This window comes from Lolium perenne, chromosome 3, assembly GCF_019359855.2.
Source record: "Lolium perenne isolate Kyuss_39 chromosome 3, Kyuss_2.0, whole genome shotgun sequence".
Taxonomy (NCBI): domain Eukaryota; kingdom Viridiplantae; phylum Streptophyta; class Magnoliopsida; order Poales; family Poaceae; genus Lolium; species Lolium perenne.
Genome location: NC_067246.2, coordinates 247,678,385 through 247,822,563, shown reverse-complemented (window position 1 = coordinate 247,822,563; position 144,179 = coordinate 247,678,385). Strand labels below are relative to the sequence as shown.

At 43.9% G+C, this 144,179-nt stretch overlaps 8 protein-coding genes and 2 long non-coding RNA genes across 11 annotated transcripts; 5 read left to right on the top strand and 5 right to left on the bottom strand.

Annotated features, from left to right (window-relative positions):
* Positions 1-30,070: 30,070 nt before the first annotated feature.
* On the top strand, positions 30,071-31,023 carry LOC127344641 (uncharacterized). Its single transcript, XM_051370952.2, has one exon. It carries the CDS (start codon positions 30,225-30,227, stop codon positions 30,789-30,791), a length of 567 nt encoding a protein of 188 aa, XP_051226912.1. The 5' UTR covers positions 30,071-30,224; the 3' UTR covers positions 30,792-31,023.
* A 4,570-nt stretch (positions 31,024-35,593) lies between these two features.
* On the bottom strand, positions 35,594-36,649 carry LOC127344639 (uncharacterized). Its single transcript, XR_007878109.2, has 2 exons — positions 36,561-36,649; positions 35,594-36,014 (listed from the first exon to the last, which is right to left on the bottom strand). It is a non-coding gene; the product is annotated as an uncharacterized lncRNA (long non-coding RNA).
* LOC127344638 (uncharacterized) lies at positions 36,252-39,014 on the top strand. The gene is made up of 4 exons (XM_051370950.2): positions 36,252-36,998; positions 37,277-37,391; positions 37,835-38,030; positions 38,609-39,014. Exons 1-4 carry the CDS (start codon positions 36,565-36,567, stop codon positions 38,782-38,784), a joined length of 921 nt encoding a protein of 306 aa, XP_051226910.1. The 5' UTR covers positions 36,252-36,564; the 3' UTR covers positions 38,785-39,014.
* A 1,179-nt stretch (positions 39,015-40,193) lies between these two features.
* LOC127344637 (protein SOSEKI 5) lies at positions 40,194-44,244 on the bottom strand. 2 transcript variants are annotated; one of them, XM_051370948.2, is made up of 4 exons: positions 43,796-44,244; positions 43,646-43,715; positions 42,778-43,554; positions 40,194-40,918 (listed from the first exon to the last, which is right to left on the bottom strand). In XM_051370948.2, the coding sequence occupies exons 1-4, from the start codon at positions 44,019-44,021 to the stop codon at positions 40,225-40,227; spliced, it is 1,767 nt and encodes a 588-aa protein (XP_051226908.1). In that variant the 5' UTR covers positions 44,022-44,244; the 3' UTR covers positions 40,194-40,224. The 2 variants fall into 2 exon arrangements, with proteins under 2 accessions (XP_051226908.1, XP_051226909.1); XM_051370949.2 differs by lacking the exon at positions 40,194-40,918 and adding an exon at positions 41,311-41,706 and having other exon boundaries at positions 43,796-44,215.
* A 10,408-nt stretch (positions 44,245-54,652) lies between these two features.
* LOC127340079 (protein DETOXIFICATION 33-like) lies at positions 54,653-60,959 on the bottom strand. Its single transcript, XM_071827490.1, is given in 9 exon segments — positions 54,653-54,742; positions 54,842-54,929; positions 55,010-55,127; positions 55,219-55,458; positions 55,552-55,607; positions 58,361-58,447; positions 58,585-59,066; positions 59,068-59,130; positions 60,741-60,959. Coding segments are annotated over 9 exon segments (1,443 nt in total).
* LOC127344635 (uncharacterized) lies at positions 59,584-60,638 on the top strand. Its single transcript, XR_007878107.2, has 2 exons — positions 59,584-60,394; positions 60,471-60,638. It is a non-coding gene; the product is annotated as an uncharacterized lncRNA (long non-coding RNA).
* A 6,691-nt stretch (positions 60,960-67,650) lies between the features above and the next one.
* LOC127344634 (protein DETOXIFICATION 33-like) lies at positions 67,651-69,763 on the bottom strand. Its single transcript, XM_051370947.2, has 7 exons — positions 69,222-69,763; positions 69,005-69,091; positions 68,772-68,828; positions 68,434-68,672; positions 68,220-68,338; positions 68,034-68,120; positions 67,651-67,930 (listed from the first exon to the last, which is right to left on the bottom strand). Exons 1-7 carry the CDS (start codon positions 69,755-69,757, stop codon positions 67,856-67,858), a joined length of 1,200 nt encoding a protein of 399 aa, XP_051226907.2. The 5' UTR covers positions 69,758-69,763; the 3' UTR covers positions 67,651-67,855.
* A 14,354-nt stretch (positions 69,764-84,117) lies between these two features.
* LOC127340078 (probable glutathione S-transferase) lies at positions 84,118-85,406 on the top strand. The gene is made up of 2 exons (XM_051365856.2): positions 84,118-84,474; positions 85,362-85,406. The coding sequence occupies exons 1-2, from the start codon at positions 84,118-84,120 to the stop codon at positions 85,404-85,406; spliced, it is 402 nt and encodes a 133-aa protein (XP_051221816.1).
* A 1,498-nt stretch (positions 85,407-86,904) lies between these two features.
* On the bottom strand, positions 86,905-87,701 carry LOC127338717 (uncharacterized). Its single transcript, XM_051364726.2, has one exon. The coding sequence runs from the start codon at positions 87,565-87,567 to the stop codon at positions 87,070-87,072; it is 498 nt and encodes a 165-aa protein (XP_051220686.1). The 5' UTR covers positions 87,568-87,701; the 3' UTR covers positions 86,905-87,069.
* A 2,676-nt stretch (positions 87,702-90,377) lies between these two features.
* LOC127344633 (uncharacterized) lies at positions 90,378-98,603 on the top strand. Its single transcript, XM_051370946.2, has 3 exons — positions 90,378-90,993; positions 92,475-92,662; positions 97,721-98,603. Exons 1-3 carry the CDS (start codon positions 90,411-90,413, stop codon positions 98,198-98,200), a joined length of 1,251 nt encoding a protein of 416 aa, XP_051226906.1. The 5' UTR covers positions 90,378-90,410; the 3' UTR covers positions 98,201-98,603.
* The last annotated feature ends 45,576 nt before the right edge of the window (positions 98,604-144,179 follow it).

The following is a 144,179-nucleotide window of genomic DNA, read 5'->3' as shown; positions in this document are numbered from 1 at the left end:
ATCATCCGAACCCCCTCCAGTATTAAGTTGCTAACAACAGACAATTGCATTAAGTATTGCGCGTAATGTAATCAGTAACTACATCCTCGAACATAGCACCAATGTTTTATCCCTAGTGGCAACAGCACATCCATAATCTTAGAGATTTCTGTCACTTCCCCAGATTCACGGAGACATGAACCCACTATCGAGCATAAATACTCCCTCTTGGAGTTACAAGCATCTACTTGGCCAGAGCATCTACTAGTAACGGAGAGCATGCAAGATCATAAACAACACATAGATATTGATAATCAACATAACATAGTATTCTCTATTCATCGGATCCCAACAAACGCAACATATAGAATTACAGATAGATGATCTTGATCATGTTCGGCAGCTCACAAGACCCGACAATTAAGCACAATGAGGAGAAGACAACCATCTAGCTACTGCTATGGACCCATAGTCCAGGGGTAGACTACTCACACATCACTCCGGAGGCGACCATGGCGGCGTAGAGTCCTCCGGGAGATGATTCCCCTCTCCGGCAGGGTGCCGGAGGCGATCTCCTGAATCCCCCGAGATGGGATTGGCGATGGCGGCGTCTCAGGAAGGTTTTCCGTATCGTGGCTCTCGGTACTGGGGGTTTCGCGACGAAGGCTATTTGTAGGCGGAAGGGCAGGTCAGGGGGCCACACGAGGGGCCCACACTACAGGTCGGTGCGGCCAGGGCTTGGGCCGCGCCGCCCTAGGGTGTGGCCACCTCGTGGCCCCACTTCGTCTCCTCTTCGGTCTTCTGGAAGCTTCGTGGCAAAATAGGACCCTGGGCGTTGATTTCGTCCAATTCCGAGAATATTTCCTTACTAGGATTTCTGAAACCAAAAACAGCAGAAAACAGCAACTGGCACTTCGGCATCTTGTTAATAGGTTAGTTCCAGAAAATGCACGAATATGACATAAAGTGTGCATAAAACATGTAGATAACATCAATAATGTGGCATGGAACATAAGAAATTATCGATACGTCGGAGACGTATCAACTACTCAAAGTAGAAAGTTCATTCATGTGTTCTACAACACTTTCTTTTTCAGTACCACAAAAAGGTGTTTTCTCAACAATTGCTATATGAGATAAATCAAGAGAAAAATCATAATCCTTATCCTTAATGTTTATAGGAGATGTGTGATACGTCTCCAACGTATCTATAATTTCCGATGTTCCATGCTTGTTTTATGACAATACCAACATGTTTTGTTCACACTTTATATCATTTTTATGCGTTTTCCGGAACTAACCTATTAACAAGATGCCACAGTGCCAGTTCCTGTTTTCTGCTGTTTTTGGTTCCAGAAAGGCTGTTCGGGCAATATTCTCGGAATTGGACGAAATCAACGCCAAACCTCCTATTTTCTCCGGAAGGCTCCAGAACACCGAAGAAGAGTCGGAGAGGGGCCAGGGGGCCACCACACCACATGGCGGCGCGGGCCAGGCCTAGGCCGCGCCGGCCTAGGGTGTGGAGCCCCCAGGCACCCCCCTGCGCCGCCTCTTCGCCTATAAAACCCCTTTCGACCTAAAAACACCGTACCAATTGACGAAACTCCAGAAAGACTCCAGGGGCGCCGCCGCCATCGCGAAACTCCAATTCGGGGGGACAGAACTCTCTGTTCGGCACCTGCCGGACGGGGAATTGCCCCCGGAGCCATCTCCACCGCCGTCTTCACCGCCATCTTCACCGCCATCGCTGCCCCCATGATGAGGAGGGAGTAATTCACCCCTGAGGCTGAGGGCTTCGCTGTAGCTATGTGGTTCATCTCTCTCCCATGTACCTCAATACAATAATCTCATGAGCTGCTTTACATGATTGAGATTCATATGAGTTTTGTATCACAATTTATCTATGTGCTACTCTAGTGATGTTATTAAAGTAGTTCTATTCCTCCTGCACGTGTGTAAAGGTGACTAGTGTGTGCACCGTGTGGTTCTTGTCGTAGGCTATGATCATGATCTCTTGTAGATTGTGGAGTTAATTATTACTATGATGGTATTGATGTGATCTATTCCTCCTACATATGCATGAAGGCGATAGTGTGCATGCTATGTTAGTACTTGGTTTAGTCTTTTGATCTATCTTACACTATAAGGTTACTAAATATGAACAAATTGTGGAGCTTGTTAACTCCGGCATTGAGGGTTCGTGTAATCCTACGCAATGCGTTCATCATCCAACAAAAGTGTAGAGTACGCATTTATCTATTCTGTTATGTGATCAATGTTGAGAGTGTCCACTAGTGAAAGTGTAATCCCTAGGCCTTGTTCCTAAATACTGCTATCACCGCTGCTTGTTTCTTGTTTCTTTGCGTTACTACTGCTGCAATTCTACCACCATCAACTACACACCATCAAGCTATTTTACGGCACCGTTGCTACTGCTCATACTTATTCATACCACCTGTATTTCACTATCTCTTCGCCGAACTAGTGCACCTATTAGGTGTGTTGGGGACACAAGAGACTTCTTGCTTTGTGGTTGCAGGGTTGCATGAGAGGGATATCTTTGACCTCTTCCTCCCTGAGTTCGATAAACCTTGGGTGATCCACTTAAGGGAAAACTTGCTGCTGTTCTACAAACCTCTGCTCTTGGAGGCCCAACATCTCTGAGGAAAGGAGGGGGAACGTAGACATCAAGCACTTTTAAAGGCGCCGTTGCGGGAGGAAAGGTAAAAGGTACTCACACTCCGGACCTCGGCTACCAAGCTATTTTCCGCCATTGTAAGTACTCGAAGCTATTTCCTTTAGATCCTGCAATTGCAACTTTTTGTTTCTTGTTTACACTAGTTAGGCATAATGGAAAACAACAAAAAAATTGGTGAGCTTTTTAATCTTTTTCCTGATTTAGAATTGTTTGATTCGAAAATTAAAAGACCTATGGAACCTTATTTGCATGCTAGTAGCGATGTTATTAGTATGAATGCAATTACTGCTAATGCTATGAAGAAGTCTAAGCTTGGGGAAGCTAGTTTTTGTGGTCTTTTTAGCTTCCCATCTTTAGGGGAGAAAATTTGTTCTGATAATGCTTTATCTCCCATATGCGATACCGCTAATGATGGTCCTGATATTTTGAATCCACCTGCTGAAAGTATTCCGTATAAAATACCTATGAAAATTATTGAACGTGTTATGGACAATCACTATAAAGGGGATGGAACTGTCCATCCTAGAGATCATTTACTGTTTTTGCACGAATTATGTGGGTTATTCAAGTGTGCAGGTATCTCTATGGATGAAGTGAGGAAGAAGCTATTCTCTGTTTCGCTGTCTGGCAAAGCGGCGCATTGGTATAAATTATTGGAGAATAGACATTCTCTTGGTTGGGAGGAAATTGCATCTCTCTTTTATTCTAAATTTTATCCTCCGCATGAAGTGCATATTGATAGGAATTATATTTATAACTTTTATCCTCGTGATGGAGAGAGTGTTTCTCAAGCGTGGGGGAGATTGAAATCTCTAATGCTCAAATATCCCATTCATGAGCTCCCCCGTAATGTTATTGTTAACAATTTTTATGCGAGGCTTTCAGGACAACACAAGGACTATCTGGACGCGTGTTCGGAGGGATCTTTCACAAGCAAGGAGGTTGAAGCTAGGTGGGATCTTCTTGATCAGATTAAGGACAACGCTGAAGGATGGGAGAACGACAAAGGTAAAGAGTCAGGTATAAATTATGATTATGAATGCATTGAAGCTTTTATGGATACCGATAAATTTCGAAATATGAGTGCTACTTATGGTCTTGACTCTCAAGTTGCTGCAAATCTTTATAAAGCCTTTGCTTCTCATTTTGAACTGCCTAAGAAGAATTTTGATAAGTATCATGAACCATTTAAAGAGGCTTGCATGAAGAATAAAATTGTTGTTAATTATTGCCATAAGCATGCTCAAACTCCTAAGAGTGCTATTTCCTATAAGCATGTTAATTTTTGTGGAATACATAGACCATGTGGAATTAATCAAATCAAAGATGAATATTGCATCCATCATATTAATGAAAAAACTAGAAAGTGGTTTAGGGCTCTAGATGATCTTGGTAAAAAGGTTTGTGCCCTCTATCCTTTTATTTGCGAAGTTTGCCATGAAGTGGGTCATTTTAATTTTCAATGCTCCTCCAAAGATAATTTGAATCCAATGAGTGCTGCAAACTTGTATTGTGATGATGAAATTACTCCTAATCAGCATGATGAACTCACTTTATTTTTGGGGTGTGAAGAATTGTCGAGAAAAATCTCTTTGTTACATATGAGTGATCTTGATATTGATGATGTCCTGCATGGGTGTTTTTCTTATTGCATTGATAATAGCCATACAAATACTTACATACAAAATATTTTAGAAGATGACACCTTGCCAAAATATGATAGGACCGCTGTGTGTTTTCAACTAATTAATGAAAAGGAGGGATCCTCCCAAGTTTCTTCTATTGTTTCTGAAAGTAAATCAGGTTATGCGGACAAGCCACCCTTCAAGCCTCTTCCTCCTGAAGAAGGGGACGAGGAGAAGGAAGAGAAGAAGAAGAAGAAGGGAAAGAAGAAGAAGAAGAAGAAGAAGAAGAAGAAGGAGAATAAAAAGAAAGAGGTAACGGCGTATCCCCGCGTGAATGAGATAACGCTAGGTAACCGTAAGTATGTTGCTCCTAATGATTATTGTGATAATGAATCTGAATATGATGATCTTCTTATGCCCTTTACATACATTAGCAATCATGATTTGAATGAGCACACTACTTTTGATATTGCAAATCTCTGGGAAATTAATTCTGAAAATGATGATGATAATGATTGCCATAGTGTCAGTGCTATCCATGCTTCCTCCCATAATAATATAGAAAGCTCTAAGCTTGGGGAAGAGGTGTTTGAAAATCCTTTAGCTACTGGTCATTATGTTCTTGATACATCTCCTTCTAATAACAATGATGGTGTGGGCACAGATAAACCGACTGTGAAAGATAATTATTCTATTTCCTATGATGACACTGTGCCTCCGATCTCTGATGATTATTACAAAGAATGCTATGATATAGGTTCTAACTATCCTTATGAAACTTGTCATAGTCATGATTGGGTTACCAAAAACAATTCCCTTAATATGCAACTTGTTTACCATGTTCAAATTCTTGATAATAATCCTGCTTCAATTACTATTAATGAGAATAACTCTTCTTATGCCAAATTTAATGATACTTCTATGCATATGAACCATGATAAGAATGTTTTAAGTGATGGGTATATTGTGGATTTCATCAATGATGCTACTGAAAGTTATTATGAGAGAGGGAAATATGGTTGTATGCATCTTAATAATATTAAGTTTCCCCTCTTTATGTTGAGAATCTTGAAGTTACTCGTGTTTTATCCTCTTATGCTTGTCACTTTGTTCTTCATGAATTCATTTGTGTACAAGATTCCTCTGCATAGGAAGCATGTTAGGCTTAAATGTGTTTTGAATTTGCCTCTTGAAGCTCTCTTTTGCTTCAAATACTATTTCTTGCGGGTGCATCACCAAAACTGCTGAGCCCATCTTAATGGCTATAAAGAAAGAACTTCTTGGGAGATAACCCATGTGTTATTTTGCTACAGTACTTTGTTTTATATTTGTGTCTTGGAAGTTGTTTACTACTGTAGCAACCTCTCCTTATCTTAGTTTTGTGTTTTGTTGTGCCAAGTAAAGCCGTTGATAGAAAAGTAAGTACTAGATTTGGATTACTGCGCAGTTCCAGATTTCTTTGCTGTCACGAATCTGGGTCCACCTCCCTGTAGGTAACTCAGAAAATTAAGCCAATTTACGTGCATGATCCTCAGATATGTACGCAACTTTCATTCAATTTGAGCATTTTCATTTGAGCAAGTCTGGTGCCATTTTAAAATTCGTCAATACGAACTGTTCTGTTTTGACAGATTCTGCCTTTTATTTCGCATTGCCTCTTTTGCTATGTTGGATGAATTTCTTTGATCCATTAATGTCCAGTAGCATTATGCAATGTCCAGAAGTGTTAAGAATGATTGTGTCACCTCTGAACATGTTAATTTTTATTGTGCACTAACCCCTCTAATGAAGTTTATGAGAAGTTTGGTGTGAAGGAAGTTTTCAAGGGTCAAGAGAGGAGGATGATATACTATGATCAAGAAGAGTGAAAGCTCTAAGCTTGGGGATGCCCCGGTGGTTCACCCCTGCATATTCTAAGAAGACTCAAGCGTTTAAGCTTGGGGATGCCCAAGGCATCCCCTTCTTCATCGACAAATTATCAGGTTCCTTCTCTTGAAACTATATTTTTATTCGGTCACATCTTATGTGCTTTACTTGGAGCGTCTGTATTGCTTTTATTTTTGTTTGTGTTTGAATAAATTGGATTACATCATGCTTGTGTGGGAGAGAGACACGCTCCGCTGGTTCGTATGAACACATGTGTTCTTAGCTCATAATATTCATGGCGAAGGTTGAAACTGCTTCGTTAATTATTATATGGTTGGAATTGGAAAATGCTACATGTAGAAATTGGTGTGATGTCTTGAATAATGTGATACTTGGCAATTGTTGTGCTCATGTTTAAGCTCTTGCATCATATACCTTGCACCTATTAGTGAAGAAATACATAGAGCTTGTTAAAATTTGGTTTGCATGAGTGGTTTCTCTAGAGTCTAGATATTTTTTAGTAAGATGTTTGAACAACAAGGAAGACGATGTATAGTCTTATAATGCTTGTAATATGTCTTTTATGTGAGTTTTGCTGTACCGGTTTATACTTGTGTTTGCTTCAAACAACCTTGCTAGCCTAAGCCTTGTATCGAGAGGGAATACTTCTCATGCATCCAAAATCCTTGAGCCAACCACTATGCCATTTGTGTCCACCATACCTACCTACTATGTGGTATTTCCTGCCATTCCAAAGTAAATTGCTTGAGTGCTACCTTTAAACAATTCAAAATTTATCACCTCTGATTTGTGTCAATGTTTTATAGCTCATGAGGAAGTATGTGGTGTTTAGCTTTCAACCTTGTCATTTACTTTTGACGGACTCTCATATGGACTAGTGGCACATCCGCTTATCCAATAATTTTGCAAAAAGAGCTGGCAATGGGATTCCCAGTCCCAAATTAATTAACAAAAATAGACACTCCTCCATGGTATGTGATTGTTGGACGGCACCCGAAGGATTCGGTTAGCCATGGCTTGTGTAAGCAAAGGTTGGGAGGAGTGTCATCATAATAAAACTAAAATAAAAAGGCACTCCTTCATGGTATGAGATTGTTGGCAGGCACCCGAGGATTCGGTTAGCCATGGTTTGTGAAAGAAAGGTTGGAAGGAGTGCCACCTAAAAATAAAATAATTCATGGGAGCCGCTCTTGGAAGTCCGGTTGGCGAGGTAGTTAGTGTACCCATTACCATTCGTTGACAACAACAAACACCTCTCAAAACTTTACTTTTTATGCTCTCTATATGTTTTCAAAACCAAAGCTCTAGCACAAATATAGCAATCGATGCTTTCCTCTTTGAAGGACCATTCTTTTACTTTTATTGTTGAGTCAGTTCACTTATTTCTCTCCACCTCAAGAAGCAAACATTTGTGTGAACTGTGCATTGATTCTTACATACTTGCTTATTGCATTTGTTATATTGCTCTGCATTGACAACTATCTATGAGATATACATGTTACAAGTTGAAAGCAACCGCTGAAACGTAATCTTCCATTGTGTTGCTTCAATACCTTTACTAAGAATTTATTGCTTTATGAGTAACTCTTATGCAAGACTTGTTGATGCTTGTCTCGAAAGTACTATTCATGAAAAGTCTTTGCTATATGATTCAATTGTTTACTCATTGCATTTACATTGTTTCGAATCGCTGCATTCATCTCATATGCTTTACAATGGTATGATTAAGATTATGTTGGTAGCATGTCACCTCAGAAATTATCTTTTATCGTTTACCTACTCGAGGATGAGTAGGAACTAAGCTTGGGGATGCTGATACGTCTCCAACGTATCTATAATTTCCGATGTTCCATGCTTGTTTTATGACAATACCAACATGTTTTGTTCACACTTTATATCATTTTTATGCGTTTTCCGGAACTAACCTATTAACAAGATGCCACAGTGCCAGTTCCTGTTTTCTGCTGTTTTTGGTTCCAGAAAGGCTGTTCGGGCAATATTCTCGGAATTGGACGAAATCAACGCCAAACCTCCTATTTTCTCCGGAAGGCTCCAGAACACCGAAGAAGAGTCGGAGAGGGGCCAGGGGGCCACCACACCACATGGCGGCGCGGGCCAGGCCTAGGCCGCGCCGGCCTAGGGTGTGGAGCCCCCAGGCACCCCCCTGCGCCGCCTCTTCGCCTATAAAACCCCTTTCGACCTAAAAACACCGTACCAATTGACGAAACTCCAGAAAGACTCCAGGGGCGCCGCCGCCATCGCGAAACTCCAATTCGGGGGACAGAACTCTCTGTTCCGGCACCCTGCCGGACGGGGAATTGCCCCCGGAGCCATCTCCACCGCCGTCTTCACCGCCATCTTCACCGCCATCGCTGCCCCCATGATGAGGAGGGAGTAATTCACCCCTGAGGCTGAGGGCTTCGCTGTAGCTATGTGGTTCATCTCTCTCCCATGTACCTCAATACAATAATCTCATGAGCTGCTTTACATGATTGAGATTCATATGAGTTTTGTATCACAATTTATCTATGTGCTACTCTAGTGATGTTATTAAAGTAGTTCTATTCCTCCTGCACGTGTGTAAAGGTGACTAGTGTGTGCACCGTGTGGTTCTTGTCGTAGGCTATGATCATGATCTCTTGTAGATTGTGGAGTTAATTATTACTATGATGGTATTGATGTGATCTATTCCTCCTACATATGCATGAAGGCGATAGTGTGCATGCTATGTTAGTACTTGGTTTAGTCTTTTGATCTATCTTACACTATAAGGTTACTAAATATGAACAAATTGTGGAGCTTGTTAACTCCGGCATTGAGGGTTCGTGTAATCCTACGCAATGCGTTCATCATCCAACAAAAGTGTAGAGTACGCATTTATCTATTCTGTTATGTGATCAATGTTGAGAGTGTCCACTAGTGAAAGTGTAATCCCTAGGCCTTGTTCCTAAATACTGCTATCACCGCTGCTTGTTTCTTGTTTCTTTGCGTTACTACTGCTGCAATTCTACCACCATCAACTACACACCATCAAGCTATTTTCTGGCACCGTTGCTACTGCTCATACTTATTCATACCACCTGTATTTCACTATCTCTTCGCCGAACTAGTGCACCTATTAGGTGTGTTGGGGACACAAGAGACTTCTTGCTTTGTGGTTGCAGGGTTGCATGAGAGGGATATCTTTGACCTCTTCCTCCCTGAGTTCGATAAACCTTGGGTGATCCACTTAAGGGAAAACTTGCTGCTGTTCTACAAACCTCTGCTCTTGGAGGCCCAACACTGTCTACAGGAAAGGAGGGGGAACGTAGACATCAATGTGGCAAATTTAGGATCAGGAGACAACTTATATCTAACAGTATGTTGTGCAAGAAGCTTTTTAATTTTACTTGCATCAGTAGTAGCATTGCATTTAACAATAAAATCATCATCAAGTTCCACATAATCTTCATCAGGATCATCACTAGAGTATTCAGCAGACTCAGGTGAATTAACATGTGTAGCAGTATTTTCATTAGGAGTTTCAGTATTTTCAATTTGTCCAGACCTAGCAATTGTAGCATCTAGAAAAGATCCCAATGAACAACTATCATCAAGCACAACAGAAGCATCATCAAAATTATAAGAGTTTTCAGATTCAGCAGAAGTATCAGCATGTGAAGCTTGTGGTGGTGAAACAAGTTGACTTATCACAGATGGTGAATCAAGAGCAGCAGAGGTACTCAGAGTTGTACCTTTTCTTGTAGTGGATGGTAATATGGCGACTTTAGGATCGCGAGATTTACCCATGATGGAGAATTTGCAGCGAACAATATCAATCCAAGTGAACTTCCAAATAAAGCTATGCTCCCCGGCAACGGCGCCAGAAAATAGTCTTGATGACCCACAAGTATAGGGGATCGCAACAGTCTTCACGGGAAGTAAAACCCAATTTATTGATTCGACACAAGGGGAGCCAAAGAATACTTGAAAGCCTTAACAGCGGAGTTGTCAATTCAGCTGCACCTGGAAACAGACTTGCTCGCATGAGTTTATCAGTAGTAACAGTTTTATAGCAGTAGCAGTAGTGAAATATCAGCAGCAGTGTAACAAAGACAACAGTAGTGATTATAGTAAACAACAGGATTGAAAAAAATAGGCACAGGGATGGATGAACGGGCGTTGCATGGATGAGAGAAACTCATGTAACAATCAAAGTAGGGCATTTGCAGATAGTGATAAAACAGTATCCAAGTACTAAACAATCCATAGGCATGTGTTCCATATTTAGTTGTACGTGCTCGCAATGAGAAACTTGCACAACATCTTTTGTCCTACCAGCCGGTGGCAGCCGGGCCTCTAGGGAATCTACTGGAAATTAAGGTACTCCTTTTAATAGAGCACCGGAGCAAAGCATTAACACTCCGTGAACACATGTGATCCTCACATCACCGCCTTCCCCTCCGGTTGTCCCAATTTCTGTCACTTTGGGGCCTCGGGTTCCGGACAGAGACATGTGTATACAACTTGCAGGTAAGATCATAAATCAATGAATATCATCATGAAACAATAACATGTTCAGATCTGAGATCATGGCACTCGGGCCCTAGTGACAAGCATTAAGCATAACAAGTTGCAACAATATCATCAAAGTACTAATTACGGACACTAGGCACTATGCCCTAACAATCTTATGCTATTACATGACCAATCTCATCCAATCCCTACCACCCCCTTCAGCCTACAGCGGGGGAATTACTCACACATGGATGGGGAAACATGGCTGGTTGATGGAGAGGCGTCGGTGGTGATGATGGCGATGATCTCCTCCAATTCCCCGTCCCGGCGGAGTGCCAGAACGGAGTTTCTGGTCCCGACACGGAGTTTCGCGATGGCGGCGGTGTTCCAGATGGCTTCTGGCGATTTCGTCTTACCCCCGTGCGTTTTTAGGTCGAAGACCTTAAGTAGTCCAGAGGGGGGCGTCTGGGGCCGCCCGAGGCGTCGCCACGATAGGGCGGCGCGGCCCAGGGGCCCACCGCGCCGCCTTATGGGGTTGGCGCCTCGTGGCCCCCCTCCTTCTGGTCTTCTGGCTCCGTGAGTTTTCTGGGAAAATAGGCCCTTTGACATTAATCCCGGGGATTTTTCTGAAAGTTGAGTTTCTGCACAAAAACGAGACACCAGGGCAATTTTGCTGAAAACAGCGTTAGTCTGTGTTAGTTGTATCCAAAATACACAAATTAGAGGCAAAACAATAGCAAAAGTGTTCGGGAAAGTAGATACGTTTTGGACGTATCAAGCACCAGCTGACATCCCCACACAGGCACCGCAGCACACACACATGTAGGGTCGGGAATTCGGGATACATGTCCCAATCCCCAGTCAAGATCACGGAGCAGGTTCGTGACCATCGTTTGGGTCATCCGGAAAGAAGTCCGCGCTCCATTCTGGCGGTTGGCGCGTCGGTCGACGCGGTTGCCAATGCGACGATTCCGCTTCCCGACAACTGTAGGATAACGTTGCATAGAAAACAAAAAAATTTCCTACGGCGAACACGCAATCCAAGCCAAGATGCAATCTAGAAGACGGTAGCAACGAGGGGGTATCGAGTCTCACCCTTGAAGAGATTCCAAAGCCTACAAGATGAGGCTCTTGTTGCTGCGGTAGACGATCACTTGCCGCTTGCAAAAGCGCGTAGAAGATCTTGATCACGATCGGTTCTGGCGCCACGAACGGGCAGCACCTCCGTACTCGGTCACACGTTCGGTTGTTGATGAAGACGACGTCCACCTCCCCGTTCCAGCGGGCAGCGGAAGTAGTAGCTCCTCTTGAATCCGACAGCACGACGACGTGGTGTCGGTGGCGGTGAAGAAGTCCGGCGGAGCTTCGCTAAGCTACGCGGGAGATATGGAGGAGAGGGGGGCGGCTAGGGTTTGGGAGGGGGTGGCCGGCCACTCAAGGGGGGCGGCCAAGCTATGGTCTTGGGGGTGGCCGGCCCCCTCCCTTGGCCCCTCATTATATAGGTGGATCCCCAAGTGTTGGTGTCCAAGTCTTCGAATAAGACCCGAACCAAAAACCTTCCATAAGAGGGGGAAACCTAGCCCATCTAGGACTCCCACCAAAGGTGGGGTTTCCACCTCCCATGTGGGGGGGTGGCCGGCCCCCTAAGGGGGAGTCCACTTGGGACTCCTCCCCCACTAGGGCTGGCCGGCCATGGAGGTGGAGTCCCATGTGGACTCCACCTTCCTTGGTGGTTTCTTCCGGACTTTTCTAGAACCTTCTAGAACCTTCCATAGAACCTTCCGCGACATTTTAATTCACATAAAATGACATCCTATATATGAATCTTATTCTCCGGACCATTCCGGAACTCCTCGTGATGTCCGGGATCTCATCCGGGACTCCGAACAAATATTCGAACTCCATTCCATATTCAAGTACTACCATTTCAACATCCAACTTTAAGTGTGTCACCCTACGGTTCGTGAACTATGCGGACATGGTTGAGTACTCACTCCGACCAATAACCAATAGCGGGATCTGGAGATCCATAATGGCTCCCACATATTCAACGATGACTTTAGTGATCGAATGAACCATTCACATATATTACCAATTCCCTTTGTCTCGCGATATTTTACTTGTCCGAGGTTTGATCTTCGGTATCACTCTATACCTTGTTCAACCTCGCCTCCCCGACAAGTACTCTTTACTCGTACCGTGGTATGTGGTCTCTTATGAACTTATTCATATGCTTGCAAGACATTAGACGACATTCCACCGAGAGGGCCCAGAGTATATCTATCCGTCATCGGGATGGACAAATCCCACTGTTGATCCATATGCCTCAACTCATACTTTCCGGATACTTAATCCCACCTTTATAGCCACCCATTTACGCAGTGGTGTTTGGTGTAATCAAAGTACCTTTCCGGTATAAGTGATTTACATGATCTCATGGTCATAAGGACTAGGTAACTATGTATCGAAAGCTTATAGCAAATAACTTAATGACGAGATCTTATGCTACGCTTAATTGGGTGTGTCCATTACATCATTCACACAATGACATAACCTTGTTATTAATAACATCCAATGTTCATGATTATGAAACTAATCATCCATTAATCAACAAGCTAGTTTAAGAGGCATACTAGGGACTTCTTGTTTGTCTACATATCACACATGTACTAATGTTTCGGTTAATACAATTATAGCATGATATATAAACATTTATCATAAACATAAAGATATAAATAATAACCACTTTATTATTGCCTCTACGGTATAACTCCTTCAGTCTCCCACTTGCACTAGAGTCAATAATCTAGATTACATTGTAATATACCTAACACCCATGGCATTCTGGTGTTGGTCATGCTTTGCCCTAGGGAGAGCTTTAGTCAACGGATCTGCTACATCCAGATCAGTGTGTACTTTGCAATTCATTTGCGTCTTAACGCATCACTCATTTCCAAATGAGTCGGCATTAAATATGTTTGATCTTCTGGTGGAACCTTAATTCCGCGGTCTGAAATATGTCACTAATATTGTCACACACAATATAGCTTCAAAGTTCTGACTCTGTCGGAACTACACCAAGTTCTCAAAGAACCTCTTGACTTTAACATCCTTTGTCATTGTCAAAACAATGACATACTCTGCCTTCTTTTGTAGAATCCGTCATAATATTTAGAACTCTTCTAAATCTAGCATAGACTACTTCTAGCTCATTGTGCTACCTTTTAAACAACACTTAGTCTAATTTGAGATTGAAATTTTATTTTCATATGTGACAAAACAAATATCGGTGCAACATCTTACAACGATTTGTTTGTCATTTCTCCATACAAAACTATATATATATATATTCTTGGTTCTTCTTAAGTACTTCAAGAATATTCTTACTGTTTTTCAATGATCATCACATGAATCATTCTGTTATATGCTCCTAACCTTTTAGAGCACAAGATATCTGATTTTGTACATATTATTCATGATCTAAAATCACTCATGTGTTTTTACTCATCGAGTGTCAGATACACTCAAGTCTTGTTAAACCTTCACATGACAAGAACATTTTCTTAATATTTCTATATTGAACTATTTCAATATCCATTTTATGTACTTTGACTTAAACTTATTTTGTGTTTCAATCTATCTTCATAGATCTTGACACTAGATATGTTTCAGTCCATATCCTTTCATTGAAATTAATTTCTCAATGAAACCTTTTAATCAAGTATACAATTACATCATTTATAATCAACTATATGTCTTCTACATAAGTATTATAAATATGTCTCAGCGCTCCCACTTAATTTCTTGCAAATGCAAGCCTCTTCATCGTCTCTGATGAAATCAAAAAACTCTTTGACTATTTCATCTGGTGAAGATTCCAACTCCGTGATACTTACTTCATCCAATTGAAGTTCGCATACCTATCTAGTATTCTACGGACTAGCAAAACAATTTGGTTGTATCTTGTATACATACTTCTGTTAAGTAGTGTATTTTGCCATCCTACTAGCATATCTCATAAAAGAAATATGTAGTGATTACTAGAATAATCCACATAGACTATAAGCATTGCTACGGAAGATCTAATCTTATCGTAGTCAACTCTTTGAACTTTGTCGTAAACAACTTTTCGACAAGTCAAGCTTCTTCAAAGATATTTCATCCAAGTCCATCAATTTTATAGATCCATTTACTTTCAAAAAGTATTCATCTATCTTGGATTTTATGGCGTATAGCCATTTTAACGGAATCAGGGCCCATCATAACTTCTTTGTTTGTAGTTGGTTTATCATTGTTCACAATCAATCCTTTGTCCACAAATCATTTATTTGATCACAAAGTAAACCATACCTACAAGGTTCAATATGTACTTCGATCTCCATGGCTAAAACACTTTGTAGTCATGGGAGCCATGATCGTCGTGGTCGCTTCCGAAACCAATTCCGATGCTGCGCTACTCTGATCATTATGCTCAGGTTCATAAACCTTATCAAGTTCTATTGTCCTCCCACTCAAATACTTCGCTAGAAACAATTTCTTGGAAATAAGAAACATTGACAAACACTTTTGTCTTTGTCTACATAGTGGGAAGAATTCCCAATCAATTCTCTGGAATAACCAACAAAGACATTCATCCGATTTTGGTTGTAAACTTATTTACTTATGCTATGCATACCAAAATTTTAAGAAAAGACTATTAGGATTCATACCCTTGCCATAACTCGTATGGTGTCATTTCAACGGATCATGATGATGCTCTATTAAGTGTAAAAGCGGTAGTCACTAAAACATAATCCACAAAAAAAAATATAGTGGCATCAATATTTTATCTCATCATTGATCCAACAAGGTTTGGATACGTCTTTTGGATACTTCATCATCACTATGATACTCCAAGAAACGTGATTTGTAGAACAACTTCATAACTCTCTTAGATGTTCGCTAAAACTCGTAATTCAAATATTTCCACCATGATCCAATCATAGATATTTGACTTTTCTATTACGATGATTTCCACTTCATGCTGAAATTTATTTGAATCTATTCAAATGTTTCAAACTTCTTCCTTATCGAATATATCCACATATATATACTCAATTCATTGTTGAAAGTTTTCATGAAGTAGAAGAATCTCCCGCACACAACTATGCTCAGTGAACCATATACATCATTATGTATTTTTCACTAAGTTTGTTGCCCGTTCAACTCTTGGCCTATGAACGGTATTCTAATCATTCTCTTTAGAAAAGATTTGCAAGCGCCAAATGATTCAAAAATCAAATGACTCCAAAAATCCATTTACATGGAGTTCCTTCATGCGTTCCTTTCTAACATGACCTAAATAGCGGTTCCACAAATAAGTGGAATTCAAATCATTTGCCTTATGGCATTTTAGCGTCAGTGTTATATATGTGTGTTTCACCATTAAGATTTATAATAACTTATCCATCATACATGGAGTAATGTCATAATTTGAACAACTCATTGTTTTCATTTGACCAGAGCAAAATAACAATTATTAAGTTCTTTATTATAAATTCTAAGGGCTAGATAGAATGCCAACGACGAACATAATAACACTTTATTTTGTTCCAGACGTGTATTCCTATCATATTCCTTGTCAGTCACTTAGGCCATTGTATTCTTGTATTGTGTTGTTTTGTATGACACTTCATACCAACCAATATAGTACTAATACCCAAGAATTTCATAGTGTGACCTAACTAGGAATACAACCATAACATGTATATCATTTATATACACCTGAGCTAGACTTTCTAGTCTTTTCTTTCTTTTTGCCAAAATATCTTTTGCAGTTTCTCTTTTAGCTTTCCTCATTATTCAGAAAAACACTTCAACATCAATAACTTCTAGGTTTGTTGGTCAAATACCAATAACCTTGAGGTTCTTACTTTAAGTTGATCATCATATGACAAGTGTTTCAGATTTCACTATTAGTAATATTGTAATATGATGAACAATTTCACTCATAATTTTATCCATTATATCATGACGACTTTCCGAGACCATGTCTGTACATGCTAGGCTCGTAAAGTTTTAACCTTGGTATTCGCATGTGCAAATCTGGCTTGTACCCGTTGTATGCACACGTAGAATCTATCACACCCGATCATCACGTGATGCTTCGAAACGACGAGTCTTAGCAACGGTGCATACTAAGGATGATAACTTCATGGATATGCGAATTTTATTAGTGCCCCAATAGTTGGAGGATTGTGACGCCTGGCGTCTTCAACCTTCATACATTCCCATAAAACTTATGAGTTTATGTAGTCTCACCAAATTATATTCTATCATCTTGCAATAAGGTCTTAGATATCACATATATCTCATACCTTGATTATTTCTGAAAACTAAATTTTCAGCTCCTTACTTTTCAAACATATTTGAACTTTCAAGTTTCATGGAGACAAGATAACTTTAGGTACTAATTGAAACCATAGTTCTTTGAATCAACAATGTGAGGTTTACTAAAAGTTTGCAATAGGACTTAATCAATTCTTGATTCTTTAACAATACGGTACCAATCCGTAAAGTTTCTTGTCAGATTTTAACAGTATTTCTATCTCAATAACAAGACTAGCGCATAGTAGAAAACGGATGCCAATACTACAAAATTAATTCAAAATACTACTCAGACTATGTTTATGATAATTAGTTCATGTTCTAATCTAATTACTAATGAACTCCCACTTAATACAACATCCCTCATAGTTGTTAAGTGGTACACGATCCAAATCCACTACACCAAAACCGATCATCACGTGAGATGATGTAGCTTCAATGGTGAACATCAACATGTTGATCATATCATCCATATGACTCGTGTTCAACCTTTCGGTTTCCGTTGTCCCGAGGCCATGTCTGTACATGCTAGGCTCGTCAAGCAAACCCAAGTATTCCGCGTGTGCAACATGGCTTACACCCGTTGTATGTGAACGTTGAATCTATCACATCCGATCATCACGAGATGCTTCGAAACGACGAACTGTTACAACGGTGCATACGAGGGGAGAACACTTTATTATCTTGATATTAATGTGAGGGATCATCTTATAATGCTACCGTCGCGATCTAAGCAAAATAAGATGCATAAAAGGATTAACATCACATGCAGTTCATATGTGATATGATATGGCCCTTTTGTCTTTGCGCCTTTGATCTTCATCTCCAAAGCACGGATATGATCTCCATCATCTTCGGGCATGATCTCCATCATCGTCGGCGTAGCGTCAAGGTTCATGGCGCTGTCTTCATGGTTGTTCACCTCATGTAGCAACTATTACAACTACTTTGAAATACTACTCAACATGAAAATTAAAGACAACCATAAGGCTCCTGCCGGTTGCCACAATACAATAATGATCATCTCATACATATTCATCATCATATCATGGCCATATCACATCACCAAACCCTGCAAAAACAAGTTAGACGTCTCTAATTTGGTTTGCATATTTTACGTGGTTTAGGGTTTTCGAGTAAGATCTAATCTACCTACGAACATGAACCACAACGGTGATACTAGTGTTGTCAATAGAAGAGTAAGTTGAATCTTCACTATAGTAGGAGAGACAGACACCCGCAAAGCCTCTTATGCAATACAAGTTGCATGTCGAACGAGGAACAAGTCTCATGAACGCGGTCATGTAAAGTTAGTCCGGGCCGCTTCATCCCACTATGCCACAAAGATGCAAAGTACTTCAAACTAAAGATAACAAGAGCATCAACGCCCACAAAACCATTGTGTTCTACTCGTGCAACCATCTATGCATAGACACGGCTCTGATACCACTGTAGGATAACGTTGCATAGAAAACAAAAAAATTTCCTACGGCGAACACGCAATCCAAGCCAAGATGCAATCTAGAAGACGGTAGCAACGAGGGGGTATCGAGTCTCACCCTTGAAGAGATTCCAAAGCCTACAAGATGAGGCTCTTGTTGCTGCGGTAGACGATCACTTGCCGCTTGCAAAAGCGCGTAGAAGATCTTGATCACGATCGGTTCTGGCGCCACGAACGGGCAGCACCTCCGTACTCGGTCACACGTTCGGTTGTTGATGAAGACGACGTCCACCTCCCCGTTCCAGCGGGCAGCGGAAGTAGTAGCTCCTCTTGAATCCGACAGCACGACGACGTGGTGTCGGTGGCGGTGAAGAAGTCCGGCGGAGCTTCGCTAAGCTACGCGGGAGATATGGAGGAGAGGGGGGCGGCTAGGGTTTGGGAGGGGATGGCCGGCCACTCAAGGGGGGCGGCCAAGCTATGGTCTTGGGGGTGGCCGGCCCCCTCCCTTGGCCCCTCATTATATAGGTGGATCCCCAAGTGTTGGTGTCCAAGTCTTCGAATAAGACCCGAACCAAAAACCTTCCATAAGAGGGGGAAACCTAGCCCATCTAGGACTCCCACCAAAGGTGGGGTTTCCACCTCCCATGTGGGGGGGTGGCCGGCCCCCTAAGGGGGAGTCCACTTGGGACTCCTCCCCCACTAGGGCTGGCCGGCCATGGAGGTGGAGTCCCATGTGGACTCCACCTTCCTTGGTGGTTTCTTCCGGACTTTTCTAGAACCTTCTAGAACCTTCCATAGAACCTTCCGCGACATTTTAATTCACATAAAATGACATCCTATATATGAATCTTATTCTCCGGACCATTCCGGAACTCCTCGTGATGTCCGGGATCTCATCCGGGACTCCGAACAAATATTCGAACTCCATTCCATATTCAAGTACTACCATTTCAACATCCAACTTTAAGTGTGTCACCCTACAGTTCGTGAACTATGCGGACATGGTTGAGTACTCACTCCGACCAATAACCAATAGCGGGATCTGGAGATCCATAATGGCTCCCACATATTCAACGATGACTTTAGTGATCGAATGAACCATTCACATATATTACCAATTCCCTTTGTCTCGCGATATTTTACTTGTCCGAGGTTTGATCTTCGGTATCACTCTATACCTTGTTCAACCTCGTCTCCTGACAAGTACTCTTTACTCGTACCGTGGTATGTGGTCTCTTATGAGCTCATTCATATGCTTGCAAGACATTAGACGACATTCCACCGAGAGGGCCCAGAGTATATCTATCCGTCATCGGGATGGACAAATCCCACTGTTGATCCATATGCCTCAACTCATACTTTCCGGATACTTAATCCCACCTTTATAGCCACCCATTTACGCAGTGGTGTTTGGTGTAATCAAAGTACCTTTCCGGTATAAGTGATTTACATGATCTCATGGTCATAAGGACTAGGTAACTATGTATCGAAAGCTTATAGCAAATAACTTAATGACGAGATCTTATGCTACGCTTAATTGGGTGTGTCCATTACATCATTCACACAATGACATAACCTTGTTATTAATAACATCTAATGTTCATGATTATGAAACTAATCATCCATTAATCAACAAGCTAGTTTAAGAGGCATACTAGGGACTTCTTGTTTGTCTACATATCACACATGTACTAATGTTTCGGTTAATACAATTATAGCATGATATATAAACATTTATCATAAACATAAAGATATAAATAATAACCACTTTATTATTGCCTCTAGGGTATAACTCCTTCAACAACTGCACCGTCGCTAAGTAGCGGCGGTTGAGCATCCGAGCCGCTGATGTGTCGGGTCCGCGTCGCTTTGCCTCGCTTTTCGTTGTGTTCGGCGTGCCCGGTGCGTCCCCTGTGGGATGGGAACGGGCTCGGGGCGCCGGACACCGTATCGGGCCGCGTCGAACAAAAATCGGCTCTGGGAGACGCGGCTAAAACCGTTTTTTTGTCCGGCGCGCCCCAAAACCGTTTGGGGACAATTTGGGGGACGCGACTGCGACTGGAGATGCTCTAAGTTTCAGATTTAGGACGCTAACCCCACTTAAGGTTAAACTGGATCAAATCACCCCCTAACTATACAAAACCGGACAAATTACCCCCAGACGAGATTGGCTGTTTCGGAGATGGTTTTGGCCATGTCACACTACGGTTTGGTCCAGGATCGAGCTGCATCCATCGCAGAGAGGTTGAGCCGCACCGTTTACCATCAGAGTAGAGGAGAGACACCACGCTACGCCGCACGTGAGGAGAGACGTCCCGTTGCGCCGCTCGTGAGGAGAGAGGTCGCGTCGCGCCGCATCGCGCCATCGTTCCTGTTCGATTCTGTTGCGGTGAATAGGTAAGCTCTCCATCGCAGCGTCCTCTCTGTTCGATTCCGCTGCCGCGTGTGACCCTGTTTGGTTTCTTTCTGAGACATAGCACCTCCACTCCTCAGCCACGGGTGAGATACATCTGTTGACGGCGGTGGCGGCGGAAGATCATCGCATGAACTCGTGACCCTGTTGAAGGCGGCGACGGCGGAAGATCGTCGCACACGAGCAGGTAGGCTGCACCAAACCCTTTCTCTGCTTCTACCCGTCCGTGGAGGTGTTGGTTTTAGGAGTGATCTGGCGGCACAATTGTGATATTTGTATGATGTGTGTACTTCGAAAGTCTAGGATGATCGGGAAGGACTTATTCTTTGATATCTTGATTCTCGTTTAGTTTAGGTTCACGAAAGATCATGTTTTTCATAGAGGTTATGTTTGACTGAAAAAGAAAAAGGCATGGTTTTGACAGTAAGGTCAGTACTTGTGCAAATTCATTTGAAGTGACAAAAATTGATATTTTTGTAGGATGGAGGCTCTATCCGTTCGATTCCATTATCGTGGGAGAATGGAACATGATGGGAAGGAGTGAAAGTACATAGGGGGAACGAGTGGTAGTTCATCTGTCCCCATTACAAGCCTGTCACTAGCAAATTGACTCCTGCAATGTTTCTTACAGGAATCTTCTTCCACCCATCAGCAACCAACTCCCCAGATGCAAGAAAAGCATGTATTGTATTTTGAGAATAAGGCAAGATCAAGGAAGAAAGCTCCCGCCATGCGACAACCTCCTGCCATGCACCAAGCTCCTCCCATGCAACAACCTCCTGCCATGCACCAAACTGCTGCCCATTGGCCTTTTATTCCACCAAAGAAAAAGCAAATGGACAGTCAAGTTCTCAAGCATCTAATCAACCACTAAGTGCAAGAAGGGAAACAATTCCAATGTCTCATGTTGTGATAGAACCAGTGCCAAAGGAAGGCAGACTGAAATGTTTCTTATTGGGGAATACAAATAGAGCTGAAGATGGTGGAGGAGAGTACTGAAATGACAATGCACATTTTGTGCTACACATGTTAGGCATCTGTGTTAAATTTTGTCAAAGAAAGTTGTGCTAAAGTATGTCAGACATGTATGTTAAATTTATGTCACAGATTGTGTAAAGCATACTATGCTATGTTGACAAAATTTTATGGGTTCCATACATTTTATATGATGTTGCCATGTTGGCAAAGAAATATGACATGTCATGCTGTGTATCTGGGTTCAGTTTGATATTAGAAATCACACCGGTTTCTCTAATTTTGGATGGTTCGACCTTTTAGCTGAAACAACAAGCACATGGTTTATGACTACATGGTGTGGTGTATTACATTGCAAAACAGATCATCTGAGTATTACATTGCATAGATAACAACTGAAATATAGAAGAGATGATCACATTGATTCGGAGAAACCCTGTGACATATATTCACACCAAAAAGGTGACAACTTTGCTTCATTTACAACTTGCATGAACTCAACACAATGTCAGTACAACTGAATTCATAACATGCTCACAAAGTTGGTCATGTGGAACTAACTGAAACCATCTCCAAAAGTCCAGTACTCTCCTACATTGCCACAAAGTACACTACTTCTACTAGTACTACTCTGGAAAAGACATGCAAGTAACTGAAACATTCTGCAAAAGCAATCTTCTTCTTCTTTTCAACATCCAACTTGTACTTCTTCAGCCCAATTTCTTGATCAACAACTCCTAAATGGCTTCAATCATCTGGAAAGGACCAACAAAATCTTCAGTGTCTTGTCCTTCTCATTTGTAGCAGCCAGATAGAGCAGCACTCCTTTTGAAAGGAGGAACTCTATTACCTTGCACCTGAAGAAGCGGCATGGTGGAGAAGCCGGCCAGATTAGGTTGATTTGGTGGAGGGGCCGGACGGATTTGGTAGAGAAAGAGGCGCCGGCGGCCGATTTCGGTAAGGGAGTAGGATGAGGCGGGCGGATGCAGGAGGAGGAGGAGGTGGCGACTGGAATCGGGAGGAGGAGGCGGCGGCCGGAATCGGGAGGAGGAGGAGGGGCGGTCGGAATCGCTCGAGACCTGCGTCTCTCCTCTGCGATGGAAACGGTGCGGCTCGATTCTGGACCAAACCGGTGTTTGACGTGGCCAAAACCATCTCCAAAACAACCAATCTCGTCTTGGGGGCTAATTTGTGCGGTTTTGTATAGTTAGGGGGTGATTTGACCCAGTTTAAACTTAGGGGGGTTAGCATCATGAACCTGAAACTTAGGAGGGGTATGGACTTTTTTCGGGCCATCCGCTTACCGCCGACGGGCAACAGGGAACTTGGGCTACTTTCTTTGTTTGTTTCGAAAAATATGTTTCCACAGCTGCAAAGCAGAACACTAGTCTTACTGCAGTGGGATGTGCTATACACCGACCTGGTCGATTGGTGCAATGCACCGCACACCTCCACAACTTGGGGCGGTTCAGTGGGCCACGGCCCATCCCAACAGGTAAGTTTTTTTCCTTTTTTTTCCTTTTTGCTGTTTTATCTTTTTTGTTTATATTTCCGTTTTTAAAATCTAACAAATTTTTTGGAAACACAAAACTATTTTTTGAGATAGAATATTCCGTAAAATTTGAACATTTTCAAAACAGAACAAATTTAAGAATTTGAACAGTTTGAAATTTGAACAGTTTTAAATTTGAACAATTTGAATTTTTTTACATTTTGAACATTTTTTAAATTTGAACAAATTTTAAATTTGAATATTTTAAAAATTTAAACAATTTTTGAATTTGAACAAATTTCATATTTAAAAGGTTTTAAATTTTGAACATTTTTTAATTTAACTTTTTTCTCAATTTGAACAATTTATAAAAATTAAATTATCGAATCTGAAAAAATATAAACAAAACCGAAAAAAGGAAAAAGAAAAAGAAAACAGAAAAAAACCAGAAAAGAAAAAAGAAAAAGCAAAAACGAACTGCACAGGCTAAACAGACACAAATGGGCCTGACCTATACCCGACCAGGGGGTGTGCGGTGGCCGGTAGCCACCGACCAAGTCGGTATTTAGGTTTTGCCTACTACAGTGAGCGAGTGACACTAGTAGCGGGCTAGAGAGCAAGAGGCCCATGTCAAGAACCCAGGAATCCAAGTGGGCGACAAACCTGATAAGAAAGCTGGCCCGAAACAACGTGTCGTCACAGCCCCTTGGGACATGACACAAAACGGGAACTGCTATACGCCGACCTGGTCGGCGCGTGCGGGGTGCCGCACACCCCCAGCGACCAGGTCGGGTAGTTTGGGCCGCGGCCTATTAGCTCAGGTACGTTTTTTTTCTTTTTTTTCTTCTTCTCTTTCTTATGTTTTTTTTCTGTTATTAATATTTTTCTTTTTTCAAAATCTAACATTTTTTATGAAATTATTTTTCAAGATTTTTTTTCAAAATATGAACATTTTTAAATTTAAAAGTTTTAAAATTTGAACGATTTTTATATTTTGAATATTTTTCAAAAAATTATATTTTTCAAAATTTGAACGGTTTTTTAATTTGAACGGTTTTAAAATTTGAACATTTTTCATGTTTGAACAATTTTCAAGTTTGAATAATTTTTAAATTTGAACTATTTTTAAATTTGAACATTTTTCATGTTTGAACAATTTTCATGTTTGAATGATTTTTAAATTTGAACGGTTTTCAGATTTTGAACAGTTTTTTTTATATTTGAACATTTTTTAATTTAATTTTTAAAATATTTCTATTTTTCATATCTAAAAAATAAAAGTAAAAAAAGGAAACAGAAAAAACAAAGAAAAAAGAAAACAGAAAAAAGAAAACAGGAAACAGGAAAAGAAGAAACAAAAAATAAGAAACAAAAAAGAAAAGAAAAATTGAAAAGGAGGCAGCCCGCACCTAACTGGGCCGGCCTATATACCGCGCGCCCGATACGCACCGACCTGGTCTGTGTATAGGGTTTGCCACACAAAACCCACATTCTTCTGCAAGGCTTTGGAGATCCTCGTCAACTCTCACACGGAGCTGTCAGCTGTCACTTGCACGCATGGTATGTTGTGTGCACTCTAGAGACGGTACACGCGGTGGAGTTTTTGTTGCCAGCGCATGCAGAATTGTGAGTTCAGCGTCATCCGGATTCTCTATGTGGCTTTTTCTAGCACGGGTGAACACGTTTCGAATCCATCTTTGAACTGGAACATAAGTCCCAGTTTCATCGCGCGTCAAGTGCTACGTTTCACTGCGGGCATACACCATGGCACCTCAGTAGTTTCTTGTCGGTCATAGCTCTCGGAGTTTACCTGCTTCTTTTGGACGCTACTGTACCTGAAATCCACCGAGCGCTTCCGTCGCGATTACGTACCGAGTAGCGAGCGGTAGTGTGTTACAAGCATAATCATTCTCCGTGCGTAGCCAGTCACTCGATCCCAATCACATCCACGTCCACATCCACATCTACAATCCACATACCGGATAAAGCTCCTTGTATTTGACTTGTACCAGTGGGCATCCGTATCATCAGCCTATGACCAGAACCGTCTCTGGGCTCATCTAACACGCGTTTCCCCGAGAAACACTCGAGGAAATCGCTTCATGAACTGGTTCTCTCTGCTTTCCGCCCAAGAAAAGAAAATGGAAGAGTACAAACAGAAAAACGTCAAGGATTTCCCGTGGGAATTTGTATATCCGCCGTTCCGTGCACCTTTCCCGTTCAGCGTTCGCGCATCAAGGCTTGCGTTCGCTGGGCGCCGCCGAGACGTACGTGGTCTGCGCGTCCGCCGCGAGGTCGGCTAGGCTGTGCGACGAACAGCGGTAGCCGGTGGGTTAAGATGTTCACTTCTTGAGCGGCGGCGGCGGCGACGCCGGCTCGCGGCTCGGCGTCAAGGCGTGGAGGCAGGGGCGAGCGTAGAGTGGAGGTGCCTGCAGCGGAGGAGCGCGAGTTCCCTGGTCTGCAGCGGGAGCTCGGCATGGAGCGGCGGCGGCGCGCGCGGGCTGTTTCGGCAACGTTGGCGGCTGTTCCAGGCAGCGTGTGAGGAGTTGGGGGCGTCGGCTGAACCTTGGAGCAGCTCGGGGATGCAGGCTGCTGCGGCGTGATGGAGGTCGTGCTCACGGCGGCTGGCCATGTGCCGGGGGTGCTTTGGAGGCTGCAGTGGTGCAGTGCTTCTGTGCTGGGCGCTTCCGCCCTGATCTGCAGCGGCTGGAGCTCGCCGGGCGTCCGTGGGCCAGGGCGGTGGCCCTCCCAGGGGCGTGTTGGAGTGGCGCGGAGGCATGGCTGCAGTTCCGGTAGTGCTGTGGGTGACTGGTGCTGCGGGAGGTTTGGGGTGGCCGTGAGGGGCACGGTGGTGCTTCTGCCGGCGCCGGAGGTCGGCCGGCGGTGCAGTCCTGGGCTGGAGCGGGTGTGGCGGCCGTGATGGTGATGGTGGTTGAGGAAAGGGAGGTGGTCTTGCCAGAAGCATGAAGCAGGATGGCGTGATAAGCTCCGGGCTAATGCCTTGTCCTCGGTGGCTGGCCGGCCGGCAGCTGGCCGAGGCCGGCGATGGCGACAGCTTCGGGCGTCGCTTCCTTCTTGAAGGCATTGCCGAGGTGATGTTTTGTCATCCTGTCTGGAAAAGCTCCGGGGTAATCCCTAGATCCGCCGTGATCGGTTGATGGCGGCGCTCTTGTGTCGTCTTCCCTCTTGAGGGCATCGATTTGGAGCTGCTTTTGTCGGAGGGACCCGTGGAAGATGGTTGGTGTTGGCGTCGTGGGCTGCGTGGCAACGATGACAATAGTGAGCGGATCGGAGTTGCAACATGTCCTTCGTCACCCCTGCCGTGATAGTGAAGTCGGAGCCGCGAGGCGACTTGTGGCAACGATGCCACTTGATTGGTGCTTGCGTCGGTGCAAGGAGTGCAACTTTCTCCTATAAAGGTCACGGTTGAAGTCGGAGCTGCCTCCTCCTCGACGTGCTTGGGGGTCGACTGTTTGGCATAGGCTCACATTGGCTCCAGTGTCATTCGCGGCGAGGGTCTCGGTGGCAGTCGTCTAAGGTGAAGTCGGAATCGCTGGCTCGTGGGGGAGTGACGACGATGACGCTCGATGACATCCTCATCGATGGCTTTTCTTCTCGATGGCGTGTGTGCTCCGTGTGGGTAGCCAGGTTGGCCGGGGTGTCCAGCGTGTGTTGTTGGTTTTCGCCCAATTTTCTCCTAAAAATTGGGCACTTTCTTCTTAATGAATGAATGAGGCAAAGCTTTTGCCTCCGTTTCAAAAAAAAAAAAAACTTCATACTACGCCCAATCTAGCGCCGTCTTCAGGCGTGCACTTTTGATTCGTCAAGATACGTACGGCTTCCACGGCCACACGCGCATTGCACGCAATAAACTAGTCAAGATGTGCACGGACGTAGTGTGCGCTGGAAGAAAAAGACAAGTGGATCAACATCAAGAACAAGTGGTAGGAGTATAGGCCAGGGGAAACGGCGACCCAAACGGTTCATTTCTGTTTGTTTGGATCAGCCTACCCGAACAGAATTTAGGGGGTGGTCCGGTTTGGTCAGTAGGTGCGTCCAGCAGCCCGATGCATGTTGCTCTCCCCACCCGCGATAAGGCCGACCGTGCCGCCGGCGATGAAAAGGAGGAGGACCGCGTGGTGGAGGTGGCGGCCGTAGCTATGGATTGGGGCCTCCTGGGCAAGGAAGAGGAGGGGCAGAAGGAGGACCTCTGGCATGTGCAAAGGACGCACCGCAGTTCTGCCGCAAGTGGCCACGACCATCGGGAGTAGGCGAGGGCGATTGCCATGGCTGTGGGGGAGGAGGAGGAGGCGGAGCAGGTCGCGAAGGAGGAGAGCAGGAAGCACTGCGCGATCGAGCTCGACGCTGCCTCGGTCCGCCGTGAGGCCAAACGCCGCCGGTCGGAGGAGCGCAGGGCCGAGCGCCCTCACTCCTACGCCAAACAACAAGCCATGTGGGCTGCACGGGTGGCCATCAACGGGGATGGCCTTGGTGGCAACGACAGCCTCGGTGACGGGAAGGAGTAGTCGTATAGGGGTCGATGTACTAGCTGCTGTCTTTATTTATTTTTTGGTTAAAGGCGTTTGCTCCGGTACAACCCCCTCCCCTAAACTCAAAGCAAACTTAAATACAAGGACGGCTGAGATCGCTTGATACCCCTTCGTTTAATACTAAACGGGTATACGTAGCCCTGTACAAAACCCGTATGATCCAACTAAATTGTATGCCGCATACGTATGTATATAATTATGTATGTACGTGGATTATTGGTGGCGATTCGTCAGCGCGGTGGCGGTCGTGGCCGCCGGGCGGGAGGAGCAACAAGGTAGTGATAGGCAGCCATGAGCCACTGTGAGACAAAGCTGGACGACATGAGTCTCGGCAATGTCTCTTAGGTCCGTACCGGTATGGTTGGGGCGGCGTGCAGGCTAGACGGCGGCGTGACGGCGCGACGAACTGCCGGATAGTCCGTCCCGGACAGTCTGGTGCAATTCGGCCGGACTGTCCGTCGCGTTGGGAACGAGACTAACCGGACTGTCTTGCGGTGCTTGCGTTGGACTGTCTTGCGGCGCCGGACTGTCTTGTGGTGTTCGCGCCGGACTGTCTTGCGGCGCCGGACTGTCTTGCGGTGCCCGCCGGACTGTCTTGCGACGACTGTATGCCTATACGTGGGAATACTGAGTTTTGGATTTGGGCTTAGATATGGGCCTAAATAATACCGGTTCGGTTTTGCTGAGTTTGGGGAGGGGGTTGTACTGGAGCAAGCCTCTTGGTTAAATTAGATGTGATCCTTTTTGTAATTGGATGTCGGTCCTAATGAATCATTAACTAGTATAATGGGTACAAGCCGGGTCTAAGGATCGACGGGTGGAGCTTTTTCTGCGCAAACGCATATATTTTTTAAAATTTGATGAACGAATGGATTGAGTCGGACCGATCGATCACCGCTGGAGGTGCGTCATTGATCCGCTTGTCCGGGCAGACTGACTTAAACAAGCCAGGACCCGATGGGTCGGCCGCTCGAGATGCCCTAAGACATAACAAACCGATCGATGCCTCGACGGAGGTTACTTCCTAGTAGCGAGTAGTAGGCAGTGTATTACAACAAGCTTTAACAATCGCTGTGCCTATAGCTGGTCACTCGATCACAATCACATTAGGGTGACCTGACATCCACATCATCAACATGCCGGATAATGCTCGATCGTATTTGACTTGTACCAGCATCCGTATCACCCGCTTCTGACTAGAACCGTCGTTGCGATACTCTTCCACGCGTTTCCCCGAGAAACGCTCCAGGAAATCGCTTCGCCAAGTGGCTCTCTGCTTTCCGCCCAAGAAAAGAGAAGAGTACAAGCAGAAAAGTCAAAGAGTTTCCCGCCTACACGAGCTCGCTGTTAGTGAATGGTTCCGTGCACCTTTCCCGTTCGCGCGCGCATCACGCCTTACGTCGTCCGCCGGCGGCCGCCGCCGCCGCCATGCGCGTTCGGGGCCGACGTGGTCCGCGCCCCCGCCGCGCGCCGTCCTCTGACGTGAAGAAATGGCCGGCCATGGCGCTTTTGATTCGTCAAGATATGTATATGTACGTCGTCGTCCACGCGCGCACGGAATAAATTAGTCAAGATATGCACGTACCTAGAGTCCTAGACCGTAGTACCAGACAAGTGTATCGAGAAGAACAAGTAAGGAACTGGTGGCAAGTAATGGAGCTACGTCGAGCGCCACTGTTGACAAATATATATATGTGAACAAGTAACGAAACTTTCCCTTTTTTCACTCGTGCAAAGTACAAGTCGCCTCTTTGTTCACTCCATCGAACCAGTCGAAACACACGTATCCAAACTCCGGATAGCTGCTTCGACGTCGATCGACTTACGTACACGCGTACGTGCTGCCGCGCGCGCGCGCTCGCTCGCGCGCACGTACGTGGTTCGATCTGATCGCGATGCGAGGTCGATCATGGACGAGCTAAGCCTAAACATCGCCATCGTTATCCCGTGATCTATCAGCTTCTGGAATACAATGGCGGAAAAGCAAGCGCAAAGTTTCGCCTAACCATGTGCTAGCTCCATACGTGATCACGATGCTCGGTCATGACTCCTGATCGCGACCGCGTCACGTACTCACGTTTCTACCTTCGTGGCCAAGCCTCGAGTGGCTGGCTTGGCTAGTTCGCACGCACACGCACGTTCGCGCGCCCTTGACGTGAACAACTCTATCAACACTTTGCTTAACCTGGCCAGCCGCAACCGTATATATGAACGCGTACGTGTGCGCGGCTGGAATTTCAGCTCCATCGCCGATTAAAAAACGAGAACAAGATCCCAACTTGGATAACTATAGCGTGATCCATGACGCTTACGAGAGAGGAAGCGCAGGAGAGCAAGGAGATGGAGACCCTGCGGGTGCACGCCGACGCGCTGCTCTCCCTCTCCTCGCCCTCGTCCACCGCGACGGCGGGCACCACCACCAAGACGACGACGCCGTCATCCACGACGACACCGGCGGCCAGGAGGGCGCTGGCGGCGGAGGGCGTGTTCGAGTGCAAGACGTGCAGCAAGCGCTTCTCCTCCTTCCAGGCGCTCGGCGGCCACCGCACCAGCCACACGCGGCTGCAGGCGCGGATGCTGCTACAACAAGAGCCCTCTACCGATCATGGCGCCGCCGACAGGGACAGGAACCGGGTGCACGAGTGCGCCGTCTGCGGCCTCGAGTTCTCCATGGGTCAGGCGCTGGGCGGCCACATGCGCCGCCATAGGGGCGAGGTCACATCAACCGCGACCGGCGGCGACTCCGGCTCCGAACATCCGCTGTTCGACCTCAACTACCCGCCAGTGGAGGACCGCAGCGGCGACGGGCAGGAATCCTCCTCGGCCCATCGCGCCTCCAACCATCCGCTGCTCGACCTGCTTGTATAGAATTCCCAAACAATATAGGCTGAGTATAGATACATGCATCATAGATTGATAGTGCTTCCGTGTTAGTACATACATGGCGATTTATTTGTTTGTTACTAAGACATAACCGCGGTTCTATTGAATTGCTTAACTGCATCATGCATGATGATGATCGAGTCATGTTTATTATTTTCCAAGGATACTTGTACAGATCTTGGTTAGATACAGACATAAAGTTAGCTTTTTTTTTTGAGGGATAGCTTGTTCTTTGTTAGATTGGATACATAATGTCTGCTACTAGTCAATTTATGCGTTCGAATTTGTAGCATCAGTTCAAATTTCCGGCTTGAGCTGCGAATTAGGTCATCGAGATTCAGTGCTGCACTCGCACAGCGTTGTCAGCCAGCATATTCCGTCTTCTTGAATCTTGGTGGCTGTGGAATGTGGACTTCAGCCATGGCTAACAAGTGCTATACTGCTATGTGATGTTTTCTCTTCTTAGTTTTTTTCCTTTCCTATTATTACCCTTTCGTGCTTGTGCGTGTGTTGATTGACTGCATCCCGACGCTTAATTAGTCATCGTGTCAATTTGGAGATCAGCTTATTTTATTTGTATCAACTTGGTGCTTCAGTAAACTATCATGTCGAAATGTTGTTAAAACTTCTCGAACAATTTGTTGAAGAGGATGCTCCGCTGCCGTGTGTAACGCGTTTTGCTTTTGAACTAATCATATTCCTAACGCTGAGAAAGCATAAGCCTTAAAATGTTAACAAAGAAGATGGAACTCTATATCCGATCAATATTGCCTAACTGTTCGAACTTCTGATCCCAGATAAGCTAGAACATTTTAAGTTGTGATAAAATTTTAGCATTCCATGTTTGACATAAAAATAACATAAATGAAGCAAACCAAGAGTTTCCTGCCATCAAGGAAAATAAACATGTCAGGAGAACACAATCCCTAATATTGATGGTTCATATCTTTGTGTCCATAAGGCATGTATACCTTCAAGACCAGGGGCACAATTACAAATAGTTATATATACATGCCCCAAAAATAAACGTAACTGAGATAGGTATTAACACAACACAGAAAATGTGGCAGAACATGTTACGTAACAGATGTAAATTTAGGTCAACACCGTCCTCTCTGTTAAGCTTACGATATCACTTTTTGAAGACCTCAAATGTTGCATATAGAACTATATAGAGAAAAAAGATATTGAACATTTTTCAAAGTTATACATTTTAACAAAATTGAACATTTTCAAACTTGAATATTTTTAGTACACTTTTTAAAAATCTGAACATTTTAAATAAATTACGCACTTTCAGTTTCGAACATTTTTTATTTTTGAACATTTCTTTATTTTGTACATTTTTCACTTTTGAACATTTTAAAATTTTAAATATTTTCCAAATTAGAACATTTTTGAAAACTGAAACATTTCTAAAAAAATAGCTAAAAGTAAAAAAGTAAAAAAAGAAACAGAAAAATAATCAAAAACACAAAAGAGCAAAGAAACAGAAAAAAGGTAAACGAAAGAAAAGGCCCAAAGATGCGCTAGGCCCATCAAATGCGTGAGATGTGCGGCGGTTAGTGGGCACAGATCTGGTCGGCATATATAGAAATATCCACTTACCTATGCACTAAAACAAGATTAATCATATGGCTTCAATTCTGACGTGATTTAAACCCACCGGGCCATCTAGTAGCATAAATATGCTATGGGCGCCACACTCGAAACTAATTACTTAAAAAAACCCAGAATGCTAGTAAGTTGCTTTTCATATGGGCAAACTTATCTCTCTCTTAGTGAATTAATTTCTCTCTCGCTATGTGGCTGTAGGAGTGGGGTCAAAGGTCGGAGGTGATGTGGTCGTAGCCAGAGCTCTATTCTCTCCCTTTCTTTTGAGGGAATTTCATTCGGCTACCTTTATTGATATTTAAACGCACTTATATCGTTTATCAAAAAAGGTAAAATAAAGCTAAGATGATCAGTACAGGTACAAGAACTAGAATTGAGAAAGCTATTCTTTGCGATCTCATGAGCTACCAAATTAGCTTCCCTAAAGTAGTGTATAAATTCCACTTTTTGTAAAACTAGATGTTAAGATTGAGCAACCATAGAAAATTGTTGTTGATGAAGTAGAGGAGAAACCACCATCCTGCATTATCTCTATCACTTGAGTGTTATTAGACTGAATGATGAACCTGTTGCATCCCATTTGTTCTGCTAGCTATAATCTTCACGAAGGGCATAAGCCTCTGCCATCATCGAATCTGCAACAAAGGGTAACTCCTTGCATACCGCTGCAATAAATTTTCCAGTCGAGTCTATAATGATCACGAAACAGCTTCCTCTTCCCTCCTCTTCGTTGTATGCAGCATCGACATTGATCTTCATTAACCCCTCCGGAGGATGGCTCCAGGATTCTTCCGTCCGTACGATAGGGTTTTTCCTAGATCTCCAGTAGTTCGTGCTAAAGCTCCAATGGCCATTGACGAATGATATGGTATTTGAATAGTTTCCCCATGGACACGCTGATGGCCCACCAAATGTACCATATGCACCCGTTAATGTGGGATAACGTAGCATAGAAAACAAAAAATATCCTACCGCGAACACGAAATCCAAGCCAAGATGCAATCTAGAAGACGGTAGCAACGAGGGGATTATCGAGTCTCACCCTTGAAGAGATTCCAAAGCCTACAAGATGAGGCTCTTGTTGCTGCGGTAGACGTTCACTTGCCGCTTGCAAAAGCGCGTAGAAGATCTTGATCACGGCGCCACGAACGGGCAGCACCTCCGTACTCGGTCACACGTTCGGTTGTTGATGAAGACGACGTCCACCTCCCCGTTCCAGCGGGCAGCGGAAGTAGTAGCTCCTCTTGAATCCGACAGCACGATGGCGTGGTGTCGGTGGCGGTGGAGAATCCCGGCGGAGCTTCGCTAAGCGCGCGGGGAAGAAGGAGGAGTGGGGCGGCTAGGGTTTGGGGAGAGGGGGGGCGCCGGCCATCTAGGGGTGCGGCCACCTTGTGGTGTTTTGGGTGGCCGGCCCCCTCCCCTTGGCCCCTCATTATATAGGTGGAAGCCCCAAGTGTTGGACTACAAGTCTCCGAATAAGACCCGAACCCAAAACCTTCCATGTGATAGGGAAACCTACCCAAGGTGGGAATCCCACTTGGGGTGGGATTCCCCCCTTCCATGTGGGGGGTGGCCGGCCCCCTTAGGGGAGTCCACTTGGGACTCCTCCCCCTTAGGGTTGGCCGGCCATGGGAGGTGGAGTCCCTCCGGGACTCCGCCTTCCTTAGTGGTTTCTTCCGGACTTTTCTAGAACCTTCTAGAACCTTCCATAGAACCTTCCGGATCATTTTAAATCACATAAAATGACTTCCTATATATGAATCTTATTCTCCGGACCATTCCGGAACTCCTCGTGATGTCCGGGATCTCATCCGGGACTCCGAACAAATATTCGAACTCCATTCCATATTCAAGTTCTACCATTTCAACATCCAACTTTAAGTGTGTCACCCTACGGTTCGCGAACTATGCGGACATGGTTGAGTACTCACTCCGACCAATAACCAATAGCGGGATCTGGAGATCCATAATGGCTCCCACATATTCAACGATGACTTAGTGATCGAATGAACCATTCACATACGATACCAATTCCCTTTGTCACGCGATATTTTACTTGTCCGAGGTTTGATCATCGGTATCACTCTATACCTTGTTCAACCTCGTCTCCTGACAAGTACTCTTTACTCGTACCGTGGTATGTGGTCTCTTATGAACTTATTCATATGCTTGCAAGACATTAGACGACATTCCACCGAGAGGGCCCAGAGTATATCTATCCGTCATCGGGATGGACAAATCCCACTGTTGATCCATATGCCTCAACTCATACTTTCCGGATACTTAATCCCATCTTTATAACCACCCATTTACGCAGTGACGTTTGATGTAATCAAAGTACCTTTCCGGTATAAGTGATTTACATGATCTCATGGTCATAAGGACTAGGTAACTATGTAACGAAAGCTTATAGCAAATAACTTAATGACGTGAACTTATGCTACGCTTAATTGGGTGTGTCCATTACATCATTCATACAATGATATAACCTTGTTATTAATAACATCCAATGTTCATGATTATGAAACTAATCATCTATTAATCAACAAGCTAGTTAAGAGGCTTACTAGGGACTCATTTGTTTGTTTATATAACACACATGTATCAATGTTTCGGTTAATACAATTACAGCATGGTATATAAACATTTATCATAAACATAAAGATATATAATAACCACTTTTATTATTGCCTCTTGGGCATATCTCCAACAGTTAAAACAATCTCCGGTGGACTAGTACCACCAGGAGGTTCCCATCCACCTTTTGTGCAAATGATGTGTTCTAGTGCCACAGCCCCAGCATGGTCCAATGCCACATCAACATCAATCTCACTAATGATACCCAAATTCTGTCGAACTTGTTTCGCCCCCATACATGTAAATATTTAGTGAATTATATCTTCACAACCATTTGAACAGATTTGGCATCCACTGTTTGTTGCTATATGTCTATTTGCCAGAATTTCTAGACAACGAATAACGCCATCTAAAGCTCTCCATACAAATTTTTTTGTTTTAACCGACAAATTTAGTTTCCAAAGCTTCTTTCATACGGGACTAACTTATGATCTCTCTATTCTTAGCAGTGTTCTCTCCCTTCTTCCAAACTGGTAGTCCCATTAAGCATGATATACTAATTTGACATCGAATATACCACCTTTTCTATGGTGACATGCAACAAAATCATAGGCAGTGGTATTTCTAAGAATACGACTTGCATCCACCGACCAATACAATGAACATGTTAGATCTTCGCCCCATAAATCTGCCATAGTGTTTATTTGATCACTCGCCATTGTAACAAGAATAGATCCTCGCGGTGTCATCATTTTTTGTTGGGTTTATGGGGATCCAAGCATCATCCCAAATGTTTACTGGTGTTCCATCTCCTGCTCGCCATATACAACCCCGCTTAAAGTTTGCCATGATACTCTACCATATAAATGAGCTCTATCATCTTCCCTGCGGCAGCAGCAGCGAGAGGTTCTCAGCTGTTCTAACTGCAGGTTGAGTCGCTTGGTTGTGAAACGGTGCTGGCTGTTGTATTGATTTGGATGGTGGAACACCTGCGGCCGTGTTTGAAAACAAATATCTCTGCACCAAAGGACATGTTTAATTTGTAGTTATTTTAGAGCAAAGGAATAGAAAAATCGCAGTATTACAATATCATTCAAACCTACAAGATTTAGAATCTACAGGAAATTTCTTCATCTAGCGTTCAACTCAGAGGAAAAACAAATGAACCATGAGATATCAGTGGATGAAAAGTTTTCCTCTAAAACATAGTACAGCATAATCTTACCGAAAAAAAAATCTATGTATTTCTAAGGATTCTGATTCTACAAGTCACACGGTGCGCATTGGAAAGAAATTCTAAAGATGAAAAATCCTACAAACTTTTTATGGCATTTGCCCTAAATCCCAAATCCCAAATCCCAAATCCGATCCGAATCCGATAGGACTTCGAAGAGGTGAGTAGGGTAAACCAACATCGATTCTGCATACTCCCGGGGCAATCAGGCAACACCAGCAGGCAGGTCCAGCACCTCTCCCTACCCAGGACTCGAGGGCGGCCGAATTTTGCAAATCGGAGCTGCTGAAATCGGAAGTCGACGACTTGGATACGTTCGAATCATTCACCTCCATGGATGATGATGGGGCTGCGGCTGCGGCACATCGACCGGTTCAGGAAGACGCAGTCTCGGCTCATCGACCCTCCCCGATTGCCCAACAGTCGTCGTCGTCGTCGTCGTCGGAGGAGGAGCCCTTCAGCGACGCTCCGTCTCCGGTGCGCGCCGTGCTCAACCGTCCGTGGCCGTCCCCTGTCCTGATCCCATCTCCGTCGGGCAAGGTACGCACCCTGGTGGCCACCTCCGACACCATCGGGCCCCCGATCACGCCGGAGGAGCTAGATGCGCTGGAGGACAAGGAGGGCGACGATATGTGCACCCTGCACTACAAGGCGGCCGGACGGGCTGGCGCAACCATTCGGAATTATGTCCATCAGCACGGCAGCCTGTACCTGGATGAGAATGGTGGATTCATGATCGACCACTCCCCTCTAATGGAGGAAATACGGTACTATTCCACCACCTCTCCCTTCGAACAAAGAATTAATCTGTCTTTTAAGCAATGCGGTAGTAAAAGGCATGCTAATTTTAGTCACTACGGAATCTCTTTCAGTGATTATTATTTATTTGCTCTTGGTCCATGTGAAACTCTGTACATGATCTCCTCATGCTTTTGAGCAATGTGGCAAAAGGCATAATTTCAGTTACTACAGACTCTCTTCACTTGTTATGCGTACTCATCGATTTTTTAATACTCTGACACTCTGTTTCTGTTATTGTTTGTAGGTGCAAGAATGTTCCAGTGGAGGAGATGGAAGAAAGAGTATTTAACTTCGAGGTGACCAAGGAGCAAACTTATTTGTCAGAATTGGCTTTAGCGAGCTACAACAAGAGGAGAAAGGTGCAATAATCTTGTCACTTGGCTACTTAATTTCTGCTTCAAAGTTTCAATTTAATCACTGTCGAGGGCTTGACTTACTCCATGCCACTAGATATCTTAGTTGAGATATCAGTTCAGGATCACTAGCTGGTACTACCAGTCACCCGCATAGCGCACATGCTTAAGTTCGTTTTCATTCTTCTAGTTTTCATACCTGATGGTGTTATGAAGCCAAATTCAGTTTGGGAAACTCGTTCAAAATATGAGTGTTTCCTTTTATCTGATTACCTTATGCATTTATATTTATATTATTTTCTTCATGCCAATGTTAGATCAGGTTGTCATCATGCTAAACCTATTCGTGAAAGCCAAACTAACTTTTATGGGCGATTTTATCTATATATTACTTTACAAATATAGCATGATTTGTTAATCATCATTCCTTCCTCTGTGTGAAAATTCAGGTTAAGTTTGAGTTATGCAAGATGTTGCTCTCTAGATCTTTCTGGGAGGATAGAGGGTACTTTGTGCATCTGAATTTTATTGCGAAGCGTAAGGATAAGAAGAAACTATTTTTTGCCGAGATAGAGGACTGTGGTAAACGAGACGGTGAAACCTACGTAGTGCGATGTTGTGTTTCCTTGGAATCAGCCTGTGAAGGTAAGCTTGCTTAGACTTCTAACTTGTATGGTTCCACACATCTGCAATAATTTGTGCTTTCGTTTTCTTATTGTAAGAATAAGATATGGTGACACTCTGATGACAACTTGAGTAGCAACTGTGAAACCAGACCCCCTTTATATCTCACTTTCTTTTTAGAATTTCATGTTGAACGTGTGGACATTAGATCACACTAATCAATGTGACACCGAAAAAGTGAGAGTAGAAAATTAGATGTAGTTTTAATTGGATTGATAAAATGATTGTTAGAAGTGTGCATTATACTTCGACCATTCTGGTTGGTGTTCTGTTTCAGAAAGGTTTGTGTTTTTTAATTGATTATTAATACACCTGTGAAATCTGCATTCGCCTTGTTATGTATGTTCTTCTTTCATTGCTCTACTTAACATGTGAGGCGTAAAAAAAGTTTACTTAGCTTGAAACTGAAATATACTGGTAATATTCACTTGTTTCCTGCAATTTCATTTTAGTTTTTTTTTTCACCTGTTTGACGCAGTATAAATGTATGAAACATCCAGGCGCTCAGTGTTATTGAGATTTTGTTGTTCATTCTGCAGGTGGTTACTATAATATGCTTGTCCCTACTCCACCTCAATCTAGGAAAGGGCTTGACTTCAGCAAGTGCTACGCCTGCACTCAGTCCTTGAAGCACCCCCCGAGTGATGGTTCAGGTTACTTAGGTGGCCATGACCATCAGAAGCGAACATATTTGTTTGAGCGTGTGTTCAACTAGCTAGCTGCATGTATGTGCTTCAATGTTGTAAGTTATGAAAATCGGCAAGGATTAAGATGGCATTGAAGGCTATTTGAGCTCTGTAGTGGTTTTATATAATTTGGGCGCCCTAACAAATGGAGGAAGACGTTTATTTATGCAGCAGTGTGTCCTAGTGGTTAACATGGATCTTGTAGGTCGCAGAAGTTTCTCTCCGTGTATAATTAAGATCAATTTGTGCTCCTTAACTATGATGCGGGTTAAACGGTCGCCATGTACTAGCGGCTCGTGCTGAAGTTGTTCGGACCATTTGATGAACTGATGTGCTTGAGCCATGACCGGATTCTATAACCAATGGGTATGCTACAGCAGTTTGGCCAGCTCGCTAAATATTGGAATCATCAGTTATGTTTGTTTTTGTTACTTGGGCAAAATATTTACAAATTCTTGGGAGAACAAACAGACGACTTGTGAAAATTTAGCGGCATATCAAATGCAGGATTAGCCTGAATCTGTCCTTTTTTTTTTTTGCCGAGCGCTCCATGGTTCTGCAAGTACCACAAAGGGCACACACATTCGCATCTAAGAAAAAAGACCATTATGCGATGTAGTAACATGTACATCTAGGAAGACTGTTATGCGCTGTAGTACCATAATAATACTAGACCTACGGGAAGTTTTCTTACGAACAAATGTTACGGGATGAAGTGGAGGCACTGGGTTGGTCCACCAAAGCAACATGTACCAAAGCAACTTGGTATCGAAACACATACTACTTCCGTTCCACGGTATAAGCCTTTTTAGCGGTAAAACAGATAATATTATAGAATGGAGTGATAACAATTAACTTTACATATAGCAGGAACGCTTTTAGTTGTCCAAAAAAATTTGTGCAGTCTTTAGAGAGTCAAAGGTAATGTATATTACATCTGAAAGTGCTAGATACCGTACTCCTACTAATTGGCACCGAAAATTAGTGGGAAAACCAAATGGGAAAAATGCACCATCGCACTCATTTTCAAATAGTCGTGACATGATTGAATTTCTTGGACGGGCCAATAAAAATAAGGATAGTTGTTTCGACGGATGAGGAGGGAGAAACCTGAACCTGAAAAATGGTTTGAGTTTCTATCAATAGGATCGCCCCGCACGACTCACAGGATCTTCGCTCCACGCGCTGGACACATCACCGCGGGAGCATGGGCGATCTGTCTTTTTTTTCTACGGGTACCGCTAGCATGTGTGCTGGGTTTCATAACAGAGAGTAGTCCAGTAATAGTCCAGTTGGGTCACTCGATGGACCGTTCACTGTTCACAACATGGCATAACAAAGCCACCAAGTACAGTTACGCCATATGGGCCACGACTGGCTAGCAACTCGACTAGCCCACTTTCTTCTGATCTTCCGCTAAAAAAAATTCTTTCTTCTGGTTTTTTTTTTAAAAAACAAGAGGTGGTATTTTATTGTCGTGACACGTGACGGGTACAATTTGCATACAGGTCCTTTACAATACTTGCCCTAATGAACCTAGAATTTAAAGATAAGGCCTGCAACTTTACAAAACACACCCTAGAACAAAATATAGAAAAGCAATCAGGTCCTGGAGCACCACCGTCGATGCTCGCCGGCATCCTCAAAGCGTCGCCACCAAGGAATGGAGAGAAGGTGTTAAAACTCTTCCGTCCGGCGAGAAACCACCCCCACTGGCAACCTCCTCGCCGACGGGAACGAATCACTTGGCTGCAAGGTGGCGTCGAGCTCCAGTAGGAACAGGAAGATGCCTCCATCTTGAAGGCAAAGAGACAGCCGTCTCGTCGGCTGCAGATCACAGCGGCCATGACGGCAGCTGTGTGTTTGCGTTTAAACAGGAACCACCGGAGATAGAGCTGGCGTCGTTCATTCGAAAGCTCCGCACCACCCCTTCTTCTCCCCTCGCCTCCATGGCCGGACAGAGAAAGAGATCGGGCAGCGCAGCACTTGATCAGGTGACACCAGCGAACCCTATCCGCTCCGCTCTTCACAGGAGACAGCAAAGTAGTTCCCCCCTCGCCACCGTGGCCGGCCGGGGAACAAACCTTGCTGTAATCTTCGTTGCCGCGCTCCTCTCCCCTGCCACCACGGCCAGCCAGGAGGAGCAAGTCAACCGTCGAACACCTGCAAAGAAAGAAACAACTACAAAGCTCTTTATTGATGGAGATGCTGGAGAAGAAAGCACACTGCAGCTGCTCCCGCCGTTGGAGCTCACCGCCGTCGACCCACCACCAGAAGCTCCAGATCCTGGCCAGAGATCCAGAAGCTCTACTCCTAAACACCGGCAAAACGCCAAAAAACCTACTTCTACAACTAGGATCTACTCCGACGCCTCATCGTCGCCATCTCCGGCCGGCTGAGCCGGCGGAGAAGGCTCGGGATTGGCCCGGCCAGCAGGGGAGGAGAGGGCGAACCAGGGTCGAGGGTTTTTTCTTCTGGTCAGAGGTACATGCATCTATGCTAGTCAACAACTGGCCGGTCGAATCAAACTCGAGCTTCAGACGAACAAGGCCAGAAAACAAAAGCAACGGAGCATATAAACAGAGGCCTAGTTCGAAAAATCACAAGTATAGCAAGCTCACGACATCAATCTCGAATCTGGTAATTGGAATTTTCTACACCGGGGAACTCTGCAAGAAGATAAGGCAACGGAACAAGCACTAGTCAGCTTGCCGTGCTCATCATCACCATCATCACCATAATCAGTTCATCACTAGTAATTCACTATAGGGGTAGCCGATAACGATGAAGCCATGGACGGCCAAACCAAGCTCCTCCCTCATCCTCCGACCCTCTTGCTCCCATGGGCGCCGCCCGAGATGGCCTGGTACTGGTAGCCGTCTCTCTTGCTCTTGGGCCTGCGAGGGATGCAGCGGTCGTGCTGGTCCACCGCCTCCTCCGCCTTGAGCGCCCTGCCATTCACCAATCGAGTATCAGCAAGTCGTGAGCAGCCATCATTTCGCATCGCTGCCGGCATCGATCTCATCATCATCATCATGATGATGGTGATTCTCGTACAGCACAACATATATAGAAGGCGATGCAGCATCAATAACAAGCGATTTCTCGTCTTTGCAAGCAATTGTGGCCTGGAGTACGACGCAAAGCGGTCCAGGACCACCGCTTAAGCCGGCCGGAGTTCAATGCCTGACGGAGGCGCTTACTGAACAGCAACCACGGACAGGTTTATCCGATTAATGGCTGACAAAGACTCTTGTTACAGACTCATACTGTACTACTATAGTGGACGATTAACTGTGCACATTTGGCGGAGCTGCGTTCTGCACATGATGCCAAGCCACATCACAAAAAGTTGATAAACACTAGTGTGGTACTTGGTATAAATACGCCAGTTTTGACCCTATAATTACTCCATACTGACCTCGCTAGCCCTAGTTTTCACTCGTTTTGGCCATTTGTTTGACATCACGGACTGTCAAGCTCCGCCACTGCACATACATCCGAGTTACTACGAGTCACGGGCTCACGGCTGACGGCACTGAGATAAGAAGAGACAAGTGTGCAGATCCAAATTAATTAATTATTAAGCTTTCTGAGATCGGCTAAGAACAACAGTAGCTCCAAGATTTGGTGCTTGCGTACAGTGCAGGCGCGTACGGGCCTTCGCCAACCGGGAATTCAAGCCCCGTCCGTCCCTGACATTCTCCATCGACAGCTCCGCGAGAACTATTCCTCTTTATGAACGTAACCACTAATCAAGTACCCGCAGAGGAATTTTCGCAGCGGTTTAGCGGCCGCTACGGTAGGAGGATTCAATGGAACAGTGCTCTACTGAGTACTGACTGCTTACTCCATCCGTACGCACTCCTACTGTGCCGCCATTAGAGATGGCCGAAAAAGCTCGGAATGATACTAAGTTCGCGGATAATGGCAACCGATCGGGGTGTTACTGTTTTGGTTTCGGTGCTTGCACATGCGCGCGCATTGATGTTTGGAAACGAAGAGTTTTTTTTTTTGGGTACCTGTCGGCGTTGTAGGAGGACGACCGCCGGAGCACGGCCAGGTCCTGGCACGCGTCGTCGGCGGCGGCCGAGCGCTGCGTCTCCACGAGGCTCCCGCTGAAGTACTCCTTGTCCTCCACCACCTTCTGCCTTCGGGTCTGCGTCGGCGTCAGCGTCACGGCGGCCGCGTGCGCCGGCGCGCGCGGCGGCCGCGGGCGGTAGTGCGCGTGCACACCGCGCGGCATCACGGGCGTGGCCAGCCCGCCCTTGACCGACACGGACCCGCACGAGATGAGCTGCATCAGCACCGACGACGCCCTCGCCCTGCTCCCGCCGCCGCCGGTGGTGGTTACGGCCGCCAGGACGCGGCCGTCCGCCTTGATCAGGGTCTCCAGCGTGTCCGGGCTCGTGGACGCCGTCGGCGGCGACGTCTCCTCCCGGCCCAGCTCCTCCTGCGCGCGCCTCTGGCGGCCGCGGCGGCATCCGTCGTCGGTCTGCGTCGCCGCGTCCGCTGCTGCCGCGGCGCGGTCCTCGGCCCTGTACACCCTGTACTCGCCGGCGCCGGCGCCTTTTCTCTGGCCGCGCTGCTCCCACCCGGACGACGAGGACGCCGCGGTCTCCTGGGAGCCGGAGGAGCAGGACGACGCCGCGGCCGCCGCGTCGAGTAGCGGGAGCTGTTGTTGTATCGTCGGTGCGCTCAGCCGCTCGGTGCCCTTGAGCACGTACTCCCGCCCGGCCACCGGGTGCACGTAGTCGTCGTCGGTGAGGTCGTGCCACACGAACCCGTTCCGGTAGGTCCTGCATTGCAACCAACCCAGAGAGCAATGTCACGGCCGGAATGCCCTCTTGCCTATCGCCGGCGAACTTAAAACCGAAGAATCGAACAAACCTCTTGGACGCCCACGAGTACATGCGCGACATCCCCTTGCCCCGCAGCGCGTCGAGCCGATCGATCACATCTGCACAGACATCGCAGTTCGCTCAACGAAATGAAACAAATAGTGCACGCGCCATGAGCAGACGATCGATGCCCACGTACCTCGGAGGTAGAGGCCCTCAGGCGACGCCAGCGCGACCTCCATGAAGTGCGGGTGCTCGAGGTGGCCGTTCCTGGCCAGGTAGTACACGACGGCCACCCTGGCCGGCCCGGCGAGCCGCGGGCGCGGCGGCCTGGGCACGGCCAAGTCGGGGCTCCGCTGCTCCTGCCGCTCGCGCCAGTGCGGCCTCGGCTGCTCCGCCCTCATCGCCCTGCCGGTGCCGGCCATCTTCCGCAACCGCGCGCGCTCCGGCCTCTGGCTAGCGCTGCCTCGATATGTAGCTATAACAATAAGCGGCAGAACAGAACGCAGACGGTACGTCGTCAGCAGCGGCTATAGCGTTTAAAGTGGGAGTGCGACACAAAGGAAGGAAGGAGGACGCAGCGATGCAGTCATCAGGCATTCATAATCGTGGTACGCGCGCGCCAGGACCATCGCATCGCATCGAGTAGCCGCTGCAAAGAGCTAGCAGTGACGAAGCTCAGAGTGTTCTGCTGCTCGTCAGTGAAATTAAGGTGACAATGACTGGGCACTGGGAAAAAAAACTTGGGCTCCGATTGTTTCCTTCTGAAGGTCAACTGGCCGAGGGGCATTCCGTTGTGTATGGAGGGCTGTCGTGTTAGTTGTACTCCTACTACCAAGGACTAGTGGTAGTGGAGACTGATTAGGGGCAGTGTTGACTAATGTACGGATTTTCAATTTGGAGGCGACTTTGAGACCAGTGATTTCAGTGGGTTAAGTGAGTGTTAATGTGGGAGGTGGACTAATTTTTCTGGATGGTGGTGAAATGGCAGCCGGTTTGGCGCTGCAAACCAGTTCTTTTAAGCTCGATAGTTTGACCAACGATGCCCGCACATATGGGGCACGGCGACACTCCGACCGGCGACCAGGTTCAGTGGGCCCATAATGTCAGTTGATGAAACCGTTTCATGCGACAGAAGGAGTATAAGTATGTAAACAATTTCTTTTATTTCGTGTGACTTGTTTTCAGTCTACTCAAAACTTTTCTTTTTTGCGGGGGACAGTCTACTCAAAACTAACTTAGTGGAATCACGATTATCGAATCTCAGTTGTAACTCATATTGCAACTCACCATTACCATGGATCACGAGCAAATCTAACGGTTTGAAGGTATTTTTCGTAGCTGCTGTTAGATGTATATATCTGTATATTGTAGTTTCCCCATATGTTAGAGGGCTTCCTGCATATTTCCACCTGTACATGTACTATATATTGTGGCCTTTGGCCCCCTGGTAATACAACACGCATATTCCTCTAACATGGTATCAGAGCAAAATAATTGATCCTCTAGTCTATTACGTGTTCCGGCCGCGCCGCCCGATCTTCTCCGTCAGCTCTTCCGATCGATCGCCCGATCTGCTCCGACGCCCTCCGCCCGCCGCTGCCCAACGCCCGGCCGTGGCCGATTCTGCTTCAGAAAATCGCCTCCGTTCGCACGCACACGCGTGGATCCGCCCGCTCCCTGGCTGGCTGATTCTGCTCACGCGTGGATCCGCTCGCTCCTCTCCCTGGCTGGCTGATTCTGCTCTGCTCTATGCCCGCCCGTCCCTGCCGATCCCGCGCGTGACGCCTTCTGCCTCCACGATCTGCTCGATCTCCAGGCACGAGGCCCGCCGCCCGACGCCCGTCCGCTTCGATTCCCTGCCCCCGCTCCCTGCTCTCCAATCGGCCCGCGCGTGCTGCTGAGATCGATCTCGTTCCGTGTGGCGTTGACTTCCAGCTGAGAAAAAAAAAAAAAGCAAAAAAAAAAAAAAGAGCTATGTCTTCCGCTGATCCCGCCCCTTCTTTGGGCCCACCTTCGGTACTTGGTATTTGTCCGCTGTCTCCGTGTATGACGGCTAGTCATTCTTCGTCCCCGTTTGCGGCCTCTTCCCGCGGCTCTGCCCGCGCTTCACCGACTCCGTCTACATCGGCTCACCGCTCTATACCGACTTTTGCGGCCTCTTCATGCGGCTCTGCCCGCGCTTCGCCGACTTTGTCTCCCTCGACCTGCCGTTCTACATCGACTTTTGCGGCCTCTTCACGCGGCTCTGCCCGCGCTTCGCCGACTTCGTCTACGTCGGCCTGCCGCTCTACATCGACTTTTGCGGCCTCTTCCTGCGGTTATGGCCGCGCTTCGTCGACTCCGTCTGCGTCGGCCTGCCGCTCTACACCGACTTTCGCGGCCTCTTCACGTGGTTATGACCGCGCTTTGCCGAATCTGTCTTCATCGGCATGTTGCTCTCCGCCGCCCCCTTTGGTGGCCTCTGTGCGTGTGGCTGATAGCTCCTCGTCGGCCCCTGATTGTACGTCGACCTCTCCAGTCGCGCCTCTCTCTGCGCATGAGATAGCGCAGCTTCACCGCCTGCTTGATGCTTGGGATTCCAGTTTACGTCAGCAGCCTCGCGGTCCGATTCTCCGCCCTCGTCCTTATTGCACCTACTGTGGCAAGGTTGGCCACACTTCCTTCACCTGTTGGACGCGGGATCCCAGTTTACGTCAGCAGTTCTAGGATCGTCGGCAGCTGGCTCTTCGGGATCTTCTGCGGTTGCACTCTACGATCGGGACATTCTCGGGGGTCTTCGTGGTCTGCTCGCTACTGCGGACTCTTCCTCGCCGGGCGCTTGGTTCTCGTGGGGCTCTTCTGGCACTGCGCGACCACCAGTTTCTACACAGTCAGGTACGTCCCCGTGGTATCTGGATTCTGGAGCTTCCTTTCATATGACCTCTGAGTCTTCTATTCTGTCTGCTCTTCGGTCTCTTATTTCTCCTGTCCGTGTTGTCACGGCTGATGGTACCTCTATTCCTGTTTCTAGTAGTGGCACCCTTTCTACTCCCTCTTTCTCTGTCCCTGATGTTTCTCATGTTCCTCGCCTTCAGATGAACCTTTTCTCTGCTAGCTTGACTCACCGATTCTGGTTGTCGCGTCATTCTTGACGCTGAGTCTTGTGCGGTTCAGGATCGTCGCACACAGGCCCTGGTTGGAGCTGGCCCTCGTAGCCGTAAGTCTCCGGGGCTTTGGGAGTTAGACTGGCTTCGTGTTCCTTCCGCTGCCACTCCATCTGCCAGTTCTCCTCTGGTTGTTGCCTCTGTCACCGGCTCTTTTCAGCAGTGGCATCATCGTCTTGGTCACCTTTGTGACTCTCGACTGTCGTCTTTGGTTCATCGTGGCCTTCTGGGGTCTGTCTCTGGAGATGGGTCGTTACACATCGGGGCTGTAGGTTAGGCAAACAGATTCAGCTTCCTTATCCTACTAGTGTGTCTGTCTCTCAGCGACCGTTCGATTTAGTCCATTCAGATGTTTGGGGTCCGGCTCCCTTCGCTTCGAAAGGGGGCCATCGATACTATATCTTATTCATTGATGATTTTTCACGGTACACCTGGGTGTTTTTCATGCACTCTCGCAGTGAGGTGCTCTCTATTTATCAGCGTTTTGCGGCCATGGTCCGCACTCAGTATTCCTCACCCATTCGCGTGTTCCGTGCTGATTCTGCTGGTGAGTATATCTCCCAGCACCTTCGTGGTGTCCTTGCTGAGGAGGGCACCCTCGCTCAGTTTTCTTGTCCCGGCGCGCATGCTCAAAATGGCGTCGCCGAACGTAAGCATCGTCATCTTCTTGAGACCACCCGTGCTATGATGATTGCTTCTTCTCTTCCGCCACATTTCTGGGCTGAGGCTGTTGCTACGTCGGCCCACCTCATTAACATTCAGCCTTCCGCTGCTCTACAGGGTGGCATTCCTCTCGAGCGTCTCTCTGGTGTTTCTCCAGACTACTCGACTCTCCGTTCATTTGGTTGCGTCTGCTATGTCCTTCTGCCTCCTCGTGAACGCACCAAACTAACCGCTCAGTCTGTTGAGTGTGTTTTTCTCGGATACAGTGATGAGCATAAGGGCTATCGCTGTTGGGACCCCGTTGGTCGTCGGATGCGCATCTCTCGTGACGTCACGTTTGATGAGACGCGTCCCTTCTATCCTCGCCCCACCTCGGGTACTTACCCGGTGGATGATATCTCTTTTCTTCTTTTTCCGGATGCACCCCCTGCTGTTCCTCCTCCCCTCCCTCCTACTTCTGATGCGCCCCCCTCGGCGCCATCCTCTCGTTCGTCTAGTCCACCTAGTACTCCTCGTTCTCCAGCTTCGGCTCCTTCCGATGCCGTTCCTTCTTCCTCTTCTTCTGATGACTTGTCTTCTGCAGATGAGCTTCCCCCTTCACGGCCTGTGCGTCAGCGTCGTGCTCCAGTTCGTTACTCTCCTAGTCAGTATGGTCTCTCTGTCGTTTCCGAGCCGACTTCTTATCGGGATGCCGAGCGTCATCCTGAATGGCAGCTTGCCATGGCTGAGGAGATCGCTGCGCTTGAGCGCACTGGCACTTGGGATCTTGTTTCTCCCCCTTCTGGTGTTCGTCCCATCACGTGTAAGTGGGTCTATAAAATTAAGACTCACTCTGATGGATCTCTTGAGCGCTATAAAGCGCGTCTTGTGGCTCGTGGTTTTCAGCAGGAGCACGGCCGTGACTATGATGAGACTTTTGCCCCTGTGGCTCATATGACTACTGTGCGTACCCTTCTTCTTTGTTGCTTACATTCGCCGCTGTCATCTCCCAGCTTGATGTTCAGAATGCTTTTCTTAATGGTGAGTTGAGTGAGGAGGTTTACATGCAGCCTCCTCCTGGGTATTCTGTTCCCGATGGGATGGTTTGTCGTCTTCGACGTTCTCTCTATGGTCTCAAACAGGCCCCTCGTGCCTGGTTTGAGCGCTTCGCCTCTGTGGTGACTGCTGCTGGTTTCTCTCCTAGTCTTCATGATCCAGCACTTTTCGTTCACACTTCTCCTCGTGGACGTACTCTTCTTCTTCTTTATGTTGATGATATGATCATTACTGGTGATGATCCTGAGTATATTGCCTTCGTCAAGGCTCGTCTTCGTGATCAGTTTCTTATGACTGATCTTGGTCCTCTTCGCTATTTTCTTGGCATTGAGGTTTCCTCCACTTCTGATGGCTTTTCTATCTCTCAGGAAAAGTACATTCAGGATCTTCTTGCTCGTGCTGCTCTTGGGGATGAGCGCACAGTCGATACTCCTATGGAGCTTAATGTTAAGCTTCGTCCTGCGATGGTGATCCTCTTCCCAGTCCCACCCGTTATCGCCATCTTGTTGGGAGTCTTGTTTATCTTGCTGTCACTCGTCCTGATATTTCTTATCCTGTTCATATTCTGAGTCAGTTTGTCTCAGCTCCTACCACTGTTCACTATAGTCATCTCCTCCGTGTTCTACGTTACCTTCGTGGCACGATCACTCGTCGCCTTTTCTTTCCCCGTTCCAGCTCTCTCCAGCTCCAGTGCTATTCGGATGCTACGTGGGCGAGTGATCCTACGGATCGTCGTTCACTTTCTGCTTACTGTGTGTTTCTTGGTGGTTCGCTTGTTGCTTGGAAGACGAAGAAACAGGTCGCAGTTTCCCGTTCGAGTGTTGAGGCTGAGTTGCGGGCTATGGCTTTGTTGATTGCTGAGGTGACTTGGTTACGGTGGTTGCTTGCAGATTTTGGGGTCTCTGTTACGACACCCACTCCACTTTTGTCTGACAGTACAGGTGCTATCAGTATTGCACGTGATCCGGTCAAGCATGAGCTGACCAAGCATATTGGTGTTGATGCTTTTTACACACGTGCTCAGGTGCAGGATGATGTTGTTGCGGTTCATTATGTGCCTTCAGATTTGCAGTTGGCGGATTTCTTTACGAAGGCACAGACTCGAGCGCAACATGATTTCTTACTCTTCAAACTCAGTGTTGTGGATCCACCATGAGTTTGAGGGGGGGTGTTAGATGTATATATCTGTATATTGTAGTTTCCCCATATGTTAGAGGGCTTCCTGCATATTTCCACCTGTACATGTACTATATATTGTGGCCTTTGGCCCCCTGGTAATACAACACGCATATTCCTCTAACAGCTGCAACCTCACTTGTAACTAGAAAATTTCAGTTGCAACTCCACGTGCAACTGAAAACAAATCAGTTGCAACTCAACTTGCAAGTCAAATGCACGAATAATGCTGTAATCCAAGGAGTCTATTGAGCACTAGCTTAGTTCTTAGTCTATTGAGAAATAGCAGTTTTCTTTTTTATTAATGGAGATAAGTTTGGTGTAGTGCTAAACAAACCAAATTATTTATTGATTTGATTAGTCTCACTCTTACTTAAAACCTGATAATGTTCCCAAAGACTAATTAATAAGGATAAATCTTATATGACCTAGTCGTATGGGGTAGAATGGTAGGCTAACTCCGGCGAGAGACATGTGGATAACCGAATCTTAAAGCACCTAGGCAAATTGACAGTTGCTAAGTCCACTTCACTTCCCCGACTCCTCTCGCTGATGTGCTGGCGCTACCACACGCCTTTGCGGGATGTGATATCACTAGTGAGCCATTCTCGTTGTTCTACCTTGTTGGAGAAGACCATGCTCCTCCGCGTCTAGCAGCTCGCCCTGGGCGATGCGACCATCTGGTTTGCTCTCCACCGATGTCCACGAACCTCATCGATAGCCTAGCTCGGGGCACTGTCGGCAGACCGCACCGCCCCATGTGCTTGACTCGTGTTTTTTTTCTTTGGGTTTCTTCTGAATTTGTGCTGGACCCATGAGGCCTATGGTGGTCATCGCAGTGATTTAGGATGGTCTATGGCCTTGTATGTTTTGAGATTCGGATTGGCAGGTGTCGCCCACGGAAGTTGGTCCACCGATGTGCCCTGGACAACCCAACTCGTATAAGATTTAGCTGTAACTAGGACTCGCCCTTCTTCTCTAGCATCGGCACCCCGCACTTGCACCATAAACCCTAAGATCCATCCTCGACATCACCGTATCCGCCGCGGCCAGCCACGCCGTCACCAGCTCCGGCTCGATGGACACTCCTCCGCCACCTCCTGCTCGGTGTGCAAGGTAGAAGACGACTTGCATGAACCTTGGGGCGATCCAACCGCTACGGATTCTACTCAACCCTAGCTTAATTCTTATCATACAATTTTGTCCTTGATAATAAGCTGCGCATGTGAAGTCTCGAAGCACGGGTGTTGTAGAATAGCAGTAGAGTACCTTTACCATAATTACATTGGAGTTGATCGAGTACTACACTCCCTAAAAAAGGTAAATAAATAGGAGTACAGTACTAGTACCTCGCTCCCGTTGGTGTTGATCGATGGTGGTAGTAAATACTATATTTTGGAAGCATTAGCGTGCATGCGAAGGCTGCAATCCATGTCTTGTCCGTTGTCCATCCATCTGTGCCTCCAAGTCCCAGCTCTGTGCTTGCAGCTGCTGCAGACAAGTATACTAATCCGAGCCTCGTGAGGGACCATGGGCCATCCTTAAACAAATTCCATGAGCTCAGACCAGAGCTCCATGGCGCCACGAGTCAGAGAGGGAGGGAGGCCAGAAGCAACGGTAATCGCGCGACGCCGTAGTTTATTTGCGCGCCACGCACACGCAGGAGTGGACAGAAGGGAAGGGGAGAGCGCCACCGACTACGAGGCGGAGTGTGCGGATTGCGAGACCGCACGGCGGCGGGCAAGCAAAACCGGCTGAGTTTTACCCCGACCCGAGCGGCGACGGAGAAGAGTCTGCGTTTGACTCACGGAGACGATGATGGACGGGGCGACGCCGACGCCGGCGTGGAGATCCGTGCCGGGCCGGCCGCTTCCTCTCGCGTCGATCGAGCCTGCTTGTTTTCTTTTCTCCTTTTCACGGCCTCCGCTCCGCTCGCTCTTTGCCCCTTTACCGCGCCCCGGTAGCTGATGATTACTGGCAGTGCTGGTAGCGGTCAGTCGCTGATGATCTGATCAACGAACGGCTTGCTACTGATTGCTGCCTGACCCCCCCTGACCGTGCGTGCTCGCCGCAATCGATCGATACATCGGAATCCGTACGCGTTTTCTTCTGCCTTTTCCTTTGAGCGTGGCCATTTTTAAGTGGCCTGAGAACTAAGCTGAGCACGAAGCAACTAGCAAATTCCTTTCTTTTGCTACAGTTCCGGGGAGTGGAGGCATGCTTTGCAGGAACTGAATACAACGTGTGCGCGGGATGTCCTATCTTAATTTTTATATAACCAGATGAAAGTCCGATTTTCAACCTAATTTTTTTTACTTACAACATATTTTCGCCCTGAACTTACTTGGCAAAGGTACACTTTAGTTAACTAAGAAGGCGAACTCTTTTTCAACTTTCTATTTCCACCACCTCGTCGTTATCCTACATTGGCATTCTACGTGGCATCCCTATAGGGCTCCAATGGATTTGCATCAACAGGGCTCCAATGCATGGGCGGACCCAGGATCAAAATCAAGAGGGGGCGAAAATGTGCTAATGAGACAAAAATTTCATGCTAAGTGGGGGCAAATGACTGTTTTTAGCTTACTAATACAAAGGGACAAAAATTTGAGTGGGGGCATCTGCCCCCCATGGCTAACACTCTACATCCGCCCATGCTCCAATGGATTTACATCAACCGGACTCCAATGCTTCCTATACTTGATAATTTAGGAATTTGTACTTTTGAGTTTCAGAAACCCATAAAAATTTATTTTGTTCATGCATATGGTTGCAAAGCTTCTCTGAAATTGGGTTGTATTTTGAGGTACAAAACAAGAAAAAAAATCTCTATATATAACTCATCTTTTTTTTCAAAATATTGTGTTTCTTGTGTAGACCGAAACACAATGTATTTTTTCCTGAAATTTCTATTGTGTCTTCGAAATGCTAATATGTATTGTCATATTTTTTTGCATTTTTTGGAGTCCTAGAAATGCGTTTTTTTAAATTCAAATACATGGAGCAATTGTGCTCGGGTGCCGCTGTCAGTTTTCGCACAGGTGGTTCACTTTACTTGCACATTGGCCTACCGGATAGTGCACGGTGAAGCTTAGCATGGAAGGTTGTCGCCCTGCGCAACGCCAACGCTATATTGTAGCCATGGTTACCTACCTCACGAAGTAGACCAAGCAAAAGATGGAGGCACATACAACAAGGGCGTAGAAGACGGACCCTAGGACGAACCGCAGAATGGTGCCAAAAACAAACATGGAAAACGAGGAGTGCGATGTCGAACATGGGGATGATGAGCAGGACTGACATCTTGCCCGTAGAAGTGTTCACTGAATACAAGGAAAACGTACAATTGGCATAGCTCTTGGAATATCTGGAGAAGTAGACGGATTGTCGAAAAAATGAAATGGGAAGAGGAAAGTGCAAGTCAAATATGATTGTGATGTGTCGATGACAAGGGTGGCCCACCTATCGTGACCCACCTTGTCGCTCGTGTTCGGTGCACCCACCATGCCTCCTGTGGGCCGCGGTTGGTTTATAGGTGCCAAACACAATTACAACGTCGGAGATGATAAGATTGTTGTCAACAACGGTGTTAGCTCCCGTGAAACCTAATCCCTAATCTCCATCTAGCAACCAAGCTGGCATCAGATGCGGGAAACCAAATGTCTCTCCATGAAAGATCCAACTAATTTTGACCTCTCGTACTCCTCACGGATCTTGCTTTTGACTGTTGCAACGACCGACATTGCTCTGTTGAACACAACATCGTTCCGGTGTCGCCAAAGGCCCTAGAATACCAAAGTCACAACCGTCCATAGATCCCTCTGGTTGTTGGAAGAGACTGAGATAAAGGTCCACCAAGTCAACAACTCTGTGTCGGGCTGCGGATGCTAAAGAGGTGCTTTCTTCCACAATACAATCAAAGGTTTAACATCCTATTCGAGCCATATAATTAAGATATTCACATTACCCACATAAAAGTTGTATGTGCATAATTTTTTTTTTGAGAACACAGTACAACGCAGACGCTCACAAACACGCACGTACAAACACCCCTATGAACGCACGCACGCACACCCTACCCCTATGAGCACCTCCGAGGGACTGAACCGGCATATCTTGAGGTTGACGAAGTCACCACTGGCGCCTCGCTGTTGACGGGCACGTCACCTACCACTGAAAGCATAGCGCCGGTTAAATCCTGGAATAAATCCAGGTAAATGCAAACACCCATGTCAAGTCTAGGACTTGAACCTGAGTGGGCTGGTTCCACCACAAGGGACCTAACCACCAGAGCCAAGCTCTGTTTGCATCCGATACGATCTTCTTGTCATTTTATATTTACAAAAGTTCAGACATTCAAACCAAATGGTTGACATCGGCTGGAAAATTAGTCTGAATTTTTATGTAAGTCTTTGTCAATGGTATCGACCATTTGATGGGTCTCCCTATTCATGTGCGCGTTAGCTAGGGGTGCTTTGGTATGGCAACGATGCCTTGGGTTAGGCTTTGTAGCCACGACACATGAATGGGCCTTTGTGCTAGGTTTTTTTTCCATCAGTTTATGTATTTCATATGTGGGTGGGCTTCTTTTTTTCAATGTTTTCTTCTTTTGTGTTTTTTGCAATTTGGTTGTGCTTTCAGAATGCTGATTATAATAGAGATGACTTGAACCACTAGATAACATGAACACGTCATACGGTTACTTAGATTTTCAAAATCTTGTTGTTTTTGTGTTTCGACCATTATTATGGGCTTTCAATCTCTGATCGTGCTCCGGTGCTGAGCAAATAAGCAACGCTGCAAAAAAAAAAAATTGCACCACCATAGACGCCGACCTAGTTGCACTAGGAGGTTGTCAATGCTATCATGCATCAATTGCTATCCTTCTTCATTAGAAAATATAAACACAAAAGTCGCCAACTTTCAATAACTGGAAACTGCCAACCAGTCATTTTGCATGTTCTCTTGATCTTGTGTGCCTCATTTCCTGTCAAATTCACTCGGTGGGTGCCTACTCATTCCTTCCAGTGTTCCAATTAATGTTTCATCTCGTCTCTTGGATGATCGGCAGGCGGCAGCTCAACGTTTCCTCCACAAGCTCGCACCCGCTCTTCTGCCAGCATAGCCTGCATCACCCCATAGTTTAAAATACAAAATGGCATTATGACATATGAGTTAATTGGTGTTACCCAAGTAGTATGTACATCGTTCTTAATTGGTGTTACCTCTTTCTCCCATTTGGTCCTGAAGAGGATCACAAATAGAATGAGGGTCTGCAAAATCATGCCGACCAACATCCCCACCCAAATTCCCCTGCACGATACATACATGTGACAAAAAAAATCAGCACATTTCACCCTGAAGAAAATTCAGAGCGCATAGCAAGCCTTGACCATTCAGAATTCAATTTCCTGAAGCCGAAAACAGCTGCGAGAGGCAGACCAACGAGATAGTAGCAGGCAATGTTCACGAAGGCGACCAAAGATTGCCACCCAGCTCCAATCGCCACTCCTGAAATAGCCAATGATAAGAACACACATGTTGCACGGCTGATTTTTCTAAATAACAAAAACGCGAATCCGTCGATCGGTGGTGGGAATACCTGATAACACTGGCTGGATGCTGTTGAGAAATATGGTGGCAGCCAGTAGATATCCCAATTTTGTTGTCTCCTTGACAAGGATATTGTCGCCCGTGAAGAGCCTCGCCAGTTGCTTCCTCGCCATGAGGGTTACGAGCGTGAAGATGAGCCTGATGGCGGCCGACGTGATGATAGCCACGGTGACCGAGAACCTAACTGCTTTCGGGTGTTTGGCACCAAATTCGTTCGCCACACGAACACCGAAAAAAGGAGAGACACATGATTCGAGCATTTGAGAGCTCAGAAGATCATCAGTAAGCAACAAATGGAAGGAAAACAGAGCAATTGCGCGCCTCACTGCGACATTGAAACCAATAGATACCATCAGTGTCCACATTGTATAGTTCATGCTGTTGCAACAAATTTGAACTTTGTTAGGAAAAATTAGAGAAGATATAACAAGTATTGACAACGATTTATTCATGTTATTCAACAAATGCAAAATCATCATAACAAGTTCCCTGGTTCAGATGAGTTTCTAGCTTAGTTTTATTATAATTTATGGGATTTCATCCAATATGACTGACAAGGTATCGACTGACATAGGCATCCTAAATGGGCCTGCCAAAGAAGGTACCCGGGGTTTACTGAAGGCCCATGACCCGAAGAATATGAAGCCCTGAAGCCCAATTAAGCGTCAGTTTGGAAATATAAAGTTGTATTAGGAATAATGACTTGTAATTATTACGGGACGAACTCAAAGAGTCTCCCGGTGTTTGTAACTTGTACATCACGAAACCCACGGCTCCGCCTCCTATATAAGGGAGAGTCGAGGGAGAAAGAGAGGATCGATTCATTGTCAACATAACTCTAGTTTTCTAGAAGTCGAGTACTTTTCCGGCGGAAACCCTCGAGATCTACTTGCCATCTACTTTCCATGAAACCCTAGTCTACAATTTGTAGGCATTGACTGACCTCATGGAATTATTCGGTTTTTTACATACTGGGCAATTGGACTTGTTTCACTTAAATTTTGGTGCCTAAAATTAATGAAGCATAAATGATATAAAAATATCGATTTATCTGTCTTCTTAATGTTAGATTTTAAATTTCCACTAAAACCGCAACCAGTAGGCTTAATTCGGCGACTGACCATGTTGTTCGACCCACGCAAACAACATTCATGCAAGGAAGAAACAGCATGGATGGTGTGGTCATTCATCATGAAACGGTCCATGAATTACTCTGGAAAAAACTAATTGGGTGATACTAAAAATTGGTTTTGAAAAGATTTATGATAAGATCAAATGGTATTTTCTCCAACAAACTCTGAGAATGAAAGTACTCTTTGAAGAGTGGCATCCCCTAATCCATAATTTTTCCTCCAGAATAGCATGGTCATAAAATTCAATGATGACGTTGGCCATTACTTCTAAATGAAAAAAAGGATTATGACAGGGTGACCCGTTATCGCTTATACTATTTAAGGTAGTGGCCAATATGTTAGGTGTCATAATTGAAAGCGCAAAAGATAAATGGTCAGATTGAAGGGGTAGTTTCACATATTTTTAGATGGGGGCTATCTATTCTTTAATATGCAGACGATACAATTATCTTCATAGAATATGACCTTGAGAAGAACCTGAAGTTATTTCTTTCACTCATTGAGTAACTTCCGGAAGTCAAAATAAACTTTGACAAGCGAGAGTTGTTTTGTTTCGGGAAGGCCTGGGACAAGGCCACTCTTTATACCAAACTAGTCTGTTGCGAACAAGGACAATTTCATGTTAGTTATTTAGGTAATCCTATACATTATATGGTACTAACAAATTTTGAATGGAAACAAGAGAAGATCACCTGCAAAATAGGCTTAGTAGTTGGAAAGGGAAGCTACTAATTTTTTTGTGGAAGATTAGTTCTCAAAAATACGGTAGTAGGTAACATGGTATTGAATACGTATTATTTCTTCCAACTGCCTAAAAAATCTTGTATAGATAGGAGTATTTTTGCTAGATATTATTTTGGCAAAAGGATAGTGAGAAAAAAAATCGACTAACAAGATGAAATTTTGTTTGTAGACCCAAAGATCAACTAGGGTTAGGTATTCATGACCTTGAGGTAAAAAATACTTTCCTCCTTGGTAAATGGCCTTTAAGTTACTCAACAAAGATAGAGTGTGGCAAACTGTTACAAAAAGAAAGTACATAGGCTCAAAAGCACTTTCGCAAATTTATAGGATGAGTGACTCTCATTTTTGGGCCGATCTGATGGAGACAAAGAAATATTTCTTCCTCTTTTAATAGATTGATATTAAGGATGGTTTGAAGATTATATTATGGAAAGATAAGTGGATAGGTAATACCACGCTACAAGATCAATATCTAGCTTCATACAATATTATCCGTCACAAGAGCAATACAATAGTCACGATTTTGAAGGGTTGCCCTCCAAATAGTTTATTCACAAGATATTTGATTGGGCCCAAGTTAGTGGCATGTAATGCTCTTTTAGCGCGATTTGCTTTGGTCCGATTGTCACAAGGGGCTGACAAATTTTGATGTAATCTACATGAGAGTGGTAAATTTTTTGTGATCCATGTATAGAGTACTATTCCAATCGGATATACCAACCAATAAGAAAACTTAGGAGATACATATACCACTAAAAATCAAAAGAATTCACTAAAAATCAAAAGAATTGCGTGCCATATATGTAAATCAGTAATCCTTACTAAGAAGGATCTTGCAAAACGCAACTGGCAAGAAATACAAAGTAGGAGTTTTGTTACCCAAAGGAGCCATCCAAATTGTTTCCACGCAATGCTGCAAATAGTTCTGATAATATTGATAAAAATATGGAATTATAATTAGAGTGGGAGCTTGCCGTAATATGCTTGCCGTTTCTACTTGTTTTTGGATGTGTCTATACGGTTGAAAGACATGGTGAAAAATATTTTTATTCCACATGAATGACCACGTGATCTTCAGATTAACCCTCCAACACCAGCTTAGACGTGACATGGTAGCTTCTTGAGCTTTGTATCGACTAGCTATGTAGAGATTGGATGTAATCTCTTTGTACTGTATATTCATGATATAAACTTTCGAGTAGTAAAGCGTTCTGAAAAGATACAAAGAACGCAAAAAAAGGTAAACTAACTAACCATACGGAAACAGCGCCAACTTGAATCTCCGGGTTCTTCAAGCAACCCACAAGAATGACCAGTGCTGTATAGTACCACATCTCCAGGCTGCAGAACCAAAATCACCCACAATACAAACACAAAAGAAAACAAAAATATAGGTCACCCGGGACTAGCTGTAACACAAACGGTGAAGAATTTCATCATCCATACAAAACTGACCAAGAAGCAACGGATTTACGAACCACAGCATGACGGCGGACGCGAGCGAGAGCTTGATGAAGCCGCCGAGTTTGGTGAACGCCTTCCAAGAGAACCCCGTCCATGCCTCCGGGAACGAACCGCCGACGATGTACACGAACTGCGCCGCGTTCAGCAGCCACCACGAGACGTTGCCGACTATGGCCGCGCCCACGATGCCACGCCCGAGCCTGGCCACGACAAGCCAGCTAAGCAGCGCGTGCGCGCCGACCACGGCGCCGGATATGAGCGTCATGACCCACACCCGGCTCTGCGCCTGGTAGAACTTCTGCATGGGGTAGTTGACGGCGTCGGCGAAGAGCTGCGGCACGCACCACCGGGCGTACCGCCCCGCTACCGCCGAGATGGCCGGCGATTGCCGAAGCAGACGGAGGATGGGGTCAGTGAACACGTAGATTGGGAGCAGGGCGGCGGCCGTTGCGAGGCAGATGATCCACGACCGTTGCATGTAGACGCCGAGCGTACGTGTGGAGCTACCCGGCTCCCACCGCCTGCCCGCACAGCGTCTCCAGGGCGCTCCCCGTGCCAAGCTGCGCCACGCGACAGCGAACAGAGGAACAACGAATATGATGCTTTTCTTAATGATCGACGGAGTGAAAATATTCTGGGTAGCCAGGTGATTGCATAGGTTAGCTGTTGGAACTAATCTTGTTAGTTAGTATTTATGATGTTAGAGCTAGATGTATGCATGTAAACATGGCAGAGAGGCATCGGCAAGAGAGCATAGCACGCAGCGATAGAGGGAGTGCAGTGCAGCGGCTAGACTGCCAGTCATATAGTTGAGTACTTGCATACACGTGTTGTTAGGATTAGTCAAGTGTTAGTTAATGGATGCTACATGCATGGATCAAGATGGCCAGAGTTGTGTGGCCGTTAGCGATAGGATCAGCTAGCTGTTAGTGTTGATCGTGTGGGTAGTTAGTGGAGTAAAAATAGGATTAGGCCGTTCTGCCTGGCTGTGTATGCGTGCGTTGTGGATCAGCTGAATTCATTGGGGAGTCGAGAAGATATACAGAAAAGGCACAAATGCGGGTGCCGCCAAAACTGTGTGTGTGTTCTTCTTCTCCTCCATCGTGTACGACGTGAGAAGTGTGAGGTGTGTCCACTGCGTACTCGCGTGCGTGTATCCATTGATCTTGGGAAAATCTATCATGTGGTATCAGAGCGAGGTGCGTTGAGGTTGCCAAGGGTTCGTCGTCGTCGTGACGCTGCGTCACGAGCTACGGCGCGCCGACGGCTGCAAGGAGGTGATGGCCATGGCGCGGAGGCCATCACCATGATGAGTTCATCGTTCGTGTTCGAGTCGTCGACAAGGTGCGGCATCGACGACAACATGAAGGCGAGTCACCGGCGAGTTGCGTCACCGGTGGCGAAGTTGGAGGCGAGTCACCGGCGAGTTGCGGCACCGGCGGCGAACATGCAGCAGCAAGCGCGTCACGGCGGTGTGCTCGCGGTGAAGGTGTAGGAGGTGCGTCTCTCGGTGAGGCCAATGACGACAGCGGCAATCGGTGTGCAAGATGGCATTGGCGGCCATCTGCGAGGTGCAATCGATGACATCGACGTCCATGGGCTTCAAGAGAGAAATAAGAACAACAAAATTAGGGAGGTGATTGTTGAAACTAATCTTGTTAGTTAGTATTTATGATGTTAGAGCTAGATGTATGCATGTAAACATGGCAGAGAGGTATCGGCAAGAGAGCATAGCACGCAGTGATAGAGGGAGTGCAGTGCAGCGGCTAGACTGCCAGCCATATAGTTGAGTACTTGCATACACGTGTTGTTAGGATTAGTCAAGTGTTAGTTAGTGGATGCTACATGCATGGATCAAGATGGCCAGAGTTGTGTGGCCGTTAGCGATAGGATCAGCTAGCTGTTAGTGTTGATCGTGTGGGTAGTTAGTGGAGTAAAAATAGGATTAGGCCGTTCTGCCTGGCTGTGTATGCGTGCGTTGTGGGCTATATAAGCCATGTAATCAGCTGAATTCATTGGGGAGTCGAGAAGATATACAGAAAAGGCACAAGTGCGGGTGCCGCCAAAACTGTGTGTGTGTGTTCTTCTCCTCCATCGTGTACGACGTGAGAAGTGTGAGGTGTGTCCACTGATCCATTGATCTTGGGAAAATCTATCATTAGCGAAGTACCAGGAGGCCGCAGGCGAGGCCCTCAACGACGCCGTTGAAGATGGAGACGGCGGCGAGCTCGACCTTGCCGATGTGGCCGACGAAGGCCGCAGTGACGAACCCGATCAGGAACTGGAAGACCCCGGTGAGGATCACCGGCCCAGCGATGTGCCACAGGTTCTTACACTCGTCCGACCATATCTTGCGGCCGGCCCCCGTCTCCGACTCCGGCACCACCATCTGCTAGTCCGGACTACGCTGGTTGAAGTCCGTACAAACCGTGCATCCACTCCGGCCGGCGGCCTGTCAAGGTTGGGGTCCAAGGTTTTCAGCTGCCGATCCCGGCGCTTCGGTGTGTTTGCATGCCCCGAGCTTGTCGTGGGAGCTCGCGGTCGCGCAACGTGGACGCCGCGCAGCTATCGTGATCCGAGCTTGTTTATGTGTTCGCTCCCGCGACCACGTGCAATACAAGCTCAGTTGCAGGCTTGCAAATATCGTTAACTCGTGCGCTCTAGACTTTAGGTGTGCGTACCGTCCGCTTCAGTCCAATGGCCGTCAAGGTTTGCAGAATTGCAGCCAGCCAGGAACCGCAAATGAGAGATGATGAAAGGTTTTCTGGAGCTCGACATTTTGTTCTGCTCTTCTTTCGTCTGTCTCGGTACCTCAAGAAGAGAAGAGCATATTCGCTTTTGCGTCCTCGCTGCCTTGTACCAAGAGAGCATATCTAATTATCTATGATATCATGACATCATTATTTCGGAAATTCAATTCTACTCCTAAGTGCATATCACTACTAGGAAATCCCTTTTCTGTGGCGCACCATTTTGGATTTCTGTGGCGCATATCCCTTGCGCTACAGTTGGCATGCGACAGATATTTGAATTATGTGACGTATGTCTACATGCGTCACAGAAATTTTAAAACTTCTATGGCGCACTAGGTAGTCATGCGCCGCAGATATCTTCTGTGGCGCACCCAGCGGTGATACGCCAAATAATTTTTTTTGGAATTTTTTAAAAAATGGCGGCCAGATCTAGATCTAGATGGTGATGGAGGAGGATGCCGAGGAGGCCGGCCGAAGGAGGTGGTGGTGATGGAGGAGGAGGAGGTGATGGAGGAGGAGGAGGAGGTGGTGGTGGTGGTCGCCGGAGGAGGAGGAGAAGGTGGTGGTGGTGGGTGGGTGGAGGAGGAGGAGGTGGTGGTGTTCGCCGGAGGAGGAGGAGGTGGTGGTGGTCGCCAGAGGAGGTCGAGGAGGAGGTGGTCGCCGGAGTAAGTGGAGGTCGTCGGGTGTGGGTGGAGGAGGAGGAGAGAGAAGAAGGGAGGAGAAAGAGGAGAAGGGAGAAAAAGGGAGAAGGAGGAGAAGTGGAGGAGTAGGAGAAGGAGAAGTGGAGGAGGAGGCCACCGAAATTCAAAATTTGGCTCAAAAATTATGTGGCGCATGGGCATATGGTGCGCCATAGAATTTTTTTTTGAATTTTTAAGTTTTGCAGAAAAAATCTTGACTTTGCCGTATCTTTCTGCTCTTTTCAAATTTTGCGATTCAAAAAATTGGCTAACTGGGTAAATCCCAGTGAATTTGGGTGTAGAATTTTCTCCCGGCCATTTTAATATATTGTGCGTTTTTTTCGAGTTCTTATGCAACCACAAATCCAGTTTGATGATTTTGCAACTTAAATTTGCAAAAAAAGGTTCAATTTCATGTTTGTTAATTCTCAGTGATACTAGATGATATAATACATGGATAATTCGAAGGATTTTATTTTTTGAAATTTTTATCTATTTCCGTGGCATATGCGCCACAAAAATTTGGACTTCTGTGGCGCATATTGCCATATGCGCCACAAAATTGCGGCCTTGTGAAGTCAGTGGTGGCCCCCACAAGGAATTCTGTGACACATGTTCCAACATGCGCCACATAATTTTGGCTTTCTGTGGGCATGTGGACAAATGCGTCACAAAATTCCCTTCCCCCATGTGCAGTACTGGACCCCGTGTGGGATCCATGGAGGTTCTGTGGTGCATCCGTCCACATGCGCCACAGAAAATGCAAAGTTTTGTGGCGCACGAGTCCTACATGCGCCACAGAAATTAGAAATTTCTGTGGAGCATATTTTTTGGTGCGTCACAGACATAATTTTGTGGAGCACGCACTTTTAGATGCGCCACATAATACATTCCTACCTATAATGGTTTTCCTAGTAGTGTATGCTCAATCCATTTAAATTATATATTTCCAATTGTTCAAATATTTCAACAAAAAATTTCGCATGTACATCTTGACAATCTATGTGCGTTATTGCGAAAACCGTTATTTTTTGTGTGCAAGAAACAAAAATAAAAACATGTCTCACCAAAAGCTTTCTTTAGCACCAAATTTTGTTTTTTACATATCCCAAACGACAAGTTGTTTTTTCATGGAAAGACTTTGTGCGCACGTAGAAGGTGAAGATGTACACATCAATTTTTCATTTGGAATATTTTAACATTTTTAAATATATCAAAGATGCATTTCAAAATAAAGAAAGCATATGCATCCAAGAGACAAAACATCACTCCCTTATACTGGAAATTAAAAATTTATGATTTTTTAAAAATTAAAAATAATATATTAGTGTTCACAAGATGTGTGTTTACAAGTCCTAAAAACTTCATAGCCAAATTTGAAACATAAGAAGAGAAACGAAAAAAGGGAGACATTGCTCTTATACCAATTGAAGGACCGCTATACCGATGACTAGGGGGATTTGGGAGGGTGAATAGGAGTTATCTAAATAATCTCCAATTTTAGAAGATAAAACTCAACGAAGATACATAAATAAATAAGAACATCATGACATCATAGAAGAGCCTTGAGGCTCAACATTAGAGGTAGCTTAGATTTGGCATCTTGAGGAGCTGCTTGCAACAATGTTGATATATAGAAGAAACATATTTAGGAAAACACACGCCCGTAATGCGAGGTTGAAGCACTTTGATTTGTCGGTTGAAAAACCGTTTCGAGGAGGAGTTGTCAATTGAAAACTTCTAGTTGCAGTGCTTCAACTTACGCAGACGATCAAACATAGATAAATGGGACGAATACACCTGATGTTTTCCACCAGAATCGAGCCATCGACACCCGATCTAATCTTCGTTGGGAGGGTATATTCACGCATGCACCTAGGTTCAACCGATCTCGCCTACATGCAACCAATCCATATTCTCCATTAGCGCAACCACTCCGGCTTCACCAAATCAATATGGAAGATTTTTAACAGGAAATATCCAAACCTCACCGCAACCAATCCACACCTCGGATGCTCACGGGCACACCTTGATTTCCACACCTCCAAAGCTCTTAGGATTGACACCTAACCGTCTAGGGGATTTTTAATCTCCAAGATAGGGTCTTTGTTCATCAGCGGCCTCAACCTACTTGTGTTTAGTGCTCAGCCAAACCAAATGAACCCCTTCTCTCCAATGGGATAATACTGGATAAAATAGAGAAGGATGTTTGCAATAATGTTTGGGGCACTATCAACCTAGCTTGGGAGAAGCTTGTTATTATTTATTGACAGATGAGGAGGATAGCAGTCTCTGCTTAAAGTTGTATTATAGCCTTTGTTAAATATCCTATAGACAAGACAAAGCAAAAGTAACATGTGTGGAAAATGCCATGTGCTTGGAACATCTCTTTGAGCAAGAAGATAAAACAATGGTAACATAATGGCTAGTCCTTTCTTTTGAGGTTATCCTCTACGTGAAGGTTGTCATCTTCAGCTGACGATGAAGCAACCACGATTCAATCATCTAGAACTCAATTATTTCCATGAGTTCTAATTCCAAAGTATCTATAGATAAACATGAAGCATTGATTCCCAAACAAAGGTTCGCTTAGCATGTAACCATGCTTCAATAATTAGTTTGGAAAACTATGCTTCAAGGCTTTGAGAAACGACTTGATACGTCAAGATTCAGTGTGTTGGGTATGTTGTGTATATATGGTGTATAGATCTATGAGCACTTCACAACATAATAAGTTGATGCTTTCAATGAACGAGTGTCAAAGGATTGTTAAGGCAAATGATACATGGGGTAGCTTAGATGATGTGGAGAGTGATGGAGATATTGGATGTCCTAGACGAGATATATTAGCACACACATGATGTGCACAGGTTCGGCCCCTCTCGGTGGAGGTGAAGACCTATAACCTGCTTTTATTGCACTTATATATGTGTTTTACAAGTCGTTGGATGCAATATTATAGACTAAGAGTGGATGAATGTAATCTAGGGTTACTACCTCTAGCCAAGCCTTATATAGATGACTCAGTTAAATTAGGGTTTACAAGATAAGACCGAGTCAGACATGGATCTAATTGACTACACCACCATTAGATGATCAACTTGTTATCCATCGTTGTTCTCATGTCTTCTACTTGGCTAGCTAGTCTCTCCCACTCCGGTATCGGCCGATCGGGGAGGTAACTGCAGATGCAGCTCACGCGCGATCCTGGTTTTGTCGAGCGACTCACCTCAATGGGCTTACCCAGTTGGATATTACCTCGTCAACGAGAAAACGCTTCTTCACATAAATAAATGAACTACGTCTTTAAGGCACCTTGCTCTAGGTCTTCTGGTACGCAGGACCACTTGATTCTTCATAATAGTGTTCATGCCTTCAATTATTCATTCTTTGAGTCTTCAACCGTTGTCTTTCTTTTTATGCAATGATTCTTCCGGTTACGCAAGTAAACCAAGTGGGATAATTTTTTTGCGTATGGTACATTTACCTTGGTTATCGCTACAATAGAATTTCCTCAAGTTTTTTTCAGTTGAGTTCATGCATTGGTAAGAGGATACAACTTAAGTACTTACATTGAGTGATATCTTTGTCTTCATATTCACATCGTATAGATTGCAAGAACGTTAGTTGCTTAATTCTTCAAGTGGAGCATGCGTCTTGAAAATCTTCATTGATTGATGTATTTGTGTTGTTTGCTGAGAATAGTTGAAATTCTTAAGCACCATATGAAAGCTTATTCTTCAAGCTGGTGCATGCGCTTCTGTATTCTTCAACCTGAATGTTGTTCAGGGTGGCAAGTACATATAGATTCTTTAGCACTAATTGATTGCTTGTGCTTGAGGGTATTATACTAGTGTAGTTTTACAAGTTGATCGAGGCATACATCGGAGGTATTGCAAGCGCTAGTCCTCGTTCTTGATGCAAGCATATAGGTGCGCTCGCGAGTTCCTCAAATTGTTTTATATAAGCCTATCATTTTTACGATAGAGTATTCAGGCACACTAGTTAAGTGTTTGTTTTTCTAGCTGAGGGTGTGCTTCGAATGCTTCAAGTATTAGTGTTTTCAACGATAGTACATTATAGCTAGTGGTAACAAAAGTGTCAATTAGCTGAGAGCTTGAGACAAGCAGATGGATAGACACGTAATTTCTCAGCATTGCCGATAAGATAACCTTCACATTAGATAGACCTTAAGAAGCATCAATCAAATTTTGCATTGATGCAAGAAATTGAGCTTCTTGATTCCAAATTAAGTAGTTTTTTTTTTTCAATTGTTAGGAAAATAAGGGTTCATCCCTCAAGCGTGCCTAATTGAGCGTATAGGTTCTTGTGTCCCTTGTCTAGGGTGTTTTTGGAGGGTACACCAGACTGCATGTTGTGAATGGAACATCTAACAATGATGGGACCGAGTTCCGAAAACGCTAGATATAAAAGTTAGTTGTAAAATAGGTGTTGTTCTCGATCACCCAAACCCATTGGGAGGGAAAAGATGCCCATTCAACCTTCTAAATGCTATTTGATAATCTGATGACTTAAAATGGATAATTCAACAACTGTATTATACTACTAGCGTCTTAAAAATAACTTGGTGACTTAGCGGTTGATATCCTAGCAAGTGCTATTTAATAGTCTAGTGATTTAAAATGGATAATCTGGAACTAGGGTAGTGTTAATCCGCAACCAAACAATAATTTGATGAACTGAAGTGCATAACCTGGTAAATGCTACTGATAATCTGGTAACTGAAAATAGATTATCTGGTATTTTACCACTAGCGTAGTTTAAATGTTTTGCAAAATAATTTGGTGACTTAATATTTATAATCTGGTAATTTCTGTTGAATAATCGAGTGACTTAAAATAAGGGTAAACTAGTACTTTTACATTTGGATAATATGGTGAACTTAAATTTGATATTCTTATAATTGATATTGCATAATAAAATAACAAAAAATAGAACCAAAAAAATCTGATAATTTGTCATGATAAATGATTAGGTAAATGTGTTTTGGTAATTCATCGTTAAAACTTGGTATGTTTTTATTAAAATATTTTAAAGTGATTTTATTTTTAAACATGTTGTCACAAATATATCGGTGCATATCACTTTCAAATTGCCACCGCTGCATGTCACTTTCAAATTGTGAGTGGTCTATTGCCTCTTTATTTTATATTATGTGAAATCACTCCAGATTATTGGGCCGTTGTATAAAAAGAACTACGAGAGCCCGAGTCCTAGATAGAACGGTCCTACATATTTATTTTATTCAAGTTTTGTCGAACCTATTTTACCAAACGTTTTATCGTAAGATTTACCCACCTATTTATACGCGTGCATATCATTGTTTCTACCCCAACCACGCTCCTTTTCCAAATCTGCGACCTCCGAATCAACAACCGATCATTATCGATCCACTATGAAACTGTTGAGAAAAAATGATATCGGATATGATAACGGAAAAATCCAATTTGATCAAATTACATTCCTACTAGTGGCATTAGAATCTGAAAGAAAATATGGTATAGAATAATAAATTTAAAATCTTATGTCGATCCGGTTACATTTAATTGTTTCACTGGGAGGTTAAAAAGTGCTACGATGCATAAACTTCTAAGCTTCTTCATTGAAAAATAAAGAACACCCCCTACCGGTTGCACTAGAAGGTTTTCAGATAGGCTACCATGCATAAATTTCTGACATTCTTCAAGGAAAAGATATGAACACCAAAATCGCCAAATTTTCATAACCGAAAACTGGCAATCATGCTTATGCCATCTTCTCTTCATTCTATGTGACCCATTTCCAATCAAATTGGTATAATTTGTGCATGGTCAAATTTTCCAATTCACGTTTCATCTCGTTTCTTCGATGGTCGGCAGCTCGACGCTTCCTCCCCAGGCTCGCACCCGCTCTTCCGCCAGCATAGCCTAGCACCACCCAGGGTTAATATACACAAAATGACATAACCAATTACGTGTTACTTCTTAATATGTTCTGAGTAGTATGTTGAAGGTGATTAATTCATTTTACCTCTTTCTCCCATTTAGTTTTGAAGAGGATCACAAACAGAATGGTGGTCTGCAAAATCGTGCCGATCAGCATCCCCACCCAAATCCCCTGCACGTATGTACATGTTTACTCACAATGAGCACATTCCTTCCTAATAAAATAAGAATGCATAGCAAATTTTGACCATGCGAGTTTCAATTTCCTTACTGTTGCGTTAAGTTTCAACTTGAAGCCAAAAACAGCTGCAAGAGGCAAGCCAACAAGATAGTAACATGCAATGTTCACGAATGCGACCAAGGATTGCCATCCAGCCCCAATCGCCACTCCTAAATTCGCCAACAATAAAAAACACACATGTTACACTATTAATTTTATCTAAATATAACAAAAATGTGGATCTGTCATTCGGTGGTGTGAATACCTGATAACACCGGCTGGATGCTGTTGAGAGATATGGTGGCAGCCAGAAGATACCCTAGTTTTGTTGTCTCCTTGACAAGCAGATCGTCGCTGGTGAAGAGCCTCGGCAGTTGCTTCCTCGCCACGAGGGTGACGAGCGTGAAGATGAGACCAACGGCAACCGACGTGATGACGGCCACGACGACCGAGAACTTGGCTGCTTTCGGGTGTCTGGCGCCAAGTTCGTTTGCCACGCGAACACTGACAAGAAAACCGGTAAGGGTCATTCTTTCTAGCATTTGAGAGCCTAGAAGATCTATGATAAGCAACAATTGGAAGGAGAGCAGAGCAATCGTGTACCTCACTGCAGCATTAAAGCCAACAGACACCATCAACGTCCAGATGTTATAGTTCATGCTGTTGCAACAAAATTCAACTTTGTTAGGCAACATTTGAAAATATGGAACATTTTTTTTTTGCGGCTAATGGAACAGTTATCCTATATAACTAAATAGTTCATCCCCACTAACCTATTTCTCTGAGCATGCAGCTATGCCACATCAGCAATTGAAAAGAAGAAACGGGAAACTAACCATATTGAAACGGCCCCAACTTGAATCTCCGGGTTCTTCAAGCAACCCACCAAAATGAGCACTGCTGTATAGTACCACATCTCCAGGCTGCATAACCAAAATCACCCTCAATTCAAAACAAAACAAAACAAAACAAAAGTATAGGTCACCAATATAATCCAAAAGGTGAGCAATTTCATCCATATGAAACTAACCAAGAAGCAACGGATTTACGAACCACAGCATGACGGCGGACGCGAGCGAGAGCTTGACGAAGCCGCCGAGGCTGGCGAACGTCTTCTGCGAGAACCCCGTCCATGCCTCCGGGAACGACCCGCCGACGACGTACACGAACTGCGCCGCGTTGATGAGCCACCACGACACGTTGCCAACCATGGCCGCGCCCAGGAGGCCCCGCCCGAGCCTTGCCACGACGAGCCAGCTGAGCAGCGCGTGCACGCCGACGACGGCGCCGGAGATGAGCGTCATGACCCACACCCGGCTCTGCGCCTGGTAGAACTTCTGCATGGGGAAGTTGACGGCGTAGGCGAAGAGCTGCGGCACGCACCACCGGGCGTACCGTCCCGCCACCGCCGAGATGGCCGGGGACTGCCGGAGCAGGCGGAGGATTGGGTCCGTGAACGCGTAGATCGGGAGCAGCGCGGCTGCCGTGGCGAGGCAGATGATCCACGACCGCTGCAGGTAGACGCCCAGCGTGTGGAGCTGCCCGGCTCCCACCGCCTGCCCGCACAGCGTCTCCAGGGCGCTCCCCATGCCAAGCTGCGATGCAAGAACGAACAGGACAAATGAAATTATTCTAGCTTACTACGATCATTCATTGCCACGGTATTAACTATTAAGCTAAGAGTATTATGGCGATTGGTCAGCTAGGTACCAGGAGGCCGAAGGCGAGGCCTTCGATGACGCCGTTGACTATGGAGACGGCGGCGAGCTCGACCTTGCCGATGTGGCCGACGAAGGCCGCGGTGACGAACCCTATCAGGAACTGGAAGACCCCGGTGAGGATCACCGGCCCAGCGATCTGCCACAGGCTCTTGCACTCGTCCGGCCAGGTCTTGCGGCCGGCCGCCGTCCCCGTCTCCGGCGCCACCATCTGCTCGACCGGACTACGCTGGTTGAAGCCCGTACAAACCGTCGTCCTCTCCGGCGTGCCACACTGCTACCTTTTGTATACGTAGAGGCCGGTCAAGGTTGGGGTCCCAGGTTTCAGCTGCTGACTCCTGCACTGCGGTTTCATGGTCCGAGCAGAGGTGAGCTTGTCGTGCCCGCTGGAGGTCGCGCAACGTGGACGCCGCAGTAGTAGGTGGCCCGCAGCCATGGTGGTCCGATATGGATGGCGAAACTCCAACATTGTGTATGTGTTCACTCCCGCGGCCACGTGCGGTAAAGGTTTCACGGGGCTTCCAGCAGCAGCACCGCTATAGCTTTGCCAAAGCAGTCGTTGACTCGTGCGCTTCAGGTGTACGTAAGGTTCGCTTGAGTCCAAATGGCCTTCACGGTCATGGTTTGCAGCTAGCCAGAACCCAGAAACTGCGAATGAGAAGACACGCGATGTTTTTTGCTGCAAGATCATGCCAGCAGCGCTCCGTGTTCTTGCAGCTGAAAATTTGCTCCGCTTCTCTGTCTCTGTACTTTGAGAAGAGAAACATTTCTCGCTACCTGGTACAGTCGCATAACCAAGCAGCTCCCTCTAGTGCTAGGTGATGACACAACGATGGAATGCATCCCCTCCCCCCCCCCCCCCCCCCCCCCCCACACCCTCTTCTGTGTATGCATGTTTGGCCGTGGCTTTGCATCAGTGCGACAAAATCTCCAAGAATCCACAGGGGCATGAAGAGATATTTTTTTGATCAAACAGAACGTCTAAAAGCATCTTGAGCGGGCTAAATGTGTCCGTTTTGATCTGTTTAGGTGTGCCCCTGGATAGAAATACGACCATGCCCGCCCACTGGTCCGTTTGGGTCCCCAACGATCAGATGCATTTTTTGGTTAATATTTCATTTAGAAAAAAACTTAACTTACATAGGGCAAAAACTTAAAAAAATAAGACATTTAAAATAAAAAAAACTGATAAAACCCTAGCTAGCATTTGTGTCGACCACGTCGCATAGTCCTCCTCCTCGCGGTGGCCAGGACATCGGGGGGCGGCGGAGCTGGAGCTAGGGGCGTTGGCGCTAGAAGCCTTGGTGCTGGCTCGGTAGTAGGTGCGGGCCACCCCGCCCATGGTGATGTCTGGTGCGGTGGCAGGTCCTTCAGCCGCAAGTGTCGACTCCCGCAGCTGGACGACCATGCATTGTCACTTGTCCAAGGCCTCCAACTCCAACGTTGTGATGCCCAACCCGACGACTTCATCGTCGTCTAGGTTGTCTGGCTGGTAAGGGAGCTCCGTCTCCTTCTTCGCGGCCATTCAGATCTAAATTCTTGGATATAATTAAATAAAAATAAAGACATAGTGCTGAAATAATGTCACAATTAAGTAAAAAATAGCCAATGAGCCATGATGGGGTTGCATACAAATAATGCTATAGCATTTTCTATGAGTGATAGATATACCACATTACATGATTTAATTAAAATAAAAAAATTTAATTAGGCCAAAATTACCATTGGGGGTGAATGCATTGTACCAATCAAAATGTCTATCAAAAATTCGTGGGTAGAGGATGTAAACACCTGATTCAGAAATATGCCAATTTTAGATTTAGTTCTTGAACCGAAATTCATTTACAAAATAAAAGAAACTTATTTGGTATATAATTACCAGTTACCAGTAAAAAAATATAATGAGAATAATATGTGCACACAAGATTTATAATGCCACTCTTCATAACTATGTACAATCACATGTTGGTAAATAATGGTCAAAACACATATAAATGACCATGTTAAAATCCAAAATAACATGGATACAATATACACTGAAAATACAAAAACAAATACGTACACGAAAAACATGACTGCGCAAATGCAGTGGGGAGATCTAGGGTTCTAGTGCGAGTCATAGTTGTGATTGGGGCGGCGTGGGGGAGAAGGAAGTTGGATTTAGGGTTTGTTATATGGGCCCTTGCAAAGTGGGTTTGTGTTTGCACCAATGGACAATTAAGGTGACCCCAACTTGCATTTCACAACAAAATAAAACATGGTTAGGACAAAATGTTGTTACTTAGAAACACAAATTGCACATCAAAATAAACATGGTTTTGTCAAAAGTTGTTACTTAGAAACACAAATTTATCGTTCATCATCAATAATGCCAACAAATTGTTATCTAACATAGCCACAATTGCCTTTAGAGATTTGTACACACCCTCACATGTTCCCCGAATCGCACCTAGTGAATGTCCAAGTCATACTATGATTTTCTGGTGTGTGCTTGCCTGATGATTGCATTTTTGTAAGCATGTTTACCTTATGTTTTTGCATGTCTAGTGTTAGAATTTTAGTATTTTACGGCGCTCGCGCGCACCTTTTACGCTTATTTTCATAGATCCCAAATTATGAAGGTAATGATGAACATATCATTTGGAGATGTCATATTGGACATAAATATAATATTTTGAAGTGATAAAACTCATCTAAATGATTTTCCACGCACATGGATGAAAGGGCAAAGCGAGAGAGGCAGCTCAAAAGTGTTACCGACCATCGATACGAGCGAAGCCCACCCGCACCTCCGCCTATACCATGAGGCAGCTGCCTTGCCTCGCCAAATAGTTTCACCTCGCGAAGACGAATCTGAGATCCAACATTCAGAGACACCACAACTCGCATAAACCTCACCTTCATAAGGGATCTGGAGGGGAAACTTGCAGAAGGGCATCCTCCTCGCTGCTACATGAATCATTGGAGGCCAAGTCATCATTAACCATCATCAGCCGCTGCATCTACATCACCATCACCGTTCCCATCTCATCTAACTTCATCTTGTTGTAATTCCAATTGATATTGTGGATTTGAACCTGTATTCATCCATACACCCGTATTCATTTCATATGCCTATGATGATGTTGTTGACTGCTTCCATGGGTGAGTAAATTACTTTGTTCTCGTGTGCCACTCTTTGTCATGATCCCTTATAGTATGCACCGTGGCACTTTGATTTATTTTCCCCTTTCTTGGTTTTTTATCTATTTTTATTTTGTTGCATAATCAACTACATAGCTACATAGAACAAATATAATAGTTTTATACTTATAGTTTGTTGAGTTTGTTTTACCTTGAACTCTCTTGAACTATTTGTTTATGTTTTTGTGTTTTAAAAGCAATAAATACTATATTTTTTAGTCTACTATAGTTCTTGTGGATACCATGCACAAAGAGAGCATTCTCAATATTTTTATTACTTTATAATTTTTAGAATTTTACATTTCAGTTGTTGAGATCTAGGTTAGATCTTGGCTGACTCATTAAGTGTTAGATTTGCATTATAATTTGTGATAAGCGTGGGAGTTGCAACTGGGTTCCAATTCAATATTTTTCTAGTTGCAGGAGGATTGTAACTAAGATTTTGAAGTTGTAATTGGTGTTCAAATAAGTTTTTTAGCTGCAACAAAGGATGTAACTTGTAAATAAGATATTTCAATTGCAAGTGGGTTCCAATCGAGGTATGCAAGTGTATTGTAACTAAAAATTTCGATTTGCAAGTGGGTCATGGCCATAATTTTTTATCTGCAACTTTTTATTAGCTGCAAGTATGTTGCAGCTAAGTTGTTTTCCAATTGCAAGTGGGATTGCGAGTGAAATTTTCCAAGTGACTATTTTCACGTTGCAAGTTTATTCGAGAAAGGGAATATATTAATATTAAACTAATACCAATTACACCCGACAAATGCAATAACATTTTGTCCATTTTGTCCAGAACTTTGTTTTAGACATTAAGGATGCAAACAACCCAAAAGGAAAAGAAAATCTCGCCGACGCGACCACGGAGTCAACAGCGGTAGCAATCATCCATCTTACAAACTCCATGCACATAGATTTCATGTGGACATCACCACATAGTGAAATCATGTGCACACATGAGCCATGGAGTGTCAACTTATCCTCATCCTCTAAATAATACTCCCTGAAGCAGTCGCCAATAAGTATCAACTAGATATGAGCATGTCAGATGGTACCTATGGATCCCAATGAATCCTTTTCAAATACGATTAACTTGACCCACAACATCTGCCCCCTTGGTAATCGTGGCGGTGGATAAGCCATGGTCGACATACCAAGATCCCAACCTAACTAGCCATTTGGGTTAATATTATTATTATTTCAAAAGAAAAATCGTTGTCGGGCCTTCCTTTGCCGCATTTTTCATAGCACTACAATTGCACTCCAGAGAAAAAAGCAGAACTCGTTCAAAAAGCATCATTGTGCCAAAACGTGTTAGTGTACGACAACCTTTGATCTAAGGTTGTCGTACTAGCATCACAAATACGTACGAAGTGATACCCTATTTTGTCAGTTTCTACTACTACAACAAAACTAGCTAGTATCATTTAATTCAAAGAAAATTTATTAGTGTCCATGGTTGCAACTTGGCATTGAACATCATGCACGTCACTAATGAAATTGTTCACACACTATCTTCCATTGCGACATTACCATACTATGTTCCACAAATGTCTAGCATATGCTGAAATAAATATTGTTGCGCAGCTTGCCCTCGAAACCCAAGTATTTAAATGCCATGTTGGTGATGCAACTGATGACGTTGTTGGAGATATGCCCTAGAGGCAATAATAAAATAGTTATTCTAATATATCTTTGTGTTTATGATAATGTTTACATACCATGCTACAATTGTATTAACCGAAACATTGATACATGTGTGTTATGTGAACAACAAGGAGTCCCTAGTAAGCCTCTTGTATAACTAGCTTGTTGATTAATAGATGATCATCGTTTCATGATCATGAACATTGGATGTTATTAATAACAAGGTTATGTCATTATGTGAATGATATAATGGACACACCCAATTAAGCGTAGCATAAGATCACGTCATTAAGTTATTTGCTATAAGCTTTCGATACATAGTTACCTAGTCCTTTCAACCATGAGATCATGTAAATCACTTATACCGGAAAGGTACTTTGATTACATCAAACGCCACTGCGTAAATGGGTGGTTATAAAGGTGGGATTAAGTATCCGGAAAGTATGAGTTGAGGCATATGGATCAACAGTGGGATTTGTCCATCCCGATGACAGATAGATATACTCTGGGCCCTCTCGGTGGAATGTCGTCTAATTAGCTTGCAAGCATATGAATGGTTCATAAGAGATGGCATATCACGGTACGAGTAAAGAGTACTTGTCAGGAGACGAGGTTGAACGAGGTATAGAGATACCGATGATCAAACCTCGGATAAGTAAAACATCGCGTGACAAAAGGAATCGGTATCGTATGTGAATGGTTCATTCGATCACTAAGTCATCGTTGAATATGTGGGAGCCATTATGGATCTCCAGATCCCGCTATTGGTTATTGGTCGGAGAGAGTTCTCACCCATGTCCACATAGTTCGCGAACCGTAGGGTGACACACTTAAGGTTTGATGTTGTAATAGTAGAACTTGAATATGGAATGGAGTTCGAAGTATTGTTGGAAGTCTCGGATGGGATCCCGGACATCACGAGGAGTTCCGGAATGGTCCGGAGAATAAGATTCATATATAGGAAGTCATATTCCAAGTTTGGAAATGATCCGGTGCATTTATGGAAGGTTCTAGAAGGTTCTAGAAAAGTCCGGAAGAAATCACTTTGGAAGGCGGAGTCCCGAAGGGACTCCACCTCCCATGGCCGGCCAACCCTAGTGGGGGGAGTCCAAGGTGGACTCCACCAAGGTGGCCGGCCACCCCCCCACATGGAAGGGTGGGAATCCCACTTGAGGTGGGAGTCCCACCTTGGGTAGGTTTCCCTACTACATGGAAGGTTTTGGGTTGGGGTCTTATTCGAAGACTTGTAGTCCAACACTTGGGGTTCCACCTATATAATGAGGGGCATAGGGGAGGGGGCCGGCCACCACAAAGCCACAAGCTGGCCGCACCCCTTGAGGCCGGCTACCCCCTCTCCCAAACCCTAGCCGCCCCTCTCTCCTCCACCTCTCCCGCACGCTTAGCGAAGCTCCACCGGAGATCTCCATCGCCACCGCCACCACGCCGTCGTGCTGCCGGATTCAAGGAGGAGCTACTACTTCCGCTGCCCGCTGGAACGGGGAGAAGGACGTTGTCTTCATCAACACCGAACGTGTGACCGAGTACGGAGGTGCTGCCCGATCGTGGCACCGTGATCAAGATCTTCTACGCGCTTTTGCAAGCGGCAAGTGATCGTCTACCGCAGAAACAAGAGCCTCATCTTGTAGGCTTTGGAAATCTTCAAGGGTGAGTCTCGATCATCTCCTCGTTGCTCCCGTCTTCTAGTTTGCATCTTGGCTTGGATTGCGTTCTCGCGGTAGGAATTTTTTTGTTTTCTATGCAACGAATCCCATCAGTGGTATCAGAGCCGTGTCTATGCATAGATTGGTTGCACGAGTAGAACACAATTGTTTGTGGGCGTTGATGCTTTGTTGTCTTTAGTTCGAGTACTTTGCATCTTTGTGGCATGGTGGGATGAAGCGGCTCGGGCTAACTTTACATGACCGCGTTCATGAGACTTGCTCCACGTTCGACATGCAACTTGTATTGCATAAGTGGCTTTGCGGGTGTCTGTCTCTCCCACCATAGTGAAGATTCAATTTACTCTTTGTATTGACAACATTAGTATCACCGTTGTGGTTCATGTTCGTAGGTAGATTGGATCTTACTCGAAAACCCTAAACCACGTAAAATATGCAAACAAAATTAGAGACGTCTAACTTGTTTTTGTAGGGTTTGGTGATGTGATATGGCCATGATGTGATGATGAATATGTATGAGATGATCATTATTGTATTGTGGCAACCAGCAGGAGCCTTATGGTTGTCTTTAAATTTCATGTTGAGTAGTATTTCAAAGTAGTTGTAATAGTTGCTACATGAGGTGAACAACCATGAAGACGGCGCCATGGACCTTGACGCTACGCCGACGATGATGGAGATTATGTCCGTTGATGATGGAGATCATGTCCGTGCTTTGAAGATGAAGATCGAAGTGCAAAGACTAAAGGGCCATATCATATCACATATGAATTGCATGTGATGTTAATCCTTTATGCATCTTATTTTGCTTAGATCGCGACAGTAGCATTATAAGATGATCCCTCACATTAATATCAAGATAATAAAGTGTTCTCCCCTCGTATGCACCGTTGCCAAAGTTCGTCGTTTCGAAGCATCTCGTGATGATCGGATGTGATAGACTCAACGTTCATATACAACGGGTGTAAGCCATGTTGCACACGCGAAATACTTGGGTTTGCTTGACGAGCCTAGCATGTACAGACATGGCCTCGGGACAACGGAAACCGAAAGGTTGAACACGAGTCATATGGATGATATGATCAACATGTTGATGTTCACCATTGAAGCTACATCATCTCACGTGATGATCGGTTTTGGTGTAGTGAATTTGGATCGTGTACCACTTAACAACTATGAGGGATGTTGTATTAAGTGGGAGTTCATTAGTAATTAGATTAAAACATGAACTAATTATCATAAACATAGTCTGAGTAGTATTTTGAATTAATTTGTAGTATTGGCATCCGTTTTCCTACCAAGCGCTAGTCTTGTTATTGAGATAAAAATACTGTTAAAATATAAAAATAAACTTTACGGACTGGTACCGTATTGTTAAAGAATCAAGAAATGATTAAGTCCTATTGAAAACTTTTAGTAAACCTCACATTGTTGATTCAAAGAACTATGGTTTTAATTAGTACCTAAAGTTATCTTGTCTCCATGAAACTTGAAGTTCAAATCTGTTTGAAAAGTAAGGAGCTGAAAATTTAGTTTTCAGAAATAATCAAGGTATGAGATATATGTGATATCTAAGACCTTATTGCAAGATGATAGAATATAATTTGGTGAGACTACATAAACTCATAAGTTTTATGGGAATGTACGAAGGTTGAAGACGCAAGGCGTCCCAATCCTCCAACTATTGGGGCACTAACGATATTCGCATATCCATGAAGTGATCGTCCTTAGTATCCACCGTTGCTAAGACTCGTAGTTTCGAATACTAAGGTATAGATTCTACGTGTGCATACAACGGGTGCAAGCCAGATTTGCACATGCGAATACTGAGGTTAAACTTTACGAGTCTAGCATGTACAGACATGGTCTCGGAAAGTCATCATGAAATGATGGATAAAATTATGAGTGAAATTGTTCATTATATTACAAAGTTACTAATAGTGAAATCTGAAACACTTGTCATATGATGATCAACTTCAAAATAAGAACCTCGATGTTATTGGTATTTGACCAACAAACCTAGAAGTTATTAAAAGGTGAAGTTTTTTCTGAGAATGAGGAAAGCTAAAAGAGAAACTACAAAAGATATTTTGGCAGAAAGAAAGAAAAGACTAGAAGGTCTAGCTCAGGTGTATATAAATGATATACATGTTATGGATATATTCTTTGTTTTGGTCACATAATAAAATTCTTGGGTATTCGTACTAGATTGGTTGGTGTGAGATGTCATACAGTACAACGCAATACAAGAATATGATGGCCTAAGTGACTGATAAGGAATATGGTAATAATGCACGTCTGGAACATAATAAAGTGTTATTATGTTTATCGTTGGCATTCTACCTAGCCCTTAGAATTTATAATAAAGAACTTAATAATTGTTATTTTGCTCTGGTCAAATGAAAACAATGAGTTGTTCAAATTATGAGATTACTCCATGTACGATGGATAAGTTATTATAAATCTTAATGGTGAAACACACATACATAAACACTGACGCTAAAATGCCATAAGGCAAATGATTTGAATTCCACTTATTTGTGGAACCGCCATTTAGGTCATGTTAGAGAGGAACGCATGAAGAAACTCCATGCAAATGGATTATTGGAGTCATTTGATTTTTGAATTATTTGACGCTTGCAAATCTCTTCTAAAAAGAATGACTAAAATACCGTTCATAGGCCAAGAGTTGAACGGGCAACTAACTTAGTGAAAACATACATGATGATATATGTGGTTCACTGGGCATAGTTGTGTGCGGGAGATTCTTCTACTTCATGAAAAATTCCAACAATGAATTGAGTATATATATGTGGATATATTCGATAAGGAAGAAGTTTGAAACATTTGAATGGATTCAAATAAATTTCAGCATGAAGTGAAAATCATCGTAATAGAAAAGTCAAATATCTATGATTAGATCATAGTGGAGATATTTGAATTACTAGTTTTAGCGAACATCTAAGAGAGTTATGAAATTGTTCTACAACTCACATTTCTTGGAGTATCATATTGATGATGAAGTATCTGAGAGATGTATCCAAACCTTGTTGGATTAATGATGAGATAAAATATTATGGCGCCATTATATTTTTGTGGATTATGCTTTAGTGACTACCGTTTTTACACTGAATAGAGCATCATCATGATCCGTTGAAATGACACCATATGAGTTATGGCATGGGCATGAACCCTGATAGTCCTTTCTTAAAATTTGGTATGCATAGCATAAGTAAATAAGTTTACAACCAAAATCGGATGAATGTCTTTGTTGGTTATCCCAAAGTATTGATTGGGAATTCTTTTCACTATGGATACAAAGACAAAAGTGTTTGTCGATGTTTCTTATTTATTTCTAAGAAATTGTTTCTAGTGAAGTATTTGAGTGGGAGGACAATAGAAATTGATAAGGTTTATGAACCTGAGCATAATGATCAGAGTAGCGCAGCATCGGAATTGGTTTCGGAAGCAGCCACGATGATCATGGCTCCCATGACTACAAAGTGTTTTAGCCATGGAGATCAAAGTACCTATTGAACCTTGTAGGTATGATTTTCTTTGTGATCAAATAAATGATTTGTGGACAAAGGATTGTTTTTTGAACAATGATAAATCAACTGCATACAAAGAAGTTATGATGGGCCCTGACTCCATTAAAATGGCTATACGCCATGAAATCCAAGATAGATGAATACTTTTTGAAAGTAAATGGATCTATAAAATTGATGGACTTGGATAGAATATCCTTGAAGAAACTCGACTTGTCGAAAAGTTGTTTACGACAAAGTTCAAAAGGTTGACTACGATAAGATTAGATCTTCTGTAGCAATGCTTATAGTCTATGTGGATTATTCTAGTAATCACTACATATTTCTTTTATGAGATATGCTAGTAGGATGGCAAAATACATTACTTATCAGAAGTGTGTATTAAAGGTGTATACAAGATACAACCAAGAGTTTTGCTAGTCCGTGGAATACTAGATAGGTATACAAACTTCAATTGGATGAAGTGAGTATCGCGGAGTTGGAATCTTCACCAGATGAAATAGTCAAAGAGTTTTTTGATTTCAGCAGAGACGATGAAGAGGCTTGCATTTGCAAGAAATTAAGTGGGAGCGCTGAGACATATTTATAATACTTTATGTAGATGACATATAGTTGGTTATAAATGATGTAATTATATACTTGATTAAAATGTTTCATTGAGAATTAACTTTAATGAAAGAATATGGACTGAAACAAATTTAGTGTCAAGATCTATGAAGATAGATTGAAACACATAATAAGTTTAAGTCAAAGTACATAGAATGGATATTGAAGTAGTTCAATATAAAAATATTAAGAAAATGTTCTTGTCATGTGATGGTTTAACAAGACTTGAGTGTATCTGACACTCAATAAGTAAAAACACATGAGTGATTATAGATCACGAATAATATGTACAAAATCAGATGTTCTATGCTCTGAAAAGTTAGGAGCATATACCAGAATGATTCATGTGATGATCATTGGACAAACAGTAAGAATATCCATGTGTGCTTTAGAAGAACCAAGGATACATATATATTTTTATATGGGGTAATGACAAAACAAATCGCTGTAAGACGTTGCACCGATATTTGTTTGATCACATATAAAAATGAAATTCAAAATCTCAATTAGGCTAAGTGTTGTTTAAAAGGTAGCACAATGCTAGATTTAGAAGAGTTCTAAATATTGTGATGGATTCTACAAACAAAGGCATAGTATGTCATTGTTTTGACAATGACTGAGGATGTTTAAGTCGAAGAGTTCTTGGAGAACTTGGTGTAGTTCCGATAGTGTCAGAACTTTGAAGCTATATTGTGTATGACAATATTAGTGACATATTTCAGACCGCGGAATTAAGGTTCCACTAGAGGACTGAACATATAAGAATAATGCTGACTCATTTGGAAAATGAGTGATGCGTTGAGACGCAAATAAATTGCAAAATACATACGTTTCTGAGCGTGTCAGATCCGTTGACTAAAAACCTCTCCCGTGAGCAATACATGATAAAGCACCAGAAGGCCAAGGTGTTATATCTTTACAAATGTAAACTAGATTATTGACTCTAGTGCAAGTGGGAGACTGTTGGAGATATGCCCAAGAGGCAATAATAAAATAGTTATTATAATATATCTTTGTGTTTATGATAATGTTTACATACCATGCTATAATTGTATTAACCGAAACATTGATACATGTGTGTTATGTGAACAACAAGGAGTCCCTAGTAAGCCTCTTGTATAACTAGCTTGTTGATTAATAGATGATCATCGTTTCATGATCATGAACATTGGATGTTATTAATAACAAGGTTATGTCATTATGTGAATGATATAATGGACACACCCAATTAAGCGTAGCATAAGATCACGTCATTAAGTTATTTGCTATAAGCTTTCGATACATAGTTACCTAGTCCTTTCGACCATGAGATCATGTAAATCACTTATACCGGAAAGGTACTTTGATTACATCAAACGCCACTGCGTAAATGGGTGGTTATAAAGGTGGGATTAAGTATCCGGAAAGTATGAATTGAGGCATATGGATCAACAGTGGGATTTGTCCATCCCGATGACGGATAGATATACTCTGGGCCCTCTCGGTGGAATGTCGTCTAATTAGCTTGCAAGCATATGAATGGTTCATAAGAGATGACATATCACGGTACGAGTAAAGAGTACTTGTCAGGAGACAAGGTTGAACGAGGTACAGAGATACCGATGATCGAACCTCGGATAAGTAAAATATCGCGTGACAAAAGGAATCGGTATCGTATGTGAATGGTTCATTCGATCACTAAGTCATCGTTGAATATGTGGAAGCCATTATGGATCTCCAGATCCCGCTATTGGTTATTGGTCGGAGAGAGTTCTCACCCATGTCCACATAGTTCGCGAACCGTAGGGTGACACACTTAAGGTTTGATGTTGTAATAGTAGAACTTGAATATGGAATGGAGTTCGAAGTATTGTTCGAAGTCTCGGATGGGATCCCGAACATCACGAGGAGTTCCGGAATGGTCCGTAGAATAAGATTCATATATAGGAAGTCATATTCCAAGTTTGGAAATGATCCGGTGCATTTATGGAAGGTTCTAGAAGGTTTTAGAAAAGTCCGGAAGAAATCACTTTGGAAGGCGGAGTCCCGAAGGGACTCCACCTCCCATGGCCGGCCAACCCTAGTGGGGGGAGTCCAAGGTGGACTCCACCAAGGTGGCCGGCCATCCCCCACATGGAAGGGTGGGAATCCCACTTGAGGTGGGAGTCCCACCTTGGGTAGGTTTCCCTACTACATGGAAGGTTTTGGGTTGGGGTCTTATTCGAAAACTTGTAGTCCAACACTTGGGGTTCCACCTATATAATGAGGGGCATAGGGGAGGGGCCGGCCACCACAAAGCCACAAGCTGGCCACACCCCTTGAGGCCGGCCACCCCCTCTCCCAAACCCTAGCCGCCCCCTCTCTCCTCCACCTCTCCCGCACGCTTAGCGAAGCTCCGCCGGAGATCTCCATCACCACCGCCACCACGCCGTCGTGCTGCCGGATTCAAGGAGGAGCTACTACTTCCGCTGCCCGCTGGAACGGGGAGAATGACGTCGTCTTCATCAACACCGAACGTGTGACCGAGTACGGAGGTGCTGCCCGATCGTGGCACCGTGATCAAGATCTTCTACGCGCTTTTGCAAGCGGCAAGTGATCGTCTACCGCAGCAACAAGAGCCTCATCTTGTAGGCTTTGGAAATTTTCAAGGGTGAGTCTCGATCATCTCCTCGTTGCTTCCGTCTTCTAGTTTGCATCTTGGCTTGGATTGCGTTCTCGCGGTAGGAAAATTTTTGTTTTCTATGCAACGAATCCCATCAGACGTTTGGATGGTTTTTGAAGGAAAAGGTCAGACTTGCGATATTTTACTTAAGGGCTCCTTTAATTTATAGGATTTGTAAATGAATTGTGTAGGATTTGGATTCTATGAGAAATTTTCCTATACAAGTTGTTTGATTCATAGGAACACATCCTATAAAAATATTGTAGTACAAATCCTACAGAAAAAAAATATTAGGACATACCTCATGGAAATTCCTTTGCTACAATCAAACACACTTCATCTTTCTGTAGGATTCAAATGGGCATGACATCTCAATCCTATGTTTTTTCTATTCATATGCTTTCCTATCCTATAAATCGAAGGAGCCCTAAAATGAAATATAGCTAGTCACGGCTTTAATTTGTATCGAGACAACCTTTTTTTACAGTAATGGAGAGAACCACCGCCTTAACGGTGCTAAAGTTTTGGCGAACGACTCTAATAATCCACTATAAATAAATTTATCCAAAATGGCGTATCCTATTTTAGGTTTGACATGTAAATCATCAGTGTAATAATAGGAAGGGTTGCCGGCAAGGACTTGGTCATATTTGTCCAAGTCAAAAAATTGTATTGGCGCCGGTAAGTCAAAGGAGATGGTTCCAAAGTAAGTTACTTAGTAGCAAATTCACCGCAAGATAAGTTACTTAGTAGCAGGTCATGATCAGAAAAACAAATTAAAATGCTCTCATACGACCAAGCTAATTTACCATTGCAGCGGAGTATCTCTGCGCGTGTAGTCGTCGATATATACCGCTCGTCCCCTCCACCCCGAACAGCCAAACACCAACAGGGAAACAACGCGAGATCGGAACACGTACGATAGCTGCAATGGCCGGAGTAGGAACCAGCGAGGTGAAGCTGATCGCGACGTGGTCGAGCCCGTTCGTCCTGCGAGTGCGGCTCGCGCTTAGCCTCAAGGGCGTGAGTTACGAATACATTGAGGAGGACCTCAAGAGCAAGAGCCAACTGCTGCTCGAGTCCAACCCCGTATACACCAAGGTGCCGGTGCTGATCCACGACGGCAAGGCCGTCTGCGAGTCGCTCGTCATCCTGCAGTACATCGACGAGGCCTTCGCCGGCATCGGCCCCTCTCTCCTCCCGGAGGATCCCCAAGTCAACATTATCATGAGTACTTTCCTTGCATATCTTCAGTTTACATTGAGCAACAATATCACGAACATAAAGGTACTTGATATCAATGTGCTTTGTCCTCTCATGAAACATTTGATCTTTAGTAAGATATATGACATTTTAACTGTCACAAAACAAGTTAATGCAATAATCATCTCCACAAAGCTCAACATATAAACCTTTCAACCAAGAAGTCTCTTTCCAAGTTTTAGCAATACCATATATTCTGCTTCGGTTGTAGATTGGGCAACAACAGGTTATAATGTTGCTTTCCATCCGACATCCCATCCACCAACGGTGAACACATAACCTAAATTCAAGTCGGCAGCAAAATATGAAACCACATGGCCTGCGAGTTCCTCACCCGTCTTGCGAAACTTAGCAAGCTTTGGATGTGCCACGAAGGTACCTGAAAATCCACTAAACAACTTTCCAATATTCTTTACCAGGACTAGTTGAATGCCTGTGCATTGCCACAACCTTTACAAATCATTTTCTCGATGTACATATACACATAGTGCACGAGGAAATTCCGGTGGCATGGAGCATTTGCGACTTAAGACATTCTCACCAACATTTCCAGCACAACAAAGAAATATTTCAACGACAATACCATCTAGACAATGTTGAAATGTTTGGGTTACTCAAAACACTTGCCGTGCACACTCTTGATCCAATCAATAGCTGCGAAGCATACATTACAGGGTTAATTTTGGCCACAGTCAACACGCATTTGATGCTCAATTTATTTCCTACTTCGTTTTTATTGAGAATGACGAAGATTATGCAATGACTTACAATTCAATAGTATCTTTAATTACATGGTTTCACTTAGCTTCTAGGGTGTGCGATATTCCCGGTTCCGAGTTGGTGGTGGGTTTTCGTGTTTTCGGAGAATAAGTCTCTATTGGCATGATCTTCTCACATTGTCATGTTTGTAGGTGTTCTGGGATGGCTTCGAGGTTTTTGATGTATGCTCCTTGTAAAACCCTTGTTAAATAATTTAAAAAAGAAGGCATGTGCATTAATCGATGCAGATGTTAGAACATATATCTTCCTTTTCGAAGAAAAAATAGCTAATGAATTGCAAAGCCCTTGCTTCCATCATATGATGGTGGTCCTAGAAATTGACGGCTCATAACCCAATATCTAGATGCGACGATGGAAGATTGGAACGATCTTGTGATTGGATGGATGAAAGATGCCTAAAGGTGATCGATATGGCCAAATTTATAAGTGCATTGTGAAATTCACGTGTACAAGGACCTCACTAATTCGGGAGTTTTGGTAGAGGCATCTATGGCAAACAAAGGTCTCATCAGAATAAATATATGGCCATGCCTCGTCGAAAATCCACTTTAGAGCTCAAGCTCACGTCTAAATATATGTAAATCTAGATAAATCCATACTACTTATTTTTAAACGGAGAAAGTAGTACCCAACAATTTAGTTATATCTAGCAATTAGCAACAAGAAAAAAAATTCATTCTCAATTTCAAATCGTCGCACCATCACTAGGTATTGAACCAAGGCAAAAGGTTTGCCATATTTGCTGAGTAAGAATAATCATTTCACAAGTTTTACAAGCCCCGTCTGGCCAAGAAAAAAAATTGACTACCCTCGTGAAATTACATTATTTAGAGTTTTGGCACCAACAACGCACCACAAAGCCGCCTCTTCTTTAATTCTCGAAATAAACATGGTGACGGTCATAGACTTATCGTATAAACTGGAGCATTTACTTCCTTCCAAATTTTCCAAGAGACACGCATTGCGAGGGAAGTTATGTTCTTTCTGGTCTCCCCTTCCTCTTTTGTGGACCACCTCGGTCTGTCAATTTTTTGACGGTGCAAATGCCATGCTAATTTGTTGGATCAATATCTAGGCCAAACCAACTCTTCAAGTTGAACCAAACCAACATGAGAAGCGGTACTTGAAGGGACGCACAGTTTGCGAAGTTGATATGGGGTGAAGTTGATATCACAGCCGTTGATGCTATTCACGTTTCTCGAGATTTGGTTCAGTATGGTCTCACGTGAAAAGATAATCTATAGTTGCCATATGTGTAAAAATAAACAGTACTATTTAGACAAATTTAGAAGGACTTTATAAATTTAGCACGATAAATCACAGGACTACATGGGCATATTGTTCGGACTACATGCTCAAACAGCAGAGGACTCTATAGATCCAGTCAACAAAAAAAATTAATTTTTTAAAAAATATCAAATATTAGACTCATTTTGAAGAGTTCATTGCGAGGAAGCCAAATATATACAAATAAAATCTCATTTGCATTTGTTACGTGAAAGTTGTGCTCGTTTTAAAGTTATTGGTGCATTTGAAGAAGGAAATCTTTTCACATGAGTAGGCAGGAAGATGGACCTACGAATGGATATCCCAATGGGCATAAACGGTGGGGATATAACGTTCGCCACATTTCAAATGCACCGTTGCATTTAAGTTTCAAAAAAAAAAAAATGCACCGTTGCATTTCCGTACTTGAAGAGGAGGTAGGCGAGCTACCCTTGCTGTTGATTGCAAAGGTATAGTTTGGGCTCTAGAAACAAAGAGAGAACCGGTTGAATTGATCTAAGCTAGTTTTATACACAACTGCTACCGGGCATGTTGCACACACAAATGCATGCGTCACGCGTGGCGCGGCAAGGCCTCGCTCCCCACCTTGATGGCTCCAAAGCCACCGCTACGCGCGGCGAGCCTACCCGCCGCCGCGCCGCGCCTCCTCTGCGCCGGCCGCATGAGCGTGCAGGCGCCGAACTCGCACGGCGCATCCTCGGCGATGGTCTCCATCGCCGCGCCCTTCCTCCTCAGCTGGACTGCCGCCGCCGGCTCCTGGCCAACGCTAACCTTCGTCGCTGCCGCCGGCTCGGGCGCGACGCGGCGCCGCTGTTTCGAAGAGGCGCGGACGAGGTCGTCGGCGCGGTCCGAGCTCGCCCGCACGTACATGGCCGTGGCCGACCTGCCGAAGCCGGGGCCGCGGCCGCCCGCGACGGCTCCCGTCGGCATGTGGCTCGCGCACCCGGAGATGCCGCGGACGTAGAGGTCGCAGGCCGAGTTGCACGCCCGCGACAGCGCGCGCATCGGCGAGCCGAGGCCGAGGCAGAGGCACCCGCCGCCTTTCTTCATCTCCTGCGCACGTGGAGTCGGTGGCTTCTTCTTACAGAGAAACACAAATCAATCGGAGACTTGTAGCTATCTCGTCGTGGAGTTGCCTTTTTCCAGAACTCAACGGATGTCTACGTTATTCGAGTTCTTGATTGATTGTATATATATGCTGCTTTCCATCGAGCCGCATCGGCGTAAAACACGCCTTGATATTGACTTTTTTCGTTGGTGACACTCAGGTCATCCTATCCGTTGGGGTCGGCCGTTTCTAGTACCGGCGGATGACAGAGAAAAGGTCAGAATCCGCAAGTATTCTGATGGATTCGGACGAATTTGTCCACGGTTTTGAGAGCAACGTGTTGAGATCAGCTTTACCAACTCGCCCGCGCTCATCTGGCAATTCATTGAATCAGTGTATACATGCATGTTAGCCGTTTATTGAGCGTGTGTTACAAATCGGCTGACTATAATTTGTTAATGAGTAGTTTTTGCCAATTGTAGCCGTCGCCGTTGCTTGTTTCAACGCTCGCAAATCATGGGAAAACAGCGACCTCTCCTCTAAAGCATATGTCCTATTTTGTCCTAAAGGAAGCTGCCGTGAATTTCCCTTGGTTTTATACTTCGTGTGTCTCATGAAACATGTTTTAATTTGTGGCATCTGTAGAAACTAGGATTAATGATTCTTCCTGCTAGACGGCTTTGATGAAAGTTAAAGATACTTATTTTGAAGAAAGAAATGGAGGTGATTTTACAAAAATTAAGCCTTGTTAGATTTTGGTTGGATCCCTGGTTGAACAATATGGCACTATGTGTGGGGTACCCTTAGGAGGTTGCTATTTTTTTTTGTGTTGTAAGACACTATAAAAGCTTTCAATATAAGCTGGACATGAAAGGTCTTTGATCTAAAAGTAAAGTTTGACCAAGCTTTTAGAAAAAACTATCAAGAACCATGATATTATATGAAAATTATTTCACAATGTATCTGAAGGTGTTGATTTTGGATTGCCAATAATAATACCTTTTTCTAAAAAATTGGTCAAACTTCATGTATTTTAAATTTTAGAAAAATATAAGCTTTAATCATTAGAGCGGGGTACTATTTCTCTCGCCCAAGACGTTACCTTTTTTCATGTTGTCAATTCCAATTTCACTATTCCTTTTAGAAGTCCTGTGAGATTTTGCATCACTCGAATTCCATCAAAGTCTCAGTTGCACAATTTCCTGTTTTGGAGCCAAATTTTTATTAGTTGGAGCTTGACATATAATAAGTGTTTTTTACTTAATCTTTTTACCAGTTATTAGAAGAAATACCGTTGGAGCTTTTAGCAAATGGATTTGAAAGTCTAAATTACCTTTAAAGATTAATATTTTCCTTTGGCAGTTGCAGTATGATGTTACTTTGACTACAAAGAATATACCGCTCGAAAAAAGACTACAAAGAATATAAGGAAAAGAAATGGACTGGATCTTCGATTTGTTCCTTCAGTGACAACATTTTTCATTTTTTCTTCTCTTCTGTTGTGGCTAAAGTGGTTTGGGGTGCTTTAGGTTCTTGCTTCAAATCCAATTGTTGCCATAGAAACTTTTGGCAGAGTTTGGCATGGTTGTTTGCTTACATGTCGGGTGATAGGAAATGTATACTTTATTAACTTCTACCATTTGCTGGTCTATTTGGCCTACCAGGAATAAGATAACCTTTAAAATTTATGTGCTTAAATCTCTTGTGGTGATCTTTTCTGTTTTTTTTAATTATTGGGCATGTTTGTATGTTGAGGAGGATGCTGAGAAGATCAATGTGGGAGTGAAGCTGCTGATCAACATGGCGACAATGTTGGCTAGAGTCCTCGAGGAGAGTGCAATTTCAACTCAACCTTCAATTATAGCAATTCATGGACCTTCATGTGGATCCTTCTGTAATAGGTTTCTGTTTGTTTTGGACAGTTGTTGTGTTGTTTTAAACTTCTGAAAGTGTATGGTTGAGTGTCACTAGCTTTTTCTTCGTAGTGGGTGTTCGGCCACGAACACGATTTCATGGCGATGCAAGGGCAGCCTCTTTCTCGCACCCTTCTGTGTGGGCGTTATGTTGTCGGAAGAGTTTGTATTTTCTTTATGCAGTAATGGAAAGGGATGGCCCGTTTTGGAAAAATATCAGTGATGCAAGAGCGGCCTCTTTTTCGCCCCCTTCTGTCCCTATGTTTTTAAATATAAAACGTATTGGAAGTACAATTTGAACTTCCAAAACCTCTTAAGTCGTTTGGAAGCCAGGCTTTCTTTTCATTTGTAGGATTTTGAAATGAATACATGTATTCATTTCATTTACATTGTAATTCCAGAAATAGACACTTGTTTGGTTGCCACAGGAATTGCAAATGATAGCAGAATTCAATATTTAATTTGCAAATGACTTTCATAAAGAAACGCAAATGACAGGTCTCAACTTGAAATCGTGTTTACCCATGGCATCATTTTGCTGGATTTCCTAAATAAAATGACGACCCAATTCTGTGGCAATCAAACAACCTACCTATGGAATTCCAAAATGATTTTCAGGATTCTAGACCTAAATGATCATACCACGACTCTTGTTTTTATCTCAGAAAACCCTCTTATTTTTGGGAACAGAGGTTGTATGATCCACGAAGCAAATCAAACTCCCAAAACCTATTCATGTTTCGGCCGGTCAATTTTGAAAATTATTAAACTACATCAGGGCCGTCGATTTTTCCACCATAGGTCCCCAAACTTGGCGACTACTCCCTCCTATCCGCCGGCCGGCCGTCACTCTCCCCGTGCCGTACGTCCCACTCTCCCGCCGATTGACCCGCCGCCCCACTCCACCCTCCTCCTCCAGTGCGCCAGCAGCGATGTCATGGCTCGCGCGCTCCATCGCGGCGACCCTCTCCTCCGCCCCCTCCGATGACGACGACGACGACCACTCCGAGGCAAACTCCGGCGACAAGACCCCGGATCACGCCGCCGACGCTGACGCCGACACCGAAGAGGGCGAGCAGCCGGACACCCCCAGCCGTGGAGTCAAGGGAGACATCTCCGAGCTGACGGAGTCCCTCACCCGCCGCTTCTGGGGCGTCGCCACCTTCCTCGCGCCGCCGCCGGCCGAGGCCGAGGCCGAGGCGGCGGAGGCGGAGGATGAGGAGGAGGATGGGGCTCAGTCCCCACGGGTTGCTGGGATCCGGAGCGACCTCGCGGAGATCGGGGGCAGGGTCAGGAGCGGCATCTCCATGCTCTCGAACGCCAACGCCGTGGCGGAGATCTCCAAGATCGCGTCCTCGTTCCTGCCTTTCGTGCCCGAGGAGGAGGAGGAGGAGGGCGAGGTCGGGGCGGTGGGTGTGACGGAGGAGGTGGTGGTGTTCGTCAGGCACATCTCCACGCGTCCCGAGACGTGGCGCGATTTCCCCCTGTTCGTCGACGACGACCGGCACGCCGATGGTAAGATAAGAACCCCGTGCCATCAGACTTTTCTGCTGGACTTTTATTTGGACTGAACTAGTTAGCTTTTTTTTTTTTCCTATCTTGCGCTTGTTTGATTTCCAGAAAAGTGGCGATGATATGTTAGTGCTGCAGAAGACTCTGAATTCTGAGATTTTTGGAGTGGAATTATGCGTTTTTTTCTGCATTTTTTTGCAGCTATACTCATTTAACGCTTATAGCTGTTTATGCTATGGTTAGTGGAAGCTGAATTTACTGAGTTTTAGGACATGAGTGGCAGCTTCAGCTCAGTTTCACATTAGCTGTACTTGTTCACACTTATGATAGATTGCTAAGGAATTGTAGTTTGGATTAATAAATGATGTCATAACTTATAAATCCATCTGATTGCATCTGCAGATGCCAGTTAGATAGAATGGGTGCCTGAAGTGGGTTACTGTGTCCATTTTAATCCAGTCCATCACGCCTTTAATTCGAGTTTGTCCTTCTAGGAGATAATTAGTATTCCAAAAGCTGTAAGTACTTGCAACTGAGGAAGTTTTTGAAGTATAGATCGCTAGATTTAATAAAGAGAAACAATGATAGTACATGTCGGGCAATGTGTTCCGGTTCCTGATCTGCATCTTCTCGTAAATGCTTATGCGGACATTTTTGTCTCTTAACATGTAGTGTTACTTGTCAGTTTTGAACTGTTATGAAGCCACAGTTACATTAGGATTGACCATGCTATTACTGATCTACGATAACCACCCGGAGATAAATAGCTAAACAGTAAACTACTCAAGTGACAAAATTAGATGCAAGCTCAAAGCACATTTGCCAGCACCTTAATCTGATGATTCACCTAGGGACATCAAAATAAGGTCTATTTCTTTTGATACTTGTAATATCACCAGGGTACGGGTTAATACATGCAAATGAGGTCCCTCATAATAAATGGGCTGTGTCACTCATCCAGTCACTTCGATCAAATAACTCCAAGAAACATTTTCACCCTGAATGCTTTCTGTACTTGGAGAAGTTTTGATTTATATTCACGCAATCAAGGTTCCTAATGATACAAGTACATGGTCAAAACATATTGAACGAAGTATATTTATCCAACAACTTTCATAGATTTTAGCTTTTGTACATATACATAACAGATGAATTACACAATCTTCCTGTTGTTTATGGCACAATCTTAATCTTTCCTACCTACTAAATTTGGACCAGGATACTTATCAGCTATTGTGCTTTTGGCACAGACTTGGTAGAGTAATGGGTCACAAATGTGTTTTGGAATGATTATTGTAGAGTACTCATTATTATATGCTCAACTTTCCTGCAAAGCCTCTCTTTGTTATTTAGGACCAGTACTTACTGTTCACTTGAGGCCATTCTTGCATCTTGTTCCATCTTGTCAGTCATCTCTTACTTATAGCACCTGACTGATTTTCTTAATTTCCGTTGCTTATACCTGCTATGCCTTTTGTGTATAGATTTTGAACTGTCAGATACACAATATGAACATGCATTGGCTATTGAGCGTATCGTACCAAGCTTGTCATATCTCAGGACTGAGCTTTGTTCTAGTAATATGAGCGAAGCATGTTTCTGGAAGATCTACTTTGTGCTTCTTCACTCAAAACTCCACAAGCAAGATGCTGAACTTCTGTCAACTACACAAGTACACTCTCATTTCTTTGTCATATATATTGAACTAATGAATTGTGGAAATTTTCCATAGCCAATATTTAAAGCACAAGATGAATATCTTAAAATGAGTAAACTTATCTTGCTATTAATTATGATTATTGTTCCATCTCCGATATTGTTAATACTTTGCAAGATCGATCTAGAGATTAAAATTGATACTTCAAAGAAAAAGTTGGGATTTTTTTTAATGTAGTCTGCATTTTCATGTGCAAGATGTTCTTTAATGTTTGAGTACTATCTCCGCAACACATGTTTGTATGGAAACACTAGATGCTGATTGTGGTTGTTATCGTATATTCATACTGGTTTGATACATATATGGGCATGTTGTTTCCGTGCCACAAGTTTACTTGAATAATCTTGGTCGATGAACAATGAGTCTCTAGGTATACACTAGTTCTTGACAAAATTGTGGGTAACACACTAACACACATGCTATCCACATAGCAATAGCATACATGAAACAAACATAGCACTTTGCCAACTTTTTATGGTTTATATTCGTTTTTATATTACATTGTAGAGATTGCAGACTGTGGTAGATACAAGCCACATGCAAGGCATCCACATTATCAGGGTTATTAAATACAATGTGAACTACATAAAAAACAGATCATTCTCCAGCTATGGCATTTGCTCCTCAAATATTGGCATTATATTACGCACCAAGCAAGATAGATGTTCACATATCATTCCTATGATTTTTTTTATTAATATGTAATGTGAACACTAATTTCTTTGAGAGTTCTAATGAACTGCTACAAATGCTTTCCAAAACCTCAGTCCTATATGTGGTGATATAATGCTGACGAACAAGGTCAAGAGAACATATCCAGATTTGTAATGCTCTTCATTTGAAATAACTAGATCTAGATTATGGAAAGGAAACCTTTGATTGACCCAAAAAAAACATACAATCACTAGTACCGAACTGAGTACTAAGCCAGTCCATGACTCCATGCCAATTGTTGTGGGTGACACACTTTTTATCACATAACAATAGCATATGTCAAACGAACATACCATTCCAAATTAATTGTCGCTGATTTAGTACAAAGTTGTTCTGAATCAGCGACAACTAATATGGAACGGAGGGAGTAGCATTTGCCAACTTGTTATGGTTTATATTGTTTTTTTTATGTTAAGTTGCGGAGACTGGAGGCTATGGCATCTCATTAAAGAATACAGACCACATGCAAGGCATCCATATTACCAGGGTAATTAAAATACAATGTGAACTACACAAAAAATAGATCATTTTGCAGCTATGGCATTTACTCCTCAAAAATGGCATTATTTTGTGCACCAAACGTGATAGATGTTCCCATATCTTTCCTATGCAATATTAATAGCAATATGTGGTTTTAATGTGAACTTAATTAGTATAAGAGATTTAATGAGCAGTTACAAATGCATCCAAGTCCTTAGTCGTGTATGTTGTGATCCAGTGCAGACTGCCAATGTCGTGAGAACAGCTCCAGATTTCTAATCTTCATTTGAAATAATTAGATCTAGATTATGGGAAGGAAACCTGCAATTGACCCAAAAAATACCATCACTAGTACTAAACTGAGTATTAAGCAAGTTCATGCCAATTATTGTGAGTGACACACATTTTATCCACATTGCAATAGCATATCTGAAATGAACATAGCATTTTGCCAACTTCTATGTTTTATATTAGTTTTTATGTTAAGTCGCGGAGACTGGAGACAATAACAACTCATGAAAGAAACAAACATAGGAAAGATACTAACTGGAAAATCTTAACTTCTTAAGATAAAGAGACAATGATCTCTTGGGAACCTTATCCTGAAAGTCCAGCGCTCCCTCCTTGGGTGCCTGGTGCTGCTGTGCCCCGCGCCTACATGTCATGCCACACATGACATCTCTCCCCCCTCGATGAACAACTCGTCCTCGAGCTGGAACTGAGGATAATGTTCCTTGAAATTGGGCACATCTTCCCATGATGCCTCAGACGGTGGCTGGCCAGCCCACTGTACGAGCACTTGCCAGATGTTGCGGCTAACCCGGGCACAAAGGACACGCTGGGGCGTTGGAAGGACCCACCCGTTGAAGAGCTCTGGCAGAGGGAGCTGTGCCATTGAACTCCTTGAGGAGGCTGACATGAAAAACATTGTGGATCCTCGCCCATGGTGGCAACTCCAAGCGATATGCTACTGAGTTGATTTTAGCAATGACCTTGCATGGTCCATAGAACTTGGGGGCCAACTTCCCTTTAGCGTTGGTGCCTAAGAAGGCAGCTGGTCGGTTGAGTAGAGCCACCGCAACATTACAGATATCGCCTTGCTTGTACGTACGGACCGAAGGATGGTTGCGTCCGTAAACCCCTTTGAATGGTGTGTCCTGCAATGCTGTGTGGAATGACGTGTCGTAGCAGTACTCTGCCCAAGGTAGCGCCTGTAGTCATTGTCGAGGGCGGTTGTCAGTAATGCCACGCAAGTAAAATGGAAATGACGTGGTTGACTGCCTCAGACTGGCCATCTGACGCAGATGGAATGCTGAGCTCAAGCTCAAGTGAACGCCAGCCTGCCCAAAGAGCCTGAAGCCAGAAGCAAACACTGTTTCGCGGTCGGAAACTATGGAGATGGGAAATCCATGTCGGTGAATAAAGCTTTGGCCACTGTTTCAGCGGTATAAGGGTGGGTAAGCAGAATGAAGTGGCCGTACTTTGAGAACCTGTCCAGGAAGCCCCCTCGATAAAATCCGTTCAGATGTCAGTCCAGACCTAGGAAGGCACCTCTAGCGGCTGAAGGAGGCCTGCCCGGTGGAGTTACTCTGTCTTGTTGCGCTGGCACACCAGGCAAGTGTCTATGTAGTCTTGGAGCACGACTCGTGCACGGGGAACATGAAAATCATGGCGAAGTCGATGGAGGGATTTCTGCACTCCCTCGTGCCCAACGTCATGTGCAACAGCGAGAATTTTGGGCAACAGTTCAGAATAGTGATATTTAGGCATGAACCTCGAATGTGAGGAGAACATCAGTCACCGTCCAAGGTGCAGTCATGGTACCTGCAGCAAGCTGATCACACAGAGCCAGCAATGCATGATCTGTAGTGTTGGCTGCACGAAGCTTGTCGAAGAGGTCGAAGGTTGGATCGGTGATGGCTCAGACTAGTAGCTCCTCGGTGTTGCGACGCGAGAGTGCGTCGGCTGCGATGTTGAGGCGACCCGGCTTGTACTCAGTGGTGTTGAGGGATCGTTGATAGACGCTGGTCGAGGAGGAACTTGAGGCTGAAGTGGTCTGTCCGCACAATGAATGCCTGACCTCAGAGGTATGTCCGCCAATGTCGCACTCAGTGGTGTTGAGGGATCGTTGGTAGACACTGGTTGAGGAGGAACTTGAGGCTGAAGTTGTCTGTCCGCACAACGAATGCCCGATCCCAAAGATATGGCTGCCAATGTCGCACTGCCTAAACAAGGTAACCAGCTCACACTCGTAAGCTGCCAAGGAAGTATGATGTGGAGCTATTGCCCGACTGAAGTAGGCGATGGGCCCAACACCTTGGTTCATAACATCGCCGAATCCTGACTCTAAGGCATCACACTCCACGATGAATGTCTCAGCAAAGTCTGGCAGCTGTAGCATGGGGGCAGTTGTGGGTGTTGTCTTGAGTTCCAAGAACGCATGTGCGCTGTGCTGCCTCCTTTGACCACGAGAATGCCTCCCTTTTGGGAGTTGTGTGAGGTGCTGCAATGTTCCCGAAGTGTTGGATGAACTTCCGGCAGTAGTTGAGAAGACCCAAAAAGCCACGCACTGCGGTGCAGACTTGGGTGCTGGCCAATCGACAACTGCCTTGATCTGTTGTCAATGCCCACGCCTGCAACTGAGATGGCGTGGCCAAGGTAAGTGATAGACGACTCCGCAAACGAACACGTGGAATGTTTAAAAGGAGTTGTGCTTGCACATGAGTAGGAGGACAATGCGGGCATGGGGAAGGTGCTCCGACCAAGATGCACTATAAATCAAAATGTCATCAAAGAAAGCGAGCACAATTTGTTGAAGGAGTGGCCAAAGGACCTCATTCATCAAAGCTTGGAACGTTGATGGGGCGTTTGTCAAGCCAAACGGCATAGTCAGGAACTCAAATAGAGCCCCTTGTGTACAGAAGGTTGCCTTCTTGATGTCCTCTGGATGCATCCGAACTTGGTGGAGGTCTAACTTTGTGAAAAAGTGGCCTCCGAGGGACGATTGCGGTTGCCTGATCCTATGGACGATGTAGATACTGGTGATGAAAGCAGGACAAGGCTCTCGTACGCACGTGCCAAGTCCATGGTGTCATCCAAGGTCACCGGTTTCTGGACCTTTACATGAGTCTTGAAGGGCTCCGTCCAAGTTGTTGGTGAAGAGGTGAATTTCCCGCCGCTCGGACATGGGTTCAACACGCGCCAAGCGAGTTAGAAACTGCTCCTGATAGTCCGCCACCGTACCGGTGTGATGCAGGGAGACCAAGTCCCTCTCAGTATTGGCCCAGGAAGGGGGCCCAAAGCACTTGTCGGCGAGCTCGACGAAGTTATCCGACGGGTTGCCCCTTGGTTCGTTCCAGCTGGTTGTACCATAGCTGAGCGAGGCCTGTCATGTGAAGGCTTCCTGCCATGTCCGCTCTTCTGCTGGCATGCGCTGTCCCGGAAGAGCTGGTCTCACCGGTTCAGCCATGGCAGTGGGACCTCCCTCCCGTCAATGGTAGGGAAGTCCATCTTGGCGAAGAGACGAACCTTGGCCCCCTCCCCCCCTATGAGAATCCAGAACAGGAAGGGTCCATATTACATCGTTATGAAATTGCATACTATCACAAAAAATGTCATTGTTGTGAGTCCATATTACAATGTTAATGGTACCATGTGTATTCTCTTTTATCAACATATGCATACAAATATACCACTCTTTGGAAACTACATTAAAAATGTTGTTAACTATCAACAATGTAAAATGTGAAGTGTGAATCATATTTAGTAATGCTAGAAAAGGGGGTTAAATATTACCTCAATATATTCTCTTTTGCGCAGATCCTGGAAGCAAGAGAAGAGTTGTTGCAAAGCTCCCCGAGGATGAAAAAGCTAGGATCCCAGGGGCCTAGGGGCTCATCAGAAAACAAGGATACTCCATCTACCCAAGCTGAAGATACAGAGTTCTCAGCGTCAAGCATCCAATACAAGAGTGGGCTGTCTGAAGCAACAACGTTCCAAGAACCAACTCCTGACCCTTTGCCAGGTGTTGAGGCCATCAAGCATCCTATTTCAACCAGCGAGTTGGAAATAGTTGACAAGTCTGTAATTGAAGAAGTGCTGGTGGTGAAAAATGAGATGATGAATATATCTGAGAAGCCTAAGCTTAATACCCCAGAGGATGACGACGATAAAGAAGTGGAGGAGTGGCTAGAGGATATGGATCATGTGTCCAGCAAATCAGGCAACATCACTTTTGCTGGGCATGATGAAGATGAGGATGTGTCATTCAGCGACCTGGAGGATGACGATGATGATTAAGGGATGGCTGGTAATTACCCACCGTCAGCTCGTGGCCTTGTGTCAATTACATAGTCTGTGGCATCAAGAGAAAAACTCGCTGTCAATGAAGGATCATAGCTTGCGTAGATATTACAGCTTGAACGGCGTGGTAGTAGAATCACGGCGAGTTGTATCTTTGGGGTTTGTTTTCTTGATTCTACTTGTATAATTTACTTATGTGTCGTAATTGTCTGTACATAGAAACCAGTACCTGACGCTGGTGTGTAACTACCACCGCTGCTCTGCGCTGACGCTGAGATTCTGAATGTAGATACCACAATACAATCTAAAGCTGTCAGATATTGTGTAACTGGTAGTAAAATCATTCTATTTGAGAGGTCGGGGCAGGGATACATGAGCACCCTAGAGCCTCACATCTCTATCTTGATCTTGTTTGCTGAGGCTACTGCTAAAACTCCAAGTTGCAGCAATATTCACTGTATTGCATAGGATTGCACGCCTTCAGGTTTCTAATCCTAGTTTGAAATAACTAGATCTAAATAATTAGATCTAAAACTATGGGAAGAAACCTGCAAATAACCCAAAATCATACCATCACTGATATCGAAAAGCCTGTTCAAAAAAATATATCAAAAAGAGTATTATGTGCAATTCTTGCGGAAATCCAATTCGGCTCCTGGGTTCATATGGTACCTCTAGCAAAAAATTATGTTTTGAAATGTTGAAATTTTTTGATAAAAAATTCTGCATCAACATCTCCACAATATACAATATATGTGTACCGTTAACCAATATATTGTGCGGTCTATGTAAAAAAAGCAAAAAAATTATCTTCTGAAAGGCCTTATTTCTAGCATTGAATTTTGTCTTTTTACACATGTCACATGACAAGTCGATTTTTCATGAAACAACGTTGTGAGTGCGTAGCACGTGAAAATATAAGTGCGGATTTTTCATTTTATTTTTTTGAAATTTCAAAATAAAGGGAGCATATGCTCCCATGTCTCAAAATACCACTCCCGTGATTCTAGTAATATTAGTAATATTAGTAGCATTACTATCGAACCAAGTATTATGGCCGATTCTAGTAAATATCGCTCAACACGGATGGGACAGTTGCACTTAATTACCGCTATGTTTTATGCGTTTTCAAAACATTTTTCTACCTTTGCAGTTACAATCTTAAAAGATATATAAGGAATACGGGCCAAATGACGGCGACACATGCCACATGTTCCTCAACATTGTGACGACGAAGACCATTGAGATCGTTGCACAACCATGCAGAGGTGGCCTGATCCGCGGTGGCCCAAGAGGGCATGCTCATTTTGCATGACGATGCCAACCTTGTCACCTATGTTCTCAACCCTTTGACTGGGCCATCGTAGAAGACACTGCAGCGTGGCCGTGGCCGCAGGGTCCTGTCTCTAGGAAGTTTCACGAGGATCACAAGGTGACGGTCGTGGGTTTCGTCGATGACAGCAATATCGTGATTTACTTTGGAGAGGTCAATTGAATGGCCGTGGCCAAGCCCGGAGACTCGACGCTGGACACCTGACCGTGGCTTTCGGTCTCCTGTTTCGACCACTATCACGTTCCAGCGCTAGTTCTAGTGCATCGATGACAAGAACCCTGTAGTGCTAGACATGGCAGGAGGGTTGCCATGATTGGTGCTCGTCATTGCCCTAGACAACAGTCTCTATAGACCTGTATGGAACTAAAATGGTCGAAGGATGTCATTCTCACCAAAAGACCAGATAATGCATTTCAGAGTATCATGCTTGGTGATCCCAAGATTAGGTTACATGAAATTGGCATCCTTATGGATTTAGGATCGAACTTCGTTGTTTTGGAGCATGTTAATTCTTACAACTCCGAAAGCATAATTTTAAAGTGTAACCTTTACTTGCTTGCCAAAGAGGAGCTAATCACCCACGGATGGCTTATTAATGTTTAGAAGGACAATAAGCTAGAAATTGGTGAAATTATGTATATGCCATTGGAAGATGGCGATACTATTATTATTCTTATCGATATCCACCATCGGTACATCAACATTACCTGATTGAGATCTCAAAAAAACCTACCTGATTGCACTCTCTTTAAGATCAATAAAAATTCAATCGGTTGTTTCAGTCAACCCACTGTGTTATGCCCCTTTTGTGAGAGATTTTTAACGGGGATTGTTCGCGCGGATATGTCCCACAGTCTATGGTATCAAGCGTTGAGCTTGGGAAGCTAGTTAGTTTAAGCCACCAACTATTGAATGTGCAAGATAGTCGGAGTTTGGTGTCCTTAACACATGCTCTCTAGCTATTGCACATATGTTCACAAGGTTAAATGTTTTGCTTAAGAAGACTGAGTTTCAACAAGTTCAGATGTCGTGACATTCACTCTCAGAGACAACAATGCCATAAATACTTAAATTTATGAAATCCCAATTTTCATTGCGGCAAGCAGTTCGTATGCTGCTTCTCACTTTAGAATTGATCTTATGGTACACATCATAGATGGTGAGGTGCTTGCCTGCTCATCTGAAGCTTCTTAGCTACAGAATAACAAATATGTCCTTTTCTCTGTCTTGCTTAAACAATATGGTGTTGAGGCTCTTGTGTTCATCTATTTTTCCCAGGATATATATACTATGCGAGTTCTTAAGCACAAGAGATTTAAAGTCTCACCTTAAGATGTTATTTGTTCTCGGATCATTACTCAAGGAGAAAACTTGTAGATGAAGTCAATCTAGCACTAGATGATGCCCAAGGGGATTTTATTTCCAAAGTGTGTCAAAAATATATTCGTAAGTGTCTAAAGTGTTATGATGACAAGTGAAGATAATTTGATGATGATGATGTTGAATGAATGATGTAAGGATTGTATGTTTAAGCATGTGCTGCAAACTTCATGTGTCGGTCTTCAACTTCTAGAAATAAAATTTCTAGAAGAATGGGATACATAAGCACCCTAGAGCAAGAAATCTGGATCTAGTTTATTGAGGCTGCTGCCAAAACTTCAAATAACAATAGCTCTAGGTTGCACATGTTACATATCAATGCTATCACAATGCTTGTATTTGCTTCCTTCTCATTGTGCTAAAAATAGCATTATGTACACTCTATGCATCTGTGAACAAGGTTATGTTTATACTTTTTCACATTTTTCTGTCTTCCGAATTTACAATCTTTAAAGACGATAGACACACGCAATATATTCCTCAATATTGTGATGACGAAGAACACCGATATTGATCTACATGTGCTGCGCAACCATGCAGTGGTGGCCTGATCCGCAACTGTCCTAGAGGGCATGCTCGTTTTGCGTGGCGAGGCCAGCATCTTCATCCACATTTGCAACCCTCTACTGGACATGTCATCAACCTCCTATCGGTGAAGACACTACATCATGGTCATGGTCGCAGGGCCTTGTTTTCAGGAAGATCCACGAGGAACACAAGGTGAGGACTACGTGATTTTCCGATGACATTAATGCTATTATATACATTGGAGAGATCAATCGAACGGTTGTGGCCAAGCCCAAAGACGCACGTTGGACACCTGGCAATTTCTTTTGTTCTCTTTATCTGAACACTATCATGTTCTAGCGCCTGTTCTACTGCATCGGCGATGAGAACCTTGTGGTGCTAGACATGGCAGAAGGGTTGCCACGACTGGTGCCCGTTGTCGCCCTAGACAAAAGTCTCTGCATACATGTAAACTTTGTGGTTTATGAGCATGTTAATTCTTAAAACTTCAAAAGCATAAATTTGAAGTGTAACCTTTACGTGCTTTTCCTAGTAGGAACTAATCACTCAACGAGAAAACAAGCTTATTAATGTTTGGAAGGAAAATAATCTAGAAATAGGTAGCATTGTGTACGTGTCATTGCAAGATGGTGATCTAATTCTTATAAATATGCCACCATTAGTACATCAACACTCCATGATTGCACTCTCTTTCGAATGTGCAAGATGGTCAAAGATTTTTTTGTATTTAACACATGATTCTCAAGGTAGGGCAGATCTGTTAACAAGCTCAGATGTTTTACTTAAGAAAACCGAGCTTCTGAATTTTATATGTTATTCCATTTACTCTCACAAACACGCCAATTCCATCAATAGTTAAATATAAGAACTCCTATGTTTCACTATTGACAAGCATAAAAAAACTTATTTTAGCATGCTATGTCCCTCTTATATGGACTTCGGTATTGATCTTATGGTACACATCATGGACGGTGAAATGCTTGCATGATCATATGAAGCTTCTTGGCTGTAGGATAACACATCTCGACTTTCCTCTTCACGTTCAAATAATATGGTGTTGAGGCTCTTGAGTTCCTCTATTATTCCCAAGATATACTATAGGAGTTCTTAACAATGAGGGGTTTGACTGTCTCACTATCAAATTTATATGTTCTCGGATTATTACTCAAGGAGAATAGTTGTTGATGAAGTAAACATAGCATATTGGATGATGCTGAAAAGGCTTTTCTTGTCAAACATATATGGCTATAGAAATTTGAAGTGTTATGATGATTGTGTTGATCTATTGAATTCTTACAAACAATTAATCTAACTGGGTCCAAAATAGTCTACCACTCACAATATATTTTCTCATGGCATTTAAGAGTGTATCCAGTGACCTTCCAACTATGGTGCAACAACACACAAGTGAACATACATTAATGTTGGTAACGTTATGATGGAAGTCACTGTAGTATGTTTAAGGATGTGCGACAAGTTGCATGTGTCGGTCTTCAACTTCAAGAAAGAAAATTTCTAGAACAACGTGATGCATAAGCACTCGAGAGCAAGAAATCTAAATCTAGTTTGTTGAGGACGTCGCTAAAACTCCAAAATCAATACCATTATGATGCACATGTTACATATGTTGTCATCACAATGCTTGTTTTTTTCTTCATTCTCATTGTGCTACCCATATCATTATGTACACTTGGTGCATTTGTTAACAATGTTATGTTTTATGATTTTTAAACATTTACTGTCTTTTGTATTTACAATCTTAAAATATGAAAAAGAAAAATAAGGATTTACAAGCCAAATGACAGCGACACACGCCACATCTTTCTCAATATTGTGACGACAAAGATGATCGAGATCGATCTGCTGGTGCTTCACAACCACGCAGTGGTGGCAAGATCCGCGGCGGCCCTAGAGAGCATGATTGTTTTGCGTGATGAGGCCAACACATTCTCAACCCTCTGACTGGCCATTTCATCGACTTCCCATGGACGAAGAGACTCCAACGTGGTTGTGATCTCAGGGCCCTATTCCTATGAAGTTTTGTGGGGAACACAAGGTGAAGGTTGTGTTATTTGCCGATGACAACAATGTCATGATCTATTTCGGAGAGGTCAATTGAATGGCTGAGGCCAAGCCTAGAGACGTGCGTTGGATGCCAGGTCGTGGCATTCGGTCTCCTGTTCTGACTACTATCACGTTCCAGCGTCGGTTCAATTGCATCAATGACGAGAACCTTTTGGTGTTGACATCGCAGCAGGGTTGCCAAGACTGGTGCGCGTAATCGCGCTTGACAACCGCCACTGCATACATGTATCAAACTAAATGGTTGAAGGATATCATTCTTACCAAACGACCGAATAATGCATTTCAGATTATTATGCTCAGTGATCCCAATATTAGATTACATGAAGTTAGCATCCCTATGGATTTAGTTTCAAACTTGGTGGTGTTTGACCATGTTAATTCTTAAAATTTCGAAATCATAAATTTAAATTGTAACACTTACGTTCTTGCGAAGGAGGAATTAATCACTCAAAGAAATGGCCAACTTATGAATGTTTGGAAGGAAAATCAACTTGAAATTGGTGGCATTGTGTACATGGTACTGCAAGATGTTGATATTATTCTTATAAATAGGCCACCATTAGTATATCAACATTCCCTGATTGCAATCTCTTTTGAATGTGTAAGATGGTCAAAGTTTTGTGTATTTAACACATGACTCTCAAAGTAGTGCACATGTGTTAGCAAGCTCATATGTTTTACATAAGAAGACCGAGTTTATAAATTTTAGATGTTATTCCATTCACTCCTACAAACCCGCCAATGACATAAACAAATGTATTGAATTTTTATAAACTTTATAATTACGTCCAAAACAGGCAACCACTCACCATATATTCTATCATGGCATTTAAGAGCATCTCCAGTGATCTTCCAAATATGGTGCAACAACACACAAGCGAAGACATTGTAATGATGATGATGTTGAATGAAGGAAGTAAGCGTAGTATGTTTAAGAAAGTGCAACAAACTTCATGTGTCGGTCTTCAACTTCTAGAAAGAAAATTTCTAGAAGAACGGGATTCATAAGCACCCTAGAGCAAGAAATTTGGATCTAGTTTGTTGAGGCCGCTTCCAAAACTCCAAATAACAATAGCATTATGTTTCACATGTTACATATCAGTGCCATCGCAATGCTTTTATTTACTTCCTTCTCATTGTGCTAATAATAGCATATTATGTACACTCGGAGCATCTATTAAAAAGGTTATGTTTTATGCTTTTTACCATTTTTCTGTCTTTTGAAGTTACAATCATAAAAGACAAATAATGAATTAAGGGCCAAATGACAGCGACACACTCACCATCTTCCTCAATATTGTGACGATGAAGACCACCAAGAATTATCTATATGTGCTACAACCAAGCAGTTGTGGCCGGATTCGCGGCGGCCCCAGAGGGCATCCTTGTATTGCGTGATGAGGCCAGTCTCTTCATCTACATTATCAAGCCTCTGATTGGCCATGTTATCGACCTCCCCTCGGGTGAAGACACTCGAGCATGGCCATGGTCGCAGGGCCATGTTTGAAGGAAGTTCCGCAAGGATCACAAGGTGACGGCTACGTTATTCGCCGATGATGGCAATGCCATGATATATATTAGAGAGGTCAATCGAATGGTTGTGGTCAAGCCCAGATGCACGTTGGACACCTCGTTGTTGCTTTCGGTCTCATGTTCTAACCACTATCACGTTTGAGCGCCGGCTCTACTGCATCGACGATGAGAACCTTGTTGAGCTAGACATGGCAGAAGGGTTGCCACGACTAGTGCTCACTGTCTCCCTAGACAACAGTCTATGCATACATGTATGGAACTAAATGGGTGAATGACGTCCTTCTCACCAAACGACCGAAAATGCATTTCAGATTATTGTGCTCGGTGATCCCAAGATTAGGTTACATGAAACTATCACCCCTATGGACTTAGTTTCACAGTTGGTGGTTTTGTAGCATGGTAAGTTTTAGAAATTTGAAATCATAAATTTGAAGTGTAACCTTTACGTGCTTGCTAAGGAGGAACTAATCATTCAACAAAACAACAAGCTTATTAATGTTTGGAAGGAAAATAAACTAGAAATTGGTGGCAATATTTACGTGGTCCTGCAAGATGGTGATCTTATTCTTATAAATAGGCCACCATTAGTACATCAGTACTCCCTAATTGCACTCTCTTTCGAATGTCCAAGATGGTCAAACTTTTATGTGTTTAACACATGACTCTTCAGGTAGTGCACATTTGTTAGCAAGTTGAGATGCTTTACTTAAGATTCGAGTTTCTAAAATTTTAGATGTTACTCCATTTACGTTGACAAACAAGCCAATTCCATCAATTATTAAAATTATGAACTCCTAAGTTTCACAATTGGCAGGCAAAAAAATATGCAGCATGCTACGGGCTCCTCTTATATGGACTTCGGTATTGATCTTATGGTACACATCATGGATGGTGAAATGCTTTGATGATCATATGAAGCTTCTTGGTTACGGAATAGCACATCCCTACTTTCTCTTCATGTTCAAACAATATGGTGCTGAGGCTCTCGAGTTCCTCTATTGTTTTCAAGATAAAATATGGGAGTTCTTAACCATGAGGGTTTTGATTGTCTCACTATCAAATTTTTATATGTTATCGGATAATTACTCAAGAAGAAAACTTGTTGGAAGTTAATATAGCATATTTGATGATGCTAAAAAGGCGTTTCTAGTCAAACATATATTCTATGTAAATCTGAAGTGTTATGATGATTGTGTTGATCTATTGATTTCTTATGAACATTCTAATTACGTCCAAAACAGTCTACCACTCGTCATATATTTATGTTTTAATTGAAGAGTATCTTTAGTGATCTTCCAAATATGATGCAACAAAACACAAGTGAAGATAATATCATGATGTCAATGTTGAACGATGGAAGTAACGGTAGCATGTTTAAGCGTGTGCAACAAACTTCTAGGACGATGTTAAAATTTTATAAAGAAAACAAGGAGTTAAGGGACAAATGACGGTGGCACATGCAACATCTTCATCAATATTGTGATGACGAAGACCATCGAGATCGATCTACAGGTGCTTCGCAACCACGTAGTGGTGGCCGGATCCGCGGAGGCCCCAGAGGGCATGCTTGTTTCACATGATGAGGCCAGCTTCTTCATGCATGTCCTCCACCCTCTGACTGGCCATGTCGTCATCGACCTCTCATCGGTGAAGACACTCCAGCATGGCTGCGGTCGAGGGATCTGTTTTCAGGAAGTTCTGCGGGGAACACAAGGTGATGGCTGTATGATTCACCAATGACAACAATTTCATGATCAACTTCAGAGAGGTAATTCGAATGGTCGTGGCCAAGCCCAGAGACTCGCGTTGGACGCGTGTAAATGGCTTCCAGTATCCTGTTATGACCACTATCACGTTCCAGCGCCGGTTCTACTTCATCAGCGACACGAACCTTGTGGTGCTGGACATGGTAGGAGGGTTGCCACGACTGGTGCTCTCCATCGTCCTACACAACAGTATCCGTAGAGATGTATAGAACTAAATGTTGAAGGATGTCATTCTCACCAAACGACTGGATAATGCATTTTAGATTATTCTCTATGATCCTCATATTAGGTTACATTAAATTTTCATCCCCACGGATTTAGTTTCAAACTTAGTGGTTTTTTAGCATGTTAATTCTTGTAACTTAGAAAGCATAAATTTCAAGTATAATTTTTTCGTGATTGCTAAGGAGGAACTAATCACTCAACAAAATTTCCATCTCATTAATGTTTGGAAGGAAAATCAACTAGAAATTGTTGGCACCGTGTACATTGTACTACAAGATGGTGAACTTATTCTTACCAATAGGACACCATTAGTACATCAACACTCCCTGATTGCGCTCTTGATCAAAGGTTTTGTGTATTTAACACATGACTCTCAAGGTAGTGTATATTTGTTACATTATTAAAAGATGATAAAATACAAACAATGAATTAAGGGCCAAATAACGGCAACACACTCCACATCTTCCACAATATTGTGATGATGAAGATCATCAAGATCGATCTGCAGGTGCTGCGCAACCATGCAGTGGTGGCCGGATCTGAGGCGGCACCAGAGGGCATGCTCGTTCTGCGTGGCGAGGCAAGCCTCTTCATCCATGTTCTCAACCCTCTGACTGGCTATGTTTGAAACCTCCTATCAGTCACAGCCCCTGTTTCTAGGAAGTTTCACGAGAATCACAAGGTTACGGCTGCGTGATTCACTATTGATAGAAATGTCATAATCTACTCTAGAGAGGTCAATCAAATGGTTGTGACCAAGCCCAGAATGCATGTTGGACGCCTCACCATGGCTTTCGTTCTCCTGTTCTATCTAGTATCATGTTACAATATCGGTTCTACTATACTGCATAGGCGACGAGAACCTTGTGGTGCTAGACATGGCAGGAGGGTTGCCACGACTAGTGCTCAATGTCGCCCTAGACAACAGTCTCTATAGACATGTATGGAACAAAACTGTTGAATGATGACATTCTAACCAAACATCCAGATAATGCATTTCAGATTATTACGGTCGGTGACCCAAATATAAGGTTACATGAAATTGGCACTCCTATGGAGTTAGTTTCAAATTTTGTGGTTTTTGAGCATGTTAATTCTTACTACATCGAAAGAATAAATTTGAAGTGTAACCTTTACATGCTTGCTAAAGGGGAACTAATCACTCACAGCAACGGATAGCTTATTAAAGTTTGAAAGATAGATCAACTAGAAATTGATGGCATCGTTTACATGGTACTACAATATGGTGATCTTATTTTTATCAATAGGCCACCATTAGTACATCAATACTCCCTAATTGCACTCTCTTTCAAATGTGCAAGCTGGTCAAATTTTTTATGTGTTCAACACATGACTCTTCAGGTAGTGCACATCTGTTAGGAAGCTGAGATATTTTACTTAAGAAACCCGATTTCTAAAATTTTAGATGTTATTCCATTTACTCTCAAAAACACACCAAATCCATGAATTATTAAAATTATAAACTCCTAGTTTCACTATTGGCGGGCAAAAAAAAAAGTTCAACATGCTACGCCCCTCTTATATGGACTTCGGTATTGATATTATTGTACGCATCATGGATGGTGAAATGCTTGCATGATCATATAAAGCTTCTTGGCTACAGAATAACACATCTTAAATTTTCTCTTCATGTTGAAACAATGTGGTGTTGAGGCTCTGAAATTTCTCTATTATTCCCAATATATACTATGAGAGTTCTTAACCATGAGGCGTTTGAGTGTCTCACTATCAATTTTTTATATGTTATCAGATTATTACTCTATGATAAAACATTTAGGAAGTTAATATAGCATATTGGATGATGCTGAAAAGGATTTTCTAGTCAAACATATTAGTTAACAGTAAAACTCACCTAGCTAGGCCTCATCTCAGCGTTTTGGCGACCTAAGCCGTCCGATCGAGTGATTGAACGGTCAAAATTGCTAGGTCCATCTGCTCGCGTCCGAGATCCAACGTGTCTGGGTAGCTACTCCCGAAACCGACTCATCCGCCTTGTCGTTAATCGGGCCAAATCAGAAAATTGGGCCGAGTAAATATGTATGGGAGGAAATTGACCTCATACGTTTTATTTCTGCTCCCCTTCTCCTTCCCCGTGAGGAGAAACCAAACGTCGTCTGTCGCTCACCTCCCCGCAACATCATGGAAACCCTCCTTGGGATCTCGTCGCCTCACCTCACCTCCTCCGCTCTCGCCCACGACCATGGGCGCGCTCGCTGTGGAATACCTCTCCTCCATCAGCCACTCCCCGTCCTCCCCCCTTTTGAGCTTCACTGTCCCTCATCGAGAGTCTCCGTCCTCCGTGTGCCTCTCTCGCCGCCGAGTGCTTGTCGGCTGAAAGGACCGCTGCTCTGCCAACAACCTTGGCTTTCCCGGATCGATCGCAGGTCCTCCTGCCGCCCTCGGCCACCGCCCGCATCAGCACCTCGACCCTCGTGACCTAGGTTCGAGCAGCGTCGCATGATGCGTCACAAGGGAACGCGCAGCCGCGTGTGGAATCAGCCTGATGTCACTCCATCGGAGCTTACACATGTGTAAACGGCAAATTCAATCCGCACAAGTGAAGCGCCAAATCCAATTTGCCCCGCTCGCCTTCATCAAGGTAAATTTGGACTTTGGGTTTAGTTTGGAGCAAGTGGAGCTTACATATGTATATGGAATTATGGATTGGTTTTATTATCTAATATGTTCACTTGATCTAGCGTTATCTGCTGGCAGCGGAGCTTGGTTTCCAATCAAAGTAACTTTCACTGATATACTTATGGTAATAGGAGTATTTCGATATGGCTTGATTTTACTGGAAAATAGGTATTTCATTTGCTCCAGCCAAAATTTGTACTGTCATATCTGGCAACATATAAACAGTCAATTTAATCTATTGTAGGTTGACAGCATTTTCTAGCCATCATTTTTTTTTGAGAATTCGGCAGGTGAGCTGCTCGATATATTAATAGAAGAGTGAGTTTCGTACAAGGATGACCGGCCCAAACACACGATCCAGCAGAGATGGCTAAGATCTGCTGGTAAAAAGAGAAACTAGCAAGAAAGGGGGACTACTCGCGGGGAGGGAAGATCTTCGCGCCGGCCAAGTCCCAGGCAGCCGCTTCGTCATTGATCTTGGCCATGGTACTGGCCACCGAGGAAGAGGCCTGCCGGAAGATGCGGGCGTTTCTCTCAAGCCAAATTTGCCAAAGCACCAGGAGGCTCCATGAACGGACACGGGATGCTTCCGCCACCGGTAGCCCAGCGGAGAGGCAAAATTATTGGTAATGTGTGCTGGCGTAAGTCCAGTTAAACCAATTGCTAATGCCATTCTTTTGATTCAATTCAATTTTGTACAGTTAATTGCAGCAAATTAACACCGGAGATTGAGAACAAAATTATTGGTAATGTGTGCATTCTTGCGGTAAGGGCAGGATGGTAGGAGGGTGCTTATTCACAAAGTGAGTATCGTTCTGAATTTCTCCTGACCTATTCCTGAAATGTATTGATTTTTTTCATAAAATGCGACTTACCATTTCTTTTTTCGTATGGTCAGCTTCTTTTCTTGGATGATCGGTAAGTTGGCTAATTGGAATTTACATTATACATATTATATTTCCATTTTTTTACTGGTTATTCAAATTTTGGTTCCGATTTTCAGTTTGGTTTTGAGAAGGTAAATAAGTTGTAGAAGGAGCTCACAAGGCAAGAGGAAAGGTATAATGATCCACTGATCAAAACTGAAAGATATAATACCATGGGATTTCCATGCAATTGAAGATTGGACTTTCAGAATATTGCTTTGAATTGGAAGATAGGTAGAACAACATGTTTTATTTTGCAAACAGGGAACACACAATCCTCTTGAAGTAAGGTCTATTTTTTCCTTAGAGTGGCACTTGTCATATCACTTAGGCTTTGTGTGTTCTTTATGATGTACAGGTGTACGCAATCTTACATGCTCCTTGAAAACGATTAGTTATCTGTTGATAACTTGACATGAATACATGATGCTGGATGATGCACTGTATCAAAAATTCCTGTAACTTTCACTTTTAGACAAGTTACATATTTCATTCTGCGTGCAAGTGCATAATCATGACGCACACATCTTTGTAAATTTATTCATGCATTTGACTGTTTTTAGAATCAACATAATTTTTTCAGTCTATAATGGTATTCTTGTGGGAAAAAAACACATCACCGAAACCTATAAAAAAACATCAATGCCTCATATGATGCTCATAAAACTTTTCTCTGCCTCAAGAAGTCAAGGGAAGCTCTAGAACATATATTAATAATAGGCAAACACTCGTGGAGGTATCATGCCTAATCTGCTAGACGACGATAAGCATCAGTTTGTAGTAGACATTTTTTAAGGTGTAGTTTTTTGTCATGGAAATAATTTTTGGAAATCGTCCCAAGTACTTTAGTTTAGCACATCTCCTTGAAGGTAAAAATAATTTTTCTTGGTTTGGTTCTCTCAAGGAGGAGGTGATGCAGGACTGTATGTTAGAAGCTACCCTAGATGATAGGCAGAGTGTCCTTTAGCAGATTGGGCCATTTACCCATACTGAACTGCCTCTGTTACCACTATTTGAACTTAGCGCATGATTTTGAAATGTTGATCCATGTTACTCCTTGTTTGTTTTCTAACGTTCTTAGGGTGGAATATTGTGTCCAGACTTCAAAGGGGACAAACTGTTATATGCAATGACAAATGAGTGCATGGGTGACTCTGCCCCTTTAGATGATGTCCTCAGCATCTGTTGTAAAGTCCCAAGTCGCTTGATGGCGAGTCATATAACACGGACATGCCAGATTCTGGTGTTTGTATAATCTGTCCTAACACACAACGTTAACATTACTTCCAGTTCTTTGTGGCAAGGTTTGTCGGCAAACAAATTCTTTGAATTGCTAGATATCTAATTTTCACCATGGCATGATTACACTCATATATATCGGGCTTTAGCCTAAATAGAAATCAATTTAATTTAGTTTAAATGATGTATGATGCATTAGTGTGTAATATAAATTTGTGTAATCACTCTTAGTGTGTGTACGTTCTCCTGTTTTAGTTCGCGGAATACAATGTTGGATTCAGTAAATCCAGTAACTAAACCATTTTTGCCATATATTAGAAACTTAACTGTATGTGGGCTGAAAAGCTTGATGTTGCCATGTGAAATCATTTGTTCTATTTGCTATTCGATAGTTCAGTTTCTTTCAATCTGGACGGGCGCGGCAACGCGCGCTTTTATGGTCTAGTATTGCTATGTAAATCTGAAGTGTTATGATGACTGTGTTGATCTATTGAATTTGTATAAACATTATAATTACGCCCAAAATAGTCTACCACTCATCATATATTTTATCATGGCATTTAAGAGTGTCTTTAGTGATATTACAAATATGGTGCAACAACACACGAGCGAAGATAATTTAATGATGATAATGTTGAATGATGGAAGTAAGGCTAGTATGTTTAAGTGTGTGCAACAAACTTCATGTGTCATTGTTCGAATTTCAGAAAGAAAACAACGTGTTAAGGGCCAAATGACGGAAACACATGCCACATATTCCTCAGTATTCTGATGACGAAGACCATCGAGATCTATCTGTAGGTGCTTCGCAACCACGCAGTGGTGGCCGGATCCGCGGAGTCCCTAGAGAGCATGCTCATTTTGCATGATGAGGCCAACCTCTTCATAGATGTTCTCCATCCTCTAACTGGCCATGTCATCAACCTCCCATCGGTGAAGACACTCCAGCATGGCTGCGGTCGAGGGCTCTGTTTGCAGGAAGTTCTGCGGGGAACACAAGGTGACGTCTACTTGATTTACCGATGACAACAATTTCATGATCTACTTCAGAGATGTCAATCGAATAGTCGTGGCCAATCCCAGAGACGCGTGTTGGACGCTTGGACGTGGATTTCGGTCTCTTGTTCTTACCACTATCATGTTCCAGCGCTGGTTCTACTGCAACAGGGACGAGAATCTTGTGGTGCTAAACATGACAGGATGGTTGCCACGACTGGTGCTTGCCGTCACCCTAGAAAACAGTCTCTACAGACATATATGGAACCAAGTGTTATGATGACTATGTAGATCTATTGAATTCTTATAAACAATCTGCTTGCATCTAGAACATTCTACCAATTATCATATCTTCTATCATGGCATTTACGAGTATCTTCAGTGATCTTCCAAATATGGTGCAACAACACACAAGCGAATATAATTTGATGTTGATCAGGTTGAATGAAGGTAGTAAGTGTGACGCACCAAAACCGGTACCATGAGGATACCGGCGAATCCGTCGAAATCCGCACGATATCGATTCTGAGACGCCCTCCGACACGACATACGCGACGAATCACACACGTGGTGCCAGAGGAATTAACACGAGCGGTAACATTACAACAAGATTACAATAGAGCCCACAAGAAATACATATATTACAACAATGGCTCCAACGAGTCAAGATACAAATATACAACATAAGATCCAAATCATACAGAATGTCAAATATGTCCGAGTACAGACAAAATACAAATTGGACTAAGAGTCCTGAAGATAACCAGTGGCGTCCATAACCCTGCCCAGGCCAAGCCGGAAGGGTAACCTCGCTAGCGTCGTTCGTCATCGTACCGATCTTCATACCTACCCAGTTATGTCCCAAAGCAGCAATAAGTACGGGTTCGTACTTATAACAAAACTTCAAGACGTATAAGCATTCGTCAACCAGACGTCCTTTGTACTTGAGGCACGCAGGGGACTTAGAGGATGCAAGAGGACATCATAGGCAATATGGTGGGGTTAAGCGGCAGTGCGCAAGCACTAAAAACCTATAGAGACACTCACAACTTACAGGTGCTAGAATAGATAAGAGAACGCATAAGCTGACAATCCTATACTCTGCAAACATAACTCAGCCGAAGCGTTCCCCCCTTCGCAAAGGAAGTACTGGCAAGGGAACTCGCGCGGTTGATTTTTTTTAACTATTTATTATTAAAGTTGTGCTAACTTACTACCCAAATTATTATGATTGAAACAACATGTGTAAGTTGTCTATGGTCGAGTCATACAGCTCCAAGTCGTCCATAACCGCGGATATGATTTTTTGAAAAGATTTAACCATGCAGTGGTGCCCAAATGTGCCCACACGCACGATCAATCCAACCTGACGAGGGTAAGATATCACGACTCTCACAACATTCACCACAACAATGTCCAGGAAGCCACCTTACTAAGTTAAACCCGTATCGAAGTCCGGCCGAATCTCCGAAGCGGACCTAGCTGTTGCGCCATCGTACTAGGTGGTTTAACACACACTAGGGCGATAAACCACTTCGCAACGGCTTCACATCCTATACGTGCATACCAGAGACAAGGGATACAAGGCACCCAAGGGCTTCCCAAATATAAAGAAGTAGCAGGCTGGCATGCACGCAATAACAAATGGTAAAACATTACGAAACTAGTTGTGGCCACTGGACAAAGCTGAAGATTCCGGCGGTGGTCGAGGGGAGACCCAATAAACATACCCACGTGTGGTTAGAGCGCTCGGTCTCGAAACAGATAACAAGAACTCGGGGTCCTAGATTATTTAGGAAACACAGGTGAGCCATCATAAGACAAACAGCTGACCCATCGATGCCTTCGCTAATAACTATTAACAATTAAAGTAACCATGGTACCTCCAACTGATATATCCATAAACCATGTGTCATGTTCCCCAACAGATAACCCGATAACATAGCGGTAACGGTAACGAGATATAAACGATACTAAGCATGCACTACGACTCGCAAGGCAGACCCGATAACCAAACAACAGCTGTAGGAGGGTGGTGGAGGAAATATGGATTGCTTGAGGTAAACAGGTGGATAGGACACGTGACAAGAATGTAACTCAATACTAGCATAAGGAAGAAGGCAAAATAAAATAGGTATGAGACTTCTGCAGAGACAGAAGTGTGGAAATGCTTGCCTGTTAAAGCTTGCCGAGGAACATCCGGAGAACTTGTTGTAGCTCGGAAGAACTCAACGCCCTATCCGTGAAGAAGCGAAGCACTAGAACAAACAACGGATGCACAATTTACTACTACGGCAAAAGAATTGACATGTTCAAGATATGGTATGCATGGCATGACAACAAAGATGCGATGCAATTTATCCAAATTAAGCGAAATCGGAATCCCGGACAAGCAATTATTAGGTTCAAGTTGTTTATCTATCCCGCATATTAAATGTTATTAGCATGGAAAAACATGGAATGAGGTGAGCTACGCAATTTAAATGGAAACGGGATAAGAGATAAGCAATCCCGCACAATTCCATATTTAATTAGGTTATTTGCTATTTACCCGAACCCCTATGATATGCAATGCGATGCAACATGATAATTTTAATGCAACAAGATCGATGCCACATTTATAAAATAGTGTTGTTTAGGGTTGGGGTCTCACGTTATCGGAACAAAGATGGTCGCCGGATTGAAGAAGAAGGAGATGTTTTCGGGTTCAGACTTCCAGCGTCGATGCCGAACTTGAAATGGGGCCGGTGAACTTGGAACCCCTAGTTTCGCAAGGAAGAGCTCGAGGGGTTTCACATAGCACATCTTCAACACGCAACAGCAGCACACACGTTCAACATCCTCGAAGAACTTGGCGGATGTGCGCGGTTTCCCAAACTTCACCACGGCACACACAATAGCACCACATCACTAGACCGGAGACGGAGCGGCACTTGCTGGAGGCATCCTTGAACAAGTTGTCGTGGTTGAGAGAAACAACATCAAGGAGAAGCGCCCTAGACACGAGGCCGGCATGAGGCAGAGTTCCTCTTGCAACTTCAGTCTTCAGGTTGGGGACGAGCAGAAGGACGTGAATGTGGAGAAGCAGGCCCTGGTGGCCGCACTCGTGAGCAGCAAGGAGGATGTCCGCGAGATGGGACACGCGACGACGGGATGCGGTGGTCGACGGGGAACTCGAGACGGCGGTCGCAGACGTGGCTCACGGAGGGAGCGGGGCAAGGATGAGGGCGCCACGCGCGAGGTCGAGGCGGCACTCAGGCGCGGCTGCTGCGAGATGAGGACGCGCGGAACTTGGCGGCGGCCGGGTTGCTCGGGCCGCGCTCGGGAGCGAGGCGTAGACAGAGCAGGGCGCCGGTGGCGTCTGCTGTCGAGGGGCAGGCGTGGGCCGGTGACCACGGGAAGAGGAGGCGCTCGGGAGGGGGAAGGAAGCGGCGGCCGGCACTTGCAATGAAAGCGAGTGGAGGCACGCGAGGCACGGGCGAGGTCTGCGTGCGGGAGAGGCTGGGAAGGTGGAAGGATCTAAGAGAAAAAGTGGCTGGCAGCGCGAGGGGCTTCTTCCAAAAAGGCTAGGGGGAGTTCGGTTGGGGCTAGGGTTTGGCTGGCGGGTTGGGGTGGGCCGGATGTGGGGCGCCGGCTGGGCCTTGGTGGTCTGGCCGGTTGGGGAGGGTTCTCTCCCTTTTTATTTTTTATTTAAAAAAACTATTTGCTGTTTCTTTTAAAACCCATTTCTAAATATATTTTAGCAATGAAATTTAGCAGAGAAAGAAGGGATATAATTTGAAATAAAAGATGGGATTATACTAGAAATAAAATAGGTTTTAATAAAATATATTAGAGGTTGAAAATAGGTCGTTACAGTTTTCGGGTCGTTACAGAAGAATGGGATACATAAGCACCCTAGAGCAAAATCTGGATCTAGTTTGTTGAGGCCGCCCCAAAACTCCAAATATAAATAGCATTAATTATGTTGCACATGTTACATATCAGTAACATCGCAATGCTTGTATTTTCTTCCTTATCATTATGCTAACAACAGCATTATGTACACTCGGTGCATCTCTTAACAAGGTTATATTTTATGCTTTTTAAACATTTTTGTCTTTTGCAATTACAATTTTAAAATATGATAAAAGACTAATAATGAATTAAGGGCAAAATGACTGTAACACACTCCACATCTTCCTCAATATTGTGACGATGAAGACCATCAAGATCGATCTGCAAGTGCTACACAACCACATAGTAGTGGCCGGATACACAGCGGTCCCAGAGGGCATGCTCGTTTTGCATGAAGAGGGCAACCTCTTCATCCATGTTCTCTAACCTTTCATTGGACATGTCATTTACCTCCCCTCGGTGGACACTCAAACGTGGCCGTGGTCGGAGGGCCCTATTTCTAGGAAGTTACGTGAGGAACACAAGGTGATGGCTTTGTGATTCGTCGATGACAACAATATCATGATCTACTTCGAAGAGATCAATCGAATGGTCGTGGCCAAGCCCGGAGACATTGTTGGATGCCTTGCCATGGCTTTCGGTCTCATGTTCTGGCCACTATCATGTTCTAGTGCCGACTACTACATCAGCGATAAGAACACATGGCAGTAAGGTTGCCAGGACTGGTGCTTACCATCGCCCTAGACAACAGTCTATGCAGACATGTATGGAACTAAGTGTTTGAAGGATGAATGACATTCTCACCAAATGACCGGATAATGCATTTCAGATTATTACACTCTATGATCCTAGTATTATTTTACATTAAATTTGCATCCCTATGGATTTAGTTTCAAACTTGGTGGTTTTTGAGCATGTTAATTCTTACAACTTAGAAAGCATAAATTTCAGGTGTAAACTTTTCGTGATTGCTAAGGAGGAACTAATCACCCAACAAAACAGCTAGCTTATTAATGTTTGGAAGGAATATCAACTAGAAATTGCTGGTACTTTATACATTGTACTACAAGATGGTGAACTTATTCTTATCAATAGGCTACCACTAGTACGTCAACACTCCCTGATTGCACTCTCGAACGAAGGTTTTGTGTATTTAACACATGACTCTCAAGGTAGTGCACATTTGTTACAATTTTAAAGGATGATAAAATACAAACAATGAATTAAGGGCCAAATGATGGCAACACACTCCACATCTTTCACAATATTGTGATGACGAAGACCGGATCTAAGGCGGCCCCAGAGGGCATGCTCGTTCTGCGTGACGAGGCCAGCCTCTTCATCCATGTTCTCAATCCTCTGACTGGCCATGTCATCGACTTCCCATCGGTGAAGACACTGCAGCAAGGCCGTGGTTACATGGCCCTATTTCCAAGAAGTTATTTGAGGAACACAAGGTGACACCTGCGTGATTTGCTGATGACAACAATGTCATGATCTACTTTGGAGAGGTCAATCGAATGGCAGTGGCAAGCCTAGAAACACTAGTTGGATGCCTTTGGTTGTGCCTTTAGTTCTCATGTTGTTACTACTATGATGTTCCTACACTGGTTCTACTAAAACAAGGACAAGAATCTTCTGGTTCTAGACATGGCATGAAGGTTGCCACGATTGGTGGTCGCCGTCGCCCTAAAAATACTCTCTGCAAACATTTATGGAACCAAATGTTATGACGACCATGTTGATCTATTGAATTCTTATAAACTATCTAATTGCATCTAGAACAGTCTACTACTCATCATATCTTCTATCATGGAATTTAAGAGTATCTTCAGCAATCTTCCAAATATGGTGCAACAACATACAAACAAAGATAATTTGATGGTGATGATGTTGAATGAAGGAAGTAAGGGTAGTATGTTTAAGCATGTGCAACAAACTACATGTGTCTACCTTCAACATCTAGAAAGAATTTTTTTAGAAGAACGGGATACATACGCACCATAGAACAAAATCTGGATCTAGTTTGTTGAGGCCGCCGCCAAAACTAAAAATAGAAATACCATTATGTTACACATGTTACATATTTCCATCGCAATGCTTGTATTCTATTCCTTATAATTATGCTACCAATAGCATTATGTCCACTCAGTGCATCTCTTAACAAGGCTATATTTTATGCTTTTTAAACATTTTTATCTTTTGCAATTACAATATTAAAAAATTATAGAAGACAAATAAGGAATAAAAGGAAAAATGACGGTGACGCACTCCAAATATTCCTCAATATTGTGACGATGAAGACCATCAAGATAGATATGCAGGTGCTACGCAACCACACAATGGTGGCCGAATCCGTGGTGGCCCCAAAGGGCATGCTCGCTTAGCATGACGAGGGTAGCCTCTTCATCCACGTTCTCAACCCTCTGACTGGCCATGTCATCGACCTCCCCTCGGTGAAGACAGTCCAACATGGCCATGGTTGCAGAGCCTTATTTCTATGAAGGTCCATGAGGAACATAAGGTGACGGCTACCTAATTCGTCGATGACAGCAATGTCATGATCTACTTCGGAGAGGTCAATTGAAAGGCCGTGGCCAAGCCCGGAAACATCCGTTGGATGCCTGGCTGTGGCTTTCGGTCTCCTGTTCTGACCACTATCATGTTCTAGAGCCGGTTCTACTTCATCAGCGACAAGAACCTTATGGTGTTGGACATGGCTGGAAGGTTGCCACGACTGGTGCTTGCCATCGCCCAACACAACAGTCTCCGCAGACATGTATATAACTTAATGGTTGAAGGATATCATTCTCACCAAACGACCCGATAATGCATTTCAGATTATTCTAATCTATGATGCTAATATTAGGTTTCATTAAATTTTCATCCCTATGGGTTTAGTTTCAAACTTGGTGGTTTTTGAACATGTTAATAAATACAACTTAGAAAGTATAAATTTCAAGTGTAAACTTTACATGATTGCTAAGGAGGAACTAATCACTACACTATACGGCTAGCTTATTAATGTTTGGAAGGAAAATTAACTAGAAATTGGTGGAATTGTTTACATGGTACTGCAAGATGGTGATCTTATTGTTATCAATATTCCACCATTAGTACATCAACACTCCCTGATTGCACTCTCTTTCGAATGTGCAAGATGGTCAAAGTTGTGTGTATTTAACACATGACACTCAAGGTAGTGCACATTTGTTACAATGTTAAAACAATGTAAGATGCGAACAATGAATTATGGTTCAAATGAAGACAACACACTCTATATCTTCCACAATATTGTGACAACAAAGACCATCAAGATCGATATGCAGGTGCTACACAACCATGAAGTGGTTGCCGGATCCGAGGCGGCCCTAGAGAGCATGCTCGTTTTGCGTAACGAGGCCAACCTCTTCATCCATGTTTTCAACCCTCTGACTGGCCATGTCATCGACCTCCCATAGGTGAAGACAATCAAGCATGGTCGTGGTTACATGGCCCTATTTTCAACAAGTTATTCGAGCAACACAAGGTGATAGTTGCGTGATTTTCTGATGACAGAAATGTCATGATCTACTTTGTGGAGGTCAATCTAATGGGCATGGCCAAGCCCAGAGACACATGTTGGATGCTTGGTTGTGTCTTTCATTCTCTTGTTCTTACCACTATCATGTTTTAGCGTTGGTTCTACTGCAACATAGGACAGGAATCTTGTGGTGTTAGGCATGGCGGGAAGGTTGCCACGACTGGAGTTTGTTGCCGCCCTAGAAAATAATCTTTGGAAATATTTATGGAACCAAGTGTTATGATGACTATGTTGATCTATTCAACTCTTTTAAACAATCTAATTGCATCTAGAACAGTCTACCACTCATCATATCTTCTATCATGACATTTAAAATTATATCCGGTGATCTTCCAAATATGGTGCAACAACACACAAGCGAAGATAATTTGATGATGACGTGTTAAATGAAGGAAGTAAGGGTAGTATGTTTAAGCATGTGCAACAAACTACATATGTCTATCTTCAACTTCTAGAAAGAAAATTTCTAGAAGAACGGGATACATAAGCACCCCTAGAGCAAAATTTTGATCTAGTTTGTTGAGGCCGCCGCCAAAACTAAAAATAGAAATACCATTATGTTGCACATGTTACATATAAGTGCCATCACAATGCTTGTATTCGATTCCTTATAATTATGCTACCAATAGCATTATGTCCACTCAGAGCATCTCTTAACAAGGTTATATTTTATGCTTTTTAAACATTTATATCTTTTGCAATTACAATATTAAAATATGATAAAATACAAATAAGGAATTAAAGGCAAAATGACGGTGACGCAACAAGAACCTTGTGGTGCTAGACATGGCTGGAGGGTTTCCACGACTGGTGCTTGCCATCGCCCAACACAACAGTCTCCGCAGACATGTATATAACTTAATGGTTGAAGGATGTCATTCTCACCAAACGACCCGATAATGCATTTCAGATTATTCTACTATATGATCCTAATATTAGGTTACATTAAATTTGCATCCCTATGGATTTAGTTTCAAACTTTGTGGTTTTTGACCATGTTAATAAATACAACTTAGAAAGTATTATTTTCAAGTGTAAACTTTACGTGATTGCTAAGGAGGAACTAATCACTACACGAAACGGCTAGTTTATTAATGTTTGGAAGGAAAATTAACTAGAAATTGGTGGCATTGTGTACATGGTAGTGCAAGATGGTGATCTTATTGTTACAAATATTCCACCATTAGTACATCTACACTCCCTGATTGCACTCTCTTTCGAATGTGCAAGATGGTCAAAGTTGTGTGTATCTAACACATGACACTCAAGGTAGTGCACATTTGTTACAATCTTAAAACAATGTAAGATGCGCACAATGAATTATGGGTCAAATGATGGCAACACACTCTATATCTTCCACAATATTGTGACGACGAAGACCATCAAGATTGATATGCAGGTGCTATATAACCATGCAGTGGTGGCCGGATCTGAGGCGGCCCTAGAGAGCATGCTCGATTTGCATGACGAGGCCAACCTCTTCATCCATGTTCTCAACCCTCTAGCTGGCCATGTCATCGACCACCCATAGGTGAAGACCCTCGAGCGTGGTCGTGGTTACCTTGCCCTATTTTCAACAAGGTATTCGAGCAACACAAGGTGACAGTTGCGTGATTTTCTGATGACAACAATATCATGATCTACTTTGGAGAGGTCAATCGAATGGTCGTGGCCAAGCCCAGAGACACGCGTTGGATGCCTGCTTGTGCATTTCGTTCTCTTGTTCTTACCACTATCATGTTTTAGCATTGGTTCTACTGCAACAAAGGACGAGAATCTTGTGGTGTTAGGCTTGGCAGGAAGATTGCCACGACTTGAGCTTGTTGCTGCCCTAGAAAAGAGTCTTTGCAAATATTTATGGAACAAAGTGTTATGATGATTATGTTGATCTATTTAACTCTTTTAAACAATCTAATTGCATCTATAATAGTCTACCACTCATCATATCTTCTATCATGGCATTTAAAAGTATATCCAGTGATCTTCCAAATATGGTGCAACAACACACAAGCGAAGATAATTTGATGATGATGTGTTGAATGAAGGAAGTAAGGGTAGAATGTTTAAGCATGTGCAACAAACTACATGTGTCTATCTTCAACTTCTAGAAAGAAAATTTCTAGAAGAACGGGATACATAAGCACCCTAGAGCAAAATCTGAATCTAGTTTGTTCAAGCCACCGCAAAAACTCCAAATAGAGATAGCATTATGTTGCACATGTTAAATATTAGTGCCATCACAGTGCATGTGTTAGCTTCCTTATCATTATGGTACCAATAGCATTATGTACACTCGGTGCATCTCTTAACATGGTTATATTTTATGCTTTTTAAACATTTTTTCTTTTGAAACATTCTTAAAAGATGATAAAAGACAAATAAAGAATTAAGGGCAAAATGACCGGTGACACACTCCACATCTTCCTCAATATTGTGACGATCAAGACCATCAAGATAGGTATGAAGGTGCTACGCAACCATGCAATGGTGGCCGAATCCGTGGTGGCCCCAAAGGGCATGCTCGTTTAGCATGATGAGGGTAGCCTCTTCATCCATGTTCTCAATCCTCTGACTGGCCATGTCATCGACCTCCCCTCGGTGAAGACACTCCAACATGGCCATGGTTGCAGAGACCTATTTCTATGAAGGTCCACGGGGAACACAAGGTGACGGCTACCTGATTTGTTGATGACAACAATGTCATGATCTACTTCGGAGAGGTCAATCGAAAGGTCATGGCCAAGCCCGGAAACATCTGTTGGATGCCTGGCTGTGGCTTTCGGTCTCTTGTTCTGACCACTATCATGTTCTAGAGCCGGTTCTACTTCATCAGCAACAAGAACCTTGTGGTGCTGGACATGGCTGGAGGGTTGCCATGACTGGTGCTTGTCATCGCCCAACACAACAGTCTCCGCAGACATGTATATAACTTAATGGTTGAAGGATGTAATTCTCACCAAATGACCTGATAATGCATTTCAGATTATTCTGCTCTATGATCCTAATATTAGCTTACATTAAATTTGCATTCCTATGGATTTAGTTTCAAACTTGGTGGTTTTGACCATGTTAATAAACACAACTTAGAAAGTATAAATTTCAAGTGTAAACTTTACATGATTGCTAAGGAGGAACTAATCACTACACGAAATGGCTAGCTTATTAATGTTTGGAAGGAAAATTAAATAGAAATCGGTGCATTGTGTACATGGTACTGCAAGATTGTCGTGGTATCATCACGGCATATGCCATAGGATGGCTAAAGTCGGGTGGTTCCTGCCTATGGCCCACGGAGGTTTCCGGATGCGGGTATGAGCACGAGCGACACAGCGACGTACCTAGGTTTGGGGCCCTCGTATGGAGGTAACACCCCTACTCCTGCTCTAGAGTGTATATGATGTATAAGATAGTACAATGGTGCTCCTTGAGCTGTATCCGGCTGGGAAGAGGGCTCGAGGTAAACGAAGGCCTCTCTCCCTGGCGATGCTAAGTATGAAGTGGGAATGGATCGATCCTCCCCCGCACAGGAGGGGTAGTGTGGCTTATATAGTTCCAGTAACATTACAAAGAAGTCCCTATAGCCTACTGGCCGGGCCCGCCGGCTCCGGCTTCTCCGCTCCTTCCCGAAGTGCTGGCGTCACCGACCGTTAGGGCCTGTCCATCCTTCATGCCGAGGTCAGCGGAGACACGACGTGCCAAGCGACGTGGGCTAGGCATTCGCTATTTGTGCCCGTAGCCTGCGGCGTGTGGCGTAGCTAGGCCATGATGGCATGTCCGATGCGGGGCACTGTTGCTCTACAGTGCCCCCCGCTTTCGGGATATGAGATAAATAGTGGACTTTTGCACCCGGATGACCTTTTTGAAGCCTTCTCCTGCAAGGATCACCAGCCTCGAGCCGGTCAGGGGAGAGCCAAATTCAGCCGGACATGGCATGTAGAAGCCGGCCCAGCCACAACGCAGCCGGCCATGACAGGACCAGCGTAGACTTGGGATTAGTCGGCCCACAAAGGCAGCCGGCCATAGCTCCAGCCGGCTGCTCCTCAGCCGGCCTTTGCCGCGGGCCAGCCGGCCTCGAGCCAACTGTTCCCAGTCTTTTGCCATACCAGGGGTCTTCCCCCTGACAAATATGTTGATCTTGTTGTTATCAATACTCCACCATTAGTACATCAACACTCCCTGATTGCACTCTCTTTCGATTGTGCAAGATGGTCAAAGTTGTATGTATTTAACACATGACACTCAAGGTAGTGCACATTTGTTACAATCTTAAAACAATGTAAGATGCGAACAATGAATTATGGGTCAAATGACAGCAACACACCCTATATATTCCACAATATTGTGACGACGAAGACCATCAAAATCGATATGCAGGTGCTACGCAACCATCGAGTGGTGGACGGATCCAGGCGGCCCCAGAGAGCATGCTCGTTTTGCGTGACGAGGCCAAACTCTTTATCAATGTTCTCAACCCTCTGACTGGCCATGTCATCGACCTCCCATAGGTGAAGACACTCGAGTGTGGTCGTGGTTACATGGCCCTATTTTCAACAAGTTATTCGAGCAACACAAGGTGACAGTTGCGTGATTTTTTGATGACATCAATGTCATGATCTACTTTGGAGAGGTCAGTCGAATGGTCGTGGCCAAGCCCAGAGACATGCGTTGGATGCCTGGCTGTTTCTTTTGTTCTCTTGTTCTTACCACTATCATGTTTTAGCGCTGGTTCTACTGCAACACATGACCAGAATCTTGTGGTGCTAGGCATGGTCGGAAGGTTGCCATGACTAGAGCGTGTTGCCGCCCTAGAAAACAATCTTTGCAAATATTTATGGAACCAAGTGTTATGATGACTATGTTGATCTATTGAACTCGTTTAAACAATCTAATTGCATCTAGAATAGCCTACCACTCATCATATCTTCTATCATGACATTTCAAAGTATATTCAGTGATCTTCCAAATATGGTGCAGCAACACACTATCAAAGATAATTTGATGATGATGATGTGTTGAATGAAGGAAGTAAGGGTAGTATGTTTAAGCATGTGCAACAAAGTACGTGTGTCTATCTTCAACTTCTAGAAAGAAAATTTCTAGAAGAACGGGATACATAAGCACCATAGAGAAAAATCAAGATCTAGTTTGTTGAGGCCGCCACCAAAACTAAAAATAGAAATACCATTATGTTGCACATGTTACATATCAGTGCCATCACAATGCGTGTATTCGATTCCTTATAATTATGCTACCAATAGCATTATGTCCACTCAGTGCATCTCATAACAAGGTTATATTTTATGCTTTTTAAACATTTTTATCTTTTGCAATTATAATATTAAAATATGATAAAATACAAATAAGAAATTAAAGGCAAAATGACGGTGATGCACTCCACATATTCCTCAATACTGTGACGATGAAGACCATCAAGATAGATATGCAGGTGCTACGCAACCACGCAATGGTGGCCGAATCCGTGGTGACCCCAAAGGGTATGCTCGTTTAGCATGACGAGGGTAGCCTCTTCATCCATGTTCTCAACCCTCTGACCAGCCATGTCATCTACCTCCCATCGGTGAAGACACTCCAACATGGCCAAGGTTGCATAGCCCTATTTCTATGAAGGTCCACGAGGAATACAAGGTGACGGTTGCCTGATTCGTCGATGATAGCAGTGTCATGATCTACTTTGGAGAGGTCAATCGAAAGGTCGTGGCCAAGCCCGGAAACATCTATTGGATGCCTGGCTATGGCTTTCAGTCTCTTGTTCTGACCATTATCATGTTCTAGAGCTGGTTCTACTTCATCAGCGACAAGAACCTTATGGTGATGGACATGGCTGGAGGGTTGCCACGACTGGTGCTTGCCATCGCCCAACACAATAGTCTCCGCAGACATTATATAACTTAATGGTTGAAGGATGTCATTCTCACCAAACAACCCGATAATGCATTTCAGATTATTCTGCTCTATGATCCTAATATTAGGTTACGTTAAATTTGCATCCCTATGGATTTAGTTTCAAACTTTGTTGTTTTTGACCATGTTAATAAATAGAACTTAGAAAGTATAAATCTCAAGTGTAAACTTTACGTGATTGCTAAGGAGGAACTAATCACTACACGAAACGGCTAGCTTATTTGTTTGGAAGGAAAATTAACTAGAAATTGGTGGCATTGTGTACATGGTACTGCAAGATGGTGATCTTATTTTTATCAATATTCCACCATTAGTACATCAACACTCCCTGATTGCACTCTCTTTCGAATGTGCAAGATGGTCAAAGTTGTGTGTATTTAACACATGACACTCAAGGTAGTGCACATTTGTTACAATCTTAAAACAATGTAAGATGCGAACAATGAATTATGAGTCAAATGACAGCAACACACTCTATATCTTCCACAATATTGTGACGACAAAGACCATCAAAATCGATATGCAGGTGCTATGCAACCATGCAGTGGTGGCCAGATCTGAGGCGGCCTTAGAGAGCATGCTCGTTTTACGTGATGAGGCCAATCTCTTCCATGTTCTCAACCCTCTAACTGGCCATGTCATCGACCACCCATAGGTGAAGACACTCGAGCGTGGTCGTGGTTACATGGCCCTATTGTCAACATGGTATTCGAGCAACACAAGGTGACAGTTGCGTGATTTTCTGATGACAACAGTATCATGATCTACTTTGGAGAGGTCAATCGAATGGTCGTGGCCAAGCCCACAGACACGCGTTGAATGTCTGGTTGTGCATTTCGTTCCCTTATTTTGACCACTATCATGTTTTAGCGTTGGTTCTACTGCAACAAAGGACGAGAATCTTGTGGTGTTAGGCTTGGCAGGAAGGTTGCCACGACTTGAGCTTGTTGCCGCCCTAGAAAAGAGTCTTTGCAAATATTTATGGAACCAAGAGTTATGACGACTATGTTGATCTATTGAACTCTTTTAAACAATCTAATTGCATCTAGAATAGTCTACCACTCATTATATCTTCTATCATGGCATTTAAAAGTATATCCAGTGATGTTCCAAATATGGTGCAACAACACACAAGCGAAGATAATTTGATGATGATGATGTGTTGCATGAAGGAAGTAAGGGTAGTATGTTTAAGCATGTGCTACAAACTACATGTGTCTATCTTCAACTTCTAGAAAGAAAATTTCTAGAAGAACGGGATACATAAGCACCCTAGAGCAAAATCTGAATCTAGTTTGTTGACGCCACCGCAAAAACTCCAAATAGAAATAGCATTATGTTACACATGTTAAATATTAGTGCCATCACAATGCATGTATTTTCTTCCTTATCATTATGGTACCAATAGCATTATGTACACTCGGTGCATCTCTTAACACGATTATATTCTATGCTTTTTAAACATTTTTGTCTTTTAAAATTACATTCTTAAAAGATGATAAAAGACAAATAAGGTTAAGGGAAAAATGACCAGTGACACACTCCACATCTTCCTCAATATTGTGGATAAATACCATCAAGATCGATTTGCAGGTGCCGCGCAACCACGCAGTGGTGACCGGATCCGTGGTGGCCCTAGAGGGCATGCTCATTTTGCGTGACGAGGATAGACTCTTCATCTATATTCTCAACCCTCCGATTGACCATGTCATCGACCTCCCCTCGGTGAAGACACTCCAACATGGTCGTGGTTGCAGTTCCCTATTCCTAGGAAGTTCCGCGAGGAACACAACGTGACGTGTTGGGATTCGTTGCATAGAAAACAAAAATTTTCCTACCGCGAGAACGCAATCCAAGCCAAGATGCAATCTAGAAGATGGGAGCAACGAGGAGATGAACGAGACTAACCCTTGAAGATTTCCAAAGCCTATAAGAGTAGGCTCTTATTGCTGCGGTAGACGATCACTTGCCGCTTGCAAAAGTGCGTAGAAGATCTTGATCACGGTGCCACGATCGGGCAGCACCTCCGTACTCGGTCACACGTTCGGTGTTGATGAAGACGACGTCCTTCTCCCCGTTCCAGCAGGCAGCGGAAGTAGTAGCTCCTCCTTGAATCCAGCAGCACGATGGCGTGGTGGCGGTGGCGGTGGAGATCTCCGGTGGAGCTTCGCTAAGCGTGCGGGAGAAGAGGAGGAGAGAGGGGGCAGCTAGGGTTTGGGAGAGGGGGTGGCCAGCCTCCTTGGGTGCGGCCAAGGTGGGGTGGTTGTGGTGGCCGGCCCCCTCCCCTATGCCCCTCATTATATAGGTGGATCCCCATGTGTTGGACTACAAGTCTTTGAATAAGACCCCAACACTAGAACCTTCCATGTAGTAGGGAAACCTACCCAAGGTGGGAATCCCACTTGAGGTGGGATTCCCCCTTTCCATGTGGAGGGGTGGCCGGCCCCCTTTGGTGGAGTCCACCTTGGACTCCACCCTCTAGGGTTGGCCGGCCATGGGGAGGTGGAGTCCCTCCGGGACTCCTCCTTCCTTAGTGATTCCTTCCGGACTTTTCTAGAACCTTCTAGAACCTTCCGCAAAATCACCGGATCATTTTAAATCTTATAAAATGACTTCCTACATATGAATCTTATTCTCCGGACCATTCCGGAACTCCTCGTGATGTCCGGGATCCCATCCGGGACTTCGAACAAAACTTCGAACTCCATTCCATATTCAAGTTCTACCATTTCAACATCAAACCTTAAGTGTGTGTCACCCTACGGTTCGCGAACTATGTGGACATGGTTGAGTACTCTCTCCAACCAATAACCAATAGCGGGATCTGGAGATCCATAATGGCTCCCACATATTCAACGATGACTTAGTGATCGAATGAACCATTCACATACGATACCAATTCCCTTTATCACGCGATATTTTACTTGTCCGAGGTTTGATCATCGGTATCACTCTATACCTTGTTCAACCTCGTCTCCTGACAAGTACTCTTTACTCGTACCGTGGTATGTGGTCTCTTATGAACTTATTCATATGCTTGCAAGACTTTAGACGGCATTCCACCGAGAGGGCCCAGAGTATATCTATCCGTCATCGGGATGGACAAATCCCACTGTTGATCCATATGCCTCAACTCATACTTTCCGGATACTTAATCCCACCTTTATAACCACCCATTTACGCAGTGGCGTTTGATGTAATCAAAGTACCTTTCCGGTATAAGTGATTTACATGATCTCATGGTCATAAGGACTAGGTAACTATGTATCGAAAGCTTATAGCAAATAACTTAATGACGTGATCTTATGCTACGCTTAATTGGGTGTGTCCATTACATCATTCATATAATGACATAACCTTGTTATTAATAACATCCAATGTTCATGATCACGAAACCATGATCATCTATTAATCAACAAGCTAGTTATACAAGAGGCTTACTAGGGACTCCTTTGTTGTTCACATAACACACATGTATCAATGTTTCGGTTAATACAATTATAGCATGGTATGTAAACATTATCATAAACACAAAGATATATAATAACCATTTATTATTGCCTCTTGGGCATATCTCCAACAGTCTCCCACTTGCACTAGAGTCAATAATCTAGTTTACATTTTTAAAGATATAACACCTTGGCCTTTTGGTGCTTTATCATGTTATGCTCACGGGAGAGGTTTTAGTCAACGGATCTGACACGCTCAGAAACGTATGTATTTCTGTAATTCATTTGCGTCTCAACGCATCACTCATTTCCAAATGAGTCGGCATATGTTTGGTCTTCTGGTGGAACCTTAATTCCGCGGTCTGAAATATGTCACTAATATTGTCACACACAATATAGCTTCAAAGTTCTGACTCTGTCGGAACTACACCAAGTTCTCAAAGAACCTCTTGATTTTAACATCCTTTGTCATTGTCAAAACAATGACATACTCTGCCTTCTTTTGTAGAATCCGTCACAATATTTAGAACTCTTCTAAATCTAGCATAGACAACTTCTAGCTCATTGTGCTACCTTTTAAACAACACTTAGTCTAATTTGAGATTGAAATTTTATTTTCATATGTGACAAAACAAATATCGGTGCAACACCTTACAATGATTTGTTTGTCATTTCTCCATACAAAACTATATATATATATCCTTGGTTCTTCTTAAGTACTCAAGAATATTCTTACTGTTTTTCAATGATCATCACATGAATCATTCTGGTACATGCTCATAACATTTTTAAGAGCACATGACATCTGATTGTGTACATATTATTTGTGATCTATAATCACTCATGTGTTTTTACTCATTGAGTGTCAGATACACTCAAGTCTTGTTAAAACTTCACATGACAAGAACATTTTCTTAATATTTCTATATTGAACTATTTCAATATCCATTCTATGTACTTTGACTTAAACTTATTTTGTGTTTCAATCTATCTTCATAGATCTTGACACTAGATATGTTTCAGTCCATATCCTTTCATTGAAGTTAATTCTCAATGAAATCTTTTAATCAAGTATATAATTACATTATTTATAACCAACTATATGTCTTCTACATAAGTATTATAAATATGTCTCAGCGCTCCCACTTAATTTCTTGCAAATGCAAGCCTCTTCATCGTCTCTGATGAAATCAAAAACTCTTTGACTATTTCATCCGGTGAAGATTCAAACTCCGCGATACTCACTTCATCAAATTGAAGTTTGTATATCTATCTAGTATTCCACGGATCAGCAAAACTCTTGGTTGTATCTTGTATACACCTTTCAATACATACTTCTGATAAGTTATGTATTTTGCCATCCTACTAACATATCTCATAAAAGAAATATGTAGTGATTACTAGAATAATCCACATAGACTATAAGCATTGCTACGGAAGATCTAATCTTATCGCAGTCAACTCTTTGAATTTTATCGTAAACAACTTTTCGACAAGTCGAGCTTCTTCAAGGATATTTCATCCAAGTCCATCAATTTTATAGATTTATTTACTATCAAAAAGTATTCATCTATCTTGGATTTCATGGCGTATAGCCATTTTAACGGAGTCAGGGCCCATCATAACTTCTTTGTTTGTAGTTGGTTTATCATTGTTCAAAATCAATCCTTTGTCCACAAATCATTTATTTGATCACAAAGTAAACCATACCTACAAGGTTCAATATGTACTTCGATCTCCATGGCTAAAACACTTTGTAGTCATGGGAGCCATGATCGTCGTGGCCGCTTCCGAAACCAATTCCGATGCTGCGCTACTATGATCATTATGCTCAGGTTCATAAACCTTATCAAATTATATTGTCCTCCCACTCAAATACTTCACTAGAAACAATTTTCGGAAATAAGAAACATTGACAAACACTTTTGTCTTTGTCTCGTGGGAAGAATTCCCAATTAAATCTCTGGGATAACCAACAAAGACATTCATCCGATTTTGGTTGTAAACTCTTAGACCAAAATTTAAAGAAAAAACTATTAGGGTTTATACCCATACCATAACTTGTATGGTGTCATTTCAACGGATCATGATGATGCTCTATTCAGTGTAAAAGTGGTAGTCACTAAAGCATAATCCACAAAAATATAATGGCGTCATAATATTTTATCTCATCATTAATCCAACAAGGTTTGGATACATCTCTCGGATACTATATCATCATTATGATACTCCAAGAAATGTGAGTTGTAGAACAATTTCATGACTCTCTTAGATGTTCGCTAAAACTCGTTATTCAAATATTTTCACCATGATCCAATCATAGATATTTGACTTTTCTATTACGATGATTTCCACTTCATGCTGAAAATTATTTGAATCCATTCAAATGTTTCAAACTTCTTCCTTATCGAATATATCCACATATACTCAATTCATTGTTGAAAGTTTTCATGAAGTAGAAGAATCTCCCGCACACAACTATATCCAGTGAACCACATACATCATCATGTATTTTTCCACTAAGTTAGTTGCCCGTTCAACTTTTGGCCTATGAACGGTATTTTAATCATTCTCTTTAGAAAAGATTTGCAAGCGCCAAATGATTCAAATATCAAATGACTCCAAAAATCCATTTATATGGAGTTCCTTCATGCGTTCCTTTCTAACATGACCTAAATGGCGGTTCCACAAATAAGTGGAATTCAAATCATTTGCCTTATGGCATTTTAGCGTCAGTATTATGTGTGTGGGTTTCACCATTAAGATTTATAATAACTTATCCATCGTACATGGAGTAATGTCATAATTTGAACAACTCATTGTTTTTATTTGACCAGAGCAAAATAACAATTATTAAGTTCTTTATTATAAATCCTAAGGGCTAGATAGAATGCCAACGACGAACATAATAACACTTTATTTTGTTCCAGACGTGTATTCCTATCATATTCCTTGTCAGTCACTTAGACCATTGTATTCTTGTATTGCGTTGTTTTGTATGACACTTCATACCAACCAATATGGTACAAATACCCAAGAATTTCATTGTGTGACCAAACGAGGAATACATCCATAACATGTATATCATTTATATACACCTGAGCTAGACTTTCTAGTCTTTTCTTTCTTTCTGCCAATAATCTTTTGTAGTTTCTCTTTTAGCTTTCCTCATTATTCAGAAAAACACTTCAACATCAATAACTTCTAGGTTTGTTGGTCAAATACCAATAACCTTGAGGTTCTTCCTTTGAAGTTGATCATCATATGACAAGTGTTCCGGATTTCACTATTAGTAACTTTGTAATATGATGAACAATTTCACTCATAATTTTATCCATTGTATCATGATGACTTTCTGAGACCATGTCTGTACATGCTAGGCTCATAAAGTTTAATATTAATATTCGCATGTGCAAATCTGGCTTGCACCCGTTGTATGCACACGTAGAATCTATAACACCCGATCATCACGTGATGCTTCGAAACGACGAGTCTTAGCAACGGTGCATACTAAGGATGATAACTTCATGGATATGCGAATATTATTAGTGCCCCAATAGTTGGAGGATTGTGACGCCTGGCATCTTCAACCTTCATACATTCCCATAAAACTTATGAGTTTATGTAGTCTCACCAAATTTATATTCTATCATCTTGCAATAAGGTCTTAGATATCACATATATCTCATACCTTGATTATTTCTGAAAACTAAATTTTCAGCTCCTTACTTTTCAAACAGATTTGAACTTCAAGTTTCACGGAGACAAGATAACTTTAGGTACTAATTGAAACCATAGCTCTTTGAATCAACAATGTGAGGTTTACTAAAAGTTTGCAATAGGACTTAATCAATTCTTGATTCTTTAACAATACGGTACCAATCCGTAAAGTTTCTTATCAGATTTTAACAGAATTTCTATCTCAATTACAAGACTAGCGCATAGTAGTAAACGGATGCCAATACTACAAAATTAATTCAAAATACTACCCAGACTATGTTTATGATAATTAGTTCATGTTTTAATCTAATTACTAATGAACTCCCACTTAATACAACATCCCTCATAGTTGTTAAGTGGTACACGATCCAAATCCACTACACCAAAACCGATCATCACGTGAGATGATGTAGCTTCAATAGTGAACATCAACATGTTGATCATATCATCCATATGACTCGTGTTCAACCTTTCGGTTTCCGTTGTCCCGAGGCCATGTCTGTACATGCTAGGCTCGTCAAGCAAACCCAAGTATTCCGCGTGTGCAACATGGCTTACACCCATTGTATGTGGACGTTGAGTCTATCACATCCGATCATCACGAGATGCTTCGAAACGATGAACTGTACAACGGTGCATACGAGGGGAGAACACTTTAATGTGAGGGATCATCTTATAATGCTACCGTCGTGATCTAAGCAAAATAAGATGCATAAAAGGATTAACATCACATGCAGTTCATATGTGATATGATATGGCCCTTTAGTCTTTGCGCCTTCGATCTTCATCACCAAAGCACGGACATGATCTCCATCATCAACGGGCATGATCTCCATCATCGTCGGCGTAGCGTCAAGGTTCATGGCGCCGTCTTCATGGTTGTTCACCTCATGTAGCAACTATTACAACTAATTTGAAATACTACTCAACATGAAATTTAAAGACAACCATAAGGCTCCTGCTGGTTGCCACAATACAATAATGATCATCTCATACATATTCATCATCACATTATGGCCATATCACATCACCAAACCCTGCAAAAACAAGTTAGACGTCTCTAATTTGGTTTGCATATTTTACGTGGTTTAGGGTTTTCGAGAGAGATCTAATCTACCTACGAACATGAACCACAACGGTGATACTAATGTTGTCAATAGAAGAGTAAATTGAATCTTCACTATAGTAGGAGAGACAGACACCCGCAAAGCCTCTTATGCAATACAAGTTGCATGTCGAACGAGGAACAATTCTCATGAACGTGGTCATGTAAAGTTAGTCCGGGCCGCTTCATCCCACTATGCCACAAAGATGCAAAGTACTCAAACTAAAGACAACAAGAGCATCAACGCCCACAAAACCATTGTGTTCTACTCGTGCAACCATCTATGCATAGACACGGCTCTGATACCACTGTTGGGATTCGTTGCATAGAAAACAAAAAATTTCCTACCGCGAGAACGCAATCCAAGCCAAGATGCAATCTAGAAGATGGGAGCAACGAGGAGATGAACGAGACTAACCCTTGAAGATTTCCAAAGCCTATAAGAGTAGGCTCTTATTGCTGCGGTAGACGATCACTTGCCGCTTGCAAAAGTGCGTAGAAGATCTTGATCACGGTGCCACGATCGGGCAGCACCTCCGTACTCGGTCACACGTTCGGTGTTGATGAAGACGACGTCCTTCTCCCCGTTCCAGCGGGCAGCGGAAGTAGTAGCTCCTCCTTGAATCCGGCAGCACGACGGCGTAGTGGCGGTGGCGGTGGAGATCTCCGGCGGAGCTTTGCTAAGCGTGCGGGAGAAGAGGAGGAGAGAGGGGGCGGCTAGGGTTTGGGAGAGGGGGTGGCCGGCCTCCTTGGGTGCGGCCAAGGTGGGGTGGTTGTGGTGGCCGGCCCCCTCCCCTATGCCCCTCATTATATAGGTGGATCCCCAAGTGTTGGACTACAAGTCTTCGAATAAGACCCCAACACTAGAACCTTCCATGTAGTAGGGAAACCTACCGAAGGTGGGAATCCCACTTGAGGTGGGATTCCCCCTTTCCATGTGGAGGGGTGGCCGGCCCCCTTTGGTGGAGTGATGTCTACGTTCCCCCTCCTTTCCTGTAGACAGTGTTGGGCCTCCAAGAGCAGAGGTTTGTAGAACAGCAGCAAGTTTTCCCTTAAGTGGATACCCAAGGTTTATCGAACTCAGGGAGGAAGAGGTCAAAGATATCCCTCTCATGCAACCCTGCAACCACAAAGCAAGAAGTCTCTTGTGTCCCCAACACACCTAATAGGTGCACTAGTTCGGCGAAGAGATAGTGAAATACAGGTGGTATGAATATATATGAGCAGTAGCAACGGTGCCAGAAAATAGCTTGATGGTGTGTAGTTGATGGTGGTAGAATTGCAGCAGTAACGTGATAAAACAGTAAACAAGCAGCGGTGATAGCAGTATTTAGGAACAAGGCCTAGGGATTACACTTTCACTAGTGGACACTCTCAACATTGATCACATAACAGAACAGATAAATGCATACTCTACACTTTTGTTGGATGATGAACGCATTGCGTAGGATTACACGAACCCTCAATGCCGGAGTTAACAAGCTCCACAATTTGTTCATATTTAGTAACCTTATAGTGTAAGATAGATCAACAGACTAAACCAAGTACTAACATAGCATGCACACTTTCACCTTCATGCATATGCAGGAGGAATAGATCACATCAATACCATCATAGTAATAATTAACTCCACAATCTACAAGAGATCATGATCATAGCCTACGACAAGAACCACACGGTGCACACACTAATCACCTTTACACACGTGCAGGAGGAATAGAACTACTTTAATAACATCACTAGAGTAGCACATAGATAAATTGTGATACAAAACTCATATGAATCTCAATCATGTAAAGCAGCTCATGAGATTATTGTATTGAGGTACATGGGAGAGAGATGAACCACATAGCTACAGCGAAGCCCTCAGCCTCAGGGGTGAATTACTCCCTCCTCATCATGGGGGCAGCGATGGCGGTGAAGATGGCGGTGAAGACGGCGGTGGAGATGGCTCCGGGGGCAATTCCCCGTCCGGCGAGTGCCGGAACAGAGAGTTCTGTCCCCCGAATTGGAGTTTCGCGATGGCGGCGGCGCCCCTGGAGTCTTTCTGGAGTTTCGTCAATTGGTGTCGAGGTTTTAGGTCACGACGGCTTAAATAGGCGAAGAATCGGAGTCGGAGGGGGCCTGGGCTGGCCACACCATAGGGGGGCGCGCCCCCCCCCCCTTGGGCCGCGCCACCCTAGGGTGTGGGCCCCCCCTGGCACTCCTCCGACTCTCCTTCGGTGTTCTGGAGCCTTCCGGGAAAAATAGGAGGTTTGGCGTTGATTTCGTCCAATTCCGAGAATATTGCCCGAACAGCCTTTCTGGAACCAAAAACAGCAGAAAACAGCAACTGGCCTCTCGGCATCTCGTCAATAGGTTAGTTCCGGAAAACGCATAAAAATGATATAAAGTGTGAACAAAACATGTTGGTATTGTCATAAAACAAGCATGGAACATCGGAAATTATAGATACGTTGGAGACGTATCATGGAGTCCACCTTGGACTCCACCCTCTAGGGTTGGCCGGCCATGGGGAGGTGGAGTCCCTCCGGGACTCCTCCTTCCTTAGTGATTCCTTCCGGACTTTTCTAGAACCTTCTAGAACCTTCCGCAAAATCACCGGATCATTTTAAATCTTATAAAATGACTTCCTATATATGAATCTTATTCTCCGGACCATTCCGGGAGCAAAGATACCGGAGCAAAGATACCGGAGCAAAGATACCGGAGCAAAGATACCAAAGCTGAATTCGGTGTGATGAGATGGTTTCGGTAGAGACGCCGGAAGGTTTTCAACTAGACGCCGGAAGGTTTAAACCGGTACCTTGAGAAAATAGAACCTGGCATGGTCCGTTGGGTAGGATCCACCGGACTATACCAGCTTCGGGGACTAATGTTGGGGGGATGACCCCCGGTATGCCAAAGGCATGCCAAACCGGATGGTATGAGCCATCAAGATACCGGTTTAATATTGATACCGGGCATGGTCGTCTCTAACCAAAGATACCGGATAAAAGAATAAGATACCGGATTGAAGAGTAAACCGGATTATGATGGCTGAGTTCAACAGTGTTGGATGAAACAATCCGGTATACCATGAGGGGTATACCGGAGTAAAGGCACCGGAGCAAAGATACCGGTAAAAAGATAACGGAAGAAAGATACCGGAGCAAAGATACCGGAGCAAAGATACCGGATCAAAGATACCGGTAAAAAGATACCGCATAACAGGCAAAGGTACCGGAAAACCGGTACCAGGGTCACTGTAGCACGTCGGCAAGACTGGTCAAAGATTCTCTAAGGAGCTAGAAGACAAGTATGAGCTAAGCAAAGTAGCTTTAAGCGAAGCCCTGACGCCAAAGGTGGAGGATGACGCCAAAAGCAACCGGGGGCGTCAGCCTCTGTGGTTAAAGAAGCCGGCGCCGCCCTTTTTGACTAAAGTGACTTTGTAAAAGTAGTTTGTCTAGTCAAAGATGCTGTAAGATGCCATTAGATGCCATTTAGATGCCATTAGGGTTTCTTGCTCTGTAAGCCACCTCTCCCCTATATAAGGAGAGGAGGTAGCCCCATTACGGGCACGATCTGAGGGACGACCTAGCACCTGCGTTCCTGTAACCACAAACCTGTAATTTGCTAAGAGCAATAAAGAGAAAGATCTAGAGCGGAGTTCATCCTTGTGTTCTTCTTCTTGTTTCGCTACCCTTGGTTGTGTTCTTGAGGAAAGCATCCGGAAGTTCGTCCAATCTTATCACAAACCCTCCCCCGATTCCTCTAGCGCACATTCGGCCCCAACCTAAGCCATCCTATGGCATCTGTCTGTTCGCCACGACGACAGTTGGCGCCCACCGTGGGGCATGAAGTGGCGCTTGCTGGAGTACATATTCGGGCGGGCCTCCTCACCATCGACGGCGAGCGTGTCGTCACCGCGCTCGTCGACCGCGTCCTCGACACGGACTTCATCAACGACAACGCGGGCTGCTTCGCCAACGGCGGCATCTTCCCCAAGAACGGCCGCATCATCGAGTTCAGCAGCCACCGCGTCTACCTCGGCACCGTCTCGGAGCGCCAGTACCTCTCGCCGGTACTGGAGGCGCCAAGACCCGCCAAGATCTTCACCAACTCGTGGGCTGCGCACCGACCGCGCAGCCAGCAGCGTCGAGGTTATGATGGCCGGCGCAGGAGGCGTTGGTGAAGCGGCAGCTGAGGAGGGCGCTGGGCCCGTCAAGTTCGGGCACATGGCAAAGCATCCAACGGAGCCCGACGGGATCATCCAGGCACCTCTACCGCACCACCGGCAGCAACCCTGCTGCAGGCCGCCATTGGCTCGTTGGCCACGCCTATCGCTATTAACCCCGGTAATGTAAGGAGTTCTTTTCTCTGCTGGTTTGCTGTCTGTAGTATGCCGGTACCTCGAATGAATCTCGGGGACTGCCTCTATCGAAATTGCATGCAATATGTTTATTCTTTCCGTATACCGGTTTGTTTGCTTAAGGTTCGCTCTTCCGGTCTGGTAACGTGCTAAACCTACCGGAGTCTTCGACTTTGCTGCTGTCCGAAACCCGGCTTCATGGCAAGCAAGATAAACCGGAAGGTCCTAAGCACGTGAAAAACGAAAAAGGGACCGAAAACGAACAATCCGTAAGAAAATTTAACTAACCCCGGTCATACCGGTTTTTTGTGAAACATTTCGAATTATTTCTAAATTCAAGAAAGTGCTTGCTTGGCAAAAGAACTTTGAGTCTCATATGCCGAACGCCCAAAAGAGGTAGGCAGAGCCAAAGCAAAAGAACCAAGTGTGCATCGGATTGGATTCGGAAACAAATCCGGAATCTTCACCATGCAAGGATTAGACCAAAACCAAAACAAACCGGCAAGGTCTTGATCATGTAAATACCGGCTCAACTTATAAGCCTACCGGTGTACCGGTTAAAGTCAGCACCACCAAGAGGGCTTAACGCATTAATACAACTCCCACCTGGTATACCGGGAAAATTTCACGAGGTTGCTTTTCATGAGACAGGAACAGAGTTTTCACAGGTAAAATGGAGATGAGCTCTCCGGGGCTTGGGCGGAAGTAGCAGGTATTTCTGTGGCTTGTTTAGGGGCAGCGAAGCTCGGACAAAGCCGGGCTCGAGCAAAGCCGGGCCGACCTTCCTGTGCGTCGACTTGCAACTAAGGTAAAATATTTACGATGTATATGCATTGACTAACCCTGTCTTCAGGCACAACTGTTTTCCGATGAAAATTCATCGCTACCATCATTTTTCTTAGCTCATAATATATCATGGCACCATCTAGTATCTCAGATCGCCGTTTATCATGGCATCATCCAAACTCTTAGATCGCCGTATATCATGGCACCATCTAGTATCTCAGATCGCCGTTTATCATGGCATCATCCAAACTCTCAGATCGCCGTTTATCATGGCACCATCTAATATCCCAGATCGTTGTTTATTCTGGTTGGCCAAAGTATCACGCCAAAGTCAGCTACATCATGTCACAAGTAACGTGGCATTGACTACTGAGTCAAACCACTGCATATCTGGGTTGACCAGTGGCCATAGCTCGTTGAATATCATCTTGACATAGTCCAAGAGGGCAAAATGTCAAACATGCCAAGATGGCAAAATTTCAATCCGGTATACGCCAAGAAGGCTATACACACCGGTATGTGACAAGCCCAAGAGGGCAAAATGTCAAACATGCCAAGATGGCAAAATTTCAATCCGGTATACGCCAAGAAGGCTATACACCGGTATGTGACAAGCCCAAGAGGGTAAAATGTCAAACATGCCAAGATGGCAAAATTTCGATCCGGTATACGCCAAGAAGGCTATACACCGGTATGTGACAAGCCCAAGAGGGCAAAATGTCAAACATGCCAAGATGGCAAAATTTCAATCCGGTATACGCCAAGAAGGCTATACACACCGGTATGTGACAAGCCCAAGAGGGTAAAATGTCAAACATGCCAAGATGGCAAAATTTCGATCCGGTATACGCCAAGAAGGCTATACACCGGTATGTGACAAGCCCAAGAGGGCAAAATGTCAAACATGCCAAGATGGCAAAATTTCAATCCGGTATACGCCAAGAAGGCTATACACACCGGTATGTGACAAGCCCAAGAGGGCAAAATGTCAAACATGCCAAGATGGCAAAATTTCAATCCGGTATACGCCAAGAAGGCTATACACCGGTATGTGACAAGCCCAAGAGGGCAAAATGTCAAACATGCCAAGATGGCAAAATTTCAATCCGGTATACGCCAAGAAGGCTATACACCGGTATGTGACAAGCCCAAGAGGGTAAAATGTCAAACATGCCAAGATGGCAAAATTTCGATCCCAGATACGCCAAGAAGGCTATACACCGGTATGCGACAAGCCCAAGAGGGCAAAATGTCAAACATGCCAAGATGGCAAAATTTCAATCCGGTATACGCCAAGAAGGCTATACACACCGGTATGTGACAAGCCCAAGAGGGCAAAATGTCAAACATGCCAAGATGGCAAAATTTCAATCCGGTATACGCCAAGAAGGCTATACACCGGTATGTGTCAAGCCCAAGAAGGCAAAATGTCAAACATGCCCAAAATGGCAAAATCTATTCCGGTAAACGCCCAAGAAGGCTATATACCGGTATAATAATAATAATAAAAAAAGATGCCGGTTTCTTGGCAAGTTCGCACTAAGTACTGCGTGCTTAACCCGAAACTCGGGGACTGTATATACCGGTATATAAAAAAAAAGATGCCGGTTTCTTGGCAAGTTCGCACTAAGTACTGCGTGCTTAACCCGAAACTCGGGGGTGGCTATGCTGGTTTTTTGTTTACAGCAAAGTTTCGCGCTAAGAAGCTGCGTTCTCAACCCGAAACTCGGGGACTGGGAGGATGTACATATAAGCTGGGAAGTTGAAAACCGGCATAGATTTGAAAGATGAAGCTTTGAAGTTTAAGGTGTGCGGCTTACCACCACGTTGCCGCTGGCACCGTGCCAAGTGGTGTCAAACTCCTTGGCGACGCGCGTAAGCCGGCTCAAGTGCTGCGCCGTGCTCCGCGAACCGGAAGTAACAACGACCGGAAGCTTGTCCTTGCCCGGGCCGCGGGTAGCCGGAGACAACTCTGCCTGGTTCCACTTCTCAGCGTTTTCTAGCAGCGGGCCCAGGTTGACCTCGCCGCGGTTGAGCTCAGTGATCCGGCCCGGCTGCGCTGAGACCTTCTCGCCGGCTTCCCTTGCGGCGCGCCCAGTATGGGCAAATGCAAGGGTGCAAACCGGAAGGCTGTGATGATAAGGTTCACCCGAAGGAGACCGCAATCTGGTTCTTACTCTTTCGGCCTGAGGGCGCTTGGCAGCCGGAGCAGCGCTGCTTCTGGCATCAAAAGCGAAGCCTTCTGCACTATGGAAGCCGCAGGATCCCGACTTTGGCACCAATGGAAGTCACGTGCTATAGCACCGAGGGTTACCAGTCGGCTGAAATCGGCGCCACAAAGAAAGCACAAGATAACGCAAGTGATGTAAATACCTTAAGCACAACACAGTCGTTGTCATCATAGCCGGAACCGGCGGCCCGAGTTCCGGAAGGGTCACATGGATCCGGTGCGCCACATTAATCAGCGAGGGAGACGAAGGATTTGAAGCCCGACGCTGGCACGCTGTGCAGTGCGCATGTCTCTCACGAGCACAAGTTTCGGGGTATTCTGGACTTCGTCAAGACAAGCATTGAAGACCAAGGAACTGACAGAAAGAAGCCGGAGGTGTTCGATGATGGTTGTTCAGCTAAGTGGGTTCGGCAAGGAGCCGGATGAGTTTAAATGGAAACCGGAAGGATTAATCCGGTACGTTTGGAATGGGAACCTGGCATGACACATCAGAAACAGTGCGTATGTCTCTGACAGGCACTGCTCCCCACATATTCTCGACTTCACCGAGAAAGTTTTTGACAACAAAGATACCGGATCAAAGATACCGGAGCAAAGATACCGGAGCAAAGATACCGGAGCAAAGATACCGGAGCAAAGATACCGGAGCAAGTATACCAAAGCTGAATTCGGTGTGATGAGATGGTTTCGGTAGAGACGCCGGAAGGTTTTCAACTAGACGCCGGAAGGTTTAAACCGGTACCTTGAGAAAATAGAACCTGGCATGGTCCGTTGGGTAGGATCCACCGACTATACCAGCTCGAGGGACTAATGTTGGGGATGACCCCGGTATGCCAAAGGCATGCCAAACCGGATGGTATGAGCCATCAAGATACCGGTTTAATATTGATACCGGGCATGGTCGTCTCTAACCAAAGATACCGGATAAAAGAATAAGATACCGGATTGAAGAGTAAACCGGATTATGATGGCTGAGTTCAACAGTGTTGGATGAAACAATCCGGTATACCATGAGGGGTATACCGGAGTAAAGGCACCGGAGCAAAGATACCGGTAAAAAGATAACGGAAGAAAGATACCGGAGCAAAGATACCGGAGCAAAGATACCGGATCAAAGATACCGGTAAAAAGATACCGGCATAACAGGCAAAGGTACCGGAAAACCGGTACCAGGGTCACTGTAGCACGTCGGCAAGACTGGTCAAAGATTCTCTAAGGAGCTAGAAGACAAGTATGAGCTAAGCAAAGTAGCTTTAAGCGAAGCCCTGACGCCAAAGGTGGAGGATGACGCCAAAAGCAACCGGGGGCGTCAGCCTCTGTGGTTAAAGAAGCCGGCGCCGCCCTTTTTGACTAAAGTGACTTTGTAAAAGTAGTTTGTCTAGTCAAAGATGTTGTAAGATGCCATTAGATGCCATTTAGATGCCATTAGGGTTTCTTGCTCTGTAAGCCACCTCTCCCCTATATAAGGAGAGGAGGTAGCCCCATTACGGGCACGATCTGAGGGACGACCTAGCACCTGCGTTCCTGTAACCACAAACCTGTAATTTGCTAAGAGCAATAAAGAGAAAGATCTAGAGCGGAGTTCATCCTTGTGTTCTTCTTCTTGTTTCGCTACCCTTGGTTGTGTTCTTGAGGAAAGCATCCGGAAGTTCGTCCAATCTTATCACAAACCCTCCCCCGAATCCTCTAGCGCACATTCGGCCCCAACCTAAGCCATCCTATGGCATCTGTCTGTTCGCCACGACGACACCAAGCTTAGAGCTTTCACTCTTCTTGATCATAGTATATCATCCTCCTCTCTTGACCCTTGAAAACTTCCTTCACACCAAACTTCTCATAAACTTCATTAGAGGGGTTAGTACATAATCAAAAACTCACATGTTCAGAGGTGACACAATCATTCTTAACACTTCTGGACATTGCTCAAAGCTACTGGAAGGTAATGGAACAAAGGAATCCACCCAACACAGCGAAAGAAGCAATGCGAAATAAAAGGCAGAATCTGTCAAAACAGAACAGTCCGTAAAGACGAATTTCTAATAAATACTTCCGTTGCTCAGATCAGAAAACTCAAAACTAATGAAAGTTGCGTACATATCTGAGGAACACGCACGTAAATTGGCATATTTTTCTGATTTTTCTACAGAGAGAAAATCCCAGATTCGTGACAGATAGAAATCTGTTTCTGCGCAGAAATCCAAATCTAGTATCAACCTTCGATTAGAGGCTTCACTTGGCACAACAAAACACAAAACTAAGATAAG

Bases quoted from the DNA above. Each gene is read 5' to 3' on its own strand.
- LOC127344637 (XM_051370948.2), bottom strand. From the start codon at position 44,021: ATGGCCGGCACCGGCAGGGCGATGAGGGCGGAGCAGCCGAGGCCGCAC. The intron at 43,716-43,795 runs GTACGTGGGCAT...ATGTCTGTGCAG, and splicing joins TGAGGGCCTCTACCTCCGAG to ATGTGATCGATCGGCTCGAC. The intron at 43,555-43,645 runs GTTTGTTCGATT...GTTGCAATGCAG, and splicing joins TACTCGTGGGCGTCCAAGAG to GACCTACCGGAACGGGTTCG.
- LOC127338717 (XM_051364726.2), bottom strand. From the start codon at position 87,567: ATGAAGAAAGGCGGCGGGTGCCTCTGCCTCGGCCTCGGCTCGCCGATG.
- LOC127340078 (XM_051365856.2), top strand. From the start codon at position 84,118: ATGGCCGGAGTAGGAACCAGCGAGGTGAAGCTGATCGCGACGTGGTCG. The intron at 84,475-85,361 runs GTACTTGATATC...TCATGTTTGTAG, and splicing joins ACAATATCACGAACATAAAG to GTGTTCTGGGATGGCTTCGA.
- LOC127344641 (XM_051370952.2), top strand. From the start codon at position 30,225: ATGACGCTTACGAGAGAGGAAGCGCAGGAGAGCAAGGAGATGGAGACC.
- LOC127344634 (XM_051370947.2), bottom strand. From the start codon at position 69,757: ATGGGGAGCGCCCTGGAGACGCTGTGCGGGCAGGCGGTGGGAGCCGGG. The intron at 69,092-69,221 runs GTTCGTAAATCC...TTGGTTATGCAG, and splicing joins GCGTCCGCCGTCATGCTGTG to CCTGGAGATGTGGTACTATA. The intron at 68,121-68,219 runs GTAAGGAAATTG...ACATACGTGCAG, and splicing joins AGTTGAAACTTAACGCAACA to GGGATTTGGGTGGGGATGCT.
- LOC127344633 (XM_051370946.2), top strand. From the start codon at position 90,411: ATGTCATGGCTCGCGCGCTCCATCGCGGCGACCCTCTCCTCCGCCCCC. The intron at 90,994-92,474 runs GTAAGATAAGAA...TTTTGTGTATAG, and splicing joins CGACGACCGGCACGCCGATG to ATTTTGAACTGTCAGATACA. The intron at 92,663-97,720 runs GTACACTCTCAT...TCTTTTGCGCAG, and splicing joins AACTTCTGTCAACTACACAA to ATCCTGGAAGCAAGAGAAGA.
- LOC127344638 (XM_051370950.2), top strand. From the start codon at position 36,565: ATGGATGATGATGGGGCTGCGGCTGCGGCACATCGACCGGTTCAGGAA. The intron at 37,392-37,834 runs GTGCAATAATCT...GTGAAAATTCAG, and splicing joins GCTACAACAAGAGGAGAAAG to GTTAAGTTTGAGTTATGCAA. The intron at 38,031-38,608 runs GTAAGCTTGCTT...TTCATTCTGCAG, and splicing joins CTTGGAATCAGCCTGTGAAG to GTGGTTACTATAATATGCTT.